The 121896-nt window shown below is 37.4% G+C and overlaps 2 protein-coding genes across 2 annotated transcripts; both read right to left on the bottom strand.

Annotated features, from left to right (window-relative positions):
* Positions 1-2085: 2085 nt before the first annotated feature.
* Positions 2086-37058, bottom strand: LOC124163828 (adhesion G protein-coupled receptor L4-like). The gene is made up of 10 exons (XM_046540930.1): positions 36978-37058; positions 34532-34711; positions 26123-26269; positions 18236-18618; positions 15428-15838; positions 12215-12385; positions 11577-11865; positions 10162-10455; positions 6062-6588; positions 2086-2730 (listed from the first exon to the last, which is right to left on the bottom strand). The coding sequence occupies exons 2-10, from the start codon at positions 34707-34709 to the stop codon at positions 2086-2088; spliced, it is 3045 nt and encodes a 1014-aa protein (XP_046396886.1). The 5' UTR covers positions 34710-34711; positions 36978-37058.
* A 17610-nt stretch (positions 37059-54668) lies between these two features.
* On the bottom strand, positions 54669-65833 carry LOC124164322 (adhesion G protein-coupled receptor L4-like). The gene is made up of 2 exons (XM_046541587.1): positions 65419-65833; positions 54669-55769 (listed from the first exon to the last, which is right to left on the bottom strand). Exons 1-2 carry the CDS (start codon positions 65830-65832, stop codon positions 55125-55127), a joined length of 1059 nt encoding a protein of 352 aa, XP_046397543.1. The 5' UTR covers position 65833; the 3' UTR covers positions 54669-55124.
* Positions 65834-121896: the final 56063 nt, after the last annotated feature.

Genomic DNA, 121896 nt, shown 5'->3' with positions numbered 1-121896 from the left:
ACTCATACGCTAATTTTTTCGTGTGCAGTGGTGAAGGTGTGTGGTGCAATTGTGCTGCAGTTGTTATTCACAGTTTACTATGGTGGTAATTAATTTCACAAGCTATGAATATCAAAAAATCAATTTATAAATAATTTAAATTAAATAGATAACACGTAACAATACTCTTGCCTCAAATTTCTCTTTAAAAATCAATATTTATTGCGTATAATTCTTCCTTTCACCAATATTACTGAATGTTCCCTGAGCATGCTTATAGAAAGGAGAAATATCGCAAAAACTAATATTTATGAGACTCTCTCCTCACTACCTACAGCTCGCTTATGGCCAATACCGAACTGTTCCATATTAAGAGCACATCTATATAACAGTGGGATTCAAGAAATTTAAACAAATTGTCGCATACGATCGGGGTTGACACTAATTATTAACTTCGGCTTTACTTTTCTTACGTGCATAGCTGTTGCCATTCTGTACTAATGTCGTCACATTGTTGCATTGAAATACACTGCTTCAAATCCTAAAGCATAAATATGGAGCCAAAACACTATAAAGTCACCATGACATGAAATTAGAGTGCATTTAGGTTACCGGGATTGATAATTCAACGCACCTGGGCTGAAAGTCGGCGTCCAACAGTGCCCCAATCCAAGTTGTCACACTGTGGCCCAGTTTGAGGTGTCCCAATGTGGTCCGCATGTTTTGAAGCCTTATTTTTGTCAGCAAAAATTTAAAACATGTTACTTTCGGGAAATATGTTTTTAAAAATATTTAATAGTCTCTAAACAATGTATTTGACCAGCCATTATTTACGAAGCTAATAATAATTAGGAAAATTGCATAAATATTCACAACATGAACATTACGGCAGTTATAGCAAAAAACATATTTTATAACATTTATACGAAGCTACATAACATTATGAAATAAGATTTTTGTGCATTATTTATCGTGATGTGACTTCTTTAATTTCATTGCAATTACTCTTTGCCGGATTAAATTGTTTAAATAAATCAATTGTCCCACTGTACCCCGTGTCCCACTGTGCCTCAGTCTCCCCTAATATGAATTCTTTGGCTACCACCACGAGTGCTGCAATTGACCTGATTGCTGCAAGTCTTCTTCAATGCTGTTGATGTCTTTTATTTGCTAGCTTTAATTTATTAGCTATATTTACTATTTATTTTGTATTTAACAAAATATTTCAGCTTCATTTCTTTGGTATTTATTACTTCTTATAGTCAGGGGCCATCTGGGGTGAATATGGCCCCCGCCAGGGGTTCATGATGGGGCCCTCCCACAGGAAAGTTTAGGAAATTCCATGCCTGGTAATGAATTTTGACGCTATTCTGGCTCTTAAAAACGTGCTGAAAGTTGCAATTTCGTCAAAAATAACTGTAAAAAATGATATTTACAAAGCTTATAAAACTTTTTCAATAAAAAATTAGGTTCTCTTTACTCTTCTGGCTCTTTATTTTATTTTTTAAATCATTTATGGTCTTTATAGACTGAGTTTAGAATAAATAAGCCAAATTGATAAAAAAATTAGACTTTAATTACAGCAAATAAAACATTAATGCAAAAAATAAGGCTTTGCTATTAGCACAATGACAATGTCTGATCGGAAAATTGAATTGGAAGGCAACAGTTTTCGTTTCATGGCACCATAACTCGTAATTGAAAAGAGTAAGTAGGTTTAGAACCTATGTACATGCCTTCGACAAAATCAATGTATATGACTAAAGCCTAATTTAGGATACATGACCTTAGGCCGAGATTCGCCAAAGCTATCTCTTACGTACCTGACTCAATTGTCAATAATTTTTGAGATTCACATTACAGCCACAGCAATGATGTCCACAAGTAAGACATTTGTACATCCACTGGAAGTCCAGAAGACATCAAATGAAAATCCATGGATATTAACCGAGATAACCAAAGAACATCATTGCAGTGGCTGGAATGTGAATCTCAAAAATGATTGACAATTGAGTCAGGAACGTAAGAGATAGCATTGTCGAATCTGACCTTCGGTCATGATTCTTAAATTTAAAAGCATTATTGATGCATTTCGCATAAATTGGGTTAGCACTGCTTGAAATCCTGCAGGTCGTGGGAAGAATCCATTTTTCCAGTAGTGTTGCCGGGAGATAGGTAGGATATGAACTTGCCGCTATTATCTTTGGTCACTGTTTTTTTCTTCGATGACGGCAAGGAACTCTTTAAATTGGAGAATATTGTAGACAATCGCTGGGAAAGCCTCGTCCGAGCGCTTTTCTTTAAGGCGATGAGCAGCAAAAACTGCGACGTCCCTTGCATTACCACCGTGGAGGCGACAAATAGTCTGAAATATCGGTACGCCGTCGGCTTCCACGTGAGCAGCTGGAGGGGCAGAGCAATAACCCAGTAGAATCCAAGGGAAAACAACAAGATGAACGCAGAGCAGAATCGGCGGAGGAGTTTTGGTTTCGTGGATATAACTGGAATGGGGCTTTTGTAGCAGAAGATGGTCCAAAGGATGAATGCAAAAGCTATGATTGTCGTCAACATGGCAGCAGCCGTGGGTGTCAGCACGCCGAAATAAAAGGCATTTCCATCGGGGAAGCAGAAGGCTGTGCCGGGGCGGTGGATATAGAGGCGTGTGTCAATGCCCATACTGACAGCAACAGGGATCACTGGAAGGCCCCAGCCAATGGCGGACGAACGGAGGAGGAGGTGGGTCATTCTTGTCTGAAACAGAACATTTAGAAAGATGAAAAAATATATAAATCGACATCTACATGTCAATCTCACAGCAAGGTCACTCCCCTTAAACGTGCAGAATAAAGAAAAAAATAGGCAGTCTGAATCAGGTAAATGAATCATGCTTTGGCTGGGATTGGCCCGGGAACAATATGATACTTAATCACGTATATTATCATTCTGGCATATTAAACTATCATAGGGTTTCCTTGCTTTAAATTAATTAATGTATCCTTACAATGATACTACTCCACCATCTAATATCCATCCATCATCTTAAATTATTGCTAAGAATTCTCAGGCAGAGAACACCCAAAATGTACTCACAATCAAAGGTACATATATTCTAAATATAGAAATCATCAGTGAATTTGACAAATATTCTTCAAGTTCTGTTATAGGTGCCATTACCTCTTGTCATCAAGGGTATCTACATCTACATAATACCCCACAAGCCACCTAAAAGGCATGTGGCAGGGGGTTTTAGGACACCAGTGGTTAACACAAAAAATAAAGTGCTCAAACGAAGTTGCGACTAGCATTTATTAGAGTCCTTTACGTTTGGGAGAAAAACGAATTCAAATATCTATCCGTTCGGCAAAAATCTCTCTTAATTTATCGCTTCTATCGGACCTGGAAATATAGTGTAGCTCTAATATCATGCTCTCCGTGTCCCTCTTAAAGATATCCATTCTCAATTATTCAAGGAATCTAAGCTTAGTGCGCAGCCTCCGAGTCTCCAGCGGCTCCCAGCTTATGCACTTTAAATGGCGGCTGCTGCCATGTTATTCTCTTCATCGGGGCCGAACCAATGTTAGGCATTGCTAATGCATAGTATTATCCTCCCGAATGAATATGACAGGTGCGGCTCAAGAGGCCCGCTCCCCCACTTAATGGTGTAAATACTGCACCCATAGTCACCTCTGGGGCGTTTGGCAATGATTGACTATTAGTTGCCTAAATTTATGCATGTATATGTGCCAACGCAATGAAGCATTCCCATATGTCGAAGGAACGTTTTACAGCCATGACCCGAAAAATGCTCTCCAGCTATTATTAGCATCAGTGCCACACACATTGCAAGTATACAGTATAGTTTTCCTATTTCTTTCCTAGAATACTTCTCATATATTTTGTGCACTATATATAAAATGCACTGTATTTATTTTGATTTATTGAGGCAGCTCATCAGTTCTATCCTGAATCTGCCTCATAATAACGCAGCCTTATGGTTTTACTGGTCTCTGATGTGATCATTTTTATTAAAATGGTGCAGAATTAATTGAGAATTATATATTTCATTTGGGTAGCATGTTATTAGCAACCTGTTTTATTTTATGAAGAGTGTAACAATTGAAAAAGCAGTCGGTTGGCCACAGAAAAGGTGATAAACATATTAAAAAAGAATTTTAGTACCAGTTTACGTACTTCCTCCATATTTTACCTAGTTTTACTAAAATTCTTTGGAACGATCTCCAAAAGTTGGCATTGTTTTGTTGTAAGATGCACAACATATCCCATTGAAAAATGAGCCCAAGTGCATGTCACTCACAAGGAGTCATCGCCAAAACGATGTTCGGGATCTGGATGCGGATGTTATTTTCTAAAACTATATAGGTAAGATAGAAAAAGTGTCACGGCTTTCTTCCACATAGGCCCGGGTTCCAGAGATATTCGCATGTAAAGATTTTGCGCAGCAACGCGTCCCCTGAGTAAGCATTTCCTTGAAACTGCGGCCGTGGCGGTGAGGTCTAAGGCGTTATTCCCCGTACATGATGTTGGTTTCCTGGGTTCAAGTCTCAGTGCCAGCCATTCTTTTTCTCACTTGTAATTTTTGAAATCACTGTTAGATTTTATCCCCATTCGTTTTATTTAGTTACTTCGTGAATTTTTAAATTTAACATCATTTTATGGATTTTAAACGAAACTCCGAATTGTGCCTTACCACGCGAACTAGGGGCGTATATAATGATTTACCCGCAAATTCCCGGGAAATTTGATCATCCTCGCCCTAGCCATTGCTCCCAAAGCCACTTTGTATATTCGTAATCTCAGGTATTTCTTCTCAACTAATAAACATCATTGCCTATCCTCACATTCAGTTACTGACCCTAGCCAGTTTCCCCTCCTACCCATCAAGTACAATGATCCTGCTTTCCAGCAGCGTACTCAAGTCGTTTTCGAGGTCTTATTTGTTTACCTTTCGCGCCCGTTTTCACACAATTGGGCCTCGGCGCTTCATTCAGGGATTATCGAGGGTCAGCTGTGGACGGAGGGTTGTTGGGACGGAAGTCTTTGAAGGGCGCTAGAAGGGAGGTCATAAGGGAGGCATGGTGAGAGGAAGGATATTCTGTTGTAAAGATCGAGATTTGTTGGGAAAACAGTGGGTGGGCTGCGAAGAAAATATAATGGTGGCAATGCCTAGTGGAAATGATATTTTGAATAAAAAACGTTGAAGCCAGAAAATACCAGTGCTTCAAAAATGGAAAATAGACATGAAAGTGGAGGCACACGCGTCAAAAACCGGGGAACGATTCATGAGTAGATGTGCAATCGGTTAATTGATTCGAGGCAGAGGTGTGCATTGGTGCACACGACGAGCACAGTACACGGAAATTCACGTGTAAGTAATCATATACGTCCTCTAATTCGCGTGGTAAGGCACAATTCAGAGTTTCGTTTAAAAATTCATAAATTGATATTAAATTTTAAAAATTAGCGAAGTAACTAAATAAAACGAATAGGGATAAAATGTAACAATGATTTCAAAAATTGCATGAGAGAAGAAATTTTGCCGACACTGGGACTCGAGCCCGGGATACCATCTATAGGTTTAGGGATTAGCGCCCCAGACCGCACCTCCCCAGCCACAGTTATGAGGAGGCGCTAACTCAAGAGACGTCTTGCTGCGCAAAATTTTTACATGCGAATATCTCTCGAACCCGGGCCTATGTGGAAGAAAGCCGTGACACTTTTTCTATCTTACCTATACAGTTTTAGAAAATAATATCCGCATCCAGATCCCGAACATCGCTTTGGCGATGTCTCCTTGTCAGACCCCATATTGAATGCCGTCAATGCATGCACAAGTCGCCGTTTCCTCTGTAATAAATGCCTACAATCTTGAACATAGAAGTTGATAAAGTAGAAAGAAGTTCCTGCAATTAAAAATATATATGCTTAATGTAATGTCGAGGTTAGATTTGCATGACTGCTTTTTACGAGCCAATATAGGCCGTAACAAATCTTCCACGTGGTTTGTGCCACGTTCTGTAAACGGTTGTACTTTATCCAATCATCAAATGTATGGGTGACATACCCGTAGCACGTTGTTCGGATGGACTTGCGAGGCTAAGAAGACTGAGACCACCGCGACCCAGCAGAATGAGGCGACCATGAAGTAGTGCTGAAAACCTCCGAGGACGATGCAGGACATTGACTGGCCGCATTCGTGGATGGCCTTCCTTCGAATCTCTTCGACGACACATATCATCAGCGAGAGGGCCACTGAGGTGCTGAGGTTCAGGTTGATCTTCACATACAGGGATTCGCACCAATGTGGGCACAGTGCAGCATAGAGGAACATGGCCAGGAGGCAAAGCAGGGAGATTGAAGAGCAGACGATGTGGACCGTTGAGATCTGGGCATCGTCTATTTCCCACTCGCCATTCTTAGGCGGTAGGGACACGAGCAAAGCAAAGTCGGTCAGGTGGTCGCAGATGCATCCGAACATGTCTGGTGGTACCAGGTGGGTGTCGCACACAGGCCTGCATCCCTCATCCGTCCAATGACGAGCGCTCTCCTTCCAGAACACGCATTTGCTATATTCTGCCCCTTTGAACGGACCTGAAAGCAAAAAGGGAATCCCCGGTATAGATGTGCAATGAGAAGTCAAGAGTGGAAGCATTCGAAATGTGGAGCTACCGAAGAAATATGTAGATAAAATGAATTGACCATGTAAGTAACGAGGTAGTCCTGAGAGGAGTGGTAGAAAAGAGAAGCCTCCTAAAAACCTTAAGCAGCAGACGGGACAACTTAGTAGACCACATGACCTGATGGAGACAATCGTTGGGGGGCAGGTTGAAGGAAAGAAGGGCAAGGGACGGCCCTGTAAGTGTTTCATAGGACAGGTTATATGGGATGTATAAGAGAAGAGTACATTTCTACGAAAAGGTTAGTGGGTAGGAGAGAGAAATGGAGAGCTGCATCAAAGCAATCTTAGGATTGTTGCCTTATAATGATGATGAGATGTGCAGTACTTTCATTGGCATTTTCATAATGGCAGACGCATTTTATCCGCTGTTTGAGTTTGAGATCATAAAATATTGCATTTTTAGAGTTTTGACCCTTCCCCCCTAAACTGCATTTGAGCGAGGTTCCAGAACTTTTTTCATTATGCCTGATGGATTTGAAAAAAATCGATTTTTCCGATCGGCTCTAATGCATCGCCCACGGTTTAATTCACTTATTCAATTTTAAATAGTTGCAATTACAAGAGCAGATGTGAAATGAACTTCACACAGCTCACCGTTGACTCCTTTGGTGTTACCCGCTTTAAAAACAAGTATTTTATCACCGCACGAAAATCAACTTTATCAATTTGTAAAAACAAATGAAAGTTTTTCTCTACAATTGGCAGCAATAATGAAACTATGGCATGGATACAGCAATTCAAACAGTCGACTAGTCAAGAGTACTGCTTGCTGGGAAAAATTAATTTTTGATTTTAAGAGCGCAATCTATCGGAAATTCTAAAAATATATTGAAAGACCCTAGTAGCAAACTGGGAATGGCATTGTATAAATTATTTCAACTTTCCCTCTTCCAGAAATATGCTTTCCTTGAAGATTTATCCATTCTGATAAGGTCATTTGAAAAAAATAATTTCTGACCAAGCTACCACCCTGTTTAGCTAAATGGATTCGGGTCATTCTGAAGAAACAAGTTGATTAAATGAACAAAAACACGGCCAACGTACCTAAATATTCGCTAGCTTTTATAAGAAAGTTTTTGGGCGGAAATAAATTCAGGCAGACTTTTGCATAGCTTGCGGCCTTCATTCGAGAAAGCCTTCATAAAACTCATTCTGAATTTCCAACTATCTTAAGAAGAATCAATGTTAACATAATAACCTTTGATAAATAGAGTGATAGCTTATCTCAAATAATTTTGAAATAGGGATTTTCAGTATAATTTAGTATTTTAGCCTTGATATTTGTCCATTCGCTTTTGGTAACAGACGGAAACGGACATTTGCCTTCCGAACCGGAAACGGATAAAGCAGTAACGACATGAGGAATAGAGTTGTATTAACAAAGGAGGCGTTCATGAACGTGAAGGGTCTTATGAGAGTAGGGGTGCCCACTTACAAAAAATATTTGGGGCGCCCAAACCGGGGACCTTGCCCCGGTAAATTTTATAAGTAGTGAATTTTAAGTTTTTTTAAGCATTTTAGTAGTCATATGATCAAAATTAGAACCCTGATCACTCAAATCTCTATTTCTGGACACCGCGATGAAAATCGATAAGCCTGACACATTTTTTCCTCACATCTGTAACGAAGTTTTGGGGGGGGGGGGGCTCGGGCCCCCTCTAGCCCCATGGAGTCGGCGCCACTGTGTGAAAGGATCGTTATGTAAGAGTTCAAAGAAAAGGTAAGTGAGGAGTCTGATCTGGAGAGTAGCGCTTTTCTACACGGAAGCGCGGACAATAAGGAAGGAGGACGAGAGAAGAGATAAGACGTTCGAGATGTGAGGTTTAGAATCCCCTTCTACATAAAATAAAGTTTCTTTTGTTGAATGTTCGCACGCAATGTGCACTTGCAGATGACTCTGTTAAGCTTTTTCCACCCACCCTAGCCATATGGCTATAAAGTCCTACAATTCTGAGCATATGAGGCTCTTGTGTAAAACGCGCACTGCTTTTTGTTGTCGAGTTATCACATATATGTTGGCAAAGCTTGCAACAACTTATCCACTTATTATTTGATTTTTGAAGCCGGTCGAAATAAGCCCACTGGCGAAAAGAGACGGGTGCGACACGTAAATGAAATATGGACGCGGACGCTTAGGAAGGAGGGCGGGAGAAGACTGGAGACGTTCGAGATGTGAGTGTGAGGATGAACGGAGAATGTGAAGTGGACTGAGAGAAGGAATAATCGTTTGGGAAGAATAATTAGGCCGTTTTCAAATTCGCAATTATTCACCCTCCGTGCACTTTTCAATCGTCAACTTACGGATGTGACGACAGCAAGGGTAGATCCAATCGGCGACGGCGCCAGCGAACGAAGAGTAAATGAACAAGGGAACGCGGATGCTCCCTCGTTTACGTGCCCTCGTGGGAAGTGGTCGTGAAAATGGCGGCAATGGAAAACTCAAAAATCTTGAACTGGAGCTGTAAGTAATTTTGTGTTCATTATATGTAGAAGGAGCGTCCAATCAGTGCCAGAAAAGTCAAAATACTAAGCAGTCTAAATTATAAACGTGAACAAACCGAGAGGCTTGGTGAAATTGATTCTTAAATCAACCACCAGATGTCCTAACACTACCCTGCGGTTTCACATTTCGTTACTGTCAATAGTTCGCATTATTTCCGTTCACAGTTTATGGCGCCAGTAGAGCATTAGTAAGAGAGCAGGGTGCAAGGGAACGAGGGAATGAGTGCATACTACTATGATTGGAAAACGGCCGAAGTGCTGAACGTGGTGGTTTAAGAGAGACAGCATTTAGTTGAGATACGAAGGAGACAGGAAGCATGAATGGAGCGAGTACTTAGCGGGTAGGGGATATTGAAAACGGTGTTGGAGGGTAGAAAGTTAGGTAAACGAGGGAGAGGACGTAGGAGACTTTGAAGGACATTTAGATGGAATGAAAGAGAGTGAGCCATATTGGAAATTGATAAGGGAGGATAAGACTATAAGCATGCATTTTGAGAACACAATGGAAACATACCTTAATCGGTCGAATACTTTAAAAAAAGAAAAACAGCCTGGGGAGGGGCAAGTCCACAAATATTATAACTCTTATTCAAATGAACCTCCCTATCTCCCTCTTTTCCCAACTGCAACAGTTAGGGGCGCACCTAGGAATTAAGGCTAGGCGAACGGGGTTGGGCGCTAAACACTGGGGGGTCTGAGGGTGTGAAATACCCACCAGGGTGAGTGGGAGGTGCGGGTACCCTCCCCTAGAAAAATGTTTCATATAAATGGTTCATGGTGAGTGGATGAATGGTGAGTTTTGCGTCCTTCTGAGGGATATTTTATTAATATTTACATTATTCTGTAAGTAATATTAATCCAATGAAGTGAAATGGATTGAACTTAAAAATTTATCTGAGCTCTGTGGGGGGGGGGGGGTTTAATCCCCAAAACTCTCCCCAACTGTGCCACTGGCACCAGTGTGTGACTACATTCATACTCACCTTTTGAGAAAAGTAGAAGTAATTTTATTGGTGATTTGTTATTTGTTCCATCCATTTGATGTGCGCTGAAGACGACTGTTGAGCCAACTTGGGCGACATTTTCATATGACTCGATTGGTTTCACAGGATATAAACTGTTTTTATTGTACAAAATGGCTGTAATGCCAGTGTAAAAGTCTGGGTTCTCTAGGAGCATGACGACCATTGACGCGTTGTCATTTTCGTTATCTTTATTCCAGAATATAGGTGTCATATTTACCATCATTGACCCATTGCCGTTCATCTCTTGGTAGCCTAAAAAAATGACGCATGTTAATTTAAAATATAAAGTTTTATTTCATTTAATATCATGTGAATATCAATTTATAAAACAGTGAAATATAAATATCCACTTAGGGATTCTTAAGCTTAAGGAGATAGATTTGGACATGGGGAAGAACGTTGCAAAAATGTTTTAAATGAAAAATTTAAATTGAAATTTAATTTGTTAATGTGCTAATGCGATAATATATGGAAAAATTCCATTAATTTTTCAAAATCGTTTTAATAAAATGTTTGTGTTACAACAGCAATTGTATTTAAAGAAGGAAATGAACCTCTTCTATAGGGTGGCTGAAGTGTTGGGCATCGAACTTTCTAGGATTTAGTTCACCACTGTCTTCAGCGAGAATAAAAGCATTCTCCTTGAAGATGGTTGCAGTCTTACCCAACGTTACTTTAGACAGCGCTGCACATGACTCAAAGTCAAACAAATGAACTAAATAATAAACCAAATTACTTTCTGATCATTCATGTCCTCAAGTTTGGGTGGTTTACGTGGTAAACCATTCTCGATTACACAGACTAACAAAAAAATATTATTTGAATTTTTTTATAATTTTATAAGCTGTTCTTTATAGATTTTTATGTGCCGAATCCACACCTGGCCTTAGCTTTTTTGTATCACCCATGCTTTCCAAGCAATATGCAAGCTTTTTTCCTATAAGCTTCCTTCATATGTAGATTTTTCATCGAATAATCGCTTGTTGCCCTTCTCGGTGAAGTAGCAACAACAATCCCCCATTATCTTCGTTCATTAGACCTACTTTTTTAATTTTATTTTATCTAAAAAAAGCTGTTAAATTCTAAAAAAATTACTTGATTTCATAAATTTAACAGTAAAATTTGAATTAATGGTGAGTGAAACAACTTTGAAAGCATCACATTTGGATTCAGCAGTATGAAAAAACATAAGAATAAGGTTTTATCACTAAATAAAGTTTTTTTCATCGTTGGCCTGTGTAATTCATGCATTCATACGGTAACTTGTGCTTGTGAATGTGTCATGTCGTTAGACTCTTAAACGTGTACGATTAAGCTTATGGAAAACTGGATTAACATCTTAGCTAGTCTTCACTCTTTATGCTGATTCATACCCTTGAATCCTCTGACTCCTGCTTCAGGAAGCGCTGAGAATCCAGACACATGCTCGAGAGAAACAGGCTCAGCATCTTTCGTCGCAGCAGCCACCATCAGCTTCTCAGTCGCCAGACGAAAGTCATTTGAAGTCCCTGATGCGTTGTCTGACGCCATGGTTTCAATGGGATTTGTGTCCAAAACAGTGTTAGCAAGTGTTAGAGCAGAAGTAATATCTTGGCGAGAAAACTTTGAAGTATCACTTATATTTTCTGCTACCCTAGTTAATGTTTCCGTGATGATACTGATCTGGAAATCAACAGAGTTGGGCGCGATCAAAAGATAATATCGAAATCAGGCCTAATGGAGGAATGAAATCGCCAATAAATTAAATTAGGCAATGAAGGAATTCCCTAAACGAGTGTCTTGTTTTTCGAAAGGCTTGGATTTCCATTTGCGGATTTGATACATATAATATGGAATGAAAATTTAGATATAAACGGCTTCCAATAAGTATTCCAATGATTATAAACTTTAGGAGCAGATATAAGAAAAAAATGGACAAAATCCTTATTGTCAGTCTTACTTGTACCATGACCTGAATAAAATAATGACATCATTCAGTATTATGGCACGACGCTTACTCCAGGTATCTCACCTCGTTTGCTGATAAATTAGAATATTTTTCCACTTCCTTCGCGAACTTCTCGAAGGAATCACCTTGCTCCACGTGAAGACTCAAATTTGATAATCGCTCCCAGCGTTGGGAAGGTTTACGACATAGTACAAGAGAGTCATTTGGTGATGGCAAAGGCTCCCAATAAACGCCCTGGAAAAGAAGGATCAATTACTACCTGGGTAGGATAGGCACCTATAGCAGCATAAGTAAAGTCTATATATTTTTAAGAAAAGGTATTTTCAAATCTGACCATAGGATAAATGAATAGTTGGCAGAAGTTGCGTGACCTTTATAGGATGTCATTTTTAATGGCATCCAATAGACATCCAAAGAATGTTCACAAGAGACTTGTGGATGTCTGGCTGTCAAATGGACGTCCATAGGACACCTTGAAATGGCTGGAAAAAGTCTATATTTTTAAAAAAGGTAGGTTTAAATCTGAGCATACCTAGTATAAATGAAGAGTAGTCAGAAGTTATCTCAACTTTTTGGGATTAGATGTAATTTTTTAGCAAATGACAGTATGTAACACAGCATGGAAATGTAAATAAATTGGTGCCAAAAAGATGTGAAAAAACTGCAAGACGTTGAAAATAATACAACCGGATCTCCATTGCACAATAGAGAAAAATAATATCATTTTTAAGTGTAAGTGAGTGTTATTTGCTCAATATCATCTGAGTGACCTTATGTTAACGACTTATTCGTGGAAGAGATGCCCAAAATTACCGAGTGACATTCGGCTGCTTAAACCTCTTCAGACCTGAAATTTTATTATATTATATGTATTTTCCGCAGAAAAATTGCGTTTGCCTCATTCCTCTTCAGACATTGTGCTGAAAAATATTAACCTACTTAATAAATTGTAATTCTGGTGATATTAACCCCTTAAATTGCCCATGATTCCTAAAAATAATGCTGCAATAGGGTGGTTTCCAATTATTTTTTTATTGCCTATATCACAAGAACGTTACTCCAGGAGTACGTGCGTCACGCTTTTAGATTTTTAAATGACGTTATCTATTTTTCGCGATTTAATGAAAAGTGAAAAGTTTTCAAGCTTGCGAAAACGCGACGACTAAGTATGAATGCTTGGAGAACTCCGTGTGTCGTCGTTCTGGTTCCCGGTGCCGCAAGTGAGGTGACCTTGGGGAGAGATATGAACGCTGATACGACGCAGGATGCTAGCAGGTAGCATAGTATCCTGCTAGCAGGTGGCGCTTGGCTTAAATAAGGATTATTAATACCTTATCAAGCGAAGAAAACATTCCAACCTTAGCCAGTTTTAATAGGTGATTATTAAGACATGTTTCCCTTAGCTCTGTGCCTCATGCATGCATTGGTAATCTCAGACGATGTAACACTCCTATCTACTCGAATAGAAACTAGGTACGTGTGAAGTCACGTAGAGTGGCATCGCATGGGCGCCAATCTGGCCTTTTTCAAATGAGGTTAAAATTGACCATTGCCATTCGTCTAAACCGGTATTTCTAAACCCAAATAATTTGTGTATTATGATTAAAATAATGGTAGGTAACGAATCGCAATCAATGCCTTTCCATTTCTTTGATGAAGGAAACGGCCCAATTACGATGAAAGGGTTGCATACAAAAATAAAAGATGAATAAATAAGTGGTATTGATTATATATAGGGTCCTGTTGTTGTAATTACATAAAAAAATTGTTGGAAAGTAGTATCAATGAATGGTAATCCCCTTTCCTAATGCCACTAATTGTAGAATAACACCAAAACTAGAGTCTTTTGTCATCGACCTCGCCTGAGAGAGTGCAGAATGTATAGAATACGACACAGTCAGCGCTCAGAACTTGGGGACAATCTCAAATGAAGAAATGATAACATACCAGATGTATCATATATGATATACTGGTACTGAAGATATTCAGGCGCAACGAGTGAATCCTCGGGGCGGCAGCGGAAGAGTAGCAAGCAATTACCCCCTACTGACTCGGTTGCTCAAGTGACCTGTCGACCACAAATGAACTTTTGATTGGCATGAAGTCACACAAAGTCCTTCCTCGATGATAATTTATTTTGACTTTTGAAAACCTACGTGCGTAAGAACTCGGGAGATTTGGTGAAATTGATGTCTTGAACTGGTCCTGACTAATCAATGCCAGGAACCACGGACAAAAACAGGGGTGCGGGATGGGATGAAGAAAAATGGGGTGACGGGTCTCAACCGTTACAAAGTATGGCTACTATAGGTCAACTCTGCTCATTCGCTAATATGCTCAATAGCTATACGGTTGGAATGTCTTAAAACCTTCTACCCGTGACAACACACATGAGTACAAAGGCGTACCTATGATCAAAAATAGAGGGGGACAAGCCGTACTCGTTCAAGTTTTAGCACAGTAAAGGTTATAGATCCAAAATTTTAAGAAAATTATAACAGCGCTTTAAGAGTAATTAAAATTGTTTGCTCGGAAAAAATATTTTTATTTTAATCACATATTTTATGCCATTATCACTTCGTGCTACCGTCTCTTCTTCCGTGGCGCACGCTTCGTGCAGTGCCTTACTTGATGAAACACCTATTTATGCCATTTGGGAGTATGTTTTTAAGGATGTGCGTTTTGAAAATATCCGTCTCAGTTTTTGACCTAGAACCGTCTTAGTGTTTTATTTACCGCCAATCCCTAATATCGACAGAAAATTCGAGTAATCGATGTACTAGAAAGCAGTAACCAGTCGACAACAAGGATATTATTATTCTGAGTGGACTTCTGTGGCGGATCTAGGGTAGGGATAAAGTGATATGAAGATATGAAGCCTTGAGGATAACCTCTAAGCAGTAGCAGACCTCCGGGAGGTTACAAATAATTTGAGAAATACTTAACTGTTGCCTGATTTTCCTAAGAATAAAGTTTTAAAAACAAATATTAATGTACATATTTAGTAATTTTACCTCATGGTAAGTTTCTTTTATGCATTAAAATTTCATCCCTTATTTTAAAAGGTTTTAATTTAATTATTAAAAATTTCAAAGAAGAAATGCTTTTTTCAGTCTTTTAGCTTTCGAGGGTTGGAGCCTCCGTAGCCCCTATCTTTCTCCGCCAGTGGTAACGTCTTGTCACGGGAAACGGTTTGTGCATTTTAGTTTTCCTTTTTGGGACTCGTATTTTAATTTTTTTTTAAGTATAAGAAAGCGTATTGTATTTCATACTTACCTCGAAGAAATCACCCTGGCAACTACGAAGTGGTCCAATGGTGTCGTCGCTATTCGGACACGACTCTTCGGGAAGCGTGCGGCCTCCCTTGGGAGTCTTTGGCCACGTCAACCCGTGTCCTCTCTCCGGATGGCAATACCTGGTGCTCCTCAACTTCACGGCACCTGGCTTGCGTTTCTCCAAGTAGTCTCTCATGTTGCGAATGCGCTTATTCCAGTCCAAATCCTCGCCCTGGAACTCGTCATTGAGACCGCGGAAAGACACACGGGCGCGGATTGTGTTTTCCTCCAAGCTTTCCAATATGTAGTACGTCGTGTTCTCTTGTTGATTTTGAATCGTGTACGTTTCGAGTAGCTCTGTCACTTCATGGTATTGGGAGAAGCTGAAAGTAAAGAGAACACTCACGGCATCCTACGATTGCAATAATTTCATGGATGGCCGTGAGAGTATATGTGAGTAGGGATGCGAGAATGTTTTTCACAAAAAGTCCATATCGAAATATTTCATTTTGGTTTTGGTAAAAAATATCTCTTAGTGAGAAAGAGGGGGAGTTTTGTTTCGCATGATCTACCTTTTTGGAATCCGTGCTTACAGTCATGGAGGAGGTTACGACAGTCGAAGAAAATCATGATATTGCTAACAACGATATGCTCGAGTATCTTGCCTATAATCGATGTTGACGAAATTGGACGATAGTAGCCTGGGTCAAGTCTGCTTCTCTTTATCTCAAAGTAAGGCACGATATGTGAAGCTAACCCCTTGAGGACACGCGCGGGTATTGGGTACATGGGTTATCTAAATAAAATTTAGGACTGTTTGTATTGTATAAACAAATTGTCTTCCGATGGAATAATATAGCAATGTTTATAATTTATCCTGATGTTGTTATTTATAAAATGTTAGCTTTGTTAATATTTTCGGTGACAAGTTTACCACCTTTATCAAATAACGAATATACGGTTGAGGGTTTTTCCTGAAGCTCTCTCGCATACGACCAAAACGATTTCGAATTTTCTTCGAATAATTCATCAAGTACCTTTCATATTAAACTTTTGCAATGCTGTCCGCATATATCTTGGGTATTAAACGTGTACAGCATAACTTTATTTTGTTTCAAGTTCCTCCCAGTTATTATCAAACGTAATGGACAAGTTGTATAGCTTACTCTTCTCCTGTGGTCTCTTATGCAATCATTGTTGTACCAACTTGGTTCTTTATTATCACATTTCAGTTTTTGCGGAATAAGCTCTTTGATTCCTTGGCGCAGGATTTCTAAGGAGTGTTTACATTTTACATATGTGTTTTTATCCTCTGTTATAGCTACGAATTTTGTGTAGGAGTCATTAAGCATATCGCCAAATTTAATGATGTTGTATTTACAAAATAAATAAATATTGTGCTTTGGTTTTGTAGCTGTCACTACATCAATTTTTAACGCTTTAAAAATTACTCTGTGCTCACATATACTGTCAATAATATCGATTTCTTTCATGAACTTATGATAGATTACTGATAAAAAGTCCAATATCTTATTTTCTCTCGTAGGCTTTTCAACTGATTGGGTTAGAGTGATTTGCATGTACTTTGAGTAATATATCGCTGATTTCACTATTCCTTGAGTTCGGTTTTCCAGTGTAAGTATACCAATTTATAGATGAAAATTAAAATCTTCCCCTAATAACTACAGTGAAACCTCGATATAACGACACCCCACGGTGCACTAATAAACACTCGCTATAGCGAATTGTCGCTTTACCGGAGGTGGAGCAAATAATAGCCAATATACCTGTTGCGAACAGATAAACAGGAACAGGAGTGGCGCGGCGACAGTTAAACATCTAGCCGATAAACGCAAGCATAAATTCAGACGAAAGGCGATGTCTTTTTGCATCACTATATTTCCTTACTCAAATAACGACTAACTATTCAAACAATTTTTAAGCGCCACACTGAATAAAAATCATGCAAAGCATTGTTTCGTCAATCATTGTATTTATCGAACGACAGTTTACCACATAAATTTGAGACTGAGCACTCCATTAACTTCATTTCTAACAGATCGCTAGCAATTACAGAGGTTAAGGAGTCTTCATGAAAGTCTTCCGGCGGTGAAACCCTCGCTATGGCGAGAGCCAACACCGAAAGGGTCTCGTAAAAACGAATTTTTTAACACGCTTATTTTAGGGTCAATTGACGATGCATCGGCTATCTCTCGTAATAGCGAGGGTGTCGCTATATCCCGTACTCGCTTTAACGAGGTTCCACTGTATTACACTTTTACTGTCTCCCAGAATAAACGCGGATGTTTAATTTTCTAGTTGGTATATAATAATAACTTCGGAGTTCGGAGGCCTATAAAAAGAGCAAACATGAATACTTCTTTTATTTCGCTGTTAACTGTACACCACACACTTTCTATTTCGCTGTCAATTATTTCCTGGTGTCAATTAATCAATCATTTCGCTGTGTAAATTTGATTAAACTGTAACCATTTTGTAGACTCCGAAATCGTGATCTACAAGGACAAGGAAGGTAAATTTCCTTCTGAGTTTACAAAGTTTAATAGTTTTTTAAAATTTAAAGGAACCTAATAGAATAGTAATAAAAAAATAAAATAATTTGTAATCTCGTAAACACATATGCATAAAGTGTCAATGAAAGAAGAAGGATAGGAAGGAAGGAAAGAAGAAAGGAAGATAAAAATCTTAGCTAAATACATTTCCGTAACAGAAATATAGAAAAAATTGTTGCTGAATTTGAATTTAGAAGGGTATGAAAGATAGGTATCGAATTACAAAAATAACATACCGTGAACCGGAACAGCATCGTTGCATGTAACTGAATGAGTTCGTGACGACAAGATAGTAGTCCTTCTATATCGTCTATTTCAATGGGGCACCCTATTTTTGCCTCTCCTGTTAAGTTGGTTGGTAGCCCCTCCCATTTATGTAATAATATCATACAGTCCCTCCATTGGGGATAGTAAAAATGCCTGTAATTCATGGAAAAATCGTTGTGGAGCCGTGAAGTGACTTTGCATTGGATGGGCCAATACGCGTTGAGGTCAAGTAAACAACGTTCTTCTTTCAAACAATATTTTCCGTTAGGTTGGATGTGATAATTCAGCATAGCGCCAGTGTCTTCTTTTACTGGAACTAGCTCGATTCTAGTAAGGGTCCCATAAGCAGTATCTACTGAAAAGAGAATAGAAAAATATAGATCAGCTTGCGCAAATCGAAACAACTCAATTTACTCGCATTCAAATTTTCCACGTTACAACGAGTCATTGATGAGGTATTTTTTTTACCGATTATTACTGTAGTAGTTGACATTCGCATGTTAACGTGCACTCCCCGGTCGGCTTTGTTCCTCAATAACTACCTTCTGCTGGAGTTCTTAGGAGACTTTTTTTAGGAGAGCATCGGCACACGCAAGCATAAGTAACGTCAACCGGAAACCATTTGTAGGCGCAAAATGTACTAATTTTTGGGAATAATAATAATAATATTAATAATAATATGTCAGAGACAAATCAATAGATGAAGAAAAAATAGAGGAGCTAGAAGACACATGGAGAAGCAAGCAAGTACATGGCATACATCACAAATTTCTTCATCAGGAATGCGTAGACACCTCACTATCAAATGCCTGGTTACAAAGAGGTGAGCTATATAAGGAAACGGAGGGGACAATGGTAGCCATTCAGGACAGAGTAATTGGTACGAAGAATTATAGGAAATATATAATCAAAGACGGAAGCGTATTAAATGACTTATGTCGCAAATGTAATGCAAAGAGTGAGACGATAGAACACATAATTAGCGAATGTACGAATCTAGTAGGTAATGAATACACCAAAAGACACAATAATGTATGCAAAATTATTTATTTAGAAATAGCGTATGTTACCGGATTAAAAGTGGATCATGAACCATATTACCTTTTCACCCCTGTTACAGTGCTAGAAAATGAAAATTACAAATTATACTGGGACAACACAATTTACACAGACAAACCTGTCCAGCATAACAGACCGGACATAATCTGGATTAAAAAAAAAGAAAAGCAGACCTTTATAATTGAAATAGCAGTTCCGGCTGACCACAACCTTAAGAAGAAATACGAGGAAAAGAAACAAAAATATCAAGACCTCGCAAGGCAAATAAAAACTATCTGGAAACAGGACGTGGTCACCATCATCCCCATAGTAATATCATCAACAGGAATAATACATTCATCACTCAATTTTGGAATTGAACAATTAAAAATTAAAAGAAACACAATATATAACATTCAAAAATCTGTAGTACTGGATACATGTAGAACAGTTAGATTGTTTTTAAATGAATTGTAACTTGAGGCAGCGTCTTGGCAAGGCCCGACGCTGGCAGACCTCCAAGTAAATCTTGTGGAATAAAGAATAATAATAATAATAACAATTAGTCTTTCAATAGAAAGGAACAAAACCGGGAAGTTAAAATTTCCGAAAAATCATTTTACAAGAGGCTGAGATCATCTGCAACAACTGACATCGAAGGTAAATTGCCAGATCAGGATGGAGTATACAACTTCTGGTCCTCAATATGGTCGACCCCAACAGAAAGCAATTCGAGTGCAAGCTGGATTGGAAACGAAGAAAACTTACACCTCAATTTAGTAGAAATGCAGTTTACTAAAATCTCAACCGAGGACATCAAAATAGTTTTAAGAAAGGCACATATTTGGAAATCACCAGGTCCTGATGGAATTCAAAACTTCTGGTATAAACAGTTTACGTCTCTACATGGAGCCATAGCCAAATGTTTTAATGATATTATTAATAACCCAACAAACCTCCCTGATTTCTTCACAACAGGGATAACATACATGAAGCCCAAAACAATGAATACGGAAGATCCAACACAATATCGACCCATAACATGTCTACCTACTATATGCAAAATACTCACGTCTTGTATTACAAATAAAATATATAGCCATATTGACCAGAATACTATATACTTGCAGAAGAGCAAAAAGGATGCCGAAAGTTCCATATGGGATGCAAGGAGCAATTGACAATTGATTCTGTAGTATTACAACAATCACGCAAAAATAACAGAAACCTTCATGTTGCTTATATTGACTACCGTAAGGCGTTTGACAGTGTCCCACATAATTGGCTCTTAAAAGTTCTGACTACATACAAAATCCACGGCACCATCATTAAGTTTTTAGAAGCAACTATGGCAAAGTGGAAAACAGCCCTAATGGTCAATGTATCGGGTAAAGGCTTTATAACACCAACCATTGACATACAACGGGGTTTATTCCAAGGAGACTCATTGAGTCCACTTTGGTTTTGCCTGGCGTTGAACCCATTATCAAATGCCCTCAATAGCACTAAATATGGATACAAAATAAAAAATAGTACAAACACCAGTTTTACTTTGTCTCACCTTCTATATATGGACGATATTAAAATCTATGCCTCAAATGAAATACAGCTCAAGTACCTTTTGGATGTCACAAGTAGGTTCTCCGCTGATATAAACATGCAATTCGGATTGGATAAATGCAGATTGCTTCACATAGAAAAAGGGAAAATCAAGCACGGTAACTTCAATGTTACAGATGACGAGTCAATAATATCTATGGAAGCAAATGAGAACTACAAATACCTTGGATTCCTGCAAGCAAAATCAATACAACATAAACAGATCAAGAAGGAATTAACAACTGAAATCCATAAAAGACTAACATCCATCCTTAAAACAGAATGAAATGCACGAAATGTAATCAAAGCCATCAATACGTTTGCGGTACCTGTGTTGACGTATACATTTGGAGTGATTGACTGGACCAAAACCGAAATAGCAGGCATAGAAAGATCAATACGTACATCATTCACAAAATTTAATTTACATCACCCAAAGGCTGCAATAGAAAGGCTAACGCTACCCCGCTATATGGGAGGTAGAGGGTTAATAGATTTACAACAGCTCCTCGAAAACCAAATTCATGGACTAAAACATTTCTTCTACGATAAATCAAACAATTCGATGCTTCACAAATCAATAGTATATGCCGACAACAAATTAACACCATTAATTCTAAAAAATGGCACGACCGATGAAGCAACCAACACAGGAGCTGTTCTATTACATAGAAAGGTAGAAGTATGGGCCCAGAAGGAATTACATGGACGACACATCAATGACCTCAATCAACCATATGTTGATAAAATCTCATCAAACAAATGGTTGCCATTGGGTGAACTTTATGGAGAAACCGAAGGGTTCATGCTTGCAATACAAGACCAGGTTATGCGCACTAAAAATTATGCAAAGTACATCCTTGGTGATAAAAGCATAACAGATGACAAATGTAGAAGGTGTTTTCAAGTACGTGAAACAATCCAGCACATTATATCTGGCTGTAACATGCTAGCTAATACAGAATATTTAAGTAGACATAATCAAGTTGCAAAAATTATCCACCAAAAACTGGCCTACCAACACAAGTTAATAGATACTAAGACCCCATATTATGTGTACCACCCTGAAACAGTGCTTGAAAACGGCGCATTTGAAATCTATTACGATCTGCCTATTCAAACAGATAAAACTATAGTTAATAATAGACCAGATATAGTGTTGATTGACAAGAAATATAGAACTTGCTACATAGTTGATATTGCCGTGCCACTGTCGCATAACATCGAAAAGACAATTACAGGAAAAAGTAACAAGTACCAAGAATTGGCAATAGAAATAAAAAGAATATGGAATATGGGACAGGTTTATATAGCTCCAATTGTCATCTCAGCTACCGGTATCATTCCAAAACATATACAAAATAGTTTCAAAATACTCAACCTCCATCCAAATACATACATCAAACTGCAAAAGGCTGTAATAATTTCAACCTGTCATATCACGAGAAAATTTCTCAACCCAATTCAACAGTAAAGAGTTACCTTGGTGCGAACCCGTGCTCTTAACACTAAAGCTACTCAGTGAAAACTGAAGAAAATTAAAGAAAAAAATAATGATAATAATAACAAAAATTATTATTATTATGAATGAAAAAAAACAATAACTTCAGGAACAAGTAAAATGAACAAAATTTGCGGAAATAACAATATAAATTTTCAATAAGAGAGAACAAGTGATACTTTAACGTTGGAAATAAGTATTATAATTCCATTTAAATAAATCCATAAATGAAAATGACAATTTAATTGTTATTAACAATAACAACAGCAATAGTTATTGTTGCATTAACAATTGCAACAATGATATTTTATTGGTTGAGAATGTTTTATTATATATTATAGGTTGAGAAGGCATTCACAAAATACCGTTCCTACACTCAATACGACAAACTAAATGAAAGTGTAAAAGAAATTATCTACACCCTCAAGCAAAAACTTGCAGCCACAAAAATTAGACTCAACAGATATAATAATTTCAGAAGAAGAAAACTACAGAATTCCCAATTTGAAAATAATCAACGAAATATTTATAAAACATTGGGAAATAACGAACAGCAGAAATCCATTTCTTGTGAAAATAAAAAGCTGAGTAGTTTTAACTCTCAGGAAATGGAGAAATTTTGGTCAAATATATGGTCGAATGATACATCCCATAATGGAAATGCGCCCTGGATGAAAAATGAAAGAGCAGCAGCGGAAAACATAGAAACTATGCTTCCCCCCATTATTACAATTGAAATTCTGGAAAAAATTCTCAGCTGAACCCATTATTGGAAAAGCCCAGGAAGTGATAATGTACACAACTTTTGGTACAAAAAAATCACCAGCTGCCATAAGCTTCTACTAAAATGTATAAACGAATTTTTCAATTTTCCAGAAAATATTCCAGCTTTTTTAGTGGAAGGTAAAAAATATTTACTGCCAAAAGAAGTTGCATGTAACGATCCATCAAAATATAGGTCGACAACTTGTCTACAAACATTTTATAAAATTTTCACCTCTTGCATAACGGACGTAATCAACCATATATAGATGAGAACCACATTTTTACGGAAGAACAAAAGGGGTGTCCTAGAGGAAACATAGGTTGCAAGGAACAGTTGATAATTGATTCAATAATTCTTAAACAAATACAAGAAATGAAGAGGAACCTACACAGTTGCTACATAGATTACAAAAAAAGCTTTTGACTCTGTTCCCCATTCCTGGCTTACAGAAAAAATTACTAAACATCTATAAAATTCACCCAGAAGTTATTAAAAGTCACAATACCGTGATGAAAAAAATGGAGCACTATCTTGCACGTAAAAACTGACGAGGGTCTTTTACAGACAAATAATATCAAAATCAAACGGGAAATATTTCAAGGTGACTCTTTGAGTTCGTTATGGTTCTGCCTTGCGCTAAACCCTTTATCAAACCTCGTAAATAATAATTTTTATGCAGTCAAAATAACAGGAGAAGAACCAAGATGTCATACTCTATCACATATTTTCTATATGGACGATCTTAAGCTATATGCAGGATCTAATAATAATCTAAATCAATTAGTCCGGTTAACTGAAATATTTTTTAAGTATATAAACATGGAATTGGGAATAGATAAATGTAAAACTATCACAACAGTCCTAGGTAGAGTACAAAAGAATGATATTCCACTGCAGGATGGGAAATAATAGAGGCCATGGTTGAGGGAGATACTTATAAATACAAAAATACCTGGGATTCCAACGAGCAAGACGACTAGACTACTCTACGATAAAGCAAACACTTTCGACTGAATTCCAAAAAAGAGTCAAGAAACTTGTTCGCACGGAATTAAACAACAAAAACCTCACTTATTCGTTTAATACCTTTGCCATCCCTCCTCTGACATACTCCTTCGGTGTAATCAAATGGTCACAAACAGATCCAGACGACCTACAAAGAAATATTCTGTCCCAAATGACAGAGAAAAACATGCTCCATGAAAATTCGAATATAGAGAGGAGCACGTTGCCCAGAAAATTTGGTGGAAGGGGTATATCAAAACTTTCTCAGCTATGGAAATACTTTTTCAGCAAGAAATGTACCTCGAATCTCCTGAGATCTATCTGCGACGCAAATAATAAATACACAACGTCAAACCTATCTGACGAAATTACGCAAATTAGTGAAGCCACTGGTGCTATAGACAGTAAAATGTCAATCTGGAAAGCTAAATCCCTTCACGGAAGGCACACTCATTCCCTGGAGGCCTCTGAAATCGATAAAGATGCATCGCAAGCATGGCTCAGGCATAGGCAACTCTTTCCCTAAGACAGAAGTATTTATGATCGCAATACGAGACCAGGTGGTGAAAACAAAACATTATGAAAAATATATTATTAAGCTCACCCAAATTTATTGGATGAGAGATGCAGAAAATGTGATAATGCCTCTGATACGATACAGCACATCACAAGTGGATGCACTAACTTATCCCAATAAGACTATCTGCACCGTCACAATCAAATATGCAACATCATCCAACAGGAATTAGCTCTGAAGTATAAACTCATAGATGTTGGAGTTTAAGCACACACCTAAAACCATCCTTGAAAACGATCACTGCAAGATTTATTATGACCGTTCAATTATTACCGATAAAACAGTCCATAGCAATAGACCAGATCTAGTAGTACAAGATAAACTGCACAATTAAACGTGCTTGATAGACATTGCCGTACCTAATTCGCATAATATAACGACAGCCTACACCAACAAAATGGGAAAGTATGAAGAACTTAAAGATGAAGTTAAGAGATTGTGGAAATCAGATAAAGTACACATAATACCATCATCTCTGCCACAGGAGTAGTGCCTCATTCAATCCATCAAGGTCTTCAAACTATTGGACTGCCGAAAAACTTGTTTATTACAATACAAAAAGCAGTACTTTTAAATACTTGCCGGATTGTCAGAAAATATTTCAACACAGAGTAAAAAGACGAGAGTGCTTGGTGATACCCGAACCTCGCATAAAACAAGCAAAAATACTGTGAAAATATATTTTAAAAAATAATAATAATAAAAGTAGGAATAGTCATAATAATAGGAAGACCATCTTGATTCGTCTCCAAGCGTTCCCTGCATGTCATTTATTTAGTTCATAGACCACATATTTGGAGGGACAATGATACGTATTATTTGTATTTTTTTGCAAGTGTGTTTATTGTATTGGGGAAAGATTTTCGGATGAGAAAATAAAACAAACGTGCTATTTCCCAATCGTCTGACCACACCTTGGTTTTGCAGTGAGCTTATGGGATATCGTGCCGGAAGATTTGATCCGTGAACTAAGAAGTACAAAGTAAATTGCGCGGTTCATCAAATACCGCTACTGGATACAGACACCGTTATTCAGATGTTAAGAGAATCAGGCTGGGAGTTGCTGGAGACTCGGAGGCTGCGTGCTAGGATTAGATTGCTTGAACAATTAAGAATGGATGTATTTAAGAGTGACACGTGAACATAATACTCGAGCCCCACTATATTTCCAGGACCGACGGAAGCGATAAATTATGAGAGATATATTGCCGAACGGATAGATGTGGGAATTCGTTCTGCTGGTCGTAATTTTATTTGACCATTTTCTTTTTATGTGTAAACGGCTGATGACTTTACATTACCTGCCACACGTCTTTTTAGGCGACTTTCGGGGTCGTATGTAGATGCAGATGTATGAATGCATTACCCACCTGAGCATTTGTCATCCGCCTCAATGTAGTCTTTTCCTTGTGTGCACTGGCACGTCCATCTAGTTATTCCGTCTGATTCAGTCCTATTCATGCACATAGCATTAGCCGTCATGCATCCATCGTCTGGCGAGCATGGCATTGCATGTGCTGGGGATAATAGAGAATAAATAATATATTAGGTGACAATCATTGTCATGTTTTCTCTTTTGAAGTACTTAGTGGTAAGGAAAATCGATTGATGCTTTCTCTCATCATCTGCCACGCGCCCTAATAGACCGGCAAGTAGGTCATTGCCCAGTTGCAGTAATGCATGAATGACTTGGAAATAAATGTCCTTGGAAATATATGTCCTTAAACCCAATATAACAGGAATTAAAGTCTCTGAAGCCAGTTTTTCGGTTGGCGAAGCTATTCTCATCTTGTGGGAGAATTTTCTTTAACCTTTCCGAGGGTGATGATGAACATGAGAAGGATTGGCTTCAGGACATTAATATATAATTTTCTTTTTAGCCAATTATCAGTTCTATCCACCTTTGATGAGGTTTTTCATTACGATTGTCAGAAAATCCTGAATTATGATCAAGTGTAGACTCGTAATAAGAGAGGGTGCCACGGGGACATGAGAAGCCGTCTAAACTCCTAAAATTAAGTTCAGTTTCCCGGAAAATGTGGTGTTCGTCACGCTAAACGCGATTTTTAATTGCGCGTGGATTCATGAATAGCTATCCGTTACATAATGCATGTTTCACCAATTTCACGTAATTATCTCATTCATATAACGGATAACTTCAGACTTTACTTTGTTAAACCTCTCCATATTGAATAGAAAGAAATAAAACTTTGTAAGGTTCAATATTATTTTAATAGGGGCACAACCCGGGTTTTGTAACGTGGTTACATCTTCTGGTGACTGATCTTACATGATTATACATACATATTTATGCATACATATGACGGTGAGGACATCTATCGGAAGGGACATGACAAGACCAATCCAACTTCGCCAATTATTTATTAGATTGCGAACTCAAAAGTGATTTCAAGCCGAACAACCTCCGCTCAGAAGGAAACATAATGACAACATTTCCAAGAAAGGATACTATGCAGTGCTTCTAACGAAATTCCCCCAGTGACACATGTCCTTCGGGGAAATAATTAACCTATATCCGCACCATCCACAGCCGTACTCAAAGACCTACCATAGACTTTAGTGATTTGGATAAATCAATGTATCCCGCTAATCCTCTTTTTCTTCCCCAACACCGCCACCTTCCTTACCTCTCGTCTCCTCGCCCACTTTAACCCCGCCCTCCCCTCGCTGGTCAGATACCGATCCTCACAGGAAAAACCCTCGTCCCAAGTCAAGGCTGCCCCTTTCCCCACACCCCCATTCCATTCCGTGCTTAACCCCCACCCCCGCCCTCTCAAACAGTCCTTTCCAAGACTAGCGATTTGATCGTTGGATCATTCTTCCACTTAGGATAATCCTCTTAAATCCCTGGCACAGTAATTACTGATGCCTGGTTTCGCTAGTGTGTGACCCCTTTTCGCTTCTATAGCGCTAAGGTGTTTTTCCCCGTCCCATCCCTTCTTTCCCTCTCCCTACCACTGAGGCGTCGACGGGCTCATTTCGCGGCGGCGCACAGTGGGCTGAAATCGAAAAAAACTGGACAAAACCTCGAAAGTGGTTTTTTGAGTATGGAAGTTGAAACTTTGCACATTTTTTGCCAACACAATAGTGCATTTTTTGACGCAAAATATTTTTCATAGGTTAATTTTTTCTATAAAATACATGGCCTCAAAGTTGAACAAATTTGGGGCAAATTGCCCGCTTTGAATTTTTTTCGAAATTCAGCATGTTTAAACTAATGCCACACCTTTAGTAGTAATTCAATAGCAACAAAAATTTGTAAAATTGTTAAACGGTTTGTTAGCATTGATTAACATTAACTTTCACGACTTATTTGTTGTATTTGTGACCAATACAATACAAAATGACGGACCCTGTTTTTCGTCGAATTTTTGTGTTTATGTAGGATTTTAAAAAAAGGATCACCGAGTTACCTCGAGATATTTACACCACATATACAACAAAGTATATAGATTATGATAATCGGAAGGACAGCTGCGACCACTCGCGACCCCGAAATTAAGATCGATTTTTCGAACCGTCGGCACCGCCCGGAGCTGGCTGCTGGCCACGGGAATTGCCGTACTCGACGGATGTTGGATAGTGAATCATTTTAAGCAAATTTATAGTATAAAAGCTATGATAAATTATTGCTACATTTATCTTCCTTTTGTTGTAACCTGATTTCTTTACTGTCTTGTAATATTTATCGTCGATGCAGTACAAAATGGCGGACGCTAATTTCAGTAACATTTTTGCCCGTGTGTGGCTATATAAAAAGAAGGACACCGAGTTGCTCTCATATATTTACATCGTAATTGCATCAAGCCTTTTAGAGTCTCCATCCACAGAAATAATCTGCGACCGTTCGCAACAAACAAAATAAAATCGATGTTTTTACCGTGCCGCGCAGTCCGCGGCTGCTCCCTGGGCGCATGGAATGTCGTGACGCAGGGTACATCATAAAGCGCTATGAATGCATAGTCTTTGCTGAGGATGTACTTAATGTTATTATTAACTGTATAGGCTTTTAGGCTTTTTTCTCAGTCCTTCCATTTTCATAAAAGGTTATCAATGAATATCTAAATAACTGTTGAACTTGCCCTATGTATATGTAATAGCATCACTCCTAGTCGGTTGAAGAACTGTCGGTTTCACTTCTGGGCTGCAGGATTTCTGGGTCATCGTCATTTAGTAACAGTAAATTCCTCACTTGTATCGGCTTTCTTCGGGATTTCTTCGTAATTAGGCGTGCGGCGTTGGATATTACTGGATCTGAGGTCAGGAGGAGCCGGCGAATAAGTCATCGTTGGTAGATATTCTTGAGTGTTTCCTGCTAAAGCTTTCTCGATATTTTCTTGTGTCTTTATTGCTTGCTTCAATTGCTTCTTCAGATAATTACCCTAGAGGAAGAATCATCTCTCAAGCTATATCTGCTCCGTGTATTAGGACCTTATGAACGGTCGGAGGCATGTAAAACGATGGGTACAGAGTGACGAAGAGCACAGCGGTTTCCAAACAATAATCTTTGAATTTATCTTCTTTAATGGGTGTTTCTCTGGAAATAGCCTTCAAAATCGCTTGGAAATCTTTTGATAATCTCTTCATCAATTTCTGCAAATTAAGCATAAGAGATTTAGCTAAAATTATAAGGCAGCAGTTGACAGAAATGCCAATCGAGGTTGTAAAGTCAGACCTGCTTTTTCATCATAATATGAATTAAAATGTTTTTTCCTAATATTTCAGATGACAGAGTGGGATTTTCAAAGAAACGGCAAGCAGTATTGCCTTTGCTTTGCACTATTTCTTTCAGCCACTTAATATTTCTCCTCAAAAATCTTTCATTATTTCTACTGCAGGCTTCCCATTTCTTTTGGTAGCGAATCAAAAAATATCGTTTAAGAGAGTCACTAAGGCCCTTCGTAGCTTAAATATTACCTTGCGCGTGAAATTATTTCGTCAAATATTTCATTAAATATTCATATCTCTCAACAAAGGATTTACATCCGGATTTGACAACCTTTTTATGAAGCAATAGACGAGTTACCTCGAGACCAGACATTTTATAATTGCTCCAAAATTGTTTTTCAATTCAACACTGGTTCTATTTCAGTCGAACGAGTTACAAGTAACATAAATGAAAATTAAAGAAATGGTCAATTCTATAGGCGTTCATGGTATATAAAAAAGGGAAATTGCGCGCTTATAGCACGAGGCAAAATATAAAGAACTAAAAATGAAAATCTCTTACCACTTTGGATGATAGATACCTGGAGAATGAGTGATTGACTCCGCCAATGCAGTTAAAGCAGAAAACCTATGAGATTCCCCGGAGTTCTCAATATCCAAAGCGCGTGTATCCGAGTGCATCCGAAATCACTGCAGCACGACTAACCTCTTTCACTTTTTATTCAAAACTAAATACATAAACGCATTTCTTTCTGGAAACAGAATTTCCGAAAAAGATAAACGGGACCGAACACGAGCAACGTGGGGTCATAAAAAGACCCTTCTCGCGACTACCGTAGGGGGTGGACAAGCAAATACCAACCAGCTGCGGGCTGGTCGGCTGGTTGTAAAATCTATTTCGTCTTTGAGGTTAGAAGCAGGCTAATAGAGCCGTTTTAACCATCCAAGGGGTAATATGCACGTGCGGAATTGTCAGAGTTTCAAGTCAGCTTGTTTGCATTCGGGAATTTTATAAATAGTCACTAGTCAGTAAAAATGGATAGAGGAGCGAATTAATTTACCTAAAGTGACAACAAACCAACTTGAAATGAAATAGTAATAATTATTTCGGAATAAATCATATACACAGCAAAGACTTCATAGCGCTTTATGATGTACCCTGCGTCACGACATTCCATGCGCCCAGGGAGCAGCCGCGGACTGCGCGGCACGGTAAAAACATCGATTTTATTTTGTTTGTTGCGAACGGTCGCAGATTATTTCTGTGGATGGAGACTCTAAAAGGCTTGATGCAATTACGATGTAAATATATGAGAGCAACTCGGTGTCCTTCTTTTTATATAGCCACACACGGGCAAAAATGTTACTGAAATTAGCGTCCGCCATTTTGTACTGCATCGACGATAAATATTACAAGACAGTAAAGAAATCAGGTTACAACAAAAGGAAGATAAATGTAGCAATAATTTATCATAGCTTTTATACTATAAATTTGCTTAAAATGATTCACTATCCAACATCCGTCGAGTACGGCAATTCCCGTGGCCAGCAGCCAGCTCCGGGCGGTGCCGCACGTTCGAAAAATCGATCTTAATTTCGGGGTCGCGAGTGGTCGCAGCTGTCCTTCCGATTATCATAATCTATATACTTTGTTGTATATGTGGTGTAAATATCTCGAGGTAACTCGGTGATCCTTTTTTTAAAATCCTACATAAACACAAAAATTCGACGAAAAACAGGGTCCGCCATTTTGTATTGTATTGGTCACAAATACAACAAATAAGTCGTGAAAGTTAATGTTAATCAATGCTAACAAACCGTTTAACAATTTTACAAATTTTTGTTGCTATTGAATTACTACTAAAGGTGTGGCATTAGTTTAAACATGCTGAATTTCGAAAAAAATTCAAAGCGGGCAATTTGCCCCAAATTTGTTCAACTTTGAGGCCATGTATTTTATAGAAAAAATTAACCTATGAAAAATATTTTGCGTCAAAAAATGCACTATTGTGTTGGAAAAAAATGTGCAAAGTTTCAACTTCCATACTCAAAAAACCATTTTCGAGGTTTTGTCCAGCTTTTTTCCATTTCAGCCCACTGTGCGGCGCCTCTTTCCTTTTTCCTTCCTTTCCTCCCCCTCCCTGAATCAGCACGATTGTTGTGTCCCGGCCCCGTGTGTTGTCCTCTCTCAGGGGTCCCCTGGGCCCTCATTACTTCTTGTCATGTGTGTTTATAAATATAGGATGCATGTAAGATCAGTCACCTGTAGATGTAACCACGTTATGAAACCCGGGTCGTGCCCATATAACAGTACTAGTGAACCTCACAAATTTTTATTTCTTTATTTTCAATTCTCTCATTCAATTGATGCATTAAAAGTAGAGATGGGTCAAAAAGAACCAAACTGCCAAAACGAACTGTTCACTGAAATGAACCGGTTCGAAAATGAACCGTTCTCTAAAACGAACGTTCTCTGTTCACTGTTCATGTCGGCACTGCACAATTGCGGCGTACTCGGTACAGTAGGTATGATCATCAAGAGGCATTTTGAACTGCAGCTTACTCGAGCAATTGCGTTGTGGGTACAACAGATGGCGGTTACGAGGGAGGCCATCCAAGGCCGCCGAGGTGCGTCGTAGACGACCGAGCCCCTCCCCTTCTTTCTCTACTATTCCCCTCCGATAGCCACTGAACGGTTCGTTCTAACTAATATTTGAACTGATATTTAAAATATTAGTTCTTTCGAACCGTTCGAAATAACTAATATTTGAACTGATATTTAAAATATCAGTTCTTTCGAACCGTTGGAAATATTAGATCAAATATTAGTTTCCTCGGGGCGTTCAGTTGGGATATCGCATTCATTTTGATTTCGTATTTTGAACATTTGTGGATCTGTGGATGCATCTCAAAAAATATTGTTTAAAACGCAATTCATGAACTTAGGAAACGATTGAACTAATGATTGTGGAACCTTTTTTTCGGTCTCTTTACCAAGTTGATATTTGGACTTAAGTTTTTGGCGCCTACGATGAAATTTTTTAATGTGAATGCATCTCCAAAAATATTGTTTAAAACGCGATTCATGAACTTAGGAAACGATTGAACTCATGATTGTGAAACATTTTTTTCGGTCCCGTTACCAAGACGATCTTTGGACTCAAGAAAAGACTTAAGAAAAACATAAATAGTGGATACAATGTGCTCATTTTATATTGTCATCATGTACTCTTTTTTAGTTATAGACTTAGTTTTTGGCGCCTACGGTGAAATTTTAATTTTTTAAGTGCGCTGTATTGTGCAATGTGGATGCATCTCCAAAAATGTTGTTTAAAACACGATTCATGAACTTAAGAAACAATTAAAGTCTTTGGACTTAGTTTTTTCAGTTGCATCATCTAACTAGGAGTTTAATCGTTTTTTAAGTTCATGAATCGCGTTTTAAACAATATTTTTGGAGATGCATCCAAATTTCACATCACACCGCACTTAAAAAATTTCATCGTAGGCGCCAAAAACTAAGTCTATAACTAAAAAAGAGTACAAGATGACAATATAAAATGAGCACATTGTATCCACTATTTATGTTTTTCTTAGGTTGGTCGTACAGATATTTACTTTTAACTGGTTTAATCTATATTTTACCATGCGTCGCTTAAGAGTTCTCAACTGATGATAGTGGGAAACACATATTTGGCTCCAAATTACATCAAATTACTTGTTCGTATCCGCAAACTTTGGCAAGCTTGTATTAACCTATTAATTGCACACCACACTAAGCTTTCATGTACTCTAAACGCATGATAAACAATATTTTCTACCGAATGACCCTACCTGTTCACTATGAACCGATATTTTGAACTGTTCTTTTTACTGAACAGGATCAAACTGAACGGTTCATAAAAATGAACAGTTTAACCCACCTCTAATTAAAAGGGGATGGTTGACCTCGATTAAAAATGACCTGTTCACAAATTAAAGTTCTGGCCATGCTCTTGACTGAGAGGTCTCATATTCTATTGGTGACTCCTTCAGACACTATATCGTAAATTGTTGTTCGTAAGAAACTCAATGATCTCCCATTTTCACTTAAAACAAGACAATTGCCCTACTTTTTGTGATCCAACTGGCATTACTCCTTAGTCTACTGGCACTGATTTCCGCTCAAAACTCACGATCGCGAAATTTGTGATTCCCACATGTATTCCAGGTCCGATAGAAGCGATAAATTAAAAGAGATGTTTTGCCGAACGGATAGATATGGGAATTCGTTTTTCCCCCGAACTATAAAGGTATTTAATAAACGCTAGTCCCAACTTCGTTAGAGCATTTACATTTCTTACATTTCGTTGCAGTGAAGGTAGTATGTGATTTAAATAACACAATATCACATGTGCGAGCCTCACCTTTCCCCGCGTAACCCGGATCCCTTAAAAGTGGTTTTATTAGTATTCACCATATTTAGTCTATATGTAAGATTGTTCCCAATTAAGAGCATCCCACTCTATGAAGGTAAGTATAACACGTAACAAGATGAAAATAAGTATTGCTTCCCCTTACTTTTTCATTCTGCTGGTCAAAATGCTACAAATTAAGGTCGGCCTAAACTCTGGATTACTACACCATCACTTTGACCTCATTTATTTTACGCGTCTCAACGAAGATTAGGATCCCAAGGAATTGTGGCGAAAATAGGAACCATCGTATAGTGCTCCCATAAATATTGTATGCAGGATTATCCACTCTCGTGACTACAATGATTCCCACATGTTACTGTAGACAGTGGCGCTGTAGTCTCTAGGATTCTTATCAATACACGTATACCCGAAAGATATGCGCTAGACAGAATCTAATCGTTTTTTATCATTAAATATTTGCATTTAGCTGGCATTAGATTAACTGTTAGAATTCAACGATTTAATTCGTTAGCTTAGCGTACCTTTTGAGGGCTAATAAATATATGGACATGCATAGGTACTGTCGACTGGAGCTCCAGAATTTACGGCTAACGGCGGGAATCAATGAAGTCGCGGAAGACGAGAATAGGGGGGCCTCCTATGGTAAATAAAACTCTATGATTGCTCCCTTACCTCCCGATGCCGGGATCACGGATATCTTTTCAATATACCATTGCGATGGACTGATGCTCATATTTATCTCCGACCGCTCTGTAAGAGGTGACGGCAGAGTGTACACGACGCGAAGTTCCTCACCTTCCTTCGGCTCAAGTGCTTTATGCATGGACAGCTGCCTGTCGCCCAACTTCATTTCTGTGAAAGAGATTGTAAAATACAAAGCACGTGTTTTAAATAACCATTGTCCCGCACGCTGAAAATACTTCAAAGTATATTTTTCATTCTAGCTGTATGTTTAATGCAATTGAACATAGCCACAGTTTTGCGGTACCCAAAATAGAAACATAGGAATCTAAAATGCTATTCTGATTGATGAGTTGAACATAGCACTCCATAATGTTTTGACTCGCTATCAGCCCTTTAAAATTGAAAATGTTAAGGGCAATTCATAAAGTGAGTACTGTGGACGTATTCAAGTAGAAGCGAGTGAAATTGCCGCAGCGAGAACGAACATCTAATCGAAACCAAGATTGAATGTTTCATGTGTTTTTAAGCCGTCAAATGGAATCAATAGATGATGGTGATTAAAACGTTGTTATCAGCATGTGAATATATCTAGTAAGATTTAACTTTTTTATGCTTAATTTTTAATGTAGCTTCAATTAATGTTTGCCAACTCAATTATAGAAATAATTTGATATGATTATACTTACATAAAATTCAATATACATGAGATATACGTCGATTCTTATGTTCTTTGGCATTTCAGTAGATATATTTGTTTACTATCGTTATCTCAATGCAGGGAGCATATACAAATATGGCCTGCCCTGATCAATTTACGCTATTAAACGGAGATGTCTCTAGGGGGCCGAGTAGAGATGACATTGCCTATGGCTAATGCATAGGGATGTTAATGCATGTGTTATTCTTAGCCAATTGTGGAATTTTAAACCGCTCATAGGCAGAAAATTGTCATTTTATCTATTTAATTATGTAATCTGTTCTCAACGCTTATAAATAGTAAACGGTCACCTCGATATTTGTTTTTCAAATGCCTATGAAATACTAGATTATTTCTTTTCATTGTACGGATAGTGTAAACAGGTCAGGTAGTTTAAAATATGTTATATTGAATTATGCAGGACATCGAATTTCGGATCAGAATATCGGATTTCACATTTGCTGCCTAAGGTTTCTTTACGTTGACAATTTTTATCTTTCTTCTTGCATGGTCCAAATTCACCCTGGTAGTTTTTTAATGATTGTATTTCTAAAAAGAAAAGGTTACCTGAAAGCAGATTAATATTTGTAAAATGGCATACGAAAGCAGATAAGTAAGATAACGACCAATCAAAATTACAAACATTTTATCAACAAGCCAAAAGCACAACGATCAGTCGAGCGAATATCAATAGAGAAACGTAATTTTTTTATGCCTCACATCATTCAAGCAAAGTTACTTCCGGGACTTTTTTGCAGAATATAAAATGCTTAGCCCACAGACTTTCCATTTTTTCTTTCATAGTTATGTCACAGTGTAAATTTATGAATTCAATTGTATCTCCTATTTTTATTCAAAACGAGTATTTGATTGGTGTTTATTTATAATTTACACTTAGTTAAATGGACTTTTTGCTTAAAACAATAATAGAATTGTATGCAATAGCTATTTTGACACAAAAGATGTATGCAGAAATCTCCAAGCAGCGAGAAAAAATTGCTTTGACTGGAATTCACCTTATAATATAACCTTTGGCAATCTTCAACGACGAATTTTCCGTTACCTACGAGAAGTGGATGAAATCATTGTAAATAAAAGCATAGCGGATACTAAAAAAGCGTGAAAATTGTGCTAATTACATGAATGAATGAGGAGCCGTCGACAAAATCAACGTATAATTAACGTATCCCCCTTCAACGACCGTGGATCAGACTCATACCAAGATTTTATTTAGGTATTTAAAGTTTTTGTTTTTACTGCTCCACTTTCATATTTTATGTGCATTCTCAGATATTAATATTATAAATAACAAGAATAAAAAAGGCTTCCGAGCCTCTATCGTCGGATATTTTGCTTTAAATTGAAAAGAATCAACACGTCTCACCAACGAAGCTCTCACAACTGCTGGCAAGTCAAACAAACAAACACAACAATTGCTACGTTTGATTTTTCGACACTTATGACGTCATCGAGGCTTCGACGGTAGTGGCTTGGGGGGAAGGGACATTTTGACGCACTTTAAAATTCGTTATTTTTATCATTGAATATTTCGCGAAGGAAAACTCAGATTTACATGCGGTTTTCTTTGTTGAAATCAGAAAATAATTTTCTGTCCACCTGTTTAGTAAAATAATTCATGGAAGTACCCATTCATGTAAATGAATACTAAGTCCCCCATAAGAAGACTGGAATAAGCATCAATATTTTAATCTACCAAGCCTTATCCAAGAACCTTACCAAGTGTATCGTTGAATGTAATTTTAATGCGTTTCACTCCTGAGCTGATAGTTACATTCAAACCAATGTCAATATAGGGAATTGCAACTGAGAAACTTCTACCTGCGAGAATAAAATCCTTGAAAGAAAGGTAATCCCAACCGAAACCCTTTTTTTCCCACATAATTAATATTTCCTCTTCTTTAACGTCAATAGTAGAACCTGGAATGGAAAAATAGAAATTAGGAAGAGAAAATCACAATTATGAGAACCAATTAGCTATTTCGCCCGTTTAACGACCAATTTTAGTGGTGCTATGTGGCCGCCGACTACATAGAAGGTAGAAAGTGTTCCCCATATTACCTGAACGCGACAAATGCATGATTTATGTGAAAACATCCATTAATTAAAATTTATACTTTACGGAACATTACTTGGATGTCTTTTACTTTTCTAAATAATATAATGCTCCCTGGATTGCATTTATGAATATTATAAGCACTATCAAAACAATCTCTTAATGAGCCTTACTGAAATGATGAAACGATGTACCTGCGCTGACATGATTACTTGTACCGAGCTTATTTTCACTGACACCCATAAATATTTATACCCATAATTGCCTCCTTTTGGACTTCATGGCCAGCGTCAACAAATTTTATGCAAGGGCGAAGCGATGAAGCTAATGACTGTGACACAGCGCACTCACGTTATTCCTCGCCAATTCAACAGTAACCCTACCTAAAAATCTAATTTCCTTCGCTACCATGGAATCGCGCGGGATGGATTCAATTGTTGGAAGCCTTTCGGCGTCATGACATCTTCGCGCGTTTTGTGTACCATTGCAAGGCTTTCCTGATACCAGTGGCGCAGCGAGGAGCGGTTTTAGGGAATAAACACCCCCCCCCCCAGAGCTCAAAGAAACTTTTAACTATAATCTAGTTTGCTTTATTGGATTGATATTACTAATATAATAGTGTAAGTATTAATAAAATATCCCTCAGAAAGCCGTAAAACTCACCATTTTGAACCATTTATCTTAAAATTTCGCAATTTATTTATCTCGCACCTACCGCTTATCCTGGTTGGTATTCCATACCCCCACACACCCCGATATTAGTTGCACGTAAACCCCCCCCCCCCCCCGGGCCTTAATTCCTAGCTGCGTCCCTGCCTGTTACCATGAGTAGAACAATAATTTATGGACAGAATGAATTAGCATCATGTTTACACTTCAACGAGAAAACTCGGTTATTTCGCGGCTAACCTTCATTCCTATAAAGACCTGGTTATGTGGTACCAGAGAGGAGTCCTCGGTGGTACATTAGAGTGTACAAGAAAATGTGAGAATATCTGAATTTCAGAATGAACGCGAAAATTCACCGTGTAACCACGCGAAATAGCAACAATTTATGAATTTCTGAACGCCTGTTCTAATTTCGTTCAGACAATCATACAAGTTGGCAAATAACACAGTCATATCGGAGTCACCTGGTGGCAGACTACGAAAACAACATATACAGTTCATTGGCTCGTATTGGCGACTTCTTTGTTTACGTACGGCTCCGATAGTTATTTTGATTTTGACGTCTTACTTGTTTTGGATTTTTCACTGATTGGATATGGGTAGCGATAGGATGAAACATAAGGAATGGGATGGGTAAAAGGAAGGATCGGATGTAAAGGCGCTGAATGTATGAAGCGCGAGAAGCGTCCAAGATTGAGATAAAAATGATTGTTAAAACGTAATAAAGAAGTAGGTTTCAAGTACTATTTACGCTGTATTTACTCGAGTTCCTGTTTTTGAACCGAGACCGACTGCAAAAACGAGTCGAAATTTTACGTTTTGCTTTGACAAGTAGTGAACATGATGGGCACCGAAGTAATAAATATTATTAATAAAAGCCTCATATTTATTGTACATTCTTTGGGCGTGCGCCGATTCACAGGAGGAGGATGGTGAGAAATCACGACACACTCGCTTTCAGGTGTAAAACGCAACTGCCATAGTAATGTCCTGTTTATTGTGTCTCAAGCCTTAAGAGCACGAATATTTTTTAAAATGTGCTTCTATTATGAAACACTACTATCCTACCAAATCTGAACGATATCGGCGAAAGACACTTCGCTAATGTTCCTTGTTAGAGGCTCCTTGCGACGAGTGGCCGGGCGCCCATTACATTCCTTATTTTTCCCCATGGTTTGATCATAATCAGTATTTATTCTCCTAAACAGCCACTTTCCTTATAATTTGATCCTACAATGGGCAGAATAATAGGTAAATTTTTAGGGTTGTTTACAAAGTGATATAAGTGACAATTACTAAATTTGGTGGTCATCCGAGAAAAACTGGCGACTCGATAAAACACTACGGTAACCCTTCTTTATGAGTGTACTTACGTTGAGAATATCCCGTTGACAATATAGATAATGTATTTAACTCCATTCTGTGGATCAACAACCACTTATTCCTCTTATTTTTGTCCCTGGAACACAAGAAGAAACCTTCTCCGACGAGTAAATGGAGGTACTAGACGACGGGGCACTTTATATGGTTTTACGGGATGCATGATTTATATGGTTTTCCCTCGTTTTTCTATTTAAGATCCATGCTGCAATACACTTACTGCATTAAGCAAACGATTTAGGTGTGTAATGTAGATCACAATCTACAATCAACTCATATTAATTTAATCTTTCCAAATCCCCCCAAACAATCACCTTTATTTTACAACGCCTGGGCAACCCAATATATTCTCAATCCGAAGTTTGACGTTAAAACAGCAATTATATTCGCCAAATTTTCGTTTCAGCCCCTGCATGGGCAGTTTTTCTATCCATTTCCTCAGTCTGTCATCAGTGAATACCGTGCCGTGATGTGACGCGCGCACGCTACGTCACGTGTTTTCAAGTAGTCGATGAAGATTATTTTTTAAATAATCATAGCTCAGCTAGAAAACATTATTCATCCGCGAAGTTTCCGGGAAGTATATTTGGGGTAAGGATCTTCTTATTCTAGTACTTTAAAAAAAGTGAGCATGTTCCCCACTAGTTTATATTTGAAGTTGAAATAATTTGCTGCTCATTTAAAAATGTTCGCAAAAATGTCCGAAAAAATGTACCATTTAACCACCTATTCGTGCATCATGTCCATGTGAATGTACAAGAATCTGTTCAGAAAACCATTCAAAAATATGTACAGAATCTTGTACATTGTAATATGCCGTGTAACCAGGCCTTCAGTCAACATACCAAAGGATACATTCAATTGAATTTTCCAGTGGGGTTCCTAGTATAAGAAATGGAGCTGTCCTGAATATTTCGAAATGTTTTCTTCTTTTAATAGTCTTTGACCAGCAATATTTATTCCGTGCTTTAGTTTTTTGAAATCGCATTATGTTGTCAAAATTAAATCATAGATTCTTGTGACAATGGTGCCATTGGCATTTAAAGGGGCATTACGGGCAGATATTCCCTGCTTGTGGACATTGGATTTGCGCATTTTAAAGAAAACATTTAATATTATGCGGCAGAATTATGTCATTCAATTTTCAGAGTTTTGGAGAGTAATTACAAATTTTAATTGTTTTTATTTAGTGACAATATAAACTATAATGTAAAATTGAAAAACATGGTGACTGAAACAACTGAAACCTTACCATCTGCCTGATTTTGTTTACGTTTTTAGCGAAATATTTTTGAGATAGTGGGAAGTAACTTAATAGGTATTCGTAGAGAGTCATTTTCCCAGTATTTATTTCCCTTCAGATTTTAATCGGTCACCTCGGCCGTTAAAATAATCTTTTCCCATGACCTCCGCGTATTTAACAATTAATAGGCCAAATTTGACCGGAGTTTGTAAATGATGCAACTGTCGATCTTACCGAAATTTTAACACTCGGAGGTAATGTATACTACAGCGGAAAATATTATTGTATTTGGAAAAATATCAACTGTGGAATTTTACTATTAGCTAGTAATTATTTGGCTTTTTTGAAACAACCAGGCAAAAAGTATGCCCTAGTAATCTAATACATTAAATAAAATCCGAGGATTCAAATGATATTTTATTTTACTGACAAGGTTAACTTACCGTTTTCCAGGTTTATTTCAACTCCTTTCAATGGAAAATGCCATATAGGCGTTCGTGGATGAAGGATGACACTCAGATAAATATTGATTGTAATGCCACTCATGAATTCAATTGTTAATGCTGGAGTCAATGACTGATTATTTGCCGTCCATATAAAATTATAATAATTGGTGGTATAATCAAGTACTATAACATCTTTAAAATCTGTGGATGGAAAATGATAATGATGAAGCAATTGAGTTCCTTGATCACGGTGAATATCTATTCAATACATTTCGTTAAAATTTTCAGCGATGAGCATAAACATTCTGAAAGCAATTTAATGTGGTTCTTCTCATTATTTAGCTATCTAATCCTCCTTTTTAAGCACTTAAAGTTACTATCGTTCACTTTTAAGGATACTATGAAAAATCATAATTATTGATGGTTGACATTTCGGAAACATTTTTAATATTTTGCTTCTTTGAAAATGTCCTGTTTTTCAAATTTTTGTATTTTTGAATAGGAATGCCAACCTTGAAAATCTCAGAATAATCTTTTAAGTTTTTCTGATAGTATGTACTACATTCTTCCGATATATCTAGTATGATAAAAGAGCTGATGCATTTTTTGATACAGGTGAGGGTTGTTCCATAAGACCAGAAATTTGGGAAAAAATTCCCTTAAGGGAGCAGATTTCTAGTAAAATGGAAAATCACCTTTCTTTGATTCCAAATTCCAATAGTCTTTTTTTATTCACAGTAAATTTTAAATAAACTTCTTTGCCGATTTTTTGGGTGCAAAAATAATTAAAATGCACCATTCGATACTGGGAGAGATTATTGTGATGAACTAAACGGAAGAGGTCACTCACACAAAGTCCACATCAATTGCACTTCAACACCTTCGACTGAAGTCGGTTTTTCTGGCCTCAAGGTCAATAAGGTGCCCATTGAATATCGTCCACGTGCATTTGCTTCTTTCCCCTTGCTTATCCAATAATGAACCATCCTTTCTTCATTTGGTTCTGATAGGAAAAGATTCACTTGAAAGTTTTTCAAGAGATCGGCAGCTGAAAATGATTGTTATAAGAGAAATTAACTTTAAAATGTGTACTCGAAAGAAAAGTCAAATCGCACCTAGAGCTTTACATTATTTCAGCAAAACCTTTCTTAAAAAAGGTCTTTGTTTTAAAATTACTATCTAATACTTAAGCCATGGTCCAATATGATTAAAATTAAATGTTGATTACAATTAGTAGTGCAATGCAACGTAATGTGAAGGATCATTTCAGATTCACAGCACCAAACTCAATATGTTCACCACAACGTATCACCGTGAGGAATGTATTAAGGGCTCAAGGGGAGCCCTTCAGGGATACCGGGGCCGGGAACCAAGCCAGAGACTTACACGCCTGATCACCCGGGAAGGGGCTGAAGAGGAAGGGTAAAGAAAAGAGGCGCCGCACAGTGGTCCCAAATCGAAAAAAGCTGGCCAAAATTAATAACGTCGTAATTTTAGCTGAAACAGCAACAAAAGTGGGCGACTCTTACTGATTTTTATCGTCTGAATCCGATTTTGGCATTATTTTTACGATGTCTCTTCATTTTAGCATTTCTTGAGCTGTTATTATTTAAACCATTTTTAGAAAATCTCGATATAGATGTCATTGCGATTGGCGATAACTTGGTGTTCGTGGAGAGCTTAAAATAGTATAATTTTAAGGTAAAAGATGCATAAATTGTTGTTAAAACCCATTATAGAAGTTACACATGAAATTGGTGAGATTCGAACCCGCGACCATCAGCGTAGTCGGTGAGATACCAAAATCGGAAAAAATACGCCCACTCACTCATTTTTGGCTTCCATGTATTTGATAAGTCACATTAGATAATATAAATGACTGATATTAAGAACATTAAGGAAAATAATGTTCGAATTGCATGATAAAATCGCTTTCATGTATCACAAAGAACAAATTTTAAAAGAAAAGAAGAAAATGCTCATCTGTCCTCGAGCTTTGATTCCACTTTCTCAGGTATTTCGAGAAAACATTCTTATCACAAAACGCGTCATAATATTTTTTGCATGCTCGATTTCATTCAGTCGAAATCTTGTTTTCAAATGTTCCACGACATATTCCTTCTTCTTCGCTTATTAATATTCTATTCTCTCTGTATTTTTATTGTACACCGCAAAATACAAAAACATTTGCGGCACACATATTTCAAATTTAACACGAGTATTTACGAATGTAATGATGAATGTGATTTCTAAAAGTTGTCTTTTTTTAACCAATAATACCAACCGGAAATTATGAGTTGACATTGAATAAAAGATATACAAGCTTATATAGACTTGCCTCTGAGTTTCCGGCGTATCCTGAAATTTGAATGCCAAACATTGCCAAACCAAGTGCTTTAATTATCTGGACAGGACAAGTTTCTCGAGTTAGCCGTGTTAACACAGTTCGTAGCACAGCACTTTTTCACTAAGAAAATCATTAATTATTTCTGAGTGGGAAATATTCACCACATCCATGCAATGGCTCTGGTGAAGGAGGGCGTCATCCTCATTCCATTATTATTAAAAAATGCACTTGCAAGATCCACGCTCCATTGGTGGGTTTAGACGAATGTTTCCCTCCAAATTCAATCCTATCTACGTGTATGGGCTGTAGAAATGATTCTGTGTACAATTCTTGGCATTAGGGAGCATTTATTTCTCCTTGCGCCAATACCTTATTTCGGAATATCTTGTGGTTACTGTAAGGTTCTCGTATAGTGACTTAGGTAGTCGCTTTTGATCACTCATAATGTTTCTCATTAAGAGCATGAAAACCGGCCCTCATTGGTTTCATGAATATTTGAAGGTGAGTGCACAAACGAGAAGTGTGCATACGATAGGCGTGAAGCACTTATTTATGTAATCGTACAGGATGTAGAATTATGCTAAGTACACACCATGCAAGTTTGACCACCGATACAGGAATATTTGAGCGATAATGCCACTGTCTCCCGCTGGCCGCCGGCCAGCCGCCCTCAGCGGAGCGGTGCACCGTTCAACTTAAAACCCTCTAGATGTCGGATAGGCAAGTATAGGCAAGATTTTTTTTCTCCATCTTGTTGTACATACTCTTCCTAAGGATTCAGTATAGGAATCTTCGAGGGGTAAGGAGGGGCACAAAACTATATCGACACATTTGACTCAAAATAGGCCCAAAAATAGCTAACATTATAAATAATTAAATATTGATATAATAAATTCTGAAACGAGCAAAACATGCTATAATATTGTCAACAAATATGCAAACTTACCATATTAAAATTGACAAATGAATCCCATGAAATTAAAACAGTCATTTATTAAGTTGAATTACCCTAAAATCGACTATTTCTACGCCTCGGGCGTTTTAGGCTGAACATGCCCATGTTTGACGGGTTACACAGGTCAACATAATAATCACACAGACCTATCAGGTACGAAATATTATAGGCCATATTCTTTAGAATCCGAATAAATAATTCAAAACTTCCTCGTAAAAAGTCGAAAAAATGACTTTTGGCCAGCTTTTTTCGATTTGGGACCACTGTGCGCCGCCGCGACAGGAGTCCTTCGACGCCTCTGGGGTAGGAGAGGTTCGGAAGGGATTTGGACAGGGAAAAACACCTCAACTCTATAGAAGCGAAGAGGGCCGAACTGAATAAACCAGGCAAATCCATTACTATTCTAGTGATTTTGGAGGATTTTTCTATGAGGAAGAAAAGTCCATCGATCAAATCGCTAGATCACCGTGAGGAATGCAAAATCATGAGATATCTGCTTGACCAAATTGGGACGATTTTTATTTTTCTCAATGACCGCGTTCAAAGCGTTTTTATGAGATTTTTTACTATTTCATTACGTTGTAAACGTAAGGCTTAGTTCCGGCCCTGCATTTCTTGCATTTAGGCGGGACGCAACGGCCCCGTGACGCTACACATACATTAGTCACATGTTTTTACAGGCTCCAAAGATAAGATTTCCTACATTTAAAAATAGACATCCTTATGTATTGAGGACAAAGGGTATTCCTGGATTTCCTTTACCTATTTCTTTAGCATTTTATCGCGTTGCATGTAGACTTCCATTGTCATGAACTCCACCTGAGTACCTCCAACTTTCAAATTAGAAAAATCATTACATTCAACAGCAGGAAACAATTTATCGACTACTCAAGCAATTTCGATGTGGCAATACAATACAGTAGTGGATACAGAAAAAAACTCAAGGGGGGGAGGGCGCAAATGATATCTTGAGTTAATTTTACTTTTATTCCAATTATAAAAAAAGTCTAATGCTGAGTTAAGACAATTTTAATAAAATTTATTACACACATATAAGAGAGAATTCCATCTTATGATATAAAATGTTTTATCATTGTGGTTCTGCAATGTTTGGCAATACTGGCGGCCCGCAATGGCAGGGTGCGCGCGCCTCCTGCGCCCCCAATCTGTATCCGCCACTAATACAATATGTTGGGGGTAAGTTCTATTCGTTTGATTAGAATTGTAGAGTAGTGAGTGGTCAATATGCTTGGGGCGGAAAATATTTAGACGTAAAAAGAAAAGGACGCCCACGCCTGAATTGACAAGGAGGGTGGCAGCAAACCTGTCTACTTTGATGGTTCAGAGCAAAGGTCTTTAACCCACGGTCTTCTGGCCGCATGCGATCGCCCGCCCAATTTCTTGCGTCCCCAAGAGGCTAAAGAAAATATTCTATTGCGCCACACAATGTAAACTATGCATTGACAAACTCGTAAAAAAAACAATGTCAAAAATCGCATTAATCGATTGAACTTTCAATTTGCTCTTGAAATTAATTTGAAATTACTTAGAACACTTTGAAAGAAATGTATTTTTTATTTGAATTATGTTATTTTAAATTGACGTGTTGCATTAAGGCCCTCCGGACGATATGAAAGCGATTTTTGGCCCTTGAATTAAAGAAATTGAAGACCCCTGGTTTAGAATATGGAGGAAGAAGCCCACAAGAAAGAAGAAGATGATGTGTACCCGTTATTTACATAATATAATCTAAAATTCAAGAGTAGCAAGATATGTGCAAAAAATCCACAGAGGAAAAATTATTCGCCTTGACCGGGATTCGAACCCAGATCTCTCGATTCGAATCCCGGTCAAAGCGAATTATTTTTCCTCTGTGGATTTAACGCACAATTTGTGCATTGCGGGTGACTCCGTAAAAGTTATCACCGCGGCTAGTCCCGGAATACCTAAATTAAGTAGCAAGATATCATCAAATACATCTCTTATCCAAGTTTGACATCTCTGTAACCTAACATTAGGGAAAGCGAAAAACTTAAATTAGGAAGATATGCAGATTTTGAAAAGCATTTAATAAAAAGTAGCATAGGAAGATAAATATTATTCATCGCACGATCAAATTTTACTTTGCATAAAATAATGGTATAATATTTCAACGCGACATTTCTAATTGAATGTAAATATCTCAAATGAAAGGGCTACTTACCTTTCGCTTTAAAATCTTCAGCGTTTTTTTCCGTGGTGCAGTCCCATAGAGCTGACTCGCTGCTGTTTCCGGATGGATAACGATTCAACCATAATATTTTATAGTCTGAAGATGAGAAATAACGTTAAAATTTGAGTAATGAAAATATGCCTATAATAAAGTATAACATAAATATTGGAAAAAAACATTACTGCGATAAAATGTCATCTGCCTTTTTGCAAATATTATTATGCGTTACAATAGATTTCAGATAAAATTGCTTTAAATTGCCTTCATTCAACCTGGAACCATTTGACTCCCCCATTAAAAAAAGCCTTGATGCCTAAAATCAGGTAGCTGATTTTTGGATTACATTAATTTTTTTGATAGTAGCATTCGTTATTACAAGTGAATACATCTCGTATCCAATAATGACCCCAAAAAGGACCAAGTCTCACATATTAGGGAATTTAATTGCAGTGGGTTAATGCCATAATTAATTTATTTTTCTCTATTTCGAATTTAGTGTTCATATGTTGTGTGTGTATATATGTACCTTTTAGCTAACAACTATCGCGCTTCGCCGTGTCAAGCGCTCTATTTTTTCTAGCCTTGAGTTCAACACCAATAGGGTATTCTCCTTCATCAAAATAAACGAAAGGCATTGATTGCGATTCGTTACCCACCATTGGTGTATTCATAATATACAAAGTATTTGGTTTTAGAAACCCCAGTTTGGACGAATATTAATGGTCAATTTAACCTCAATTGAAAAAGACCACATTGGCGCCCATGCGATGCCACTCCAAGTGACGTCACTGGAACTTGGATGCTATACTAGCAAATTGGAGGTTTACATCGTTTGAGATTACCAATTCATGCATGAGGCACAGAGCTCAGGGAAACATCTCTTAATAATCACCTATTAAAAGTGCCCATGATCGGTAAGTTTCCTTCATTTGATAGGGTATTAATAACCCTCATTTAAGCCAAGCGCTCAGCTAGCAGGGTACTCTACGCTACTACCGTGCTCGGCAGCAATCAGCCTGCATCGTAGCGGCGTTCATAGCCTCGCTCCCAGATGGTCTCACACAGCTGCTGCCAGACGACACGCGAGCTTTTTCCAGCATGCACACCTAGCCGTCTCGATTTCACGCGCTTGAAATTATTCACTTTTCATTTCATCGTGAAAAATAGATATCGTCATTCAAAAATCTAAAAGCAAGAAATACGTACTCCAGGTGTACTAATCTTTCGATTTAGGCAATTAAATAAATTGGAAACAAACCTTTTGTAAAAATTACGAGCAATGAATAAGATGCATATAAAATCAGCCACAAATAAAATTAAAATATATGTATGCATACACTTACCTCCGAATCCTAATGAATTTATGATCCTCCAATATGAATTGTTGTCTCCTTTAATACACATTGAGACACTTTCTCTTCCAGATGCATAATATGGAAGCAAAGACAAATTTTTCCCTCTCAAAATGTGTGGGGGATCATGCATCCCGTCATGCACAGTGACTGATGCCATGCCAATCATCTTTAATGCATTCAGATCTGTAAATCAATAATCCAATGAATGGTAGCCGTAGCCATATTGTCCAGAAATATTTCATTCAAATAAAAGTCCCAGATAAAAAAAGGGAAACATATTTTCCAGTGCTTAACTTCCCTCTTACTTACCCTTAAAATATGCTGAATAACACATTAAATAGATTTTATACGCATTTATTATTAATTTAGGATATTCAGGAGAGAGCTTAGTAGTTAGTAGTACAAGCGGATAAACTCAGGGATATTGCTTTGTTTATTAGATATCGTAAGAAGGTTTTTAAATTGGAGGATATTTTATACTGTTGAACTTCCAACTCAAAGCAATAGCCCATTTAAAGTTGCATGACGAATCCTTATCTTATCAAAATGGAATGATGAATGATGAGGGAATATCGCTTTGTCGAAGGGAACTCAGGGATATCGCTTTGTTTATTAGATATCGTGAGAAGGTTTTTAAATTGGAGGATATTTTATACTGTTGAACTTCCAACTCAAAGCAATAGCCCATTTAAAGTTGTATGACGAATCCTTATCTTATCAAAATGGAATGATGATACCTCCTTTTTGATGGGATCCGAGAAATTGCTATTCCGGCCATATTGGGAATGACTTCCATATCGCTCTAGCTTCTTATTCAGAGGAAATCATGAAAATTACCACTTATTTGCTAGCTTCTTCCTCGTCTTATATATTCGGTTTGAAATGTTTTTAATTGGGCATAATATCACGGTTGAAGCTCAATATTCATATTTACATTTCGCTAATTTCACTTTCAAAATATCCATGCTCTAAACCTCCGACAAATTTATTTCATGATTGCAAAGTTTTTGATTTTCTACCTTAAGAAATCGAAATACTTCAGCTACAAATATATAGCCTTTAATGTATATTTCTTTCGTCAAATTTTCAAGTGAGGTTCCAGAATGAATGAGAGCTTCCGATTTTCCGATTTTAATGCGGTCCAATACTCAAAATAAATATAATCCAAACCCAACCAGGTCCGAAAACATGTATGCTAAGTGGACATGAACGAAGTTAGTTCTTGTGTTTTATTGGTTGACTAATGGAAAGCTTAATTTTGTACAAGAACTGAACAGAAAAAAAGATGTCAAGTATTAAAAGACATTGCCAAAGTTTTCGACTTTCCACCTTAAGACACCTTAATACCATGAACAACTTTTTTTTTCATTACCTTTTTAGAAAATTTTACATGATGCATACATATTACGGTTAAACTACCAAGTAAGGTGAGATGTCGTATAATAAAGTGAAAAAAGATTTGATTTACGATAAAATGATTAAAATATATCCTGTCTTTTTAAGAAATAAAATGCAATTTTACCCCTTAAGTCAAATCCTAGAAAAAGTATATGGTTAACGGATATTAAAAACAACCTTTGTTGCCAGGCACAAACAACGGTTTTTTATTGCATTTTTACTAGCATCAAAGATTTTTCCATTTTCATTCGAAAATCAATATCAACCAATATTTCCTTCTTTCCGTATCCGGCTCCCTGCATTTCTATAAGTAGAGGTTTCCCCTCAATCAACGTAAAAATTTTAACACATAAAAAAATGATTTTATTGCTCATCAAGGTGGATTCTAACCGATGAGAAAAATTTATTATAATAGATACTTATTAAATTTAATAGCAATAAAATAATTGATCCGATACCTATAAATTCATTACATGCTGACTCACTTCATTATTCTGGATTTTTTTCTGGGTCGCTTCATTGTAAAAGGTTTTAGGGAGATTATCACTTACCAGTCTGATATCACGCGGTTTCGTATTTTAGCATTTCAATCATGGCCGCAGAAGCCGAAAACTAATGTTATTGATGCACTGTTCTAAGAGTTACCTAATATCGCCAAATTTAAGATATTCGGTTCTAGTAACATGGGCTGTGGCTCACATCATCACAATTAATTCATTCAAATGTAAACGACTTACCTTGTCCGTTGATAGTCAATAGAGCAGCCACCACACAAACGCACGCCAAGACACACCTGGTCATGATATGATCGAAGAAACTCATTCTTGGTCCGTGTTTAGTTAATATGTTTCTCAGCTCGCAGATTTCTTGAACTCAAGTCAATACTGCTTCTTCCTTTGGACAATTCACGCCCGTAAATGAGCCGATATTCAATCTACTTCCGCCTTTATATTGATAATAAACTGCATCCGTCGTTACTTTCCTGTCAAATTTTAGCGATAACAAGTTAGTTTCGAGCTCTCAGGCTATTTCCTTCCTCGAGTGCAAATATATTAAAGCCGCTTATTTTATATATTTCAAAATCATCACACAACACATTTGAATGGAGTGGCAAAGATGGATAGGTATCGCAAGCCAGTAATGAATAAATAGATTAGGGATTAATCATTTTATTGTTATTAAATTATGTAAGCATTAATTATATTTTTTGCCATCAATTAGAAAAAGAGCAATGTATGAATTTTTATATGCATTAAAATTTTTATGTTGACCGCGGGAAACCTCTAGTTATCGAAAAGTAGGAAGCCGGATATCCATGCGAAAGAAGGAAATATTGGTTGATATTCATTCTTTAAACGAAAAAGCAAAAATATTTTCTGCAAGTAAATAAGCATTTAAAAGAAAGTTTTGCAAAAAAATGCTTGACAACAATTTTTTATTAAATTTCCGTTTTGTAGGTCCTTTTTTTCAGATATTAACGTAAAGGTTAAAATTACATTTTATTTCTCAAAAAGACGGAATTGATTGTACTCATTTTATCGGAGCTCATTATATTTTATACGAAATCTCACCTTAATTGGTTGTATAACCGTAATATGCATGCACCTATTACAATTCCGAGTTCACTCACCAAAAAAAAACTGAAAATCCAAAAAATATATTCTACAAGTAAATATGTATTTAAATTCATATTTACTTGAAGAAATTGTTTTATGCCTGGCAACAAAAGTATTATTAAAAATCGTTTTTTATACCTGGCAACAATTTTTTTTTAAATTTCCGTGTAATAGATCTTTTTTTTTAGATGTTGACGTTCGGATTCAAATTGCATTTATTTCTCAAAAAGACGGGATTTATTCTACTTATTTTATCGGCGCTCATTATCTTTTATACGACATCACACCTTAATTGGTTGTATAACCGTAATATGCATGCTCGTTGTACAATTCCGAATTCACTCACTTTATCAGGTGTCCAGATATTATGTTTGTTCTCACTATCATTGCATTTATGGCTTCAGTTTTATTGCCATCTCCAGCAATATGATTGGCTTCATGACCAATGTTTCGCCAACCATTCTTAGTCAAATTTCAATGATTTTTTGTTCAGTCAAATATATTCGGTCTCCCTGATCTCCCTGATAAATGAGTAGTCCATTGAAACTTTTGCGATATTTAAAGATTGGATTTTTTGTTGAGATCATGAGACAGCTTCATGCAAATTATTCGCTAGGAAAGTATTACATCATTTTTTATCGTGAAATATTTTAACGAGTAGTCTAAATCCAGCACCTCACATGAACCCAAACATGTAGAACTTCCACTATTTAAAATACCCATTCATCACATGGTCAGCTGGGCCTTCGTAATTTCTCCTTTTTTCAAGTATTCTTCCAGTAGATTTGCAGCAAGTATTTTTTTTAGATCATCCTGGCCTGCTCCTGTTCGTTTTATTCATTACTATCATTCTCTTCCTTCCTCTCCCTTGCTTTCCAAACATTCTTTCCTCTAACACGGTTTTTATTATCCCTCAACTCTCAGTATTTGCTCAATCTGAACTTCCGCTCAACTAGAAAAAAAAACTCATCTGGAATCTTCATCTCTTCCTCTACCGGGCTCATCACTTCTACAAAGGTTCTATCAATAACAATCTAAGTGACATTGACCATAAGCCCATGCCTGAGGAACTGTGGGCATATACACAGGGCCCAATTCCACTTCAACGGAGATATCTTCCAACAGCCCCATGAAACGGATAACAGTATTGTTCAAACGGTAGTTGATCACAATGGCTACAAGGTGCTACAAACTGATCTTCGACATTGGCCAGCTTGTGCAAGGTGCTTGTCATTAAAAATACTTGGGTTAACAGGGCATACCCCGGTTGAACTAAACGTAGAAATAATATTATTGAATTAAAATTCTTTTTTATATACTGTACCCACTAGCTCTGCCAAGTTGCAAATTTTTATTCTCTCTCCTGAGTGGTTTCTGGGGCATTCGCAGTCATTTAAATATTATTTCAAAGGGCCAAACACAATCTAATGATTGCGGTATATGACTACAGTGAGGTGGCAAAGTAAACATTACCACCCCATTCATTTTTACTAACTCAATAGCATCAACAGAAATATGCGATTCATGGTTGTGTAAAATTAGCAATGTAGTATTACGTTAGAACACTTTGTGTGATCGATGAAATGCTTTAAAACCAGTAAAAATAAATTGATAATGTCCATCCAGATGGGTTTTCGTCACATATTGGTCTCATAAGTTAAGCTGTATTTTTGGGAGGAATTTCACTCTAGATAACACAAAAAATGGAGGAATTGTGTTAACCTTAGCATTTATAATATAGCACAATGTCATCGAGGAGCCACTTTCAAAGGAGGTAACTTCACCTACTTGTTTTCCACCTTTTGGGGCTATCACTTTTCCTTGGAGTTGAGCGGTAGTGGAACCACTTTCATCATGATTGTATACACTTCCAACGGAAAATACGTGTTTCACATAAAGACCTGATATTTCGGAAAAAAATGCACTCACAATCGTCCTGTAAAACCATCGCCCAGTCGCCTATGGCTCTTGCCATTGAGGTTTCCTCTAGTTTCCGAAGGCTTATCGAAGGATTCCGCTTCATAAAACCATAAAACAAATAATCATCAGTGATTTCTTTCTGATCGCAGGATGGCGGTTATTTCTTTCCATTTCTCTGAGCAAACTCATACGATAATTTTTTCGTGTGCAGTGGTGAAGGTGTGTGGTGCAATTGTGCTGCAGTTGTTATTCACAGTTTACTATGGTGGTAATTAATTTCACAAGCTATGAATATCAAAAAATCAATTTATAAATAATTTAAATTAAATAGATAACACGTAACAATACGCTTGCCTCAAATTTCTCTTTAAAAATCAATATTTATTGCGTATAATTCTTCCTTTCACCAATATTACTGAATGTTCCCTGAGCATGCTTATAGAAAGGAGAAATATCGCAAAAACTAATATTTATGAGACTCTCTCCTCACTACCTACAGCTCGCTTATGGCCAATACCGAACTGTTCCATATTAAGAGCACATCTATATAACAGTGGGATTCAAGAAATTTAAACAAATTGTCGCATACGATCGGGGTTGACACTAATTATTAACTTCGGCTTTACTTTTCTTACGTGCATAGCTGTTGCCATTCTGTACTAATGTCGTCACATTGTTGCATTGAAATACACTGCTTCAAATCCTAAAGCATAAATATGGAGCCAAAACACTATAAAGTCACCATGACATGAAATTAGAGTGCATTTAGGTTACCGGGATTGATAATTCAAAGCACCTGGGCTGAAAGTCGGCGTCCAACAGTGCCCCAATCCAAGTTGTCACACTGTGGCCCAGTTTGAGGTGTCCCAATGTGGTCCGCATGTTTTGAAGCCTTATTTTTGTCAGCAAAAATTTAAAACATGTTACTTTCGGGAAATATGTTTTTAAAAATATTTAATAGTCTCTAAACAATGTATTTGACCAGCCATTATTTACGAAGCTAATAATAATTAGGAAAATTGCATAAATATTCACAACATGAACATTACGGCAGTTATAGCAAAAAACATATTTTATAACATTTATACGAAGCTACATAACATTATGAAATAAGATTTTTGTGCATTATTTATCGTGATGTGACTTCTTTAATTTCATTGCAATTACTCTTTGCCGGATTAAATTGTTTAAATAAATCAATTGTCCCACTGTACCCCGTGTCCCACTGTGCCTCAGTCTCCCCTAATATGAATTCTTTGGCTACCACCACGAGTGCTGCAATTGACCTGATTGCTGCAAGTCTTCTTCAATGCTGTTGATGTCTTTTATTTGCTAGCTTTAATTTATTAGCTATATTTACTATTTATTTTGTATTTAACAAAATATTTCAGCTTCATTTCTTTGGTATTTATTACTTCTTATAGTCAGGGGCCATCTGGGGTGAATATGGCCCCCGCCAGGGGTTCATGATGGGGCCCTCCCACAGGAAAGTTTAGGAAATTCCATGCCTGGTAATGAATTTTGACGCTATTCTGGCTCTTAAAAACGTGCTGAAAGTTGCAATTTCGTCAAAAATAACTGTAAAAAATGATATTTACAAAGCTTATAAAATTTTTTTCAATAAAAAATTAGGTTCTCTTTACTCTTCTGGCTCTTTATTTTATTTTTTAAATCATTTATGGTCTTTATACACTGAGTTTAGAATAAATAAGCCAAATTGATAAAAAAATTAATCTTTAATTACAGCAAATAAAACATTAATGCAAAAAATAAGGCTTTGCTATTAGCACAATGACAATGTCTGATCGGAAAATTGAATTGGAAGGCAACAGTTTTCGTTTCATGGCACCATAACTCGTAATTGAAAAGAGTAAGTAGGTTTAGAACCTATGTACATGCCTTCGACAAAATCAATGTATATGACTAAAGCCTAATTTAGGATACATGACCTTAGGCCGAGATTCGCCAAAGCTATCTCTTACGTACCTGACTCAATTGTCAATAATTTTTGAGATTCACATTACAGCCACAGCAATGATGTCCACAAGTAAGACATTTGTACATCCACTGGAAGTCCAGAAGACATCAAATGAAAATCCATGGATATTAACCGAGATAACCAAAGAACATCATTGCAGTGGCTGGAATGTGAATCTCAAAAATGATTGACAATTGAGTCAGGAACGTAAGAGATAGCATTGTCGAATCTGACCTTCGGTCATGATTCTTAAATTTAAAAGCATTATTGATGCATTTCGCATAAATTGGGTTAGCACTGCTTGAAATCCTGCAGGTCGTGGGAAGAATCCATTTTTCCAGTAGTGTTGCCGGGAGATAGGTAGGATATGAACTTGCCGCTATTATCTTTGGTCACTGTTTTTTTCTTCGATGACGGCAAGGAACTCTTTAAATTGGAGAATATTGTAGACAATCGCTGGGAAAGCCTCGTCCGAGCGCTTTTCTTTAAGGCGATGAGCAGCAAAAACTGCGACGTCCCTTGCATTACCACCGTGGAGGCGACAAATAGTCTGAAATATCGGTACGCCGTCGGCTTCCACGTGAGCAGCTGGAGGGGCAGAGCAATAACCCAGTAGAATCCAAGGGAAAACAACAAGATGAACGCAGAGCAGAATCGGCGGAGGAGTTTTGGTTTCGTGGATGTAACTGGAATGGGGCTTTTGTAGCAGAAGATGGTCCAAAGGATGAATGCAAAAGCTATGATTGTCGTCAACATGGCAGCAGCCGTGGGTGTCAGCACGCCGAAATAAAAGGCATTTCCATCGGGGAAGCAGAAAGCTGTGCCGGGGCGGTGGATATAGAGGCGTGTGTCAATGCCCATACTGACAGCAACAGGGATCACTGGAAGGCCCCAGCCAATGGCGGACGAACGGAGGAGGAGGTGGGTCATTCTTGTCTGAAACAGAACATTTAGAAAGATGAAAAAATATATAAATCGACATCTACATGTCAATCTCACAGCAAGGTCACTCCCCTTAAACGTGCAGAATAAAGAAAAAAATAGGCAGTCTGAATCAGGTAAATGAATCATGCTTTGGCTGGGATTGGCCCGGGAACAATATGATACTTAATCACGTATATTATCATTCTGGCATATTAAACTATCATAGGGTTTCCTTGCTTTAAATTAATTAATGTATCCTTACAATGATACTACTCCACCATCTAATATCCATCCATCATCTTAAATTATTGCTAAGAATTCTCAGGCAGAGAACACCCAAAATGTACTCACAATCAAAGGTACATATATTCTAAATATAGAAATCATCAGTGAATTTGACAAATATTCTTCAAGTGCTGTTATAGGTGCCATTGCCTCTTGTCATCAAGGGTATCTACATCTACATAATACCCCACAAGCCACCTAAAAGGCATGTGGCAGGGGGTTTTAGGACACCAGTGGTTAACACAAAAAATAAAGTGCTCAAACGAAGTTGCGACTAGCATTTATTAGAGTCCTTTACGTTTGGGAGAAAAACGAATTCAAATATCTATCCGTTCGGCAAAAATCTCTCTTAATTTATCGCTTCTATCGGACCTGGAAATATAGTGTAGCTCTAATATCATGCTCTCCGTGTCCCTCTTAAAGATATCCATTCTCAATTATTCAAGGAATCTAAGCTTAGTGCGCAGCCTCCGAGTCTCCAGCGGCTCCCAGCTTATGCACTTTAAATGGCGGCTGCTGCCATGTTATTCTCTTCATCGGGGCCGAACCAATGTTAGGCATTGCTAATGCATAGTATTATCCTCCCGAATGAATATGACAGGGGCAGGTGAAGAGGCCCGCTCCCCCACTTAATGGTGTAAATACTGCACCCATAGTCACCTCTGGGGCGTTTGGCAATGATTGACTATTAGTTGCCTAAATTTATGCATGTATATGTGCCAACGCAATGAAGCATTCCCATATGTTGAAGGAACGTTTTACAGCCATGACCCGAAAAATGCTCTCCAGCTATTATTAGCATCAGTGCCACACACATTGCAAGTATACAGTATAGTTTTCCTATTTCTTTCCTAGAATACTTCTCATATATTTTGTGCACTATATATAAAATGCACTGTATTTATTTTGATTTATTGAGGCAGCTCATCAGTTCTATCCTGAATCTGCCTCATAATAACGCAGCCTTATGGTTTTACTGGTCTCTGATGTGATCATTTTTATTAAAATGGTGCAGAATTAATTGAGAATTATATATTTCCCTTGGGTAGCATGTTATTAGCAACCTGTTTTATTTTATGAAGAGTGTAACAATTGAAAAAGCAGTCGGTTGGCCACAGAAAAGGTGATAAACATATTAAAAAAGAATTTTAGTACCAGTTTACGTACTTCCTCCATATTTTACCTAGTTTTACTAAAATTCTTTGGAACGATCTCCAAAAGTTGGCATTGTTTTGTTGTAAGATGCACAACATATCCCATTGAAAAATGAGCCCAAGTGCATGTCACTCACAAGGAGACATCGCCAAAGTGATGTTCGGGATCTGGATGCGGATGTTATTTTCTAAAACTATATAGGTAAGATAGAAAAAGTGTCACGGCTTTCTTCCACATAGGCCCGGGTTCGAGAGATATTCGCATGTAAAGATTTTGCGCAGCAACGCGTCCCCTGAGTAAGCATTTCCTTGTAACTGTGGCCGGGGAGGTGCGGTCTGGGGCGTTAATCCCCGAACCTGTTGTTGGTATCCTGGGTTCGAGTCTCAGTGCCAGCCATTTTTTTTCTCACTTGTAATTTTTGAAATCACTGTTACATTTTATCCCCATTCGTTTTATTTAGTTACTTCGTTAATTTTTAAATTTAACATCAATTTATGGATTTTAAACGAAACTCCGAATTGTGCCTTACCACGCGAATTAGGGGCGTATATAACGATTTACCCGCAAATTCCCGGGAAATTTGATCATCCTTGCCCTAGCCATTGCTCCCACAGCCACTTTGTATATTCGTAATCTCAAGTATTTCTTCTCAACTAATAAACATCATTGCCTATCCTCACATTCAGTTACTGACCCTAGCCAGTTTCCCCTCCTACCCATCAAGTACAATGATCCTGCTTTCCAGCAGCGTACTCAAGTCGTTTTCGATGTCTTATTTGTTTACCTTTCGCGCCCATTTTCACACAATTGGGCCTCGGCGCTTCATTCAGGGATTATCGAGGGTCAGCTGTGGACGGAGGGTTGTTGGGACGGAAGTCTTTGAAGGGCGCTAGAAGGCAGGTCATAAGGTAGGCATGGTGAGTGGAAGGACATTCTGTTGTAAAGATCGAGATTTGTTGGGAAAACAGTGGGTGGGCTGCGAAGAAAATATAATTGAGGCAATGCCTAGTGGAAATGATATTTTGAATAAAAAACGTTGAAGCCAGAAAATACCAGTGCTTCAAAAATGGAAAATAGACATGAAAGTGGAGGCACACGCGTCAAAAACCGGGGAACGATTCATGAGTAGATGTGCAATCGGTTAATTGATTCGAGGCAGAGGTGTGCATCGGTGCACACGACGAGCACATTACGCGGAAATTCACGTGTAAGTAATTATATACGTCCTCTAATTCGCGTGGTAAGGCACAATTCAGAGTTTCGTTTAAAATCCATAAATTGATATTAAATTTTAAAAATTCGCGAAGTAACGAAATAAAACGAATGGGGATAAAATGTAACAGTGATTTCAAAAATTGCAAGAGAGAAAAAATTTTGCCGACACTGGGACTCGAGCCGTAGCCACCGAGAGACAAGGCCTACGCAAGCGAGCAGAGAAGGTCGGTGACGTCAGGACGAGTGGGGTTACAAATGTTGTTAGGGAGTTGTTGATGGAAGGATAGTGGCATTGTCGAAGTGGTAAACAGAAGTCGCTTCAATGAGTGAGACGTGAAAATAAAACTATAATTTGAAGAAATTAAAGAGGTTTTTAGCAGTGGTTCGTTCTACGGTAGCAGTGGATGTTGCTGAAGTTCTACTAAAGTGTAAAAAGTTGTGCAATTAGTCTAACTACCGCAGTGTTTCTGACTGCCGAGGAAATTACAAGACGGGGCCCAAGGTGTCTGTTTTCAATTTCCCGAGCGATCCAGAAGTTTGAGAAAAATCCATTCGTGCCATTATGAGAGAAGAACTTGAGCCAACAAAGAACAATAAGGTACGTATCGTATAATTATAGAGGTATTGATGAAAGTGTGTTCAAAATAATTTTTGGTTTTGTTAAAGATGCCTACTTATTATTTCGATGAAATTGCCGAGTTTAAATTTGAAGGGCATGAATCGATGGATACTTTTAAAGTCTCCTGAGTGATTAAACATTTATTAAACGTTCCTGCCTTAGTTATTGGAAGTCTTTTGGTAATGATTGCAGTGGTGGAAAAGTTATTAATTGTTAAATAGGTAATTCGTCATGTTTAATTTAGTCATGAATCCCATTCGGTGGATCGAAGTATACCATTTAATTCAGATTGATATTGCTTTAAGCTATTACTGAAAGGTTCTTAATATGGTAATAAGTAAAGGTAGCACAGTGAAATTACTCAAGTGCATAAAAGATCTTTGTTTTTATGTCACTGTTTGATGTGAATGAAATATTTTCATGATTTAGAATAAATATTTACAATTAATCTTGTGGGTTATAATTAAAAAGATGAGGAGTTGAATAGCGGCATTCACTTACTACTTTAAAAAATTAGAATTTCTTTTAATTTAATTGACAGCAGTCCAAGATTTCCTGTACTTGGAAGTGTGTAAATTATTTTAATTTTATTGTTTGGTGGAGTCAAAGAGTGTAAATTTAGTCTTGCTGGCCAAATATTCAAGTACTTACTTAATTAATTATAAATAAAAGAAGCACGGCCGTGGTATAAAAATCCAACCGGCTAGAATAGCATTTATTAATAGCTTTTTTTATTGGAAGGCTTATTGTATTGATCGCAGCTATAGAAAAGTTATTGCTTTCTAGTTAAAAATTTGGGCAATTCGTCAAATTTTATTTATTCATGACTCCTATTTGGTGAATCAATTCTTATTAATTCCTGTAAGCCATAATTCTCGATTATTCATAGTTAAACAAATCTTGTTGTCGGTGATTGTTTTTCGGGTTCATTCCGCGTGGTCTCATATTTTGAGGACGGCAGTTTCGGCGTGTTCCAGCTCCCGTCTTCGGTTCCAAATGATTGGACATTATCATTGATTATCATTTGTACCCGAAGACGGGAGCTGGAACGCGCCCGAAACTGTCGTCTGCAAAATATGAGTCAATGCTGAATGAACCCGAAAACCAATCACCAAATAACTCACCGCGGAAGCCTCCGTAATAAATATTGTAGTCATTGGTGTCCCTATACACGCCTCAGTTTTCTCAAGGTTAAAAATTAAAGGCATGAGGGGTAGAATAGAAAAATAGAGTAGTCTAAAGAATTGAAAATGCTTTAAAATAAATTAATAGTCATTCAAAATATCAAGTAATGGGAAGTAAGGGATTACTTTTTATATGAGCGTAAATATGTAAAATATTTAATTTGATTGTTGTGCTGGGACCTAAATAGTGAATTGCATTACTTTAACAGGTGTGTGTGAAGAGAATTCTGCTCCTCATCGCATAATTCGTGAATTAGGGAAGTATGATGAGAGGACAGCGAGATTACTTTCCGCACCATTGAAATGGTCACGACTGAGACGCTGTGACATCCTAACTTCCCTATTACCTCATCTACCTGTCTTCTCAGGCATACGGGAGAGCCCAGGCAAACGAAGAAAGGTGAAGGAATTTTCTGCAATGGAAGAGGCGGTGGAGGAAAGCATTACGGTGAAGGAGACATACGACCGACAGAATATTATTTCAAGCTTATTGAATCTTGGAGAAAAGTTCAGTTTCTTGATTTGTGAAATGTTTGGACAGTGGTTCATAAGCATGACTGCATACTTGTTCCGAACACATTATCCTCAACCCCATACCTTGAATTTAGCTCTATGTTGTGGTAAACTAGGCACGCAATGTTAGTGTTAATTTTGAAGAAGTTCCAATTTTAAAACTAGGGAAGTTTAGCTTACGCAAGAATGTTTATAATGTTGGAATCTGAGGTGAGACTTTCTCCCAAATGTTTTGATCTGCCTCTTGTGGTAGATATAGCAGTGACTCCTTAGTCATTGCCTCTGATTACTGAAAATCTGTCATGCCAGACACTGATCCCTGTTATTACTTTATTGGCGAAACCTGTCCTTAAAATCTGTTAACAAGCCTGACTATTCCACAGATATGTAGATATTTAGTGCAATTCTTCTCTCTCTCTATCTCTCAACTTCTGCTTAAAAGTAAAAGTACCAGGGAAATGTGTGCAGCCGCATTTGAGAATGTCCTCTATGATGTGTACAATTACACTCGTTTTTTGATGATAATAATAAACATGTTAATACGCAACTGTTGATATCCTTATTTATGCATCACCTCCACTCCCCTATGACTTTTATTTTTAAACAGGTCCATGGTATCCAGATAATCAATTTCGGAGAGGAGCACGTCAAGTAAGTGAGATGTCTAAAGCTACCGGAGTGATATACTGAGGATTTTGGTTAAAGCCATTGCCAGCTACTTCATTCCGATCAGATTTTAAAACGTATTAATTAACGTCTCGTGGAATAATTTATCATATATTTGGAGAAAACAAATGAGCTGTTGCTTTTCAAAGGATTCCCCGCAGCAAAAATGTGTTATTGAACAAGAAGTTCGAGCATTGCGTTTGTTTGCTTTCGGTGGTTTAGTTTGCAATCTTAAATATATAAGGGCGTTAAGTGCTGAATAAAGTAAACCTGAAATATTTGTGGTAAATATTTTAACGTAGCAAAGTAAATGCGAAGGAATTCTACTATCTAAATAGAAAGAATTGCGTTCACTCCAGTTGCGATCGTTCAAGCGAACGACGAGTGGCAATAATCTAACCCTTCTCGTCGTGACGTCACGGCTGGTTGCTCAGGCCGTAGCCACCGAGAGACAAGGCCTTCGCAAGCGAACAGAGAACGTCGGTGACGTCAGGACGAGTGGGGTTACAAATGTTGTTAGGGAGTTGTTGATGGAAGGATAGTGGGATTGTTGAAGAGAAAAACAGAAGTCGCTTGAATGAGTGAGACGTGAAAATACAACTGTAATTTGAAGGAATTAAAGAGGTTTTTAGCAGTGGTTCGTTCTACGGTAGCAGTGGATGTTACTGAAGTTCTACAGAAGTGTAAAAATTGGTGCAATCAGGCTAACTGCCGCAGTGTTTCTGACTGCCGAGGAAATTACAAGACCCAAGGTGTCTGTTTTCAATTTCCCGAGCGATCCAGAAGTTCGAGCAAAATGCATTCGTGCCATTATGAGAGAAGAATATGAGCCAACAAAGAACAGAAAGGTACGTATTATAGAGATATTGATGAAAGTGTGTTCAAAAGAATTTTCGGTTTTGTTTAAGTTGCCTTCTAATTATCTCGATGAAATTGCCGAGTTTAAATTTGAAGGGCATGAATCGATGGATACTTTTAAAGTCTCCTGTGATAAAACATTAATTAAACGCTCCTGCTTTAGTTATTGAAAGTCTTTTCGTAATGATCGCAGTGAGGGAAAAGTTATTCCTTGTTAAATAGGTACCTAATTCGGCAAATTTAATTTAATCATGAATCCCATTCTGTGGATGGAAGGATATCATTTAAGTCAGATTGATATTGCTTTAAGCAATTACTGAAAGGTTGTTAATACAGTAATAAATAAAGGTAGTACAGTCATGGTGAAATTACTCCAGTGATACATAAAAGATCTCTGTTTTTATGTCACTTTTTGATGTGAAGGAAATATTTTCATGATTTAATTTAAATATTTACTCTTATCATTTTATTGTTAAACTGCCTGACATCGTTATTGTAGACGCCCCAAGAACATGGATTTTCTCAGATGTACATGGTGTTTTTGTACGGCTATGTACAATGAATCTTGCACGTTATAAATAAAGATATGAGGAGTTGAATGGCAACATTCACTTACTACTCACAAAAAAGTAGAATTTCTTTTAATTTAATTGACATCAGTCTAAGATTTCCTATACTTGGAAGTGCGTAAATTATTTTCATGTTATTTTTTGGTGGAGTCAAAGTGTCAATTAAGTCTTGCTTGCCAATTATTCAAGTAATTACTAACTTAATTAATCGTAAATAAATTAAGCACAGCCGTGGTAACATTTAAACAAATATAAGATAATACAATGGTTAGAGTAGCAACACATTAATCGCTCTTTTTTATTGGAAGGCTTATTGTATTGATCGCAGCGAGAGAAAGGTCATTGCTTGCTAGCTAAAAAGTCGGGCAATTCGTCAAATTTTATTTAATCATGACTCCTATTTGGTAAATCAATTCTTATTAATTCCTGTAAGTCATAATTCTCCATTATTCATAGTTAAACAAATATTGTTGTCATTGGTGTCCCTACACACGCCTTAGCTTTCTCAAGGTTAAAAATTAAAGACGTGAGGGGTAGATTAGAAAAATAGGATAGACTAGAGAATCAAAAATGCTTTCAAATAAATTAATAGTTATCCAAAATATCATGTAATGGGAAGTGAGGGATTAAATTTTTATATGAGCGTAAATATGTAAAATATTTAATTTGAGTGCTCTACTGATTGTGAGACCTAAATAGTGAAATGAATTACTTTTACAGGTGTGTGTGTGAAGAGAATTTTGCTCCTCATTGCATAATTCGTGAATTACAGAAGTATGATGAGAGGACAGCAAGATTACTTTCCGCACCATTGAAATGGTCACGACTGAGACGCTGTCCCATCCTTACTTCCCTAATGCCCCATATACCTGTCTTCCCAGGCAAGCATACGGGAGAGCCCAGGCAAATGAAGGAAGGTGAAGGAATTTTCTTCATTGGAAGAGGCGGTGGAGGAAAGCATTAGGGAGAAGGAGACATACGACCGAGAGAAAATTATTTCAAGCTTAGTGAATCTTGGAGAAAAGCTTAAGTTTCTTGATTTATGAAATGTTCGGACAGTGGTTCATAAGCATGACTGCATACTTATTCCGAACATTATCCTCAACCCCATGCCTTGAATTTAGCACTCTTTTGTGGTAAACGAGGCACGCAATGTTAGTGTTAATTTTGAAAAAGTTCAAATTTTAAAACTAGGGAAGTTTAGCTTACCCAGGAAAGTTGATAATGTTGGAATCTTAGGTGAGATTTTCTCCAAAGTGTCTTGATCTACCGCTTCTGGTGGATATAGCAGTGAGTCCTTAGTCATTGCCTCTGATTACTAAAAATCTGTCGCGCCAGACAGTGATCCCTGTTATTACTTTATTGGGGAGCATCTGTCCTTGAAATCTGCTAATAAGCCTGACTATTCCACGTAAATGTAGATATTTAGTGCAATTCTGCTCTCTCTCTGCTTAAAAGTAAAAGTACAGGGAAATGTGTACAGCCCCAATCGAGAATGTCCTCTGCGATGTGTACGATTACACTCTTGTTTTGATGATAATAATAAACATCTTCATACGCAACATTTGACATCCTCATTTATGCATCACCTCCACTCTCCTATGATCTTTATTTTTAAACAGGTCCATGGTAACCAGATAATCAATTTCGGAGAGGAGCTCGTCCAGTAAGTGAGCTGTCTAATACTACCGGAGTGATTTACCGAGAATTTTGGTTAAAGCGTTTCACAGCTACTTCATTCCGTTTAGATTTTATAACATCGTATTAATTAATTTCTCGTGGAATAATTTATCATATATTTGGAGGAAACTAATGTGTTGTTGCTTTTTAAATAATTATCCGCGGAAAAAATGTCATTGAATAAGAAATTGGAGCATTGCGTTTGATTACTTTCGGTGGTTTAGTTTGCAATCGTAAATTAATAGGACGTAAAGAGGTCAATAAAGTAAATCTGAAATATTTATGGTAAATATTTTTATGCAGCAAATTAAATGCGAAGGAATTCGTTTATTCAATTAGAAATAATCACGCTCAGTCCAGTTGCGATCGTTCAATCGAACGACGAGTGGCAAGAATCTAACCCTTCTTGTCGTGACGTCACGGCTGGTTGCTCAGGCCTTGTCTCTCGGTGGCTACGACCTCCCCGGCCACAGTTATGAGGAGGCGCTAACTCAAGGGACGTCTTGCTCCAAAATCTTTACATGCGAATATCTCTCGAACCCGGGCCTATGTGGAAGAAAGCCGTGACACTTTTTCTATCTTACCAATATAGTTTTAGAAAATAATATCCGCATCCAGATCCCGAACATCGCTTTGGCGATGTCTCCTTGTCAGACCCCATATTGAATGCCGTCAATGCATGCAAAAGTCGCCGTTTCCTCTGTAATAAATGCCTACAATCTTGAACATAGAAGTTGATAAAGTAGAAAGAAGTTCCTGCAATTAAAAATATATATGCTTAATGTAATGTCGAGGTTAGATTTGCATGACTGCTTTTTACGAGCCAATATAGGCCGTAACAAATCTTCCACGTGGTTTGTGCCACGTTCTGTAAACGGTTGTACTTTATCCAATCATCAAATGTATGAGTGACATACCCGTAGCACGTTGTTCGGGTGGACTTGTGAGGACAGGAAGACTGAGACCACCGCGACCCAGCAGAATGAGGCGACCATGAAATAGTGCTGAAAACCTCCGAGGACGATGCAGGATATGGATTGGCCGCATTCGTGGATGGCCTTCCTTCGAATCTCTTCGACGACACATATCACCAGCGAGAGGGCCACTGAGGCGCTGAGGTTCAGGTTGATCTTCACATACAGGGATTCGCACCAATGCGGGCACAGTGCAGCATAGAGGAACATGGCCAGGAGGCAAAGCAGGGATATAGAAGAGCAGACGATGTGGACCGTTGAGATCTGGGCATCGTCTATTTCCCACTCGCCATTCTTAGGCGGTAGGGACACGAGCAAAGCAAAGTCGGTCAGGTGGTCGCAGATACATCCGAACATGTCTGGTGGTACCAGGTGGGACTCGCACACAGGCCTGCATCCCTCATCCGTCCAATGACGAGCGCTCTCCTTCCAGAACACGCATTTGCTATATTCTGCCCCTTTGAACGGACCTGAAAGCAAAAAGGGAATCCCCGGTATAGATGTGCAATGAGAAGTCAAGAGTGGAAGCATTCGAAATGTGGAGCTACCGAAGAATGATGTAGATAAAATGAATTGACCACGTAAATAACGGGGTAGTCCTAAGAAGAGTGGTAGAAAAGAGAAGCCTCCTAAAAACCTTAAGCAGCAGACGGGACAACTTAGTAGACCACATGACCTGATGGAGACAATCGTTGAAGGACAGGTTGAAGGAAAGAAGGGCAAGGGACGGCCCTGTAAGAGTTTCATAGGACAGGTTATATGGGATGTATAAGAGAAGAATACATTGCTACGAAAAGGTTAGTGGGTAGGAGAGAGAAATGGAGAGCTGCATCAAAGCAATCTTAGGATTGTTGCCTTATGATGATGATGAGATGTGCAATACTTTCATTGGCATTTTCATAATGGCAGACGCATTTTACCCGCTGTTTCAGTTTGAGATCATAAAATATTACATTTTTAGAGTTTTGACCCTTCCCCCCTAAACTGCATTTGAGCGAGGTTCCAGAACTTTTTTCATTATGCCTGATGGATTTGAAAAAAATCGATTTTTCCGATCGGCTCTAATGCATCGCCCACGGTTTAATTCACTTATTCAATTTTAAATAGTTGCAATTACAAGAGCAGATGTGAAATGAACTTCACACAGCTCACCGTTGACTCCTTTGGTGTTACCCGCTTTAAAAACAAGTATTTTATCACCGCACGAAAATCAACTTTATCAATTTGTAAAAACAAATGAAAGTTTTTCTCTACAATTGGCAGCAATAATGAAACTATGGCATGGATACAGCAATTCAAACAGTCGACTAGTCAAGAGTACTGCTTGCTGGGAAAAATTAATTTTTGATTTTAAGAGCGCAATCTATCGGAAATTCTAAAAATATATTGAAAGACCCTAGTAGCAAACTGGGAATGGCATTGTATAAATTATTTCAACTTTCCCTCTTCCAGAAATATGCTTTCCTTGAAGATTTATCCATTCTGATAAGGTCATTTGAAAAAAATAATTTCTGACCAAGCTACCACCCTGTTTAGCTAAATGGATTCGGGTCATTCTGAAGAAACAAGTTGATTAAATGAACAAAAACACGGCCAACGTACCTAAATATTCGCTAGCTTTTATAAGAAAGTTTTTGGGCGGAAATAAATTCAGGCAGACTTTTGCATAGCTTGCGGCCTTCATTCGAGAAAGCCTTCATAAAACTCATTCTGAATTTCCAACTATCTTAAGAAGAATCAATGTTAACATAATAACCTTTGATAAATAGAGTGATAGCTTATCTCAAATAATTTTGAAATAGGGATTTTCAGTATAATTTAGTATTTTAGCCTTGATATTTGTCCATTCGCTTTTGGTAACAGACGGAAACGGACATTTGCCTTCCGAACCGGAAACGGATAAAGCAGTAACGACATGAGGAATAGAGTTGTATTAACAAAGGAGGCGTTCATGAACGTGAAGGGTCTTATGAGAGTAGGGGTGCCCACTTACAAAAAATATTTGGGGCGCCCAAACCGGGGACCTTGCCCCGGTAAATTTTATAAGTAGTGAATTTTAAGTTTTTTTAAGCATTTTAGTAGTCATATGATCAAAATTAGAACCCTGATCACTCAAATCTCTATTTCTGGACACCGCGATGAAAATCGATAAGCCTGACACATTTTTTCCTCACATCTGTAACGAAGTTTTGGGGGGGGGGGGCTCGGGCCCCCTCTAGCCCCATGGAGTCGGCGCCACTGTGTGAAAGGATCGTTATGTAAGAGTTCAAAGAAAAGGTAAGTGAGGAGTCTGATCTGGAGAGTAGCGCTTTTCTACACGGAAGCGCGGACAATAAGGAAGGAGGACGAGAGAAGAGATAAGACGTTCGAGATGTGAGGTTTAGAATCCCCTTCTACATAAAATAAAGTTTCTTTTGTTGAATGTTCGCACGCAATGTGCACTTGCAGATGACTCTGTTAAGCTTTTTCCACCCACCCTAGCCATATGGCTATAAAGTCCTACAATTCTGAGCATATGAGGCTCTTGTGTAAAACGCGCACTGCTTTTTGTTGTCGAGTTATCACATATATGTTGGCAAAGCTTGCAACAACTTATCCACTTATTATTTGATTTTTGAAGCCGGTCGAAATAAGCCCACTGGCGAAAAGAGACGGGTGCGACACGTAAATGAAATATGGACGCGGACGCTTAGGAAGGAGGGCGGGAGAAGACTGGAGACGTTCGAGATGTGAGTGTGAGGATGAACGGAGAATGTGAAGTGGACTGAGAGAAGGAATAATCGTTTGGGAAGAATAATTAGGCCGTTTTCAAATTCGCAATTATTCACCCTCCGTGCACTTTTCAATCGTCAACTTACGGATGTGACGACAGCAAGGGTAGATCCAATCGGCGACGGCGCCAGCGAACGAAGAGTAAATGAACAAGGGAACGCGGATGCTCCCTCGTTTACGTGCCCTCGTGGGAAGTGGTCGTGAAAATGGCGGCAATGGAAAACTCAAAAATCTTGAACTGGAGCTGTAAGTAATTTTGTGTTCATTATATGTAGAAGGAGCGTCCAATCAGTGCCAGAAAAGTCAAAATACTAAGCAGTCTAAATTATAAACGTGAACAAACCGAGAGGCTTGGTGAAATTGATTCTTAAATCAACCACCAGATGTCCTAACACTACCCTGCGGTTTCACATTTCGTTACTGTCAATAGTTCGCATTATTTCCGTTCACAGTTTATGGCGCCAGTAGAGCATTAGTAAGAGAGCAGGGTGCAAGGGAACGAGGGAATGAGTGCATACTACTATGATTGGAAAACGGCCGAAGTGCTGAACGTGGTGGTTTAAGAGAGACAGCATTTAGTTGAGATACGAAGGAGACAGGAAGCATGAATGGAGCGAGTACTTAGCGGGTAGGGGATATTGAAAACGGTGTTGGAGGGTAGAAAGTTAGGTAAACGAGGGAGAGGACGTAGGAGACTTTGAAGGACATTTAGATGGAATGAAAGAGAGTGAGCCATATTGGAAATTGATAAGGGAGGATAAGACTATAAGCATGCATTTTGAGAACACAATGGAAACATACCTTAATCGGTCGAATACTTTAAAAAAAGAAAAACAGCCTGGGGAGGGGCAAGTCCACAAATATTATAACTCTTATTCAAATGAACCTCCCTATCTCCCTCTTTTCCCAACTGCAACAGTTAGGGGCGCACCTAGGAATTAAGGCTAGGCGAACGGGGTTGGGCGCTAAACACTGGGGGGTCTGAGGGTGTGAAATACCCACCAGGGTGAGTGGGAGGTGCGGGTACCCTCCCCTAGAAAAATGTTTCATATAAATGGTTCATGGTGAGTGGATGAATGGTGAGTTTTGCGTCCTTCTGAGGGATATTTTATTAATATTTACATTATTCTGTAAGTAATATTAATCCAATGAAGTGAAATGGATTGAACTTAAAAATTTATCTGAGCTCTGTGGGGGGGGGTTTAATCCCCAAAACTCTCCCCAACTGTGCCACTGGCACCAGTGTGTGACTACATTCATACTCACCTTTTGAGAAAAGTAGAAGTAATTTTATTGGTGATTTGTTATTTGTTCCATCCATTTGATGTGCGCTGAAGACGACTGTTGAGCCAACTTGGGCGACATTTTCATCAGACTCGAATGGTTTCACAGGATATAAACTGTTTTTATTGTACAAAATGGCTGTAATGCCAGTGTAAAAGTCTGGGTTCTCTAGGAGCATGACGACCATTGACGCGTTGTCATTTTCGTTATCTTTATTCCAGAATATAGGTGTCATATTTACCATCATTGACCCATTGCCGTTCATCTCTTGGTAGCCTAAAAAAATGACGCATGTTAATTTAAAATATAAAGTTTTATTTCATTTAATATCATGTGAATATCAATTTATAAAACAGTGAAATATAAATATCCACTTAGGGATTCTTAAGCTTAAGGAGATAGATTTGGACATGGGGAAGAACGTTGCAAAAATGTTTTAAATGAAAAATTTAAATTGAAATTTAATTTGTTAATGTGCTAATGCGATAATATATGGAAAAATTCCATTAATTTTTCAAAATCGTTTTAATAAAATGTTTGTGTTACAACAGCAATTGTATTTAAAGAAGGAAATGAACCTCTTCTATAGGGTGGCTGAAGTGTTGGGCATCGAACTTTCTAGGATTTAGTTCACCACTGTCTTCAGCGAGAATAAAAGCATTCTCCTTGAAGATGGTTGCAGTCTTACCCAACGTTACTTTAGACAGCGCTGCACATGACTCAAAGTCAAACAAATGAACTAAATAATAAACCAAATTACTTTCTGATCATTCATGTCCTCAAGTTTGGGTGGTTTACGTGGTAAACCATTCTCGATTACACAGACTAACAAAAAAATATTATTTGAATTTTTTTATAATTTTATAAGCTGTTCTTTATAGATTTTTATGTGCCGAATCCACACCTGGCCTTAGCTTTTTTGTATCACCCATGCTTTCCAAGCAATATGCAAGCTTTTTTCCTATAAGCTTCCTTCATATGTAGATTTTTCATCGAATAATCGCTTGTTGCCCTTCTCGGTGAAGTAGCAACAACAATCCCCCATTATCTTCGTTCATTAGACCTACTTTTTTAATTTTATTTTATCTAAAAAAAGCTGTTAAATTCTAAAAAAATTACTTGATTTCATAAATTTAACAGTAAAATTTGAATTAATGGTGAGTGAAACAACTTTGAAAGCATCACATTTGGATTCAGCAGTATGAAAAAACATAAGAATAAGGTTTTATCACTAAATAAAGTTTTTTTCATCGTTGGCCTGTGTAATTCATGCATTCATACGGTAACTTGTGCTTGTGAATGTGTCATGTCGTTAGACTCTTAAACGTGTACGATTAAGCTTATGGAAAACTGGATTAACATCTTAGCTAGTCTTCACTCTTTATGCTGATTCATACCCTTGAATCCTCTGACTCCTGCTTCAGGAAGCGCTGAGAATCCAGACACATGCTCGAGAGAAACAGGCTCAGCATCTTTCGTCGCAGCAGCCACCATCAGCTTCTCAGTCGCCAGACGAAAGTCATTTGAAGTCCCTGATGCGTTGTCTGACGCCATGGTTTCAATGGGATTTGTGTCCAAAACAGTGTTAGCAAGTGTTAGAGCAGAAGTAATATCTTGGCGAGAAAACTTTGAAGTATCACTTATATTTTCTGCTACCCTAGTTAATGTTTCCGTGATGATACTGATCTGGAAATCAACAGAGTTGGGCGCGATCAAAAGATAATATCGAAATCAGGCCTAATGGAGGAATGAAATCGCCAATAAATTAAATTAGGCAATGAAGGAATTCCCTAAACGAGTGTCTTGTTTTTCGAAAGGCTTGGATTTCCATTTGCGGATTTGATACATATAATATGGAATGAAAATTTAGATATAAACGGCTTCCAATAAGTATTCCAATGATTATAAACTTTAGGAGCAGATATAAGAAAAAAATGGACAAAATCCTTATTGTCAGTCTTACTTGTACCATGACCTGAATAAAATAATGACATCATTCAGTATTATGGCACGACGCTTACTCCAGGTATCTCACCTCGTTTGCTGATAAATTAGAATATTTTTCCACTTCCTTCGCGAACTTCTCGAAGGAATCACCTTGCTCCACGTGAAGACTCAAATTTGATAATCGCTCCCAGCGTTGGGAAGGTTTACGACATAGTACAAGAGAGTCATTTGGTGATGGCAAAGGCTCCCAATAAACGCCCTGGAAAAGAAGGATCAATTACTACCTGGGTAGGATAGGCACCTATAGCAGCATAAGTAAAGTCTATATATTTTTAAGAAAAGGTATTTTCAAATCTGACCATAGGATAAATGAATAGTTGGCAGAAGTTGCGTGACCTTTATAGGATGTCATTTTTAATGGCATCCAATAGACATCCAAAGAATGTTCACAAGAGACTTGTGGATGTCTGGCTGTCAAATGGACGTCCATAGGACACCTTGAAATGGCTGGAAAAAGTCTATATTTTTAAAAAAGGTAGGTTTAAATCTGAGCATACCTAGTATAAATGAAGAGTAGTCAGAAGTTATCTCAACTTTTTGGGATTAGATGTAATTTTTTAGCAAATGACAGTATGTAACACAGCATGGAAATGTAAATAAATTGGTGCCAAAAAGATGTGAAAAAACTGCAAGACGTTGAAAATAATACAACCGGATCTCCATTGCACAATAGAGAAAAATAATATCATTTTGAGTTGAAAGTGAGTGTTATTTGCTCAATATCATCTGAGTGACCTTATGTTAACGACTTATTCGTGGAAGAGATGCCCAAAATTACCGAGTGACATTCGGCTGCTTAAACCTCTTCAGACCTGAAATTTTATTATATTATATGTATTTTCCGCAGAAAAATTGCGTTTGCCTCATTCCTCTTCAGACATTGTGCTGAAAAATATTAACCTACTTAATAAATTGTAATTCTGGTGATATTAACCCCTTAAATTGCCCATGATTCCTAAAAATAATGCTGCAATAGGGTGGTTTCCAATTATTTTTTTATTGCCTATATCACAAGAACGTTACTCCAGGAGTACGTGCGTCACGCTTTTAGATTTTTAAATGACGTTATCTATTTTTCGCGATTTAATGAAAAGTGAAAAGTTTTCAAGCTTGCGAAAACGCGACGACTAAGTATGAATGCTTGGAGAACTCCGTGTGTCGTCGTTCTGGTTCCCGGTGCCGCAAGTGAGGTGACCTTGGGGAGAGATATGAACGCTGATACGACGCAGGATGCTAGCAGGTAGCATAGTATCCTGCTAGCAGGTGGCGCTTGGCTTAAATAAGGATTATTAATACCTTATCAAGCGAAGAAAACATTCCAACCTTAGCCAGTTTTAATAGGTGATTATTAAGACATGTTTCCCTTAGCTCTGTGCCTCATGCATGCATTGGTAATCTCAGACGATGTAACACTCCTATCTACTCGAATAGAAACTAGGTACGTGTGAAGTCACGTAGAGTGGCATCGCATGGGCGCCAATCTGGCCTTTTTCAAATGAGGTTAAAATTGACCATTGCCATTCGTCTAAACCGGTATTTCTAAACCCAAATAATTTGTGTATTATGATTAAAATAATGGTAGGTAACGAATCGCAATCAATGCCTTTCCATTTCTTTGATGAAGGAAACGGCCCAATTACGATGAAAGGGTTGCATACAAAAATAAAAGATGAATAAATAAGTGGTATTGATTATATATAGGGTCCTGTTGTTGTAATTACATAAAAAAATTGTTGGAAAGTAGTATCAATGAATGGTAATCCCCTTTCCTAATGCCACTAATTGTAGAATAACACCAAAACTAGAGTCTTTTGTCATCGACCTCGCCTGAGAGAGTGCAGAATGTATAGAATACGACACAGTCGGCGCTCAGAACTTGGGGACAATCTCAAATGAAGAAATGATAACATACCAGATGTATCATATATGATATACTGGTACTGAAGATATTCAGGCGCAACGAGTGAATCCTCGGGGCGGCAGCGGAAGAGTAGCAAGCAATTACCCCCTACTGACTCGGTTGCTCAAGTGACCTGTCGACCACAAATGAACTTTTGATTGGCATGAAGTCACACAAAGTCCTTCCTCGATGATAATTTATTTTGACTTTTGAAAACCTACGTGCGTAAGAACTCGGGAGATTTGGTGAAATTGATGTCTTGAACTGGTCCTGACTAATCAATGCCAGGAACCACGGACAAAAACAGGGGTGCGGGATGGGATGAAGAAAAATGGGGTGACGGGTCTCAACCGTTACAAAGTATGGCTACTATAGGTCAACTCTGCTCATTCGCTAATATGCTCAATAGCTATACGGTTGGAATGTCTTAAAACCTTCTACCCGTGACAACACACATGAGTACAAAGGCGTACCTATGATCAAAAATAGAGGGGGACAAGCCGTACTCGTTCAAGTTTTAGCACAGTAAAGGTTATAGATCCAAAATTTTAAGAAAATTATAACAGCGCTTTAAGAGTAATTAAAATTGTTTGCTCGGAAAAAATATTTTTATTTTAATCACATATTTTATGCCATTATCACTTCGTGCTACCGTCTCTTCTTCCGTGGCGCACGCTTCGTGCAGTGTCTTACTTGATGAAACACCTATTTATGCCATTTGGGAGTATGTTTTTAAGGATGTGCGTTTTGAAAATATCCGTCTCAGTTTTTGACCTAGAACCGTCTTAGTGTTTTATTTACCGCCAATCCCTAATATCGACAGAAAATTCGAGTAATCGATGTACTAGAAAGCAGTAACCAGTCGACAACAAGGATATTATTATTCTGAGTGGACTTCTGTGGCGGATCTAGGGTAGGGATAAAGTGATATGAAGATATGAAGCCTTGAGGATAACCTCTAAGCAGTAGCAGACCTCCGGGAGGTTACAAATAATTTGAGAAATACTTAACTGTTGCCTGATTTTCCTAAGAATAAAGTTTTAAAAACAAATATTAATGTACATATTTAGTAATTTTACCTCATGGTAAGTTTCTTTTATGCATTAAAATTTCATCCCTTATTTTAAAAGGTTTTAATTTAATTATTAAAAATTTCAAAGAAGAAATGCTTTTTTCAGTCTTTTAGCTTTCGAGGGTTGGAGCCTCCGTAGCCCCTATCTTTCTCCGCCAGTGGTAACGTCTTGTCACGGGAAACGGTTTGTGCATTTTAGTTTTCCTTTTTGGGACTCGTATTTTAATTTTTTTTTTAAGTATAAGAAAGCGTATTGTATTTCATACTTACCTCGAAGAAATCACCCTGGCAACTACGAAGTGGTCCAATGGTGTCGTCGCTATTCGGACACGACTCTTCGGGAAGCGTGCGGCCTCCCTTGGGAGTCTTTGGCCACGTCAACCCGTGTCCTCTCTCCGGATGGCAATACCTGGTGCTCCTCAACTTCACGGCACCTGGCTTGCGTTTCTCCAAGTAGTCTCTCATGTTGCGAATGCGCTTATTCCAGTCCAAATCCTCGCCCTGGAACTCGTCATTGAGACCGCGGAAAGACACACGGGCGCGGATTGTGTTTTCCTCCAAGCTTTCCAATATGTAGTACGTCGTGTTCTCTTGTTGATTTTGAATCGTGTACGTTTCGAGTAGCTCTGTCACTTCATGGTATTGGGAGAAGCTGAAAGTAAAGAGAACACTCACGGCATCCTACGATTGCAATAATTTCATGGATGGCCGTGAGAGTATATGTGAGTAGGGATGCGAGAATGTTTTTCACAAAAAGTCCATATCGAAATATTTCATTTTGGTTTTGGTAAAAAATATCTCTTAGTGAGAAAGAGGGGGAGTTTTGTTTCGCATGATCTACCTTTTTGGAATCCGTGCTTACAGTCATGGAGGAGGTTACGACAGTCGAAGAAAATCATGATATTGCTAACAACGATATGCTCGAGTATCTTGCCTATAATCGATGTTGACGAAATTGGACGATAGTAGCCTGGGTCAAGTCTGCTTCTCTTTATCTCAAAGTAAGGCACGATATGTGAAGCTAACCCCTTGAGGACACGCGCGGGTATTGGGTACATGGGTTATCTAAATAAAATTTAGGACTGTTTGTATTGTATAAACAAATTGTCTTCCGATGGAATAATATAGCAATGTTTATAATTTATCCTGATGTTGTTATTTATAAAATGTTAGCTTTGTTAATATTTTCGGTGACAAGTTTACCACCTTTATCAAATAACGAATATACGGTTGAGGGTTTTTCCTGAAGCTCTCTCGCATACGACCAAAACGATTTCGAATTTTCTTCGAATAATTCATCAAGTACCTTTCATATTAAACTTTTGCAATGCTGTCCGCATATATCTTGGGTATTAAACGTGTACAGCATAACTTTATTTTGTTTCAAGTTCCTCCCAGTTATTATCAAACGTAATGGACAAGTTGTATAGCTTACTCTTCTCCTGTGGTCTCTTATGCAATCATTGTTGTACCAACTTGGTTCTTTATTATCACATTTCAGTTTTTGCGGAATAAGCTCTTTGATTCCTTGGCGCAGGATTTCTAAGGAGTGTTTACATTTTACATATGTGTTTTTATCCTCTGTTATAGCTACGAATTTTGTGTAGGAGTCATTAAGCATATCGCCAAATTTAATGATGTTGTATTTACAAAATAAATAAATATTGTGCTTTGGTTTTGTAGCTGTCACTACATCAATTTTTAACGCTTTAAAAATTACTCTGTGCTCACATATACTGTCAATAATATCGATTTCTTTCATGAACTTATGATAGATTACTGATAAAAAGTCCAATATCTTATTTTCTCTCGTAGGCTTTTCAACTGATTGGGTTAGAGTGATTTGCATGTACTTTGAGTAATATATCGCTGATTTCACTATTCCTTGAGTTCGGTTTTCCAGTGTAAGTATACCAATTTATAGATGAAAATTAAAATCTTCCCCTAATAACTACAGTGAAACCTCGATATAACGACACCCCACGGTGCACTAATAAACACTCGCTATAGCGAATTGTCGCTTTACCGGAGGTGGAGCAAATAATAGCCAATATACCTGTTGCGAACAGATAAACAGGAACAGGAGTGGCGCGGCGACAGTTAAACATCTAGCCGATAAACGCAAGCATAAATTCAGACGAAAGGCGATGTCTTTTTGCATCACTATATTTCCTTACTCAAATAACGACTAACTATTCAAACAATTTTTAAGCGCCACACTGAATAAAAATCATGCAAAGCATTGTTTCGTCAATCATTGTATTTATCGAACGACAGTTTACCACATAAATTTGAGACTGAGCACTCCATTAACTTCATTTCTAACAGATCGCTAGCAATTACAGAGGTTAAGGAGTCTTCATGAAAGTCTTCCGGCGGTGAAACCCTCGCTATGGCGAGAGCCAACACCGAAAGGGTCTCGTAAAAACGAATTTTTTAACACGCTTATTTTAGGGTCAATTGACGATGCATCGGCTATCTCTCGTAATAGCGAGGGTGTCGCTATATCCCGTACTCGCTTTAACGAGGTTCCACTGTATTACACTTTTACTGTCTCCCAGAATAAACGCGGATGTTTAATTTTCTAGTTGGTATATAATAATAACTTCGGAGTTCGGAGGCCTATAAAAAGAGCAAACATGAATACTTCTTTTATTTCGCTGTTAACTGTACACCACACACTTTCTATTTCGCTGTCAATTATTTCCTGGTGTCAATTAATCAATCATTTCGCTGTGTAAATTTGATTAAACTGTAACCATTTTGTAGACTCCGAAATCGTGATCTACAAGGACAAGGAAGGTAAATTTCCTTCTGAGTTTACAAAGTTTAATAGTTTTTTAAAATTTAAAGGAACCTAATAGAATAGTAATAAAAAAATAAAATAATTTGTAATCTCGTAAACACATATGCATAAAGTGTCAATGAAAGAAGAAGGATAGGAAGGAAGGAAAGAAGAAAGGAAGATAAAAATCTTAGCTAAATACATTTCCGTAACAGAAATATAGAAAAAATTGTTGCTGAATTTGAATTTAGAAGGGTATGAAAGATAGGTATCGAATTACAAAAATAACATACCGTGAACCGGAACAGCATCGTTGCATGTAACTGAATGAGTTCGTGACGACAAGATAGTAGTCCTTCTATATCGTCTATTTCAATGGGGCACCCTATTTTTGCCTCTCCTGTTAAGTTGGTTGGTAGCCCCTCCCATTTATGTAATAATATCATACAGTCCCTCCATTGGGGATAGTAAAAATGCCTGTAATTCATGGAAAAATCGTTGTGGAGCCGTGAAGTGACTTTGCATTGGATGGGCCAATACGCGTTGAGGTCAAGTAAACAACGTTCTTCTTTCAAACAATATTCTCCGTTAGGTTGGATGTGATAATTCAGCATAGCGCCAGTGTCTTCTTTTACTGGAACTAGCTCGATTCTAGTAAGGGTCCCATAAGCAGTATCTACTGAAAAGAGAATAGAAAAATATAGATCAGCTTGCGCAAATCGAAACAACTCAATTTACTCGCATTCAAATTTTCCACGTTACAACGAGTCATTGATGAGGTATTTTTTTTACCGATTATTACTGTAGTAGTTGACATTCGCATGTTAACGTGCACTCCCCGGTCGGCTTTGTTCCTCAATAACTACCTTCTGCTGGAGTTCTTAGGAGACTTTTTTTAGGAGAGCATCGGCACACGCAAGCATAAGTAACGTCAACCGGAAACCATTTGTAGGCGCAAAATGTACTAATTTTTGGGAATAATAATAATAATATTAATAATAATATGTCAGAGACAAATCAATAGATGAAGAAAAAATAGAGGAGCTAGAAGACACATGGAGAAGCAAGCAAGTACATGGCATACATCACAAATTTCTTCATCAGGAATGCGTAGACACCTCACTATCAAATGCCTGGTTACAAAGAGGTGAGCTATATAAGGAAACGGAGGGGACAATGGTAGCCATTCAGGACAGAGTAATTGGTACGAAGAATTATAGGAAATATATAATCAAAGACGGAAGCGTATTAAATGACTTATGTCGCAAATGTAATGCAAAGAGTGAGACGATAGAACACATAATTAGCGAATGTACGAATCTAGTAGGTAATGAATACACCAAAAGACACAATAATGTATGCAAAATTATTTATTTAGAAATAGCGTATGTTACCGGATTAAAAGTGGATCATGAACCATATTACCTTTTCACCCCTGTTACAGTGCTAGAAAATGAAAATTACAAATTATACTGGGACAACACAATTTACACAGACAAACCTGTCCAGCATAACAGACCGGACATAATCTGGATTAAAAAAAAAGAAAAGCAGACCTTTATAATTGAAATAGCAGTTCCGGCTGACCACAACCTTAAGAAGAAATACGAGGAAAAGAAACAAAAATATCAAGACCTCGCAAGGCAAATAAAAACTATCTGGAAACAGGACGTGGTCACCATCATCCCCATAGTAATATCATCAACAGGAATAATACATTCATCACTCAATTTTGGAATTGAACAATTAAAAATTAAAAGAAACACAATATATAACATTCAAAAATCTGTAGTACTGGATACATGTAGAACAGTTAGATTGTTTTTAAATGAATTGTAACTTGAGGCAGCGTCTTGGCAAGGCCCGACGCTGGCAGACCTCCAAGTAAATCTTGTGGAATAAAGAATAATAATAATAATAACAATTAGTCTTTCAATAGAAAGGAACAAAACCGGGAAGTTAAAATTTCCGAAAAATCATTTTACAAGAGGCTGAGATCATCTGCAACAACTGACATCGAAGGTAAATTGCCAGATCAGGATGGAGTATACAACTTCTGGTCCTCAATATGGTCGACCCCAACAGAAAGCAATTCGAGTGCAAGCTGGATTGGAAACGAAGAAAACTTACACCTCAATTTAGTAGAAATGCAGTTTACTAAAATCTCAACCGAGGACATCAAAATAGTTTTAAGAAAGGCACATATTTGGAAATCACCAGGTCCTGATGGAATTCAAAACTTCTGGTATAAACAGTTTACGTCTCTACATGGAGCCATAGCCAAATGTTTTAATGATATTATTAATAACCCAACAAACCTCCCTGATTTCTTCACAACAGGGATAACATACATGAAGCCCAAAACAATGAATACGGAAGATCCAACACAATATCGACCCATAACATGTCTACCTACTATATGCAAAATACTCACGTCTTGTATTACAAATAAAATATATAGCCATATTGACCAGAATACTATATACTTGCAGAAGAGCAAAAAGGATGCCGAAAGTTCCATATGGGATGCAAGGAGCAATTGACAATTGATTCTGTAGTATTACAACAATCACGCAAAAATAACAGAAACCTTCATGTTGCTTATATTGACTACCGTAAGGCGTTTGACAGTGTCCCACATAATTGGCTCTTAAAAGTTCTGACTACATACAAAATCCACGGCACCATCATTAAGTTTTTAGAAGCAACTATGGCAAAGTGGAAAACAGCCCTAATGGTCAATGTATCGGGTAAAGGCTTTATAACACCAACCATTGACATACAACGGGGTTTATTCCAAGGAGACTCATTGAGTCCACTTTGGTTTTGCCTGGCGTTGAACCCATTATCAAATGCCCTCAATAGCACTAAATATGGATACAAAATAAAAAATAGTACAAACACCAGTTTTACTTTGTCTCACCTTCTATATATGGACGATATTAAAATCTATGCCTCAAATGAAATACAGCTCAAGTACCTTTTGGATGTCACAAGTAGGTTCTCCGCTGATATAAACATGCAATTCGGATTGGATAAATGCAGATTGCTTCACATAGAAAAAGGGAAAATCAAGCACGGTAACTTCAATGTTACAGATGACGAGTCAATAATATCTATGGAAGCAAATGAGAACTACAAATACCTTGGATTCCTGCAAGCAAAATCAATACAACATAAACAGATCAAGAAGGAATTAACAACTGAAATCCATAAAAGACTAACATCCATCCTTAAAACAGAATGAAATGCACGAAATGTAATCAAAGCCATCAATACGTTTGCGGTACCTGTGTTGACGTATACATTTGGAGTGATTGACTGGACCAAAACCGAAATAGCAGGCATAGAAAGATCAATACGTACATCATTCACAAAATTTAATTTACATCACCCAAAGGCTGCAATAGAAAGGCTAACGCTACCCCGCTATATGGGAGGTAGAGGGTTAATAGATTTACAACAGCTCCTCGAAAACCAAATTCATGGACTAAAACATTTCTTCTACGATAAATCAAACAATTCGATGCTTCACAAATCAATAGTATATGCCGACAACAAATTAACACCATTAATTCTAAAAAATGGCACGACCGATGAAGCAACCAACACAGGAGCTGTTCTATTACATAGAAAGGTAGAAGTATGGGCCCAGAAGGAATTACATGGACGACACATCAATGACCTCAATCAACCATATGTTGATAAAATCTCATCAAACAAATGGTTGCCATTGGGTGAACTTTATGGAGAAACCGAAGGGTTCATGCTTGCAATACAAGACCAGGTTATGCGCACTAAAAATTATGCAAAGTACATCCTTGGTGATAAAAGCATAACAGATGACAAATGTAGAAGGTGTTTTCAAGTACGTGAAACAATCCAGCACATTATATCTGGCTGTAACATGCTAGCTAATACAGAATATTTAAGTAGACATAATCAAGTTGCAAAAATTATCCACCAAAAACTGGCCTACCAACACAAGTTAATAGATACTAAGACCCCATATTATGTGTACCACCCTGAAACAGTGCTTGAAAACGGCGCATTTGAAATCTATTACGATCTGCCTATTCAAACAGATAAAACTATAGTTAATAATAGACCAGATATAGTGTTGATTGACAAGAAATATAGAACTTGCTACATAGTTGATATTGCCGTGCCACTGTCGCATAACATCGAAAAGACAATTACAGGAAAAAGTAACAAGTACCAAGAATTGGCAATAGAAATAAAAAGAATATGGAATATGGGACAGGTTTATATAGCTCCAATTGTCATCTCAGCTACCGGTATCATTCCAAAACATATACAAAATAGTTTCAAAATACTCAACCTCCATCCAAATACATACATCAAACTGCAAAAGGCTGTAATAATTTCAACCTGTCATATCACGAGAAAATTTCTCAACCCAATTCAACAGTAAAGAGTTACCTTGGTGCGAACCCGTGCTCTTAACACTAAAGCTACTCAGTGAAAACTGAAGAAAATTAAAGAAAAAAATAATGATAATAATAACAAAAATTATTATTATTATAAATGAAAAAAAACAATAACTTCAGGAACAAGTAAAATGAACAAAATTTGCGGAAATAACAATATAAATTTTCAATAAGAGAGAACAAGTGATACTTTAACGTTGGAAATAAGTATTATAATTCCATTTAAATAAATCCATAAATGAAAATGACAATTTAATTGTTATTAACAATAACAACAGCAATAGTTATTGTTGCATTAACAATTGCAACAATGATATTTTATTGGTTGAGAATGTTTTATTATATATTATAGGTTGAGAAGGCATTCACAAAATACCGTTCCTACACTCAATACGACAAACTAAATGAAAGTGTAAAAGAAATTATCTACACCCTCAAGCAAAAACTTGCAGCCACAAAAATTAGACTCAACAGATATAATAATTTCAGAAGAAGAAAACTACAGAATTCCCAATTTGAAAATAATCAACGAAATATTTATAAAACATTGGGAAATAACGAACAGCAGAAATCCATTTCTTGTGAAAATAAAAAGCTGAGTAGTTTTAACTCTCAGGAAATGGAGAAATTTTGGTCAAATATATGGTCGAATGATACATCCCATAATGGAAATGCGCCCTGGATGAAAAATGAAAGAGCAGCAGCGGAAAACATAGAAACTATGCTTCCCCCCATTATTACAATTGAAATTCTGGAAAAAATTCTCAGCTGAACCCATTATTGGAAAAGCCCAGGAAGTGATAATGTACACAACTTTTGGTACAAAAAAATCACCAGCTGCCATAAGCTTCTACTAAAATGTATAAACGAATTTTTCAATTTTCCAGAAAATATTCCAGCTTTTTTAGTGGAAGGTAAAAAATATTTACTGCCAAAAGAAGTTGCATGTAACGATCCATCAAAATATAGGTCGACAACTTGTCTACAAACATTTTATAAAATTTTCACCTCTTGCATAACGGACGTAATCAACCATATATAGATGAGAACCACATTTTTACGGAAGAACAAAAGGGGTGTCCTAGAGGAAACATAGGTTGCAAGGAACAGTTGATAATTGATTCAATAATTCTTAAACAAATACAAGAAATGAAGAGGAACCTACACAGTTGCTACATAGATTACAAAAAAAGCTTTTGACTCTGTTCCCCATTCCTGGCTTACAGAAAAAATTACTAAACATCTATAAAATTCACCCAGAAGTTATTAAAAGTCACAATACCGTGATGAAAAAAATGGAGCACTATCTTGCACGTAAAAACTGACGAGGGTCTTTTACAGACAAATAATATCAAAATCAAACGGGAAATATTTCAAGGTGACTCTTTGAGTTCGTTATGGTTCTGCCTTGCGCTAAACCCTTTATCAAACCTCGTAAATAATAATTTTTATGCAGTCAAAATAACAGGAGAAGAACCAAGATGTCATACTCTATCACATATTTTCTATATGGACGATCTTAAGCTATATGCAGGATCTAATAATAATCTAAATCAATTAGTCCGGTTAACTGAAATATTTTTTAAGTATATAAACATGGAATTGGGAATAGATAAATGTAAAACTATCACAACAGTCCTAGGTAGAGTACAAAAGAATGATATTCCACTGCAGGATGGGAAATAATAGAGGCCATGGTTGAGGGAGATACTTATAAATACAAAAATACCTGGGATTCCAACGAGCAAGACGACTAGACTACTCTACGATAAAGCAAACACTTTCGACTGAATTCCAAAAAAGAGTCAAGAAACTTGTTCGCACGGAATTAAACAACAAAAACCTCACTTATTCGTTTAATACCTTTGCCATCCCTCCTCTGACATACTCCTTCGGTGTAATCAAATGGTCACAAACAGATCCAGACGACCTACAAAGAAATATTCTGTCCCAAATGACAGAGAAAAACATGCTCCATGAAAATTCGAATATAGAGAGGAGCACGTTGCCCAGAAAATTTGGTGGAAGGGGTATATCAAAACTTTCTCAGCTATGGAAATACTTTTTCAGCAAGAAATGTACCTCGAATCTCCTGAGATCTATCTGCGACGCAAATAATAAATACACAACGTCAAACCTATCTGACGAAATTACGCAAATTAGTGAAGCCACTGGTGCTATAGACAGTAAAATGTCAATCTGGAAAGCTAAATCCCTTCACGGAAGGCACACTCATTCCCTGGAGGCCTCTGAAATCGATAAAGATGCATCGCAAGCATGGCTCAGGCATAGGCAACTCTTTCCCTAAGACAGAAGTATTTATGATCGCAATACGAGACCAGGTGGTGAAAACAAAACATTATGAAAAATATATTATTAAGCTCACCCAAATTTATTGGATGAGAGATGCAGAAAATGTGATAATGCCTCTGATACGATACAGCACATCACAAGTGGATGCACTAACTTATCCCAATAAGACTATCTGCACCGTCACAATCAAATATGCAACATCATCCAACAGGAATTAGCTCTGAAGTATAAACTCATAGATGTTGGAGTTTAAGCACACACCTAAAACCATCCTTGAAAACGATCACTGCAAGATTTATTATGACCGTTCAATTATTACCGATAAAACAGTCCATAGCAATAGACCAGATCTAGTAGTACAAGATAAACTGCACAATTAAACGTGCTTGATAGACATTGCCGTACCTAATTCGCATAATATAACGACAGCCTACACCAACAAAATGGGAAAGTATGAAGAACTTAAAGATGAACTTAAGAGATTGTGGAAATCAGATAAAGTACACATAATACCAATCATTATCTCTGCCACAGGAGTAGTGCCTCATTCAATCCATCAAGGTCTTCAAACTATTGGACTGCCGAAAAACTTGTTTATTACAATACAAAAAGCAGTACTTTTAAATACTTGCCGGATTGTCAGAAAATATTTCAACACAGAGTAAAAAGACGAGAGTGCTTGGTGATACCCGAACCTCGCATAAAACAAGCAAAAATACTGTGAAAATATATTTTAAAAAATAATAATAATAAAAGTAGGAATAGACATAATAATAGGAAGACCATCTTGATTCGTCTCCAAGCGTTCCCTGCATGTCATTTATTTAGTTCATAGACCACATATTTGGAGGGACAATGATACGTATTATTTGTATTTTTTTGCAAGTGTGTTTATTGTATTGGGGAAAGATTTTCGGATGAGAAAATAAAACAAACGTGCTATTTCCCAATCGTCTGACCACACCTTGGTTTTGCAGTGAGCTTATGAAATATCGTGCCGGAAGATTTGATCCGTGAACTAAGAAGTACAAAGTAAATTGCGCGGTTCATCAAATACCGCTACTGGATACAGACACCGTTATTCAGATGTTAAGAGAATCAGGCTGGGAGTTGCTGGAGACTCGGAGGCTGCGTGCTAGGATTAGATTGCTTGAACAATTAAGAATGGATGTATTTAAGAGTGACACGTGAACATAATACTCGAGCCCCACTATATTTCCAGGACCGACGGAAGCGATAAATTATGAAAGATATATTGCCGAACGGATAGATGTGGGAATTCGTTCTGCTGGTCGTAATTTTATTTGACCATTTTCTTTTTATGTGTAAACGGCTGATGACTTTACATTCCCTGCCACACGTCTTTTTAGGCGACTTTCGGGGTCGTATGTAGATGCAGATGTATGAATGCATTACCCACCTGAGCATTTGTCATCCGCCTCAATGTAGTCTTTTCCTTGTGTGCACTGGCACGTCCATCTAGTTATTCCGTCTGATTCAGTCCTATTCATGCACATAGCATTAGCCGTCATGCATCCATCGTCTGGCGAGCATGGCATTGCATGTGCTGGGGATAATAGAGAATAAATAATATATTAGGTGACAATCATTGTCATGTTTTCTCTTTTGAAGTACTTAGTGGTAAGGAAAATCGATTGATGCTTTCTCTCATCATCTGCCACGCGCCCTAATAGACCGGCAAGTAGGTCATTGCCCAGTTGCAGTAATGCATGAATGACTTGGAAATAAATGTCCTTGGAAATATATGTCCTTAAACCCAATATAACAGGAATTAAAGTCTCTGAAGCCAGTTTTTCGGTTGGCGAAGCTATTCTCATCTTGTGGGAGAATTTTCTTTAACCTTTCCGAGGGTGATGATGAACATGAGAAGGATTGGCTTCAGGACATTAATATATAATTTTCTTTTTAGCCAATTATCAGTTCTATCCACCTTTGATGAGGTTTTTCATTACGATTGTCAGAAAATCCTGAATTATGATCAAGTGTAGACTCGTAATAAGAGAGGGTGCCACGGGGACATGAGAAGCCGTCTAAACTCCTAAAATTAAGTTCAGTTTCCCGGAAAATGTGGTGTTCGTCACGCTAAACGCGATTTTTAGTTGCGCGTGGATTCATGAATAGCTATCCGTTACATAATGCATGTTTCACCAATTTCACGTAATTATCTCATTCATATAACGGATAACTCCAGACTTTACTTTGTTAAACCTCTCCATATTGAATAGAAAGAAATAAAACTTTGTAAGGTTCAATATTATTTTAATAGGGGCACAACCCGGGTTTTGTAACGTGGTTACATCTTCTGGTGACTGATCTTACATGATTATACATACATATTTATGCATACATATGACGGTGAGGACATCTATCGGAAGGGACATGACAAGACCAATCCAACTTCGCCAATTATTTATTAGATTGCGAACTCAAAAGTGATTTCAAGCCGAACAACCTCCGCTCAGAAGGAAACATAATGACAACATTTCCAAGAAAGGATACTATGCAGTGCTTCTAACGAAATTCCCCCAGTGACACATGTCCTTCGGGGAAATAATTAACCTATATCCGCACCATCCACAGCCGTACTCAAAGACCTACCATAGACTTTAGTGATTTGGATAAATCAATGTATCCCGCTAATCCTCTTTTTCTTCCCCAACACCGCCACCTTCCTTACCTCTCGTCTCCTCGCCCACTTTAACCCCGCCCTCCCCTCGCTGGTCAGATACCGATCCTCACAGGAAAAACCCTCGTCCCAAGTCAAGGCTGCCCCTTTCCCCACACCCCCATTCCATTCCGTGCTTAACCCCCACCCCCGCCCTCTCAAACAGTCCTTTCCAAGACTAGCGATTTGATCGTTGGATCATTCTTCCACTTAGGATAATCCTCTTAAATCCCTGGCACAGTAATTACTGATGCCTGGTTTCGCTAGTGTGTGACCCCTTTTCGCTTCTATAGCGCTAAGGTGTTTTTCCCCGTCCCATCCCTTCTTTCCCTCTCCCTACCACTGAGGCGTCGACGGGCTCATTTCGCGGCGGCGCACAGTGGGCTGAAATCGAAAAAAACTGGACAAAACCTCGAAAGTGGTTTTTTGAGTATGGAAGTTGAAACTTTGCACATTTTTTGCCAACACAATAGTGCATTTTTTGACGCAAAATATTTTTCATAGGTTAATTTTTTCTATAAAATACATGGCCTCAAAGTTGAACAAATTTGGGGCAAATTGCCCGCTTTGAATTTTTTTCGAAATTCAGCATGTTTAAACTAATGCCACACCTTTAGTAGTAATTCAATAGCAACAAAAATTTGTAAAATTGTTAAACGGTTTGTTAGCATTGATTAACATTAACTTTCACGACTTATTTGTTGTATTTGTGACCAATACAATACAAAATGACGGACCCTGTTTTTCGTCGAATTTTTGTGTTTATGTAGGATTTTAAAAAAAGGATCACCGAGTTACCTCGAGATATTTACACCACATATACAACAAAGTATATAGATTATGATAATCGGAAGGACAGCTGCGACCACTCGCGACCCCGAAATTAAGATCGATTTTTCGAACCGTCGGCACCGCCCGGAGCTGGCTGCTGGCCACGGGAATTGCCGTACTCGACGGATGTTGGATAGTGAATCATTTTAAGCAAATTTATAGTATAAAAGCTATGATAAATTATTGCTACATTTATCTTCCTTTTGTTGTAACCTGATTTCTTTACTGTCTTGTAATATTTATCGTCGATGCAGTACAAAATGGCGGACGCTAATTTCAGTAACATTTTTGCCCGTGTGTGGCTATATAAAAAGAAGGACACCGAGTTGCTCTCATATATTTACATCGTAATTGCATCAAGCCTTTTAGAGTCTCCATCCACAGAAATAATCTGCGACCGTTCGCAACAAACAAAATAAAATCGATGTTTTTACCGTGCCGCGCAGTCCGCGGCTGCTCCCTGGGCGCATGGAATGTCGTGACGCAGGGTACATCATAAAGCGCTATGAATGCATAGTCTTTGCTGAGGATGTACTTAATGTTATTATTAACTGTATAGGCTTTTAGGCTTTTTTCTCAGTCCTTCCATTTTCATAAAAGGTTATCAATGAATATCTAAATAACTGTTGAACTTGCCCTATGTATATGTAATAGCATCACTCCTAGTCGGTTGAAGAACTGTCGGTTTCACTTCTGGGCTGCAGGATTTCTGGGTCATCGTCATTTAGTAACAGTAAATTCCTCACTTGTATCGGCTTTCTTCGGGATTTCTTCGTAATTAGGCGTGCGGCGTTGGATATTACTGGATCTGAGGTCAGGAGGAGCCGGCGAATAAGTCATCGTTGGTAGATATTCTTGAGTGTTTCCTGCTAAAGCTTTCTCGATATTTTCTTGTGTCTTTATTGCTTGCTTCAATTGCTTCTTCAGATAATTACCCTAGAGGAAGAATCATCTCTCAAGCTATATCTGCTCCGTGTATTAGGACCTTATGAACGGTCGGAGGCATGTAAAACGATGGGTACAGAGTGACGAAGAGCACAGCGGTTTCCAAACAATAATCTTTGAATTTATCTTCTTTAATGGGTGTTTCTCTGGAAATAGCCTTCAAAATCGCTTGGAAATCTTTTGATAATCTCTTCATCAATTTCTGCAAATTAAGCATAAGAGATTTAGCTAAAATTATAAGGCAGCAGTTGACAGAAATGCCAATCGAGGTTGTAAAGTCAGACCTGCTTTTTCATCATAATATGAATTAAAATGTTTTTTCCTAATATTTCAGATGACAGAGTGGGATTTTCAAAGAAACGGCAAGCAGTATTGCCTTTGCTTTGCACTATTTCTTTCAGCCACTTAATATTTCTCCTCAAAAATCTTTCATTATTTCTACTGCAGGCTTCCCATTTCTTTTGGTAGCGAATCAAAAAATATCGTTTAAGAGAGTCACTAAGGCCCTTCGTAGCTTCAATATTACCTTGCGCGTGAAATTATTTCGTCAAATATTTCATTAAATATTCATATCTCTCAACAAAGGATTTACATCCGGATTTGACAACCTTTTTATGAAGCAATAGACGAGTTACCTCGAGACCAGACATTTTATAATTGCTCCAAAATTGTTTTTCAATTCAACACTGGTTCTATTTCAGTCGAACGAGTTACAAGTAACATAAATGAAAATTAAAGAAATGGTCAATTCTATAGGCGTTCATGGTATATAAAAAAGGGAAATTGCGCGCTTATAGCACGAGGCAAAATATAAAGAACTAAAAATGAAAATCTCTTACCACTTTGGATGATAGATACCTGGAGAATGAGTGATTGACTCCGCCAATGCAGTTAAAGCAGAAAACCTATGAGATTCCCCGGAGTTCTCAATATCCAAAGCGCGTGTATCCGAGTGCATCCGAAATCACTGCAGCACGACTAACCTCTTTCACTTTTTATTCAAAACTAAATACATAAACGCATTTCTTTCTGGAAACAGAATTTCCGAAAAAGATAAACGGGACCGAACACGAGCAACGTGGGGTCATAAAAAGACCCTTCTCGCGACTACCGTAGGGGGTGGACAAGCAAATACCAACCAGCTGCGGGCTGGTCGGCTGGTTGTAAAATCTATTTCGTCTTTGAGGTTAGAAGCAGGCTAATAGAGCCGTTTTAACCATCCAAGGGGTAATATGCACGTGCGGAATTGTCAGAGTTTCAAGTCAGCTTGTTTGCATTCGGGAATTTTATAAATAGTCACTAGTCAGTAAAAATGGATAGAGGAGCGAATTAATTTACCTAAAGTGACAACAAACCAACTTGAAATGAAATAGTAATAATTATTTCGGAATAAATCATATACACAGCAAAGACTTCATAGCGCTTTATGATGTACCCTGCGTCACGACATTCCATGCGCCCAGGGAGCAGCCGCGGACTGCGCGGCACGGTAAAAACATCGATTTTATTTTGTTTGTTGCGAACGGTCGCAGATTATTTCTGTGGATGGAGACTCTAAAAGGCTTGATGCAATTACGATGTAAATATATGAGAGCAACTCGGTGTCCTTCTTTTTATATAGCCACACACGGGCAAAAATGTTACTGAAATTAGCGTCCGCCATTTTGTACTGCATCGACGATAAATATTACAAGACAGTAAAGAAATCAGGTTACAACAAAAGGAAGATAAATGTAGCAATAATTTATCATAGCTTTTATACTATAAATTTGCTTAAAATGATTCACTATCCAACATCCGTCGAGTACGGCAATTCCCGTGGCCAGCAGCCAGCTCCGGGCGGTGCCGACGGTTCGAAAAATCGATCTTAATTTCGGGGTCGCGAGTGGTCGCAGCTGTCCTTCCGATTATCATAATCTATATACTTTGTTGTATATGTGGTGTAAATATCTCGAGGTAACTCGGTGATCCTTTTTTTAAAATCCTACATAAACACAAAAATTCGACGAAAAACAGGGTCCGTCATTTTGTATTGTATTGGTCACAAATACAACAAATAAGTCGTGAAAGTTAATGTTAATCAATGCTAACAAACCGTTTAACAATTTTACAAATTTTTGTTGCTATTGAATTACTACTAAAGGTGTGGCATTAGTTTAAACATGCTGAATTTCGAAAAAAATTCAAAGCGGGCAATTTGCCCCAAATTTGTTCAACTTTGAGGCCATGTATTTTATAGAAAAAATTAACCTATGAAAAATATTTTGCGTCAAAAAATGCACTATTGTGTTGGAAAAAAATGTGCAAAGTTTCAACTTCCATACTCAAAAAACCATTTTCGAGGTTTTGTCCAGCTTTTTTCCATTTCAGCCCACTGTGCGGCGCCTCTTTCCTTTTTCCTTCCTTTCCTCCCCCTCCCCGAATCAGCACGATTGTTGTGTCCCGGCCCCGTGTGTTGTCCTCTCTCAGGGGTCCCCTGGGCCCTCATTACTTCTTGTCATGTGTGTTTATAAATATAGGATGCATGTAAGATCAGTCACCTGTAGATGTAACCACGTTATGAAACCCGGGTCGTGCCCATATAACAGTACTAGTGAACCTCACAAATTTTTATTTCTTTATTTTCAATTCTCTCATTCAATTGATGCATTAAAAGTAGAGATGGGTCAAAAAGAACCAAACTGCCAAAACGAACTGTTCACTGAAATGAACCGGTTCGAAAATGAACCGTTCTCTAAAACGAACGTTCTCTGTTCACTGTTCATGTCGGCACTGCACAATTGCGGCGTACTCGGTACAGTAGGTATGATCATCAAGAGGCATTTTGAACTGCAGCTTACTCGAGCAATTGCGTTGTGGGTACAACAGATGGCGGTTACGAGGGAGGCCATCCAAGGCCGCCGAGGTGCGTCGTAGACGACCGAGCCCCTCCCCTTCTTTCTCTACTATTCCCCTCCGATAGCCACTGAACGGTTCGTTCTAACTAATATTTGAACTGATATTTAAAATATTAGTTCTTTCGAACCGTTCGAAATAACTAATATTTGAACTGATATTTAAAATATCAGTTCTTTCGAACCGTTGGAAATATTAGATCAAATATTAGTTTCCTCGGGGCGTTCAGTTGGGATATCGCATTCATTTTGATTTCGTATTTTGAACATTTGTGGATCTGTGGATGCATCTCAAAAAATATTGTTTAAAACGCAATTCATGAACTTAGGAAACGATTGAACTAATGATTGTGGAACCTTTTTTTCGGTCTCTTTACCAAGTTGATATTTGGACTTAAGTTTTTGGCGCCTACGATGAAATTTTTTAATGTGAATGCATCTCCAAAAATATTGTTTAAAACGCGATTCATGAACTTAGGAAACGATTGAACTCATGATTGTGAAACATTTTTTTCGGTCCCGTTACCAAGACGATCTTTGGACTCAAGAAAAGACTTAAGAAAAACATAAATAGTGGATACAATGTGCTCATTTTATATTGTCATCATGTACTCTTTTTTAGTTATAGACTTAGTTTTTGGCGCCTACGGTGAAATTTTAATTTTTTAAGTGCGCTGTATTGTGCAATGTGGATGCATCTCCAAAAATGTTGTTTAAAACACGATTCATGAACTTAAGAAACAATTAAAGTCTTTGGACTTAGTTTTTTCAGTTGCATCATCTAACTAGGAGTTTAATCGTTTTTTAAGTTCATGAATCGCGTTTTAAACAATATTTTTGGAGATGCATCCAAATTTCACATCACATCGCACTTAAAAAATTTCATCGTAGGCGCCAAAAACTAAGTCTATAACTAAAAAAGAGTACAAGATGACAATATAAAATGAGCACATTGTATCCACTATTTATGTTTTTCTTAGGTTGGTCGTACAGATATTTACTTTTAACTGGTTTAATCTATATTTTACCATGCGTCGCTTAAGAGTTCTCAACTGATGATAGTGGGAAACACATATTTGGCTCCAAATTACATCAAATTACTTGTTCGTATCCGCAAACTTTGGCAAGCTTGTATTAACCTATTAATTGCACACCACACTAAGCTTTCATGTACTCTAAACGCATGATAAACAATATTTTCTACCGAATGACCCTACCTGTTCACTATGAACCGATATTTTGAACTGTTCTTTTTACTGAACAGGATCAAACTGAACGGTTCATAAAAATGAACAGTTTAACCCACCTCTAATTAAAAGGGGATGGTTGACCTCGATTAAAAATGACCTGTTCACAAATTAAAGTTCTGGCCATGCTCTTGACTGAGAGGTCTCATATTCTATTGGTGACTCCTTCAGACACTATATCGTAAATTGTTGTTCGTAAGAAACTCAATGATCTCCCATTTTCACTTAAAACAAGACAATTGCCCTACTTTTTGTGATCCAACTGGCATTACTCCTTAGTCTACTGGCACTGATTTCCGCTCAAAACTCACGATCGCGAAATTTGTGATTCCCACATGTATTCCAGGTCCGATAGAAGCGATAAATTAAAAGAGATGTTTTGCCGAACGGATAGATATGGGAATTCGTTTTTCCCCCGAACTATAAAGGTATTTAATAAACGCTAGTCCCAACTTCGTTAGAGCATTTACATTTCTTACATTTCGTTGCAGTGAAGGTAGTATGTGATTTAAATAACACAATATCACATGTGCGAGCCTCACCTTTCCCCGCGTAACCCGGATCCCTTAAAAGTGGTTTTATTAGTATTCACCATATTTAGTCTATATGTAAGATTGTTCCCAATTAAGAGCATCCCACTCTATGAAGGTAAGTATAACACGTAACAAGATGAAAATAAGTATTGCTTCCCCTTACTTTTTCATTCTGCTGGTCAAAATGCTACAAATTAAGGTCGGCCTAAACTCTGGATTACTACACCATCACTTTGACCTCATTTATTTTACGCGTCTCAACGAAGATTAGGATCCCAAGGAATTGTGGCGAAAATAGGAACCATCGTATAGTGCTCCCATAAATATTGTATGCAGGATTATCCACTCTCGTGACTACAATGATTCCCACATGTTACTGTAGACAGTGGCGCTGTAGTCTCTAGGATTCTTATCAATACACGTATACCCGAAAGATATGCGCTAGACAGAATCTAATCGTTTTTTATCATTAAATATTTGCATTTAGCTGGCATTAGATTAACTGTTAGAATTCAACGATTTAATTCGTTAGCTTAGCGTACCTTTTGAGGGCTAATAAATATATGGACATGCATAGGTACTGTCGACTGGAGCTCCAGAATTTACGGCTAACGGCGGGAATCAATGAAGTCGCGGAAGACGAGAATAGGGGGGCCTCCTATGGTAAATAAAACTCTATGATTGCTCCCTTACCTCCCGATGCCGGGATCACGGATATCTTTTCAATATACCATTGCGATGGACTGATGCTCATATTTATCTCCGACCGCTCTGTAAGAGGTGACGGCAGAGTGTACACGACGCGAAGTTCCTCACCTTCCTTCGGCTCAAGTGCTTTATGCATGGACAGCTGCCTGTCGCCCAACTTCATTTCTGTGAAAGAGATTGTAAAATACAAAGCACGTGTTTTAAATAACCATTGTCCCGCACGCTGAAAATACTTCAAAGTATATTTTTCATTCTAGCTGTATGTTTAATGCAATTGAACATAGCCACAGTTTTGCGGTACCCAAAATAGAAACATAGGAATCTAAAATGCTATTCTGATTGATGAGTTGAACATAGCACTCCATAATGTTTTGACTCGCTATCAGCCCTTTAAAATTGAAAATGTTAAGGGCAATTCATAAAGTGAGTACTGTGGACGTATTCAAGTAGAAGCGAGTGAAATTGCCGCAGCGAGAACGAACATCTAATCGAAACCAAGATTGAATGTTTCATGTGTTTTTAAGCCGTCAAATGGAATCAATAGATGATGGTGATTAAAACGTTGTTATCAGCATGTGAATATATCTAGTAAGATTTAACTTTTTTATGCTTAATTTTTAATGTAGCTTCAATTAATGTTTGCCAACTCAATTATAGAAATAATTTGATATGATTATATTTACATAAAATTCAATATACATGAGATATACGTCGATTCTTATGTTCTTTGGCATTTCAGTAGATATATTTGTTTACTATCGTTATCTCAATGCAGGGAGCATATACAAATATGGCCTGCCCTGATCAATTTACGCTATTAAACGGAGATGTCTCTAGGGGGCCGAGTAGAGATGACATTGCCTATGGCTAATGCATAGGGATGTTAATGCATGTGTTATTCTTAGCCAATTGTGGAATTTTAAACCGCTCATAGGCAGAAAATTGTCATTTTATCTATTTAATTATGTAATCTGTTCTCAACGCTTATAAATAGTAAACGGTCACCTCGATATTTGTTTTTCAAATGCCTATGAAATACTAGATTATTTCTTTTCATTGTACGGATAGTGTAAACAGGTCAGGTAGTTTAAAATATGTTATATTGAATTATGCAGGACATCGAATTTCGGATCAGAATATCGGATTTCACATTTGCTGCCTAAGGTTTCTTTACGTTGACAATTTTTATCTTTCTTCTTGCATGGTCCAAATTCACCCTGGTAGTTTTTTAATGATTGTATTTCTAAAAAGAAAAGGTTACCTGAAAGCAGATTAATATTTGTAAAATGGCATACGAAAGCAGATAAGTAAGATAACGACCAATCAAAATTACAAACATTTTATCAACAAGCCAAAAGCACAACGATCAGTCGAGCGAATATCAATAGAGAAACGTAATTTTTTTATGCCTCACATCATTCAAGCAAAGTTACTTCCGGGACTTTTTTGCAGAATATAAAATGCTTAGCCCACAGACTTTCCATTTTTTCTTTCATAGTTATGTCACAGTGTAAATTTATGAATTCAATTGTATCTCCTATTTTTATTCAAAACGAGTATTTGATTGGTGTTTATTTATAATTTACACTTAGTTAAATGGACTTTTTGCTTAAAACAATAATAGAATTGTATGCAATAGCTATTTTGACACAAAAGATGTATGCAGAAATCTCCAAGCAGCGAGAAAAAATTGCTTTGACTGGAATTCACCTTATAATATAACCTTTGGCAATCTTCAACGACGAATTTTCCGTTACCTACGAGAAGTGGATGAAATCATTGTAAATAAAAGCATAGCGGATACTAAAAAAGCGTGAAAATTGTGCTAATTACATGAATGAATGAGGAGCCGTCGACAAAATCAACGTATAATTAACGTATCCCCCTTCAACGACCGTGGATCAGACTCATACCAAGATTTTATTTAGGTATTTAAAGTTTTTGTTTTTACTGCTCCACTTTCATATTTTATGTGCATTCTCAGATATTAATATTATAAATAACAAGAATAAAAAAGGCTTCCGAGCCTCTATCGTCGGATATTTTGCTTTAAATTGAAAAGAATCAACACGTCTCACCAACGAAGCTCTCACAACTGCTGGCAAGTCAAACAAACAAACACAACAATTGCTACGTTTGATTTTTCGACACTTATGACGTCATCGAGGCTTCGACGGTAGTGGCTTGGGGGGAAGGGACATTTTGACGCACTTTAAAATTCGTTATTTTTATCATTGAATATTTCGCGAAGGAAAACTCAGATTTACATGCGGTTTTCTTTGTTGAAATCAGAAAATAATTTTCTGTCCACCTGTTTAGTAAAATAATTCATGGAAGTACCCATTCATGTAAATGAATACTAAGTCCCCCATAAGAAGACTGGAATAAGCATCAATATTTTAATCTACCAAGCCTTATCCAAGAACCTTACCAAGTGTATCGTTGAATGTAATTTTAATGCGTTTCACTCCTGAGCTGATAGTTACATTCAAACCAATGTCAATATAGGGAATTGCAACTGAGAAACTTCTACCTGCGAGAATAAAATCCTTGAAAGAAAGGTAATCCCAACCGAAACCCTTTTTTTCCCACATAATTAATATTTCCTCTTCTTTAACGTCAATAGTAGAACCTGGAATGGAAAAATAGAAATTAGGAAGAGAAAATCACAATTATGAGAACCAATTAGCTATTTCGCCCGTTTAACGACCAATTTTAGTGGTGCTATGTGGCCGCCGACTACATAGAAGGTAGAAAGTGTTCCCCATATTACCTGAACGCGACAAATGCATGATTTATGTGAAAACATCCATTAATTAAAATTTATACTTTACGGAACATTACTTGGATGTCTTTTACTTTTCTAAATAATATAATGCTCCCTGGATTGCATTTATGAATATTATAAGCACTATCAAAACAATCTCTTAATGAGCCTTACTGAAATGATGAAACGATGTACCTGCGCTGACATGATTACTTGTACCGAGCTTATTTTCACTGACACCCATAAATATTTATACCCATAATTGCCTCCTTTTGGACTTCATGGCCAGCGTCAACAAATTTTATGCAAGGGCGAAGCGATGAAGCTAATGACTGTGACACAGCGCACTCACGTTATTCCTCGCCAATTCAACAGTAACCCTACCTAAAAATCTAATTTCCTTCGCTACCATGGAATCGCGCGGGATGGATTCAATTGTTGGAAGCCTTTCGGCGTCATGACATCTTCGCGCGTTTTGTGTACCATTGCAAGGCTTTCCTGATACCAGTGGCGCAGCGAGGAGCGGTTTTAGGGAATAAACACCCCCCCCCCAGAGCTCAAAGAAACTTTTAACTATAATCTAGTTTGCTTTATTGGATTGATATTACTAATATAATAGTGTAAGTATTAATAAAATATCCCTCAGAAAGCCGTAAAACTCACCATTTTGAACCATTTATCTTAAAATTTCGCAATTTATTTATCTCGCACCTACGGCTTATCCTGGTTGGTATTCCATACCCCCACACACCCCGATATTAGTTGCACGTAAACCCCCCCCCCCCCCCCCGGGCCTTAATTCCTAGCTGCGTCCCTGCCTGTTACCATGAGTAGAACAATAATTTATGGACAGAATGAATTAGCATCATGTTTACACTTCAACGAGAAAACTCGGTTATTTCGCGGCTAACCTTCATTCCTATAAAGACCTGGTTATGTGGTACCAGAGAGGAGTCCTCGGTGGTACATTAGAGTGTACAAGAAAATGTGAGAATATCTGAATTTCAGAATGAACGCGAAAATTCACCGTGTAACCACGCGAAATAGCAACAATTTATGAATTTCTGAACGCCTGTTCTAATTTCGTTCAGACAATCATACAAGTTGGCAAATAACACAGTCATATCGGAGTCACCTGGTGGCAGACTACGAAAACAACATATACAGTTCATTGGCTCGTATTGGCGACTTCTTTGTTTACGTACGGCTCCGATAGTTATTTTGATTTTGACGTCTTACTTGTTTTGGATTTTTCACTGATTGGATATGGGTAGCGATAGGATGAAACATAAGGAATGGGATGGGTAAAAGGAAGGATCGGATGTAAAGGCGCTGAATGTATGAAGCGCGAGAAGCGTCCAAGATTGAGATAAAAATGATTGTTAAAACGTAATAAAGAAGTAGGTTTCAAGTACTATTTACGCTGTATTTACTCGAGTTCCTGTTTTTGAACCGAGACCGACTGCAAAAACGAGTCGAAATTTTACGTTTTGCTTTGACAAGTAGTGAACATGATGGGCACCGAAGTAATAAATATTATTAATAAAAGCCTCATATTTATTGTACATTCTTTGGGCGTGCGCCGATTCACAGGAGGAGGATGGTGAGAAATCACGACACACTCGCTTTCAGGTGTAAAACGCAACTGCCATAGTAATGTCCTGTTTATTGTGTCTCAAGCCTTAAGAGCACGAATATTTTTTAAAATGTGCTTCTATTATGAAACACTACTATCCTACCAAATCTGAACGATATCGGCGAAAGACACTTCGCTAATGTTCCTTGTTAGAGGCTCCTTGCGACGAGAGGCCGGGCGCCCATTACATTCCTTATTTTTCCCCATGGTTTGATCATAATCAGTATTTATTCTCCTAAACAGCCACTTTCCTTATAATTTGATCCTACAATGGGCAGAATAATAGGTAAATTTTTAGGGTTGTTTACAAAGTGATATAAGTGACAATTACTAAATTTGGTGGTCATCCGAGAAAAACTGGCGACTCGATAAAACACTACGGTAACCCTTCTTTATGAGTGTACTTACGTTGAGAATATCCCGTTGACAATATAGATAATGTATTTAACTCCATTCTGTGGATCAACAACCACTTATTCCTCTTATTTTTGTCCCTGGAACACAAGAAGAAACCTTCTCCGACGAGTAAATGGAGGTACTAGACGACGGGGCACTTTATATGGTTTTACGGGATGCATGATTTATATGGTTTTCCCTCGTTTTTCTATTTAAGATCCATGCTGCAATACACTTACTGCATTAAGCAAACGATTTAGGTGTGTAATGTAGATCACAATCTACAATCAACTCATATTAATTTAATCTTTCCAAATCCCCCCAAACAATCACCTTTATTTTACAACGCCTGGGCAACCCAATATATTCTCAATCCGAAGTTTGACGTTAAAACAGCAATTATATTCGCCAAATTTTCGTTTCAGCCCCTGCATGGGCAGTTTTTCTATCCACTTCCTCAGTCTGTCATCAGTGAATACCGTGCCGTGATGTGACGCGCGCACGCTACGTCACGTGTTTTCAAGTAGTCGATGAAGATTATTTTTTAAATAATCATAGCTCAGCTAGAAAACATTATTCATCCGCGAAGTTTCCGGGAAGTATATTTGGGGTAAGGATCTTCTTATTCTAGTACTTTAAAAAAAGTGAGCATGTTCCCCACTAGTTTATATTTGAAGTTGAAATAATTTGCTGCTCATTTAAAAATGTTCGCAAAAATGTCCGAAAAAATGTACCATTTAACCACCTATTCGTGCATCATGTCCATGTGAATGTACAAGAATCTGTTCAGAAAACCATTCAAAAATATGTACAGAATCTTGTACATTGTAATATGCCGTGTAACCAGGCCTTCAGTCAACATACCAAAGGATACATTCAATTGAATTTTCCAGTGGGGTTCCTAGTATAAGAAATGGAGCTGTCCTGAATATTTCGAAATGTTTTCTTCTTTTAATAGTCTTTGACCAGCAATATTTATTCCGTGCTTTAGTTTTTTGAAATCGCATTATGTTGTCAAAATTAAATCATAGATTCTTGTGACAATGGTGCCATTGGCATTTAAAGGGGCATTACGGGCAGATATTCCCTGCTTGTGGACATTGGATTTGCGCATTTTAAAGAAAACGTTTAATATTATGCGGCAGAATTATGTCATTCAATTTTCAGAGTTTTGGAGAGTAATTACAAATTTTAATTGTTTTTATTTAGTGACAATATAAACTATAATGTAAAATTGAAAAACATGGTGACTGAAACAACTGAAACCTTACCATCTGCCTGATTTTGTTTACGTTTTTAGCGAAATATTTTTGAGATGGTGGGAAGTAACTTAATAGGTATTCGTAGAGAGTCTTTTTTCCAGTATTTATTTCCCTCCAGATTTTAATCGGTCACCTCGGCCGTTAAAATAATCTTTTCCCATGACCTCCGCGTATTTAACAATTAATAGGCCAAATTTGACCGGAGTTTGTAAATGATGCAACTGTCGATCTTACCGAAATTTTAACACTCGGAGGTAATGTATACTACAGCGGAAAATATTATTGTATTTGGAAAAATATCAACTGTGGAATTTTACTATTAGCTAGTAATTATTTGGCTTTTTTGAAACAACCAGGCAAAAAGTATGCCCTAGTAATCTAATACATTAAATAAAATCCGAGGATTCAAATGATATTTTATTTTACTGACAAGGTTAACTTACCGTTTTCCAGGTTTATTTCAACTCCTTTCAATGGAAAATGCCATATAGGCGTTCGTGGATGAAGGATGACACTCAGATAAATATTGATTGTAATGCCACTCATGAATTCAATTGTTAATGCTGGAGTCAATGACTGATTATTTGCCGTCCATATAAAATTATAATAATTGGTGGTATAATCAAGTACTATAACATCTTTAAAATCTGTGGATGGAAAATGATAATGATGAAGCAATTGAGTTCCTTGATCACGGTGAATATCTATTCAATACATTTCGTTAAAATTTTCAGCGATGAGCATAAACATTCTGAAAGCAATTTAATGTGGTTCTTCTCATTATTTAGCTATCTAATCCTCCTTTTTAAGCACTTAAAGTTACTATCGTTCACTTTTAAGGATACTATGAAAAATCATAATTATTGATGGTTGACATTTCGGAAACATTTTTAATATTTTGCTTCTTTGAAAATGTCCTGTTTTTCAAATTTTTGTATTTTTGAATAGGAATGCCAACCTTGAAAATCTCAGAATAATCTTTTAAGTTTTTCTGATAGTATGTACTACATTCTTCCGATATATCTAGTATGATAAAAGAGCTGATGCATTTTTTGATACAGGTGAGGGTTGTTCCATAAGACCAGAAATTTGGGAAAAAATTCCCTTAAGGGAGCAGATTTCTAGTAAAATGGAAAATCACCTTTCTTTGATTCCAAATTCCAATAGTCTTTTTTTATTCACAGTAAATTTTAAATAAACTTCTTTGCCGATTTTTTGGGTGCAAAAATAATTAAAATGCACCATTCGATACTGGGAGAGATTATTGTGATGAACTAAACGGAAGAGGTCACTCACACAAAGTCCACATCAATTGCACTTCAACACCTTCGACTGAAGTCGGTTTTTCTGGCCTCAAGGTCAATAAGGTGCCCATTGAATATCGTCCACGTGCATTTGCTTCTTTCCCCTTGCTTATCCAATAATGAACCATCCTTTCTTCATTTGGTTCTGATAGGAAAAGATTCACTTGAAAGTTTTTCAAGAGATCGGCAGCTGAAAATGATTGTTATAAGAGAAATTAACTTTAAAATGTGTACTCGAAAGAAAAGTCAAATCGCACCTAGAGCTTTACATTATTTCAGCAAAACCTTTCTTAAAAAAGGTCTTTGTTTTAAAATTACTATCTAATACTTAAGCCATGGTCCAATATGATTAAAATTAAATGTTGATTACAATTAGTAGTGCAATGCAACGTAATGTGAAGGATCATTTCAGATTCACAGCACCAAACTCAATATGTTCACCACAACGTATCACCGTGAGGAATGTATTAAGGGCTCAAGGGGAGCCCTTCAGGGATACCGGGGCCGGGAACCAAGCCAGAGACTTACACGCCTGATCACCCGGGAAGGGGCTGAAGAGGAAGGGTAAAGAAAAGAGGCGCCGCACAGTGGTCCCAAATCGAAAAAAGCTGGCCAAAATTAATAACGTCGTAATTTTAGCTGAAACAGCAACAAAAGTGGGCGACTCTTACTGATTTTTATCGTCTGAATCCGATTTTGGCATTATTTTTACGATGTCTCTTCATTTTAGCATTTCTTGAGCTGTTATTATTTAAACCATTTTTAGAAAATCTCGATATAGATGTCATTGCGATTGGCGATAACTTGGTGTTCGTGGAGAGCTTAAAATAGTATAATTTTAAGGTAAAAGATGCATAAATTGTTGTTAAAACCCATTATAGAAGTTACACATGAAATTGGTGAGATTCGAACCCGCGACCATCAGCGTAGTCGGTGAGATACCAAAATCGGAAAAAATACGCCCACTCACTCATTTTTGGCTTCCATGTATTTGATAAGTCACATTAGATAATATAAATGACTGATATTAAGAACATTAAGGAAAATAATGTTCGAATTGCATGATAAAATCGCTTTCATGTATCACAAAGAACAAATTTTAAAAGAAAAGAAGAAAATGCTCATCTGTCCTCGAGCTTTGATTCCACTTTCTCAGGTATTTCGAGAAAACATTCTTATCACAAAACGCGTCATAATATTTTTTGCATGCTCGATTTCATTCAGTCGAAATCTTGTTTTCAAATGTTCCACGACATATTCCTTCTTCTTCGCTTATTAATATTCTATTCTCTCTGTATTTTTATTGTACACCGCAAAATACAAAAACATTTGCGGCACACATATTTCAAATTTAACACGAGTATTTACGAATGTAATGATGAATGTGATTTCTAAAAGTTGTCTTTTTTTAACCAATTATACCAACCGGAAATTATGAGTTGACATTGAATAAAAGATATACAAGCTTATATAGACTTGCCTCTGAGTTTCCGGCGTATCCTGAAATTTGAATGCCAAACATTGCCAAACCAAGTGCTTTAATTATCTGGACAGGACAAGTTTCTCGAGTTAGCCGTGTTAACACAGTTCGTAGCACAGCACTTTTTCACTAAGAAAATCATTAATTATTTCTGAGTGGGAAATATTCACCACATCCATGCAATGGCTCTGGTGAAGGAGGGCGTCATCCTCATTCCATTATTATTAAAAAATGCACTTGCAAGATCCACGCTCCATTGGTGGGTTTAGACGAATGTTTCCCTCCAAATTCAATCCTATCTACGTGTATGGGCTGTTGAAATGATTCTGTGTACAATTCTTGGCATTAGGGAGCATTTATTTCTCCTTGCGCCAATACCTTATTTCGGAATATCTTGTGGTTACTGCAAGGTTCTCGTATAGTTACTTAAGTAGTCGCTTTTGATCACTCATAATGTTTCTCATTAAGAGCATGAAAACCGGCCCTCATTGGTTTCATGAATATTTGAAGGTGAGTGCACAAACGAGAAGTGTGCATACGATAGGCGTGAAACACTATGTTTGTAATCTCAAAGGATGTAGAATTATGCTAAGTACACACCATGCAAGTTTGACCACCGATACAGGAATATTTGAGCGATAATGCCACTGTCTCCCGCTGGCCGCCGGCCAGCCGCCCTCAGCGGAGCGGTGCACCGTTCAACTTAAAACCTTCTAGATGTCGGATAGGCAAGTATAGGCAAGATTTTTTTTCTCCATCTTGTTGTACATACTCTTCCTAAGGATTCAGCATAGGAATCTTTGAGGGGTAAGGAGGGGCACAAAACTATATCGACACATTTGACTCAAAATAGGCCCAAAAATAGCTAACATTATAAATAATTAAATATTGATATAATAAATTCTGAAACGAACAAAACATGCTATAATATTGTCAACAAATATGCAAACTTACCATATTAAAATTGACAAATGAATCCCATGAAATTAAAACAGTCATTTATTAAGTTGAATTACCCTAAAATCGACTATTTCTACGCCTCGGGCGTTTTAGGCTGAACATGCCCATGTTTGACGGGTTACACAGGTCAACATAATAATCACACAGACCTATCAGGTACGAAATATTATAGGCCATATTCTTTAGAATCCGAATAAATAATTCAAAACTTCCTCGTAAAAAGTCGAAAAAATGACTTTTGGCCAGCTTTTTTCGATTTGGGACCACTGTGCGCCGCCGCGACAGGAGTCCTTCGACGCCTCTGGGGTAGGAGAGGTTCGGAAGGGATTTGGACAGGGAAAAACACCTAAACTCTATAGAAGCGAAGAGGGCCGAACTGAATAAACCAGGCAAATCCATTACTATTCTAGCGATTTTGGAGGATTATTCTATGAGGAAGAAAAGTCCATCGATCAAATCGCTAGATCACCGTGAGGAATGCAAAATCATGAGATATCTGCTTGACCAAATTGGGACGATTTTTATTTTTCTCAATGACCGCGTTCAAAGCGTTTTTATGAGATTTTTTACTATTTCATTACGTTGTAAACGTAAGGCTTAGTTCCGGCCCTGCATTTCTTGCATTTAGGCGGGACGCAACGGCCCCGTGACGCTACACATACATTAGTCACATGTTTTTGCAGGCTCCAAAGATAAGATTTCCTACATTTAAAAATAGACATCCTTATGTATTGAGGAAAAAGGGTATTCCTGGATTTCAATTACCTATTTCTTCAGCATTTTATCGCGTTGCATGTAGACTTCCACTGTCATGAACTCCACCTGAGTACCTCCAACTTTCAAATTAGAAAAATCATTACATTCAACAGCAGGAAACAATTTATCGACTACTCAAGCAATTTCGATGTGGCAATACAATACAGTAGTGGATACAGAAAAAACTCAAGGGGGGAGGGCGCAAATGATATCTTGAGTTAATTTTACTTTTATTCCAATTATAAACAATAAAGTCTAATGCTGAGTTAAGACAATTTTAATAAAATGTATTACACACATATAAGAGAGAATTCCATCTTATGATATAAAATGTTTTATCATTGTGGTTCTGCAATGTTTGGCAATACTGGCGGCCCGCAATGGCAGGGTGCGCGCGCCTCCTGCGCCCCCAATCTGTATCCGCCACTAATACAATATGTTGGGGGTAAGTTCTATTCGTTTGATTAGAATTGTAGAGTAGTGAGTGGTCAATATGCTTGGGGCGGAAAATATTTAGACGTAAAAAGAAACGGACGCCAACGCCTGAATTGACAAGGAGGGTGGCAGCAAACCTGTCTACTTTGATGGTTCAGAGCAAAGGTCTTTAACCCACGGTCTTCTGGCCGCATGCGATCGCCCGCCCAATTTCTTGCGTCCCCAAGAGGCTAAAGAAAATATTCTATTGCGCCACACAATATAAACTATGCATTGACAAACTCGTAAAAAAAACAATGTCAAAAATCGCATTAATCGATTGAACTTTCAATTTGCTCTTGAAATTAATTTGAAATTACTTAGAACACTTTGAAAGAAATGTATTTTTTATTTGAATTATGTTATTTTAAATTTACGTGTTGCATTAAGGCCCTCCGGACGATATGAAAGCGATTTTTGGCCCTTGAATTAAAGAAATTGAAGACCCCCGGTTTAGAATATGGAGGAAGAAGCCCACAAGAAAGAAGAAGATGATGTGTACCCGTTATTTACATAATATAATCTAAAATTCAAGAGTAGCAAGATATGTGCAAAAAATCCACAGAGGAAAAATCATTCGCCTTGACCGGGATTCGAACCCAGATCCCTCGATTCGAATCCCGGTCAAAGCGAATTATTTTTCCTCTGTGGATTTAACGCACAATTTGTGCATTGCGGGTGACTCCGTAAAAGTTATCACCGCGGCTAGTCCCGGAATACCTAAATTAAGTAGCAAGATATCATCAAATGCATCTCTTATCCAAGTTTGACATCTCTGTAACCTAACATTAGGGAAAGCGAAAAACTTAAATTAGGAAGATATGCAGATTTTGAAAAGCATTTAATAAAAAGTAGCATAGGAAGATAAATATTATTCATCGCACGATCAAATTTTACTTTGCATAAAATAATGGTATAATATTTCAACGCGACATTTCTAATTGAATGTAAATATCTCAAATGAAAGGGCTACTTACCTTTCGCTTTAAAATCTTCAGCGTTTTTTTCCGTGGTGCAGTCCCATAGAGCTGACTCGCTGCTGTTTCCGGATGGATAACGATTCAACCATAATATTTTATAGTCTGAAGATGAGAAATAACGTTAAAATTTGAGTAATGAAAATATGCCTATAATAAAGTATAACATAAATATTGGAAAAAAACATTACTGCGATAAAATGTCATCTGCCTTTTGCAAATATTATTATGCGTTACAATAGATTTCAGATAAAATTGATTTAAATTGCCTTCATTCAACCTGGAACCATTTGACTCCCCCATTAAAAAAAGCCTTGATGCCTAAAATCAGGTAGCTGATTTTTTGATTACATTAACTTTTTTGATAGTAGCATTCGTTATTACAAGTGAATACATCTCGTATCCAATAATGACCCCAAAAAGGACCAAGTCCCACATATTAGGGAATTTAATTGCAGTGGGTTAATGCCATAATTAATTTATTTTTCTCTATTTCGAATTTAGTGTTCATATATTGTGTGTGTATATATGTACCTTTTAGCTAACAACTATCGCGCTTCGCCGTGTCAAGCGCTCTATTTTTTCTAGCCTTGAGTTCAACACCAATAGGGTATTCTCCTTCATCAAAATGAACGAAAGGCATTGATTGCGATTCGTTACCCACCATTGGTGTATTCATAATATACAAAGTATTTGATTTTAGAAACCCCAGTTTGGACGAATATTAATGGTCAATTTAACCTCAATTGAAAAAGACCACATTGGCGCCCATGCGATGCCACTCCACGTGACGTCACTGGAACTTGGATGCTATACTAGCAAATTGGAGGTTTACATCGTTTGAGATTACCAATTCATGCATGAGGCACAGAGCTCAGGGAAACATCTCTTAATAATCACCTATTAAAATTGCCCATGATCGGTAAGTTTCCTTCATTTGATAGGGTATTAATAACCCTCATTTAAGCCAAGCGCTCAGCTAGCAGGGTACTCTACGCTACTACCGTGCTCGGCAGCAATCAGCCTGCATCGTAGCGGCGTTCATAGCCTCGCTCCCAGATGGTCTCACACAGCTGCTGCCAGACGACACGCGAGCTTTTTCCAGCATGCACACCTAGCCGTCTCGATTTCACGCGCTTGAAATTATTCACTTTTCATTACATCGTGAAAAATAGATATCGTCATTCAAAAATCTAAAAGCATGAAATACGTACTCCAGGTGTACTAATCTTTCGATTTAGGCAATTAAATAAATTGGAAACAAACCTTTTGTAAAAATTACGAGCAATGAATAAGATGCATATAAAATCAGCCACAAATAAAATTAAAATATATGTATACATACACTTACCTCCGAATCCTAATGAATTTATGATCCTCCAATATGAATTGTTGTCTCCTTTAATACACATTGAGACACTTTCTCTTCCAGATGCATAATATGGAAGCAAAGACAAATTTTTCCCTCTCAAAATGTGTGGGGGATCATGCATCCCGTCATGCACAGTGACTGATGCCATGCCAATCATCTTTAATGCATTCAGATCTGTAAATCAATAATCCAATGAATGGTAGCCGTAGCCATATTGTCCAGAAATATTTCATTCAAATAAAAGTCCCAGATAAAAAAAGGGAAACATATTTTCCAGTGCTTAACTTCCCTCTTACTTACCCTTAAAATATGCTGAATAACACATTAAATAGATTTTATACGAATTTATTATTAATTTAGGATATTCAGGAGAGAGCTTAGTAGTTAGTAGTACAAGCGGATAAACTCAGGGATATTGCTTTGTTTATTAGATATCGTAAGAAGGTTTTTAAATTGGAGGATATTTTATACTGTTGAACTTCCAACTCAAAGCAATAGCCCATTTAAAGTTGCATGACGAATCCTTATCTTATCAAAATGGAATGATGAATGATGAGGGAATATCGCTTTGTCGAAGGGAACTCAGGGATATCGCTTTGTTTATTAGATATCGTGAGAAGGTTTTTAAACTGGAGGATATTTTATACTGTTGAACTTCCAACTCAAAGCAATAGCCCATTTAAAGTTGTATGACGAATCCTTATCTTATCAAAATGGAATGATGATACCTCCTTTTTGATTGGATCCGAGAAATTGCTATTCCGGCCATATTGGGAATGACTTCCATATCGCTCTAGCTTCTTATTCAGAGGAAATCATGAAAATTACCACTTATTTGCTAGCTTCTTCCTCGTCTTATATATTCGGTTTGAAATGTTTTTAATTGGGCATAATATCACGGTTGAAGCTCAATATTCATATTTACATTTCGCTAATTTCACTTTCAAAATATCCATACTCTAAACCTCCGACAAATTTATTTCATGATTGCAAAGTTTTTGATTTTCTACCTTAAGAAATCGAAATACTTCAGCTACAAATATATAGCCTTTAATGTATATTTCTTTCGTCAAATTTTCAAGTGAGGTTCCAGAATGAATGAGAGCTTCCGATTTTCCGATGTTAATGCGGTCCAATACTCAAAATAAATATAATCCAAACCCAACCAGGTCCGAAAACATGTATGCTAAGTGGACATGAACGAAGTTAGTTCTTGTGTTTTATTGGTTGACTAATGGAAAGCTTAATTTTGTACAAGAACTGAACAGAAAAAAAGATGTCAAGTATTAAAAGACATTGCCAAAGTTTTCGACTTTCCACCTTAAGACACCTTAATACCATGAACAACTTTTTTTTTCATTACCTTTTTAGAAAATTTTACATGATGCATACATATTACGGTTAAACTACCAAGTAAGGTGTGATGTCGTATAATAAAGTGAAAAAAGATTTGATTTACGATAAAATGATTAAAATATATCCTGTCTTTTTAAGAAATAAAATGCAATTTTACCCCTTCTGTCAAATCCTAGACAAAGTATATGGTTAACGGATATTAAAAACAACCTTTGTTGCCAGGCACAAACAACGGTTTTTTTATTACATTTTTACTAGCATCAAAGATTTTTCCATTTTCATTCGAAAATCAATATCTACCAATACTTCCTTCTTTCGATGGATCCGGCTCCCTGCGTTTCTATAAGAGAGATTTCCCCTCAATCAACGTAAAAATTTTAACACATACAAAAATGATTTCCTTGCTTTTATCAAGGTGGATTCTTGCCGATGCCAAAAATACATTATAATAGATACTTATCAAATTTAATAGCAATAAAATAATTGATCCGATACCTATAAATTCATTACATGCTGACTCACTTCAATATTATGGATTTTTTTCTAAGTCGCTTCATTGTAAAAGGTTTTAGGGAGATTAGCACTTACCAGTCTGATATCACGCGGTTTCGTATTTTAGCATTTCAATCATGACCGCAGAAGCCGAAAACTACTGTTATTGATGCACTGTTCTAAGAGTTACCTAATATCGCCAAATTTAAGATATTCGGTTCTAGTAACATGGGCTGTGGCTCACATCATCACAATTAATTCATTCAAATGTAAACGACTTACCTTGTCCGTTGATAGTCAATAGAGCAGCCACCACACAAACGCACGCCAAGACACACCTGGTCATGATATGATCGAAGAAACTCATTCTTGGTCCGTGTTTAGTTAACATGTTTCTCAGCTCGCAGATTTCTTGAACTCAAGTCAATGCTGCTTCTTCCTTTGGACATTCACGCCCGTAAATGAGCCGATATTCAATCTACTTCCGTCTATATATTGATAATGAACTGCATCCGTCGTTACTTTCCCGTCACGTTTTAGCGATAACAAGTTAGTTTCGAGCTCTAAAAGCTATTTCCTTCCTTGTGCCCAAATATATTAAAGCCGCTTATTTTATATATTTCAAAATCATCACAGCCGAACACATTTGAATGGAATGGCAAAGATGGATAGATATCGCCAGCCAGTAATGAATGAATAGATACCGGATCAATCATATTATTTGCTATTAAATTATATAAGCATTAATTATATTTTTAGCCATCAATAAGTAAAAAGCAATGAATTTGATTTTTATATGCATTAACATTTTTATGTTGATCGCGGGAAACCTCAAGTTATCTAAATGTAGGAAGCCATGCGAGATAAGGAAATATTGGTTGATATTGATACTTTAAATGAAAATGCAAAAATATTTTCTGCAAGTAAATAAGCATTCAAAAGAACGTTTTGCAAAGTAATGCTTGACAACAATTTTTTATTAAATTTCCGTTTAGTAGATCCTTTTTTTTCAGATATTAACATAAAGGTTAAAATTACATTTTATTTCTCAAAAAGACGGAATTTATTCTACTAATTTTTATCGGAGCTCATTATCTTTTATACGAAATCTCACCTTAATTGGTTGTATAATCGTAATATGCATGCACCTTGTACAATTCAGAATTTACTCACTTTATCAGGTGTCCAGATATTATGTTTGTTCTCATTATCGTTGTATTTATGGCTTCATTTTTTGCTGCTATTAGCAAGCAGTTGCCGTTAATCAACTAATGAAGTTTAAACTTTCAAACTTTTTCGAAATCGAAAGCCAATTGTTTATATTCTTTAAAAAAATCAATTAAGTTTTCGGCAGTCTACGGCTAAATACGAATTTGAGGATTTTTCTATTACAAATGCAACAATTGGTTTTCAATCTTTTTCAATTTCTAGTTAATAACTCGCCAACCATTTTTGAAAGCGTTCTTGCTTTGAGGTGGAAGTTCAGCGGTACATAATAACTTATAATCCTTCTTTGTGCGGAACATTTATAAAAGACTTCTCTTAAACGATATCCCTTAGTATCTCCGCTTGCATCACTAACTAATTTGCCTTTCTTGTTGTTATTTAAGTATTCTACCAATTAAGATAGGTTCAACAGATTCAGGCTTCAATTGGTGGAAGTTAGACATACTTAAATGAATTTAAGATCCGTTGCACTTTTCTACAACATTTTTTTACTGCGTACAACGCATTTCGGCTCATTGAACCAGAGGTCTTGTATTATATGATGGCTCAGTGAGCCAAAACGCGTTGTACGCAGTAAAATAAATTGTGGAAAAGTGCTACGATCTTTTATTTATTTAAAGATTAAGGTAGGTTTGCATGGCTCACAAAGCCTCACGGAGCCTCACGAAGCTTTTCGGAATTCTCCACTACCCTCATGGACTTCCTCTTAAATCCATAATGACGCCTTCTCTCTTGCATTCTATCTAAAAATCCTATTCTCTTCCTCCTCTCCCTCGTTTACCCAACATTCTGCTCTTTCGCTGCCTTCAATATCCCCTCCCCGCTAAGTACTCGTTCATACCTTCTGTTCTTCCATATCTAGAATCTGCCTCTCCTCACACACTATGTACAGTACTTCATGGTTTCTCCTCCTCTCTGTCCACTTTACCTTCTCCATTCTTCTCCACACCCACATTTTTAACGCCTTCAGTTTACTCTCGTCCTCTCTCCTAAGTGTCCACGTTTCCGCACCGTAAATTGCAACACTACAGATAAACTTTTCGCAAGCATTTTCTTAAACTCTTACTTTACGATCCTCTCACGATATCCTTCCTGTTCATTAATGCTTCCTTTGCTAACGCAATTCTCTTCCTGATGATCTTATTGCTGTATCCATTATCCTATAATGTGCTGCCCAAATAGTTGAATTGCTCTACCTGCTCAAAGTTTTCCCCTCCAACTTTTATCTTCAGTCACACATTCCTAGCTCATGATGCTTTACAAAACCGCATTGCCTTTGTTTTCTTGTGATTAATGCGCATGCCATACTCCTCGCAGCGCATGCTAAACGCATCCACAAGAGCCTGCAGCCCCCTGCAGCTATTCAACACCAGGTCATCCGCAAACCTCACTGATTTAAACATCATTACCCCACTTTTACTCCACCTTCCAATTCATCATACGCCTCTCTTACCATCTCCTCAGCGTATACGTTAAAAAGCAACGGCGATGGTGGACAATCTTTATTCAGCTCATGCTTTCCCACCCATATTCTCCGTCCGCTACCCTCACTTGCACATTCTTGGCCATTTACAGATCACGAATGAGTTGCCCCTGCCCCAATCTACGCCTATCTTCTTGAGAATCTCCATTAGCTTTACCCATTCCACTAAAACAAATGCTTTTTAAAAATCTACGAAGCACGCATACACATCCAGGCCATATTCTAGGTTTCTCTCCACTACGGGCCTCACCACCGCTATTGCATCTCGAGTAGACTTTCCTTTTCAGAACCAAAACTAATCTCCGCCCAAATACTCGTTATCTATCGCCACCATTCGTATGTTCAGTATTTTCAGTACCACTTTCGACATTATTTTATAGTTTTAACGAAATCCTCCGACCATCATCCCTTCACATAGATCCTGCTAGAAAACGTCTTTTCTTAACACCCCTCCCTAGATTCTTCAGAAGCTTTTCGGGATATTTTACACGCCCACCGCTTTCCTGGCCTTCATATCACGAAGGGGTCTGTCAAGTTCCGCGCCTAAAATATCCGGCCCAAGATTATCTTCCTCTACTGCAATTTCCTCCTCTAAAATCAATCTTTCCTGCCTATTCCTGCTATCATACAAATCCTCCTTATATTCTTCCCATCTATTCTGAACCTCAACTCGCTCGATTAGCATCCTTCCATTTTTAGCCTTGATATTTGACATGGCTTGCCCTCTTTTCCTGCCCGTTAGCGACTTCACCTTTGCGTTCAACGCTATTTCTCCTTCCTTATGAAGCTTTTCCAATTCCTCAAATTGTCTTTTCCAGCAAGCCTCCATCGCCCTCTTAGTTTCAAGCCGAAATCGTTCATTTATTTACCTATAAATCCTTTTGCCCTGTTCTGCGCCCACGAAACTTCACTTCCTTCCGTCTTTCATTTCTTTTATCATTTTCTCCGTTATTCATGGATTTTTTAATTCTTTTGCTGTCGGCGGAGTCATTTGACTTCTCCGACGCTTTTACCAAAATACTATCCCACCCTTCCTATATATTCTGTGAATTTTATTTATTTCCGAAAACTGTTTTCCACTAGTTCCTGATACTCTCTCCTCATACTCCCTTTCAGAGATTCTACATTCCATTTCCTCGCCTTCCCAGTTTTCTAAGTTTTTGAATCCTAACTTGCTTTTCATGAGAACTAGATTGTGGTCGCCTTCCTCGTAAAATCCCTCAATTCCTTCTACTCTTGCACCTCTTAGTATTACCTCCTCTAGAACCTCCAAAAATTCCCTCACCATATATCAACAGAAATTATCATTCCCTGCCATAGTCAATAACTGATATTAATGCATAACACCCTACTGAATCTCCTAAATTATTAATAAATGCGAATAAAATCTACGGTAATATGTGATTCAGCATATTTTGAGCGTATGTCATTGGAAATGTAAGCACTGCAAAGTATGCTTCCCCTTTTTTTATCTGGGAATTTTACTTGAATAATATATTGAATATATGAATTCCTGGACAATATAGGTACGGCTACCATTCATTGAAATTTCGTTTTAAAGACCCGAATGCAGTAAAGAAGACTGGCATGGCATCAGTCACTGTGCACGACGGGATAGCGGGCCCCCCTACTATTTTTAAAGGAAAAATTTGTTTTTGCTTCCATATTTTGCCCTGGAAGAGAAAGTTTTTTAATGTGTATTAAAGGAGACTACAATTCCAATTGGAAAATCGTAAATTCATTAAGATTCCGAAGTAAGTGTATGCAAATATATTTTAACTTGAATATGTCGTTAACTTTCATATATTTTATTCATGACACGTATATTTAGCAATTGGTGTTACCCTCATAGCAAGCAAAATTAGAAAACTTGACACGGCGAAGGCGATAGTTGTTAGCAAACAGTTAAATATATACGTACTTACCGTATCTGAACTGTAATTTCCAAATAGAGAAAGATAAGTTTATTATGGATGGCAGTAGAGCACTGCCATTTATTTATTATATGCGTGAAATATGGTCTTTCTTGTTTTTAAATGTATACAACAAGTATATTCAATTATAATAACGAAATCTACTGAAAGAGCAATTATTATTTAATCTAAAAATCAGCAATCTGAACTTGATCATCAGCACTTTTAATGGGGGATTCGAAAGGTGCCAGGTTGAAAAAATGTATGAATTATGTGAAATTTTGTGAAAGGTATTGTAACACATAATATATTTTTTTATTTTTCGTAGATGACATTTTATCACTGTACTGACTTTTTTGTCATTTATATGTTGTGTTATGTTATATTATATCATATCATATCATATTATATTATGATATATATTTACAAGGTGAGCATTACGAAAAGAGTTGAATAAGAATTGAAAATTAGCTGAAACAATGCCTATGGGTACCTCCAACGAATTTTCTCGTCCGAGGAGAAGGTATATAACATCTTACCCTCGTCTGCTATCCCATAATATAGAATTTGAGTGTTCATCCACTAACTCACCTCCAAAATGAAGAGAAGGCTACGGTGAGGCTGAAGTGCGAAGGCTTTTGCAAGAAAGAGACGGCGATTTCGAAGTGAATGAAGAGGAACTGGAAACCGAAGATGAAGCAGAGGAGGTGGGGGATTTCGAGGATGAACTTCACTGCGAGTTACCCAGAGGCATCGAAAGTGTCAACTTCCGTATCCAGGGTGCTTACAGGGCGAAGTTAGGATTACAGTGGAACACAACTCCTCCAATTTCCAGGAGACGGGGAGTACACAATGTTGTGCCTATCCGAGTGGACTTACGCATTACAGGTTTGTGAAGAAATTTTATCATGCAAGCAACTCGTAAATTTAATGCAATACAATAGCTTCTTAGTAGAGATGGGTCAAAAATAACCGAACTGCCAAAACGAACTGTTCACTGAAATGAACCGGTTCGAAAATGAACCGTTCTCTAAAACACCCTGTTCACTGTTCATGTCGACACTGCACTATTGCGGCGTACTCGGTACAGTAGGTATGATCATCAAGAGGCATTTTGAACTGCAGCTTACTCGAGCAAGTGCGTTGTGGGTACAACAGATGGCGGTTACGAGGGAGGCCATCCAAGGCCGCCGAAGTGCGTCGTAGACGACCGAGCCCCTCCCCTCTTTCTCTGCTATTCCCCTCCGATAGCCACTGAACGGTTCGTTCTAACTAATATTTGAACTGATATTTAAAATATTGGTTCTTTCGAACCGTTCGAAATAACTAATATTTGAACTGATATTTAAAATATCAGTTCTTTCGAACCGTTCGAAATATTAGATCAAATATTAGTTTCCTCGGGGCGATCAGTTAGGATATCGCGTTCATTTTGATTTCGTATTTTGAACATTTGTGGATCTGTGGATGCATCTCCAAAAATATTGTTTAAAACGTGATTCATGAACTTAGGAAACGATTGAACTCATGATTGTGGAAAAATTTTTTCGGTCCCCTTACCAAGATGACCTTTGGAACTAAGAAAAGACTTAAGAAAAACATAAATAGTGGATACAATGTGCTCATTTTATATTGTCATCATGTACTCTTTTTTAGTTATAGACTTAGTTTTTGGCGCCTACGATGAAATTTTAATTTTTTAAGTGCGCTGTATTGTGCAATGTGGTTGCATCTCCAAAACTGTTGTTTAAAACACGATTCATGAACTTAAGAAACAATTAAAGTCTTTGGACTTAGTTTTTTCAGTTGCATCAGCTAACTAGGAGTTTAATCGTTTCTTAAGTTCATGAATCGCGTTTTAAACAATATTTTTGGAGATGCATTCAAATTTCACATCACATTGCACTTAAAAAATTTCATCGTAGGCGCCAAAAACTAAGTCTATAACTAAAAAAGAGTATATGATGACAATATAAAATGTGTACATTGTATCCACTATTTAAGTTTTTCTTAGGTTGGTCGTACAGATATTTACTTTTAACTGGTTTAATCTATATTTTACCCTGCGTCGCTTAAGAGTTCTCAACTGATGATAGTGGGAAACACATATTTGGCTCCAAATTACATCAAATTACTTGTTTGTATCTGCAAACTTTGGTGAGCTTGTAATAACCTATTAATTGCACACCACACTAAGCTTTCATGTACTCTAAACGCATGATAAACAATATTTTCTACCGAATGACCCTACCTGCTCACTATGAACCGATATTTTGAACTGTTCTTTTTACTGAACAGGATCAAAAAACGGTTCATAAAAATGAACAGTTTAACCCACCTCTACTTCTTAGCATTCAATTTTTCAGATTTAGTTCGGATTCGAATTCGGCGTATCAATTTTTTTTCTTGGGGGCACAACAAGCTACATTCAACCTAAATGTGGACAGAAGATGAAATATTTTGGGGAACCTATTTTAACTGCAGTTGTATCCCGCGCTGGATTTATAGTCCTAATCCAAAATATTAGATTCGATGATTAGGATACAAGGGCCGATAGAAAGAACAACTCAAACGACAAATTAGAATCAATTTGGTCCATTTACGAACAATTTATGGTGAATTTAATACTCCGTGCTCTAACGTCATGGTAGATTGCCAATTTCCGAGGAAGTAGCTCAGCAATTATTTGAAAATTAACTTAAAATCACAGGTGAACTAATTTTCACGAATAATAGGATAACGTTTAAGAAGAAGGTTATTCACTGATTGTTAGCCAAGACTCTCATAGTAAAGTGTTTCCCTGACTTTAATCTTATATATATAAAAGAAAGTCGAAAATCGTGTTAGTTAGAACACTTATAACTCGAGAACGGCTGCACCGATTTCAATGAGATTTGGTTCTTTGGATTCGTCACAGGCGGGGTTAACATAAAGGCCATTAAAAAAAGGATAATTTCACACAAAAAATTCATCTCTTTCCTATGGACATGCATTTTGGAGTTATAGTAACACAACAATTGATAAGTCGGTCAAAACTACAATTTAAATAATTAGTTTTGTTTTTACCACTTTAATAACTGAATTTAGTAACAATATAACATTTTAATTACTAAATATATTCAAAATATTAATTAAATTCAAATTACATTTTTAAAATTTAATTCCAGCTGATTGTAAGCCCAGCCGTGGCCCAGCTCGAGTTGACACTTCACTACCGTGTTTGTAAACAAATCTCCAAGCAATTGTTGACAAACGGTAATGTCCGTGTTCCTGTCGAGGTATCGAGTAGTTTGCTCATCAACAAAGAGTTCCAGAATATGATTGATCACCAAAATAATCAAAGATGGTTGATTTAGCGAGCAAGAACGAAGATGTGGATGACTAAAACGAGGTAAATTCAAATAGTTCGTACTCTCCATGGATTCGAATCTTTTAAATGTGTGACAAACGAAGACGAAATCACCAACTATCTATCTGAATATTTTAAGTCCTTGGACGTACCTGGCTTACCAAGGCACAATTTACAGAAAAATGTAGTTCCTGTGCTCATGATCTTTCGAAGCCTAAACAAACCATAACTATCCAACGGATCGTGTTTGATCATTAAAAAAATTGGTGATGAATGTGATTCACGCAACTTTACTCAAAGGAAAATTCAAAGGTTAGGAAGTCCTCATTCCGTAGATTCCATGATCTCAACTCATATGCCCTTTTGAGCTAAAACGTATTCAATTTACAATTCGTGTTGCATTCGTGATAACGATTAAAAAATCGCATGGTCATTCTTTCAGTTTTTGTGTTGTTTGTGCTCATGTGCTAATGAAAACCCATGATTTTCTCATGGCCAATTTAGCGTGCTATGTTCACGAGTCGATAAACCATCCTCTGTATTTCTTCCTTCGCTTCAAGTGCGTAGCTAGGATAGGGGGTTTTGGGCGCAGCTTATACCACGGGTCTGTAGGGTATAGAAAACTCGCTAAGGTAAGCGGGAAGTGTGGGGGCACTTCCCTCAGACATTTTTTGAGATAAATGGTTGAAAATAGTGGGTTTTGCGGCTGTGTGAATAGTTAAATATGTTTTGTTTGTTAGTCATCCGTCCCCCTAATATTAATAACAAAGTCTTTCATAAAAAAATTCTCTAAGCTCTTGGGGGGGGGGGGGGGGGGTTATTCCCCAAAACCTCCCCTTGCTGCGTCACTGCTTTGCTTCGCTATATTTATTTAGCTTCATCCGCTTCATCTTGCGCCTGATAACAAAACAAAAACTGTTGTTTCTCAGAAGGTGCTTGACGCAAGACATTAAACCCGAATGTGTAGGGCTCACCGTGGTGCGTTTATGCATGCAGTACGTTTACGCAGTGCATTTTTTCCAAACAGAGATACTAAAACTGGCGCGCCTTAAGTCATTTAATGCGAATGCTGCTTCATAGGGGCTTTTCTTGCACGATTTTGAGCATCAGTCAAGCGTCGGTCTGGGGTCGTGTCAACCTGCCCCCTGAATGGGCCAAGTGTATGCAACAGACTTGGACCTAAAAACAATTTATTACAGCTAATAACGAAAATAGTCAACAACTGAATGCGTATAATTTTTATTACATGAACTGCTTTATTAAACCACAATGCCCAAAATTTCTTAAGCTAAAACGTAAGAAAATTTGTTGAAAAAATCCGCGTAAACGTGCTCCGATTCACCCTATGTAGATTCAATAAAGAAAATGTCTTTCTGACAAGCAATTTTGGTACTCATTTACGTAGTTTTATTGAATTTGTACCCTTATTTTATTATAATAAATTAAACATGATTAAAAACGATACAGCCGCTCCTGATATATAAATGGTGTAAGTAAACTGTAAGTTCATTGATTGTTAGGCGGTACGAAGTTCGCCGGGTCAGCTAGTACTTTTATGCAGTAGAGATAGTTTTTGGTTTAAAAGGGATTAATCGTTTTAACGAAAAAATTCAATGCATCCGTTATTATCCATAGAAGAGTGTATATTGATATTACCTGGTAAATTTCATATTTAAACACACAGTTTGATTATATTTTGTGTATAGTGTATGAGTTTTTGGAGAATAGGGAATTGAAATAAGTTCACTTGGAATAAAATTTAACCTCTTAACATAATTTTAAAACGTGCTACTCATCAAGTAAACAAAAATAAATACCATGCAAAATATTCCATTGATAATTTTCCTGGATTATTTAAGGAAATTCATTGTAATTTCATGTGAATTAACTGCTATTCCTTATCCAATTATGCTTAATGTAGGTTTTATATATTCTACGGAGTTGTTGATACATGTCGATCTTGGAGCTAAAAATATATATTACAATGCATGTTTTCACTTTTTGTAATTTCTTTCAATAGTAGTGGAACCGCAAAATATACGGCTATTCAATGATGGTAGTCAAGAAAGAAAATTGCCTCAAGCGATCGGAACTTCCTCGTTATCGGTAAAATGAAGGAGGAAAATAACGAAGGATGCAGTTTATCAGCAGAATATGTCGGAGGAAGTTGATGAAATGTTGACTCACATGCGGACGTGAATTCTCCAAGGGAAGCGGCAGTATATTTTTTCTTTCAAGAAATCGGTTCGGAGGCGAAAGAACTTCTTGGTAAATGAGGAGATCCATACATATCCAATAAATATTCTGGATATCAAGGCGGAATTTTTATCATGGCAAAGTGTGTCCTAACATGCGTGTATGCGACGGTCATCCTAATGAGTATCAACGCACATGGTAAGTAGTGTACTGTTTAACCTATTGACTTCGTTGATTTTAGTCCCATTAAGCTGGGTCGTTGTTGATCTAAGCCTAAGCTACGGCGCAAATATCTGGGGGGCACGGCCATGAATATATCATGAGTAATGTAGTCTATGCATGGCTTTATTAAAAAAAATGTATCCCTGCTAATTGAGTGGCCCCAAATATGCCCTTGGACGACTTGCCCGAGAATCATTTCACTGGATTTGACTAATTCTTTTGCTGTGTCTCCCAACAGTATAATATACACATGTTATATATTATATACATCCGCGATTTCCCCTGCGGATGCATTATCAAGCGAACATGTCAATTTTCATCGCTGTATCTTTTCTATGATTCAATTCAGGCACTTTTGCTGAAGGAATACACTCTTTGTACACTATCCACATAGATATTAAACCATGGAAACAATTGAAATGAAGACAACATCTTTTATTAGTCATAGCCTAAATACAATGCAAAATATGCTAAGCCATGCTATTAGTTGCGCATGCTCTTTACGTCTATAGTAGTCCTATAATATGCGAGCTTAGGCCCGAATAGATTCTGAAAGCATAGTCAATTTGACAGGGTACGACAAATGCAGCGAGACGGAGAAGATACACTCCTACGAGCAGATATTAGACTTTTTATATTAATTTAGACCCACACAAGTCAATTTAACCTAGTCGTATTCTCTGAAAAGCATATGTCAGCTTAATTATCCGACGCTCCTCATTTCATCACTACCATTGTATTATTTAGGGCTCAGCGGTGGTCAACCACCATCGATGGTTTTCATGCTTTCTGATGGACGATATCAACGACTCTTCAAACGATAATATAAACAAAAATTTACTAAAGCACATCTTAGAACGATATCGCTTAGTTTCGCCGCTGGTATCACTAAATTACGCGTGTGAGTACCATCATATAAATATTTCCTCTACTACTTAGTCATTCATCGTTGTCACTAAGCAATATATCGTTCAAGCTACTAAATACATTTTTAATATATTGAGACAAATAACAAAGTAAATAGATCGCGGTCAGCAAGAGGTTATTCAAGCAGTACAATCATTTTGTTCAATTATTATGTCTAAATATGAACTGTTTCACTCCTTCATTGGATACTATAATTACGAAATATATTCTTAATTCCTTTACGACAGTCGAAGGATTGGTATGAGGAAATAATTTGTTATTGATAAAATTGCACTCACGAGAATATTACTTGACACAGTGGTTGACATTTATATGATTAATTGTTTGATTATTGTTTTGCAGGTTCCGAAGAGATAAATGAGGTCGAAGTGATACCAGTCGCCGTACATGGCAGCGTATATGATGCACCCTATATTTTAAGTGGACAGAACATATCTTTTCTTCCATTCTTCACATCTGGACGAGAAAGCATCTCAATTTGCATTGAAGTGGCCGAAGACTCTTCAGCCTATTCAACTCGGCTCCAAAATATAGGATTCAGTTGTAAGTATATGGCGAATATAACGCTAATTCTGTTGCATCTTGTTGACGACACGAATATGAATTGGTCGTTGTTAGCCTCACAGCAAATTGGAGTCCCCTAAATTACCCCGACATTGAGGGGAGTTGAAGATTTACCTAAATAGAAGTAGAGGCAGTATTTGCATCGAATAAGGTGAATTACAGTCCTGGATGTACATGAAACCGCAAGGGAAGGGGTGGTAGACAGGAGACAAGATGAATGAGGACAGAAGTCGGAGTGAAAATTGAGTAGGTCTTACATCTGGGACGACCTCAGGTGGCAGGTGTACCGTTGTGAGTAGTGGGCCACCTTCGTAAGGGGTTTGTCGGGCGGAATAAATCTGAAAGGTTTGCTGTTCGTCTGAAGGTGATACTAGAGGGATTGACTAAAAGATTGGCTGTTAACTTAATATTTTTTCAGGTTAAGAAAAGAATATATTGCACGGTTTGTATTGTTAGGGAGATAAGTGGTACAAAGAAAAGGTCGTGTGGTTTATTACTTTTATTACTATTTCAAGGTTTTGAGAGGCATCTGAACTTGATAATTTTTTATTTAGGAGGAACTCTGGGTAACCTCTATGGAGGAGGAAACAGTGAAGGCTGTCGAGGAAGTAATTCAGGGAATGAGGGTTATTACAAAGGTAGTTAGCTCGAGCGGAAACGGAGCAGGTTAGGGAGCGTGTGGTGATGGAAGTATAATAACTGATAAAATGATGATTTCTTGATTATTTGTGGGTTTCACATGAACAGTGGTGAGCTTGAGTATGTAAAACAATTTTTTTTTCTGAATGAGAATTTAAAAGCATCAAATACATGTATTACCTGACTCATTTACGTACATAATTTTTATTACAATTCTGCGAGTGCCTTTACTCATGGCTAT

This window comes from Ischnura elegans, chromosome 8, assembly GCF_921293095.1.
Source record: "Ischnura elegans chromosome 8, ioIscEleg1.1, whole genome shotgun sequence".
In the NCBI taxonomy this organism is placed as follows: Eukaryota; Metazoa; Arthropoda; class Insecta; order Odonata; family Coenagrionidae; genus Ischnura; species Ischnura elegans.
Note: the sequence above shows the minus strand (reverse complement) of the source record. Positions and strands in the feature narration are given on the sequence as shown.

What these genes read in the sequence shown, in the direction of transcription:
- LOC124163828 (XM_046540930.1), bottom strand. Translation starts at nt 34,709, where the DNA reads ATGAAGTTGGGCGACAGGCAGCTGTCCATGCATAAAGCACTTGAGCCG. An exon ending in GCCAGGGTGATTTCTTCGAG is followed by an intron (nt 12,386 to 15,427) that starts GTAAGTATGAAA and finishes CTTCTTTTCCAG; the next exon opens with GGCGTTTATTGGGAGCCTTT. An exon ending in ATCCGAACAACGTGCTACGG is followed by an intron (nt 2,731 to 6,061) that starts GTATGTCACCCA and finishes GTTCTGTTTCAG; the next exon opens with ACAAGAATGACCCACCTCCT.
- LOC124164322 (XM_046541587.1), bottom strand. Translation starts at nt 65,832, where the DNA reads ATGTTCGGATGTATCTGCGACCACCTGACCGACTTTGCTTTGCTCGTG. An exon ending in ACCCGAACAACGTGCTACGG is followed by an intron (nt 55,770 to 65,418) that starts GTATGTCACTCA and finishes GTTCTGTTTCAG; the next exon opens with ACAAGAATGACCCACCTCCT.